General features: G+C 41.9%; 2 protein-coding genes across 9 annotated transcripts in view; both read right to left on the reverse strand.

Moving 5' to 3' along the window:
• Window positions 1–4,271: 4,271 nt before the first annotated feature.
• nrg1 (neuregulin 1) lies at window positions 4,272–60,378 on the reverse strand. 8 transcript variants are annotated; one of them, XM_076284474.1, is made up of 10 exons: window positions 60,168–60,378; window positions 54,373–54,547; window positions 53,692–53,813; window positions 21,492–21,630; window positions 16,043–16,101; window positions 11,311–11,413; window positions 10,837–10,966; window positions 10,226–10,353; window positions 9,178–9,378; window positions 4,272–7,569 (listed from the first exon to the last, which is right to left on the reverse strand). In XM_076284474.1, exons 1-10 carry the CDS (start codon window positions 60,250–60,252, stop codon window positions 6,717–6,719), a joined length of 1,995 nt encoding a protein of 664 aa, XP_076140589.1. In that variant the 5' UTR covers window positions 60,253–60,378; the 3' UTR covers window positions 4,272–6,716. The 8 variants fall into 8 exon arrangements, with proteins under 8 accessions (XP_076140589.1, XP_076140588.1, XP_076140590.1 ...); XM_076284473.1 differs by lacking the exon at window positions 16,043–16,101 and adding an exon at window positions 16,941–17,008; XM_076284475.1 differs by lacking the exons at window positions 54,373–54,547; window positions 60,168–60,378 and adding an exon at window positions 16,941–17,008.
• Window positions 60,379–106,199: 45,821 nt separating this feature from the next.
• wrn (WRN RecQ like helicase) overlaps window positions 106,200–108,821 on the reverse strand; it is a 35,257-nt gene continuing 32,635 nt past the window's right edge. Inside the window, exon 36 of the mRNA XM_076284482.1 lies at window positions 106,200–106,621. Coding sequence (XP_076140597.1) covers window positions 106,502–106,621 — 120 coding nt within the window. The 3' untranslated portion in view covers window positions 106,200–106,501. The remainder of the gene's footprint in view (window positions 106,622–108,821) is intronic.

The raw sequence follows: 108,821 nt of genomic DNA on the forward strand, positions 1-108,821 counted from the left end.
TGTAGGTGACAAGTTTGGAGCTATCAGATAAACCGCTCCACATGAGTAAGATGGTGCAGAAATAGCGTTGTGTGTCAGCTCGCTGTCATTCTGTCATGAAAGTTCATTATGTGAGGGAGCCAATGGAAAGATGACATGAGTTACAGGATGTTTCATATTCATTGCAGGAGTTTTCAAGGCTAATGCAATAAATGTCTGATTCTATCGAATGCATTTATGAGATTCCACAGGAGACATATGGAAAACACTCAGAGAGAGAGAGTACATCATCTTTATGTGAACGCTAAGCTCTTTCTTTAGGAGGAGTGGGTGGGGAATTCTTTAAAGCAGTGTTCTGTAATCATGATATGCTTCAAATAGCCCATATGTATGGTTCTAAGAACGTCTGTGTGAGATAAGTGTTTGGACCAATTTTAGTTGGCATCATGTTCCATGTACCAGTAAGCTTATTTTCTTAAAACATCAAAATTACTATTTCTAATATGGTTATTATGAATGCATATAGTTCTACCATGTCCAGTGTTGGTCATCTTATTATAACAGCATGTGGATAACCTCTAGCAATGTCATTCGTTCTCACACATGCATTGATATGCACACAGCCATTTTAGGTACTTCCTTTTGCCCCCTAAATTGTTGAAATGACACACTTTCCAAAAGCCCTTCCCTCTTCTAAATGGCCTAGAAACAGATTGTACTCTGTTGAAATGACCGTATATATATTCCCAGAAGAGTCATAACTGAGAATAGCATCAGTATGTCCAAGCTCAACTAGCATCACAATTAACAGGGCTGTCTATGTCTGCAGAACTGGGGTGCGTTTCCCAAAACCATAGTTGCAACTTTGTAGCAACTTTGTTGCAATTTCCCAATGCAATCAACTAAGTTGCTAACAGGATAGCAATATGGTTTTGGGAAACGCACCCCTGGACAGTTGTCTGAATAGTTTTGATAAGATTTAGTTCGTCTGATGTTATCATTTTCATATACTCCACTTGTTATTATTTTCTGTTAAAATTAGCTAAATGTATATCCTTCTTGTACTTTACTCTTGTCCATCAAGATTCTGCCTTTATTCCAAGTGATTCTTTTTTAATCTCCCTGAACCCAAACATCTAATTACTATTTGTTCTAAAGGCAACTTCCCAGGAAAAAAAACACTACTATTATTCAACCTATCATTACTTTTGTTTTTTTAAACGACCAATTCTTAAGCCCTTTTAATAACTGCACTATGCTGTTGGGCTCCTGTCTGAGTTTCTGAGGTGCAGTGGTGAAATAAGGAGGAGAGAGATTCTCAGCTAGTTCTCAGTGTAAGGTTTGAATAATGCTTTAATTTCTTGTGTGGAAGTTTTGAAATAATGAGGGGGCGGGGGAGCTATTTTTCGTGATCATGTTCTGAATTTTAATGTGTACAGTGTAATAAAAAATTACTGTTATTCACCAAATACCATAGCATCTCATAGTTGCCACTCTTAAGATATTCTGCAGTATAAACCACTGAGACATAGTGCTTATCTAAAACTATATTATATATTTATGAATATTAATTTTACTTCCTACCATTGACAAATAACAGAAGTGAATGTACAGCCAAAAACAAGTAATGGGCTTAAGTGTGGGTCCTGGTTATGCAATTCATGTGAAATCATACAAAATGCATTGGATGCTTGAGTTTACTCCTCCCAAGGCCACGCAAAGTGGGAGATCCACAGAATATTTTCACTGACCTGTGAAAACCGAGTGACTAGGGAGAAAATAAACGGCTGGAGTGGAGAGAAAGAGCATCCCATGTTTTTTTCTGAGCACTTACTGCTCAAGCTCATGCCTGCCTAACACCAACCATCGGGAGAGTTGAGCTTGCAGGGAGAGCTGAGGCAGAAAAGTTCTGTAGTTTCCTCTGTGCATGTTACTATCCAACCCCCACAGCTGATTTGTGCAAAGGCAAGGGCCCTCTCATCCACACTGTAAATGTATGCCACTCTGGGCTGCTTTAACAAAGCAGAAATGCTAGTTATGCTGCCTGAGCTCCCCATGTTATCAGGCACACAGGCATATGCACATTTTCCCTATCAGTCTCTTGAATTGTAGACCTTATTAAGTTACATAATAATGAGTCATTCCTTCTTCCAGCAATCCCTTATCCAACCACTGCCTCCTAGAGCCCTCTATATAAAGATCTGTAAGAGTGTGATGTGGATATACCAAGATATGCATTGATTCAGCCATAGAGGCAAGTTCGTGGCATACTATTATGTTGCTCAACAGACAAAATGTGGGTGCATTGTAACCCTTTCCCTGGGAGGGAAACGGAACAAGGCTCTTGGCTATTTTTAGCGTGGTGCAGAGGTAGTTTCTCCCTGCGCTGTTTTGAAGTGAACTATTTACCTTGGCCTAAATTCCATGCGGTAACGATGTCACCACCTCAGGCAGGTATTTTAGTTTGAGTTCCATTTCTGGATCCACTCCATGTGAGTTAGGCCACTCCATTCACCTAAAATCAACCTGTTCTCATGCCACTGATTAACTGTAGCAGTAATTCATGCTGTGTTGAATACAAACCCAACCCATTAGATAGATCTGCCAACTGCGGAAGTTCACACTGTGATGAATTGCGTTTTAGGCTTCATTATACTTCTCTAATCAGGCCCCAGTATCATACACTAGAATATTAGATACTTTATCATGTATTTTAAGCATCGAAAGACAAAGACTGCAAATGAAGAGTACATGGTCTGTTGCACAGACTATTCCCTGTCATTCTAGTTGTGTGATTGTTCTTTTTTTTTTGTAAATGTACTTGTACATGCAAATTAACTTGGTCTCTTATTCTGGACAGTGGTAGCAAATTAACTCCTCTGAGTTCCACAACCAATATAGGTCAAGATAGCTTATCTTCTGACTGTGACAGAGGGAGAATAATGAATGGACACCAATGTAAGTGACACTGTAGTATCTGGACCTGTCTGAACATGCCTGGACAGAGAACCAGGGGGAGTAGAACTTTGGTGAGAGTTGTAGGCTGAAAGGGGTTATTAAATGCCTCGCTAGTCTTCCTGCTAGTTTGAGTTCAGTTGAATTTAGTATCACCATTAATTATGAACGTTGTGTCAAGGCACTTTTACAAAAGGAAAAGGCCTAAAGTCCCAACCAAATGCATCTGTTAAAGCTGCAGTTGGCAAGATTTATTTGATCATATTCACTGAAACTGACACTATGCTCCAACAGAACAACAAAAATCAGCTGGTTTTAGAAAAAAAAACACACTTCTACCTTCACCTGCAGCCTGTTATTTGTTTTGCAAAAATCCACAGCTCCCGGTTCTTCTGGTCCAATCAGAGCAGGGCTGTGTGAGATCTGACTGTCAATCACAGTCTGGTGCACACTGACGAGCACAAACTTGATGAGAGGGTGCGCGGGGGTAGTGGGAGAGGGACATGAGAGTTGTAAACATTCAAAATTTTGGCTAAGTCCCCTCAATCTGTCAAACTTGCCAACTGCAGCTTGAAGTCCTGGTTCACAACTTTATTTTACGACAGAACCTCCATAGCCTTAGCCTGGCTAACGTCAGACCTCATCTCATTGATGGGGTTTGGGAACTAGACATTCATTTTCTCGTATTTGAAACGTGGTTTACGAATGCCCAGAGCCGTTTATTGGGCGCTACGAATGTCTATCAAATGCGTCTGTACGTAGCTCATAACGGCTTCGGTGTGTCGTCATCGTCTTGCTGGCCTCCCTCCGTTCTGTGATTGGTCCCCTAACTGAGGCGAAAATTTGCTCCATGGAATCCAGGCTGCCTAGCAGTGTGAATAAAATCGTGCGCGTAAGGCAGCATGGGAAAACCCAGGCTACCATAGCCTACCTAGTCTCATCTCACAATGTGGTATAACTCTTCTAGTTGATAGAAACCTGAAAAGCCCTATGTATATTCTGTACAGATAAATGTAGTGTAATGTCATTTTCAGTCATTTATACAAGTTATCTAAAGATGAAACAGCTGAAGTGGATATAATTGCTAGTGTAAAGGTTTGAAGTTGAAATTGTAAAGGGTAAAGGTTGACGAATTCTATTCATTTGTCCAAAATACATTTCTTGCCAATGACTATATTAAATGACCTGTTAAATAGCAGCAGTTGTTTTGACAAATGCCAGTAACGTTTTTTTAAAATATTGCTTTAATTCTGTTGTCAATCATTAATGGAAAAAAAAGAGTTAGTTCAGGAGACAAGGATAAGCTATCAAAAAGACTAAATATGTCACACACTAGGTTGGGAATGAGCAGTTTCATTTAATGGAAATTCAATGGAATCGGAAAAAAAAGAAAAATAAAGGAATTGTGGCCATTGGAATGGTCTCTTTGACATCTCCATTCATGCACATCTCTGCACATTGGGTGCGACGGGCATGCCTGCGGTTTATGTCCATGTGTGTCGTCATGCAGCTTGGGTACAGCGCTTCAGTTTTCATCTTCAGCATGGGCTGTTTACATCAATCGTCTCACACTTCACAGTGAGATGGAGTTGTAGAGCTACAGGTTTGTCTTGTACTGATTGCAACCCAGTCGAGTGTGTTGCGTTGCACTGCATGGATACAATTTTAAACTGAACTGATACTTGGACATTTCAAAACAACAAGTGGGTCTGCACAAAATCAGTGTTAGGTACTGTACATTGAGGAGGGGGTTATGCACAGTCGGCCAAAAGGGACTGAAGTTGACGAAACACAGAGAAAACAGTTTACCATTTCAACTGCAACCCAAAGAAGTGATGTTTTTTTTGTGTAGAATATTTACAGAAATCAACAGACACATCTTAGTTTGAAAGCAATGCATCATGGGGTAGTTGTGAAGTGGTTGATGCCCATGTTGGGAAAGTTTCATGTTTTTTTTTTTTTTACACAGTTACACTAAGAACCACCATACAACCAAGTACACTGGCAATGTACATTTATTTATATTATTGTTATGCTGAATGACAAGCCATGTAGTTGAGGATGGTGAAGAAAATAAACAACAAAACTTTGAGCGAAGAAGGAAAAAAAAACAAGAAAACTAAAAAAAAATATAGAATTTATGATCGTCTATGTAAGGCCCACATAATAAATACAAACATAAATAAATAAATAAATTAAATAAATACAAATAACTGTAAATGCATCTTCAATGGGCCGCTTCTTTCTGTATAAAATATAATCAATGGTCGGAAGGAACTCAAAGAGACTAATATAATAAGGCTGACACTGACAGGAGTCAAACATTGTTGGTAGTCATCTGCAAATTCTTAGTGTGCGCAAGGTCCTGCAGATTGAAAAGCCTCTAAATGTACAGAAAGGGAAATGTATATGTGTGTCAGTATATTGGTCATTTCAGAAGGCTGTGACGACTTTTTTTTTCTCAATACGCATAACTCCCAAATGTATATTTGGGATAATAACAAAAAATACTTTTCATAATGAGATTTACACTAAAATATATTTTCCATACATACAGTATGAACAATAACTCTGAAATAAAGAGAATGTTTAATATATGAAACACAAAAAGGAACACTTTGGATAATGTAACATTGGTAAAATGTATGTGGAGGGACATATGCAAAAAACAAGTACAAACAAAAAACAAAATGACAGCAAACATAAAAAAAACAGTCGCACAGAAAAGCACTTGCCATCTATTATTGTGGTCGATATTTTCAAATGGTGGTATATTTCCCCCACAATGCATTACTCAAGAACCTATGGATGTGTCAAAACACTGACAGAATGAGCCATATATTCAGTCATTCATTCTTATAGGAAACAAGTTGACAGCCATTTCAAGTGATGGCCAACAACACCTTCACATTCCTCAAATTTATAGGAATGTCCTATTGCTATAACGTTATACAATCTGTATTCCATGATGCCCAATGTTGCTGATATTAGAGTTGAATAATCTGAATTCGTAATAAACAATGATGTACTGTTTTTCTTTGCACTGCCACATACTCTATCTTTATATTAATTTCATTAATCTGATACTCTAATCATCATTGTAACGACACCTACGGTTTTGATTGAGAAGGTTATTCACTTTATTTTCCCAAATTCTTGTTCCCAGGATCAATTCTAAATCCCAATTTCTGTATATCCAAAACTTATAAAGAACAAATTTAGAGATTTCATTGCTGCACTCTTCACGGACAGCTTTGCCGTCATAAAAAATACTACAATTTATTAATGCTGGTGGATCCATTTCCCTTCAAAATCAAAGTCCTCAGGTGGTTAAAATGGACGAATATATGGCTCGGTGTCAAAGCAGTTCCCTACAGGTCCTCTTAACTGAAAATAAAGGCACCATTGATATATTTTTTTTAAATATTTATATATATATTTTGCCGTTGAAATACTGTGACTCCTGCTACATTAAAGTGTATGGCACTTCCTTCCACAAACGCTTCTGCACACATTTAATTTATAAAAGACTTTAGTAACTACATCTCTAAAATAAAAGTTCTGTCTTTTTTGTTATTTTTTTATTCTTAGTAATTTGTTTCCCCCCCCCCACTCTTTTCCCCCAAATACTTTAATTTATAGAAAATAAAGGTTTAACGGTGACTCTGTATAGCGGTATTTTTTTTTGTTTCATTTTGATTTCGTTCGTCTTAACTCAGCCTTAGGTATGTTTGAAGCATCTGTAGTGTAACGTTGGGGTTAGTTGGTTGGTTGTTGTTTTTCTATACAGCGATGGGGTCTTGGTTGGTTATCACGCTGGATAACCGCACTTGGAGGTCCTCCTGTGGCGAGAGGCGGAGTGCGGGGTTAGTCCTGCTGCCGTCCACTGGCCGCAGTGCCAGGGGGGTGGGCACCTCGGGCCCCCCCGCCGCGGGATTCTGTATGCTGAGGAAGGGCGTGTCCTCCCCCACACGCTCGTCCTCCGTCTCACTCTCGTCCGAGCTGCTGCTCTCCTCTGAGCTGCTCTCGCTAACGGCGGCTGCTGCCACTGCTGCCGGCGCCGTGCCGACTGGCTCTGCTTGGCCTTGCCGAGCCACCGTATCAGCACCCACGGCGATGCCGTTGGGCTTTGTTCTTTTGGTGGCAGCAGAAGTGGCAGCAGAGGTGTGGGAGAGTTTCTTGGAGGTTGGGGATGGAGGGCGGGTCACTGCGGCTGCTGTCAGTGCCGACGGTGTGGCGGCGATGGTGGCCTCATACTCCTGCGTGCTCTCGTACTCGTCGTCCTCCATGATGTGCAGGGGGCTGGGGGGTGGGCTGGGGTCCTGCCCGTGGTTGTAGTGGGCCGAGTTGCGTTTGCTGCACTGGTTGGCTCCACTGCCGTTTTTGTGGCCGTGGCCTCCGCATCCACCACTGCTGCTGCCGCAGCCTGACTTCTGCTTGTCCCTCAGGCGCGGTGGCGTGAGGAAGAGGAGGGGCCGGTCTTCGTCCACGATGGGGCTCACCGCCACCGACGGGACGGACGTGGCCAGGCTGGAGAGGGGCGCAGACATCTCGGAGGGGGGCGAGCCAGGGGTCACTGGGGACAACAGCTCCACGTGGGAAAGGTGAGTTGGCGTTGTCATGGCAGACACGTACCTGAGAGAGAGAAGGGTCCCATGAATTCATGCCTCATTGCCACTGTTGTACCCAAAGTCTAAATAGAATAAATGACTTAATTTCCACTGCTGTTGGCATAATACACCAGGGTAAGCAATGTCTGACAAAAGTCACCGTGCTACAGTGGAACTATCCAACTTTTTACTTGGTAGAAGGCTCTGACCACTGATACCAAACTTGTCATAATTCTGTCCATAAGAAAAAAAATACAGACAGGCAAATGAGGCTGCTCTTTTCCTGTCCAGGAAATGAATCTGATTAACATATTGATTACATCAAATGTAATGGATTATGCTATTCTGAGACGATATCGATAACAGCAGCCAAAATCACCACAATCCATAAAGATAATGAATCTCATTATTTTAACACAAAGCCATGAAAAAATCTGCTGCACCAAAAAGAAAGAAAATTATGACAATGAGAAATGTGAAACTTACTTCAGGTTTGAATTACACAGACTACAGGGGTGTGCGATATTAAAAAATATTGATATTTCCTGGGATTTTGTTAATTCGACATAAACATCGTTAATTCAATGATAATTAAACATCCATGTTTCCTCACATCTTAGGACCACTACACTACACTACATTACTAAGTAATGCTTCTGTGTTTGCTAAATTCCTGATATTTCCTGATCGCTAAACTTTTGTTTTGCAGAGTTAGTTGCGGACCAGCTCTAGTTTAAGATATATATCACACATCACTAACAGCTGTTATACATGACATTGAACAGCATTGTGAAGAATTTAAAGAGGTTGTTTAAAGGGGATATCCAGTGTAAAATGGATTTTGGATATGCTTAGCATGATAACGAATTCGGATATTCGTTGGGGAGAAAAAAACCCTAAACCGATGCATTCTTTTTTTTTAAAGTATATTTTTTGGGTTTTTTGCCTTTATTTGGATAGGACAGTGAAGATAGCCAGGAAGGAGTGGGAGAGAGAGATGGGGTGGGATCAGGACATGACCACAGGCCGGACTCGAACCCCCATGGGCACTTGGACCTGTACATGGTATGGGCGCAGTAGCCTGTTGCGCCAAAGCGCCCCGATCGCTAATTTTAAAACGATGGCACCGACCTGCAAACGACTCAAGATATTGTCTGTATACAGTTCTTTTTAATAAACTATCTGTACATTTACAATGCCTCTTTTATATGTTAGGACCCTCATTATACTGCCAAAGAAGTGTCGGCTTACTTTGAGCCTCGTAAATGGTTTAAAATTAGCAATCTTTTTACCATGAGAAATGCACTATCGCTACCAGTGCTAGCATTTTGAAAGCATCGGCTAAAAACAGGCTAGTTTAGAAAGCATCGGATTACGTTTTTTTTGCTCCCTAGTGAACGTTCGAACTTCAAATGTTCGTCTCCAAAATCCATTTTACACCGGATTTTCCCCTTTAAAGAAACTGAAACGCACAAACACTGTTCTGGCACTGATCATCACAAGCATTCGTCATCAGCAGGCAGGGCTGTGCCTGTTTACGAGCGAACCATCACTGGCTACAACAACAAAACAAAACATAGCGGGTGTTAGGCCTCAGCGTCTGTCACGCCATCGTTCCGCCCTGGCACGGTACCTCTCGCTGTAGGGCGAGTCTCTGCTGGAGTCAGGCGTCTCCCTGGTGCTCTTGAGGTAGGCACCGAGGTCACGGGCGCTGCCGGTGGCGTTCAGACGGCCCCGGTGGCTGGGTGTGCCCTGCCGGCTGCCCTCCAACGATGACATCACCAGCGCCGAGCGGCTCTCCGACACGATGTTCTCATGCTTGCTGTTCATCCAGCTGAGGAGAGAAAGGGCGACAGGGCAGAGGTTCTTAAAATAGAGGGAACAGAGAGGGAGGGAGAGAGAGAGAGAGAGAGAGAGAGAGAGAGAGAGAGAGAGAGAGAGAGAGAGAGAGAGAGAGAGAGAGAGAGCAGCTCCAACTAGAGCACATCTGCTCAAGCAGCAGGGTGGATTTTCATGAACCAAGTCGTGATTTCGCACCCATCACACCTATCTTGGACAATGTCGGTGCAGCAGTGCACTGTATAGACTACAGAACTCTTGCCTGGAAGGGCAAACTCATCAAGATTCTTTCCAGCGGTGAAACCAAGGAAGATAAGAGACTACTATAGAGATATAGAAGCTTTGATCATATACCGCTATGGTTTTCACATCAATTATCATTGTCAGGGCTGGGCCCATACAATCATCTATTAAAACTATAGTTAAAAGACCATTTCTAAAAATGTCTGGAGTGATATTAAATGGGCGCCAAAGCTGATCTTTCCATCACTCACTTGGCTGAAAGGTAAAAAAAATATATAGCTAATTTGAATGGACTCTTCCTTTGCGATTACACGCGCACAGAGTGGGCAGAGAAATGAGGTCTGGCGGAAGTGAGATTGCTTTCATTAAGATAGCCACAGAGTGCAAGAGCTGATGTGTCCTGACACATTCAGCCCTCAGAAGAAGAAGAGGACGACGAAGAAGATAAAAGAGGGGGCTAGGTTACGTAAGTGCGTGGTAAATCTCAACTATCCGGCTGCCCAGAGGGACGGATGGGGAGAGAGCTGGAGACGAAGAGGAGAGGAGACAGAGGTGTGTGTAGGTGTGTGTATGTGTGTGTGTGAAAGGATCAGACTTACCTCTGGCTGGAGGTGTGTGTGACAGTAGTGGACTGGTGAGCTGAAGAAGTGTACTGGCTCGGGGAGAAGGAGGTTTCCGTTTCTTTTTCTATGACGTGTTTAGCAGGTGCAGTTTTAGAGATATATTGCTAGAAAGGAGGGGGGGGGTCATGAAATTAGTGATAGTAGTAATGTTAGCTAAATTAGCGATTAATAACATGAATCCTAGGTTATTCTATTGGATCAATACATACATAGAGTCACACAGTTTATCTGATGAGACAATTTAGGAATCATGTAATGAATGAGATTTATTGTTGAATTTATTGTTGTTATACTGAAGTAGTAACTCACAAGTTAAATAAAGGTTATGTCTGTCACAAACTGTATGCCTATTCATCCAAGTGAAAAGATTTAGTTCCATGCCTCGCTTTGAAGCAAAGTCTTACTTCCCTTTACTTTGATGTAACTTCACTGAATAGAGATGTCATGAAATATTTACTGCACTGCTTAAATTGTATCCTACCCAGGTATCGACACACACACACACACACACACACACACACACACACACACACACACACACACTCCCACACACATACTGTATGCCAGCCTTCTTGCAGCAAGCTTACATTGACAAGCTGGATGTTTTCGGGGGTTGGGTGTGGTGGGGGCATTTGTGGTCCGTTGGCCATGGAGGCCATAGTGTTGCGCTCGCGTAAACTCTGCCTCAGCCTGTCATGGAGTTTTTGCCTTTGTTTTCTGTTCAAGGGAAAGCAAAGAGTGTGAGAGATGTAGCAATCAAAGATCCAGTCTACGTCTACGTCTACGTCTACTGGAGGAAGAATGCACAAGCATATAAAATATACCAACCACAGCAAACGTGTCTGTCTTGACATCTACAATTAATTTAATTCAAATTATTTAGGCTGGAAATATTCTATGGAAGGAAACTTTAACCGTACTCTTTAAGAAACAAAAAGTAAAGAAGGAAACCAAAATGATATTATGAACAGAAATGGTACAGTATGTTTGACAGATGAAATGGAACACATGTGTGTTTTGAAGAAAACATAAATGGTGAATAGAATGTGAGTGTCAATTACTTTGTTTTGCAGTAGGCTACCACACACATAATCCCAACCACTAGGAGCGCAATGCAGATTCCGGTTATTGTCAAAACACGTTTCTGATAGAGCTCCTCAGCTTCTGGAAGAGACGACAACATATTCTTATAACTCCCAAGACAACAGCCCCACCATCTCCATCATTAAATGAACTACAACTACCATAATGCACTGGGACAACTACTTTAGGCTGAAATACTAGCAGAGGGCATTTGTTGTTATTGACATAACAGTGGGGTGGTACAACAGCTATGCAGGACATTTCTGTAAGTACACAGAGAATGCAGAGAAGGCTAGAATTCCACAGCAATCCAATTATAACGGAAAACATAATGCATTCCCAGCAATGCATTCAACAATGCCCACAGCTATGACAATTACAGATGCATACACATAAAAATGCTGAATCCATTCAATCATGCATGTCATACATTTCATTTATGTGTTAAGACTAATGGTTATAAAAAGTAACAGCATTTGTTCACAGGAAATACTGTATATTATGCATTTTTACTCTATATGTGTCTAATCTCAAAGAGGATAATATGTGTTAACAGCTGAACTGTTGTTTTTTTAATACATAAATGGATGAATCATACACAAATCAGATATGACAAACTGAGACATGAGGTCATATCTGATTCACCTGGAATAAACTGTGAACAAATCTTGTTACAAGTCTGTCTATGTGACTGGGGAAATCTCTTTTTCTTGTTTTGCAAAAAAGAAACAAGCATTATGTCACAAATTCTGTCTCCCCATCATGACTTCAGAGAGGGTTTGAGGGGAAAAAATCACATTAGGTCGACTTTGAACAGGATGACAGGACAGACAGAGAACCACATAGGGTCTGACACATACAAAAGGAATGAGAGAAGACAACAAGAGAGAGAAAGAGAGACAAAGAGAGAGAGAGAGAAGAGAGGAGTGGGGAGGGAAAGGGGGGGTATGCCATAGCATGCGTGAGACAGGGAGAAGAACGCTTGTGCACACAAGGGAGAGGGGAGGGGCAGGGGAGGATGCATGAGAGGGAACAGGCAAAAGCAAAAGCTGAAGGGATCTTTCCATACAGCATAACTGCTACGCAGCCAATAAGGAAATAGGGGGGTGATAACTCATCTGGCTGACTATGCTAAGCTAACGTATGCTAAACTTAGATATGCCAAGAGTTCAGATTAAATCTCTCATCTTTGGAGGATATGTCTGATTCTGACAGCTGGGTATCTAACCTCACCGGATGGTGCCGGATGTTCTAGAAACCGACACTGACACGTTGTCTTTCGAGAGCTGTGGTAAAAGTCATCCTTCACACTCTCTGGACGATTTGGGCTGCGCATTAGCAGCAGCCTTGACCCTGCTGTGGCCGTTTGGCTTGCACATCAAACTGCTTCTGAGGAGCTGACCAGGAACTTCTCTGAAATTTAAATTAGCCTGACAGAACAACAGATGGACTCCATTTTCACAGTGGCTAATGTGCGCTGCACTTCTTAAACCCTAAGGGGGGGTTAGCAGGCTTTCGAGTACAAATTGCACAGGCGGCTACTTCCAGGTATGCAAGTGAATGACTGGCCAGCCTACAGACAAAGCTGTCACACATGTTTGGGAGGTACCCCTCTTTGGGGAAATCACTGTGAGAATGTTTCCCGTAAAAGTTATGGCTGTATGATCCCTTCAATAGCACAAGAGAGACTGGCTGGAGACGGAAAACAAAAAGGAGGCTCAAGCGTCTAAGTCCTACGATAAGTCTGCATACTAAGGAGGAAGGAGCGATCCATACCCATAAATTCAATCCCCAGATGTTCTACCGAGGCAGAAGGGTGACAAAAGGAAGAAAGCAAACAAAACAAACAAAAAATCAAACAAAACAACAAAAAACAAAACAGTGGTTTGAGAATTGAGTGTCATTGAAAACTTGTACACTGAATTAAATGTGCTACTAAATGGTGAAGTGGAGTAAATATGAAGAAAAACCAAAGAATCTTAGTACTTCATTACATTTACAATCATGATATAATCTATACTCTAGTATGTTACTAGACAGCATACATAGAAACATTTTCAACTTTTTAACTTTTTAATCATCTTTGTTTAATGATTAATTATGCTGTATAAGCAACACTAATGACCATCAAAATAAATTCAACTGGCATTGCCAGTGTACTACAAATCATTTCACCACAATAGCATGCACATGCAAACATCAGTGTGCTTGCATTTTGTCTAGTCTGGCACACAGAGGCCAACGGTTAGAGATCCCGGATGTTACTCCACACCAAGCTACCACCACAGTTCTCTGTTTAGATCTGGTAAGCATGCAGTCAGAGACGTGCACTTTTTAAATTCTCCACACAAGGATAAACATCTCCTGACATCTCTTCAATCCGGCTTCTCAGCTGTCAGTACTTGGTTAAACAGCCATGCCAGTGAATTGATATGAAGAAACAAACAAAAGCTATGGGCGGGTTTCTGTAAAACACACACACACTTAAAATGTCAAACTTCAGACTGTTGACTACCGAGATGTAATGACAACATCAAACCAAATGATACATTCAATGCAGAGTTTTGATACCCACTTTACTGTAAACTATGTTGAACTTTGTTTTACTGTCTGTTACATCATCTTTGACTGACACTACAACTGCCTTTATGAAACCAACAAAAAACTCCAACTGACAACTGAAAAGTCAACTGACAAGGACATCCACGGGTACTCTGAGAGTTGCTAACTGTGACATGAGTCTGTGCCAGATTTAATTACGATTTATGCCAGAGACATTTGCTATCTGGGATCTGAAAAAAATACTGGTTGAAGTGAGCATTTGAGTGTTTCTTCTCATGTGGTTGACCCTGAAACTGCCACTGAAGAGGGATCATCAGTTCATGGGCTAAGAATTGTTTAACAACCTGACAATGTTTCACGTATATTGAGTTATGACACCAATGACCAAGACCAAAGTCTTAGCGGCCATGTGAAAAAAATAGATTTAGTAAACTTAGCTGTGTGGCCAGCCCTCTCAAAAGTTTGTACAAATCTTCGTCCAGTCTCTTCTCTAATAGACTTGGGCATTCATGAAAGTGTGCATTCCAAGCTGCGCTTTAAAGCTCTAGGTTGTGGGTGGATTGCTTGGATGAGGTACTCTTTTCCCTTCTGGCTTCTATAACACTGTCATGTCTTGATTTTATGCCCATCACCCTTTCCTCTACTGAAAAATCGGCACTGAACCTAAATCAGCCTGCATTTGTCCACCGTTTAGATCTCTGAGTAGCACAGTAGCGCAGGTTTTGCACAGCTACATACTGTTTACATGGGGTGTTTAATGTTAGTGGTTACAAGTCTTTAAAACACTCGTATAAAAGCACCTAAAAACCTTACAAAATGAAAGGACCAGACCACAATAGCATTCCTTTCAAAGTAACTTCTACCTTTATGGTCCGTTTACATCTCTGAGCAATGGACCTCAAACCGCAGGCCTTTAAACCTTAAACGCTGCGCAAACTAAATTCCGGACCCTCCCTTCACTTACATTGTAGGTATAATAACAGTGGCCCAACACTGAATGTTAACCAAAAACAAAAAAGGGTAATGAAAAAGAGTTGACTTAAGATGTAAAACTGTGTCTGCTCTCTGTTTTAGACTCATTGGAGGATCGCTGGGCTCTCAGTCGGTCAGTCAGGCAGTGAGTCAGGAGACTGACTCCGCTCCACAGTGGCTTAGACCCAGGCAGCCGCCTCTCATCTGGTCATCTGCTCTTTAACTGCCACATCAAAGGATGCCGGCCGTTAATAATGTCTGTTCAGGGCCTTTTTTTGTGTTGTTTTATGGTGCCGCCACTATACACGCGGTGACTAGTCCTCACAAGCATGTTATTGCTCAATAGGTTTGTGAGAGGTGAAGGTCAGACTAAGAGTTAAGTGATGGGTTTTACACTCTGTTGAATGTGATAATAGTTTTGTTGGTGTGTGTGTGTGTGTATGTCTAGGCCTTTGTGTGTGGTGGGGTGGTAGGGTGGACAGCTTAATATTGCAACTGACCTAGACTGTTAAAATGCTGACAGCACAGTGTTTTCTTTGTCCATTTGGCCACTGTAATTGACTGCACAGCACTGCTAATTAAGTCTCCAACGCTCCAGTGTAGTCTTTTGGACTGAGGGGTGATGAGGAATGAGGAGCCAGGCCCATGAAAGTTAATGATGAATTAACAGTCTGTCAAACAAAACTACACGAGAAAACTCTACATCACAACGTACGGTATGTATTATGGCATATATATGCCATAATTAACACAAACAAAGTCTATCATTGGCTGTAGATGATCACCTTTTGCCCTTTCAACCTTTTAAATATGCTGTATGCACAAAACCAGCAATAATATAATGACTCATAAGATTTCTGAAACCTCTTCCTTTGTGTTGCTTTTCAGGTAGCTGACTGTTAATGTTAAAGCTAAAAATAACTGGATGAGGTTAGGCCAAAACTCTTCACATGCCACAAGCAAGTCATGGTTAACAAAACCCAACACGAACACACACACACACACACACACACACCACTGAAAAAAAAAACCATCAAAAAAACTAAAGCACAGTATGAAACGCCTACTCTGTACTGAGGCTAGACTGAGAGGCGAAACGAAGCAAAAGGAGATAGCGCTGATTTGAGCATGCTCCAATCCAAGCACAGGCAGCAGGTAGTGGGAAGTAAGACGTACTGTAAAAGCTGGCCATTACGTAGGTTTGGCAGCGATCACCAGTAAATTCATTTGGGCACCTGAGAGGGAAACAAAAAAGTCACAGAGAGAAAGAGAGAGACAGAGAGACAGACAGATAGAGAAAGAAAGAAAGAGAGAAACAGAGAAAGAGAAAAAACAAGAGGAGAGTGAGTTTTCACACTCGAAATCCCCCAAGACCCACGTGCATCCCTGGTGTTTGGACTGAGGGTGGCCCCGTATAGGAGGCGGACAAGCACTCAGTTTGCCCAGGTTTGTTCAAATCCAGATCCCCCCTTATTGAAGAAACAAAACATTCCAATCAACGTCTTCCAAACCCATGCAACCAACAGGGTCTTTTGGTTTCCCTTCTAATGCTCCCACTACACACACACACACACAAATAATAAGGTGTTAGGCATGAAACACCATGCAGTCAAATCTGTGCCAGAATCAATTGTCTTTTTGGGAACTGCAATTGAGATGACAGCACACCAGCAGATGGGGAGGTAGGAAGGTTTAATGTCCGACTCAAATTATTGTGTGTGTGTGCGTGTACCACAATGTGCAGTGAGTTTGGAGCACCAGGCAGATGCACAAACACACACACACACTCATTCACGCACCTGTCCACAACTAATCACAGGGACAGATGGACTGTGAACGAGTCCTGGCAATGAGAGGCTGGTGGAGATGGGTGGGTGGGGGGTAGAAAGACATTGATTGGAACTTTTTTGGGGATGGAAGATAAGAACCAAACAACCCCCCTAAAAAAAGAAACAAACCAAAACCAACCAAACAAAGAAACAAAAAAAATCCCCAAATGACAAAGAAACACCAGAGATGCCGTGCGGTTTTGGGGGTTTCGGGAAGTTGCGTGTTCCTCTGTAAAGGCACATACGTTTTGGGCTTATGACTCGCACCGCCACTCGGTCCTGACACCGATCCCCAGTGTAATCCCTGGGGCACCTAGGGGAGGAGAGGTAGGGGAGATGCACAAAATACACTGAACACAGGGGACAATACAGATGTACACCCACCCACTCACACACTCACGTACAGATGTACACAACATGTAGGCTACAGTACACACACACACACACACACACACACACATGAATACACATGACAACACTGGTATGCTTCAGGGGGTTCTTCCTACGTCAGAGCAGCAGGCTAACATGTTAATATAAATGATACAAAATGGTTACGCTGGTAGCATGCGTAAATGCATAAATGTTTGCATAGTACTCAAGAATGCATTTAATGTCTATGTTCAACGTAAAACATTTATGACATGATGACACGCTGCTCTAACGTAGGTACCTTCCTACAGTAACCTAAGAAACACACAGGTAGGGTTCATACAGGAAAGAGGTGAATGTGTGGTATACTGTGTGCTGCTATTGAATAACATCTTGACTTAATGCTGTTATAGCTACTGTATATTTAATAACTTATCAGAGAGATGATTGTTCTACACTCTTGTGAATGGCTCAGCACTCTACAGAAATGGGCCAGACCTCATCCAAAAAATGAATTACATTAAATTGGCCTACTATTCACAAGCTTATCCCTTTAGCAAATTAGCAGCCACAGTCGAGGAAGCCAAATTTAACTGACATCTGATTGCATTTCAATTACTGGTTTAAATTAAGCTATTAAAACAAAACCCAATAAAGAATGACAGGACAATATAAGCAACAAAAACCCGCATCCAGGTCATTATTTAAATACTTAATTAATAAATACCACACATTCAAACCTCAAAACATGAAAGGATGACCAAAGCGAAACACACACATACACCAGTTAATGCATGACATTAAAGGACTTGAGGGGCTGCCCATTGACAAGCATGTTGTAAGGAATGCTCTATACATTCCTCAGACCCCTGGATTAGCTCATGCACTTCTCCTGAGCTTTGGGTCATACTTACCACTCCATTGCATTCCTATTGTACATTGAAATCAAATTGTGCAGAGAGACATCCAAGTATCAATTCAGGCAAATTTCATTCACTATTGAAAGCATGAAGGACACTTTCCCAGTAGTGCATGGGTATAATTTCAGCGGGGGGACTGCTGTTCGGCGATGGCATAGAATTCCATCTCTGTCTGCAGCATGATGCACTGATGAGGTGAAATGGCACCGCATGGCTATGGTGTGGCTAATAACAGGCCACGCTGTCTTCCAGCATCCCCCCACCCCTCCGCCCCTTGTATCTGCCAGGAAGTGTTTAAGGACATTAGATCTGCGGACAGTGGTTTTAGGTGACATTTCATCCTTTAAACCACCCCCTCCTAGAGACGCTCTTTTGTGTTGTGTGTGTGTGTCTGTGTGTGTGTGTGTGTGCGCGCACGCGCTTTTCAGGCTTTTTGCGGATAGCCCCCTTTTTTCCTGTTGCTGTAAAGCTGGATTTAGGAGGAAGGGTCTTGGGCGGAGGGCCGCCTTGTTTGGGATCTGTGGCTTTCAGCGGACCATCTGGTGGCTGATGACAGAGCAGGGGCCGGGTAAACCCCCACAGAAGTGGATATTGTGGCGTGACAACTCCGGCCTCCAACCGTTTCCAGCTGTGTCTCTTATGGGGTCTTAGCAGCTGGAGCAGCCTCTCTCGCTAGCCCTCTCACCATCACATAGAAAGAGAAAGCGAGAGTGTGTGTGTGTGTGTATGTGACAGAGGGAGGGATAGTGTGTGTGTGTGTGTGTGTGTGTGTGTGTGTGTGTGTGTGTGTATGTCTGTATGTATGAAATAGAGTGATGAGAGATAGAGAGACAGAGAATGAATGTGTGTGACAGAGAGAAAGGGTGTGTGCGCGTGTGTGTCTGCATGTGTGTGAATGAGTGGGTGAGAGAGAGGGAGTGACAGAGAGAGATTGCAGCAAACAGATGCTGGTTTGCTGACAAGAAAGCTTAGTAAGGCTTGAGTTCAGGTACTGCCCTTATCACAGGCAAATCCGTCCATAAGCTGGGTTCACTCAGGAGGCATACTCGAGCCCCCGTGGCACACAGCCTGCCAGCCAGCCACTGTGAAATGCGCCTTTCATCAAACACACTGCCGGCAAAAAAATAAATAAAAAAATGCTTATGGATATCAAGCTCTGGGCTGAACCATAAGATCAATGTCTTAAGAAGCTGGCAGATGAAACCACCGTCATCATCATAGATCTAATAAATGAACCTTCATTTATTTAATATATACCATCAATGACTGTCCTGTAAAAAGGATTTCAAGAGAATATAGCCACACAGTGTATCTGATCCAGCTGTCCAGACAAGGTAGATAAAGGACATATCAATGATATGGAGACACACGGTTATTTTTCCTCCTTCTCCGTGAATATGAAATGGGGTGTGGGTGTCACTCTACACCTTCCAGCACGGCTGTTCCAGAGTTCCGGTCACACTATTGAGACCTCAGCGGTCTGGGTCCTCTGGGGACTCCTGGCAGACAGCTATTTCCGCTGCAGATACAGATATTTCTGACAATCCATAATGGGTGGGCCGGAGAGAGGGAGGGGAGGGAGGGAAGGAGGAAATACAGAGAGAGAGAGAGAGAAAGAGAGAGAGACAGAGAGAGTGAAGAAGGGAGGAAAGACAGATACATACAGAAAGAAAGACAGACAGGTAGATTGATGGAGAGAAATGACAGGCGTCCATCCCTCCCTCCTTCCCTCGCTCCTGTCCTGTCCTGCCGTGTCCTGCAGTGCTTACCGCATGGAAACAGTAGCCCCTGGAGACCGCAGCAGCGTTTTTCTGCTTAGTCACCCGAGTATTTAAGACAAAACCCAATCTCGCGGCAGACGCTAAGAGTCCCTCTTATGCATTGGATGGCGCCGGGCCAAAGTGTATCCTTGGCAATGTCAAGCCCCGGCGTGGATGGGAAGCACTTTAAAGGGCGAGTGGCGCTGAGCGGTGCTGATCTGAGCAGGGGCAGAGCCCAGCAAAGCCCAGTGCGGCTGCTGCAGTGGATCTTTACTCCACTCACTTGTCACGCCACTGCCGCAGACGGCTCCTACATGGCCCAGACGAGACGAGGCGGGCCGAGCCTCCTCCCCCCACACCTCGTGGCTGGGCAGGACCATGTCGAACAAATGGCTTACATCTTGGATGCGTTACAAGATGTCTCTGGTGGAGATAGGGACATGCGAGGCATTTTGCACCAGATAATCCCATCAAGGATGCACTGAATCTGGCCCCCCTCTTGTAATTAATGAAACTGCTAATTTGGTAATAATCTGGGAGAGGGAATTCTTAGAAAACACAGATAAATTCAAATTCACTAAAACTTTGGAATTTATCCAGCAACGTTTAATGTCTGTGCCCCACTGAGAGGAAATACACAGATCATTAATAATTTTGCAAAATGTCGAGGAGTGACAACTCTGAAGTCAGACGGGTCATTCATCTGGTGATGATAGAGAGCTCAGTGATTGAATCTCTGCAGAGATAAATATCTCATGGTTTCTGTTCTTCCTGTCTGAGGTGTGGCATATGACAGTGAAGATGAGGAGAGGACCGGGAGGGGAGAGAAGAGCAGAGCGAGGAGGAGAGGAGAGGAGAGAAAGGGATGGGGAGGAGGGAGAGGATGCATCAATAATGTAAAGATGAGGGGACTTCCACCTGTTCCACTTCCTCTCTCCCTCCATCTCTCTAGTATTCCCTTGTTCACGCATACATTCCTTTTGACCCCTCCCTTTGTATCCCCCCACCCCCACCCCACCTCACACACACACAGATGCATACTCACACGCACAGAAACGCACACGCATGCGCGTCCGCCACTCCCTTGTGGGTTTTCCGAGCATGATAGCTTAGGAACGTGGCCCCAGTGCTGCGCCGCTTCCTGTGATTCCCTTTCATCTCCACAAGACCCGTTTGATAATGTAACAAGGAACAACAGCCGAGATGCACGGAACGACAATGAATCCTTGAGCGCTGGACAATATCCCACGGTTTTTATTCTTTCCCCCAGAGCCGTGCGACAGCCACTTTGCGTGCCGCTTTCCACCATTAGAGAGCGGGGAGAAACCGATCTATATTTAAAAACTCAGGGGAACCTAATTCAGTGTGAAAAAAACACACACACACAATACTTACGGTAAGAGGCTCCAGGAGAATAAGCTCTCGGAGCACATTCATTTCAAGAACGAGGAAAGTAGAATAATCCTGTGTGTGTGTGTGTGTGCGCACATGAAAAGACCACACATCCTCTCTCTTGAAGAGGGAGGTAGACGGCTGCCTTCGCCACAAAGACAGCTTCACGACTATTAAAATTGATGTGCATGCTGCGGGCTTCTACAGTCTTCTCTCTACTCATGACACTTCTTTGGCTGCGTCCCATGAAGAATGCAACAGCACGGGCAGTGCGTTTGCACTGCGGGCGGTGCGGTGTGTATCGGGGGGAGGGTGGTGGTGATGCGGTATGGCCAACTGGACACGGAATGCCTACCTGCAGAGTTTCTTGGTGAAGCCCGAGGTCACCTCCAGGGTGAAGCAGTCGCCCCCGTTGACACAGTAGGACTTCTCGCTCTCGTTGCATGGCGTCACGTGACTCGAAGTCCGGACAGAGGGCGTGGTGCTGGTGGCAGCTGCAGGAAGAAGGAGAGAGGGAGAGAGAAGGAGGGAGGAGATGGGGAGAGAGAGAGAAGGAGGGAGGAGATGGGGAGAGAGAAGGAGGGAGGAGATGGGGAGAGAGAAGGAGGGAGGAGATGGGAAGAGAGAGAGATGGAGGGAGGAGATGGGGAGAGAGAGAGATGGAGAGAGGAGATGGGGAGAGAGAGAGATGGAGAGAAAAGGAGGGAGGAGATGGGGAGAGAGAGAGATGGAGAGAAATGCTTAGCTTATTGGAAAGGCAATCACATCCGGAAACTATCAGTATCGAAGCTCTTAAGGGTGAATATGCCACTGCAGTATCTTACATGTAGGTTCCCATATAACTCTTTGAGAGGAAGTTCAGACACTGACGATTAGTCATTCTGAAATGCTCAGAACATTTTAAAATGTGTATTTCAAAAAACCTAAAAGCCATTTACAATACATGTGTGACCGAGGCAGATAAGATAACAGAATTGGATTATGTTAGGCAAATGAACCTTGACTGCATCCACTTCAAAACACATTGAATTTTACAGAAACACCCACAGACATTCATTCACTGATATCCCAAATCAATCTATCTTTTCGGAAAGTAACATTGCCATATGAATGAGTAAACATGTTTTTTTCTTCAGCCAATCGTTGTAAATAAATTAGAGGATTAACCTGACATGACATGACATGACATGACACATTTAAAAAATGACCAACAAGTATAATGCAATTACTGAGCTGACCAAAATGTCGAGGCAGCATCCATCACTGTCATGCAGATTAGTTTAAATTGCATTAAACTTTAAAGTTTCTCAATGTGCAACTCAACTACAACCACAACTACAACAATCATTTAAATTGTTACTGGTGCTATAGAAATCAAATCAAATTGAATTCAGAAAACTGCAATCAGCAAGAAACCTCAAAAATACACCTGATGCCTTAATACATCATTAATACATAATGCATGAAGACATCTAAAGTGATAAAGCCGCATAAATCTATCCAAACCAGCAACCTTCTGTTTAAATGAAAGTCGTTTGCAGCTAAAAGCAAAACCAAAGCTCAGGCTGGCCCTCACCTGTGAAGTTCCTAAAATATCTTGATACCCTGAGCCGCATGTCCTCACTGATGCTTCTGCTCCCCAACCCCTGCACAAGCTTCTCCCAGATGATCTATAGCTCTAGCCTCAGGGCTGCTCAGAAGTAGTGGGGTGTCCAAACACTAATGTGGGTCCAAACCCCTCCACGGCATGTGTAACGTGAAAGACTTATAAACATTTGAGGTATCCCTCCTCCTCCTCCCTCTCCTTACCCCCCTTTCCTCCCATCGCCCCCCCCCCCCCCCCCCCCCCAGGGTTCTGCCTCATCGGCACGTCACTTCTGGCATCAGCAAAGACGTGTCTTACGCATCGGAAATGCAGCTGTGCGCAAAACTGCACGTCAGAGTGACTCGGTTGGTGGTCGGGGAGGGGGGGGGGCATAGGGAGTTGCTCAACCTCTCTCAGCCAAACAAATGCAAACAAGAGTGTATGTGAGTGTTTGTGTGTTTGTGTGTGTGTGTGTGCGTGTGTGTGTGGGGGGGGGGGGGTGTAATCAAAACACCTGCCAAAGGACAAGATTACAAGCAGTGACAAACAAGCTGGTCGGAAAGACCTGGCATGGGTACGCACGCACATACGCACACACATTCTCCTCTGCAAGAGTGATGGTGATTAGGGTCAGAAAATGTAACGACACGGCGGTGAATCAATGGGAGCCCCATCCGGTGTGTCTGTGGCAGGGCACGGTAAAAGCGGTGGGCTCGCCATGAGCGCCCATACTGATAGCCTCATTAGGGTCGAGCTATTACCTTTCTTCTTGTACCAGCAGGAAGACAAGAGTTGCTGACGCCCATAATATCAGCCTCCTCACCTTCCGCAACCATCCTCTATAAATAAAAAGTCCCCTGTAATCTTTAATGGTTTGCCTCTATCACAATGTCCTCTTTTTGTTCATTTTCGACCACATTTGTTTTTTGGGGCACATAATCTGATGCAAGGGTTCAAGGACACTGTGAATTCTCTATGTGTGATCACCCTATGGACCATGTCACTAGACAATTGAGTTTTATTGTAGCCATGACGCAATCTTTTTCATAGGTCACAGACGCCACAACGCTTTCCTCTCCTCTCCGCTCATGTCGCCTATTCCTCCTCAGGTAGCCACAGCATCCCTAGACATTACCTTTCAGACTAAATTCAATCTGGGTTTTATCTGGACCGGCTATACTGTTGTCCCAGCAGGAGCCAACACTGCTCCAATAATTGACAATGCAAAAAATTGCCTTTGTTGTCCAAATCAAATTATTTTCCTGCCCCCTTGCTCCCATTAGAGCAGCAGTATAAAAGATCACGAGTTATCCTTCACTATCGGTCCAAGTCCTATATCCCATTTCTGTGGCTCCACGAAAGCCACTTAATGGCGTAGACTGCTTGAATGGATGTATTTATACACGAAGGGCATTGAGGAAGTGAAAATGTGGAGTGCTTTAAATTCCGCATTCAGCACATGCAACGCCAACAAGCTGGGTTGCTTGAGTTTGATTAGACTACACTTTTGACACATGTCTAGTGGTAAAGATGACTGAGCAATGTCATCAGTCTACTGACGCAAATATTTGCTTTTTGAAATGCAGATCCACCTCTGCGGAACTGCACAGCCACAATGTCAGGGGAGCGTCCCAGGAAGAGACAGTTGTGTTCCTCAAGGTGAGACAGTGCACATTGTCCATGCTACTCAGACATCCATCTGCAACCGTGATGACTGCCGATGCAGTCAGATGGCAAACAGTCAGGAAGCCACTGTTGGACTGTGTATTATTCCCTGTTGGAGACTAGGAGAGAGTGGATTTCTCATTCCCCACTGTTAAGCTTTGGGCTTTTACTTTAGACCTTTCGAATGTCATCCCTGTGGTTGAAGCAAAGTCGATCAGCAGAGCACAAACCACTAATTCAATCTGTCATCGCCAGACATGGCTGAGAAAATAAAAAACACACATGTAGGTAGACTAACACACACACAGACAGATATTATAGACTTCCACAGATATGGGAAACGTATGGAGGTGACATGGACACAGCTGTTAAATCTGTCGAGGGTGCACGTGGGCATCAGGTTGGTCTGTGCCATCTTTTAGGCAGCCATGGCGTTTTGAGTTTCAATGCAGCAGAGCTGAGCTAAGCTGAGCTGGACAAATTTCTCCCCCTCTTTTCCAAATGCTGGCTGATGGAAACCCGTGCCTATATCGATTGCCTTCCATTTAAATTCTTTTTCCCCTGTTCTGCTGGTGGAGAGAAACCCAAGACCCCTGGGTTGCGGAGGAGACACTGCATGATGGTGCAGAGCCAACAGTCTCGTCCTCACCCCCCCCCCCCCCTCCCCCCAATCCCCCTGTTGCTGCTGCATGTGCGGGTATCTGCTGCCCCAGCACTTTGGCTACAGCTGCCTGCCTGGCCGCCCATCCAGCCACTCCCCATCGCAGTCAAGGGCACGCTGTGATGCAGTGCACCAGAGCATCCCAGAATGCACTGGGCCAGAGCAGGAGAGAAGGAATCCATCAGGCCATGATGGTTCAGAGGTGAGGGCTGAGCAAGGAGAGCCTATACAGTATATACCCTATAAACTCATTTCAAAGAAGAGCAAAGAATCCTATATACTCTAGCAGATTTTATGATCCTGTCATTTACAGGACATAGAAGCAACAGAGAGGGTATCTAAAGTAATTAATAGACTAGTGACTAAACGTGCATTAATACTGGGTAAAGATATTGACAAACAGATATAACTGTTAATTGTGATCTACACTATGAGTCGGGTACTGTTTCACTGTCACAGTAATCAGGGAGATTTAGAGGTTTAGAGAAAACCTGCCCAAGGAAAATATGAGTTCATTTATGTCATTACTTTGTATGACTAAATCAATACGTTATTTGTTCTTCCTTGGGATTTGCTCTCATATTGATCAAGCCATAACAGTTTTAGTAGGGTTGTTATGGTGATACTATCCTCATACTGCTGGAATAAAGTAAACGGATGATGCAAGACACTGCAGTCAAGTGTAAATGTGTATGCGTCCACTTAAAAAAAATGGCCTCTTATGAAGAGGCAAGACACTTTGGCATGTAGCAGTCCACTCTGGTAGGAACATTTTAATTACAGCAAGTTAAGAGTGCTGACATAATGGTGATTACTGCAATGCAGACAGAATAAGGAGCAGCCGAATTAATCAGGGCCTTAAGAAAATCTATTTGATATTTAAATTACCCAGTGCTTCCTTGCCTTTAAAGCTATGGTAAAAGGGGAAAGATTTTTGATAACTGCTGTGTGCACCTCCATCCAAGACAGAGGGCCCCTGGAGAATGTCAGCTGGATGCACCAAAAAACCTCTGACAAACGAGGACATGCTTGTCACACGCAGCACAATGTGCCAGCTGAAGACTCAGTGACACAGTTATGGCTTGGCAGCGAACTCTATCTTTTAGAGGCATTTTATACATCACCATGTGCATCAATTTCTCTCTCTCTTTTATTGGCCTATCTTTTTTTATATAAAAGGCTAATTGTGTTTCTTTGTGTGGGATTTAAAAAAAAAATGTGAGCAAATCTTGGCTTCACCTCTGGCCAAGTTTCATCCAGCTGAAAAAAAATCTGTTTCCCACCATTTGCTTTGTCACATTTGGAAACAAACTCTTTCAATCCCTCCCTCACTAATATGCCGAAAAGTGTAACTGAAACCGCAGCTCAACAACCACATTTCAACCCGAAACACCCAACACAGAATATGATATGTAACATTTTTACTAAGACCAGCACTGCAAGACTGAGCCCAGTCCAAAACAACATCATACTTGGGTTGCACAGGAACATGTTGTCTTGGAGTCTGCATTCTGCTGCTACAATCTTGTTTTTGTGGACTGGGTGTAACTGCTGAGTGCAACCTGAGGAATGATGGCAAGCCTTTCTCCTGGCGCTGCTTATTTGCCAGAAAGAGACGATGCTGTGTCTTGTGTGTCTTGTGTGTGTGTGTGTGTGTCGAATGATTAATCTCAGTGCTGCCTCATGCATGCCAGTGACTGCAGGGGAAAGCAAGGCACTGTGTCCTCTGTTTCCCCATATTTGGATAGCATTGATTTATCCTAGCACGCTAATTAAAAAAAAAAGAAAAAAAAATCTGAGAAGAAAATGTTGAGGAGCCTTAACAGGTTTTCTCGTGTGTGAAGGTGTGAAATGTCCCAACTTTGATCGTGGGTTTACTTATCTGCCAAGTGCTTGGAAAAATCTTGTTTTTGAGCTTTCTCGTTGAACTTTTCAGCCAAGATTTGGGTTTGAATATAAGCGCCTTGAATATAAGCACCCTTTTAGCACTATGATACACAGATAAGGTAATTACCCAACTGCTGGAGGGGAAAAGGGGCTTCCTTCAAATGAGAACACCCCTCCTGTTAGACCAGGGTTCCTTCAGGCTACTTCCTCCATGGGAGTAAATTGTTGTTAAGTGTAGGGTGTAATGTAGGCTCGGCTTGCATGCATAACGCAGCCTGTGGTAGCAGTCACTTTGAATCCCACTGATGGTGCAGTCACAGGGAACCACACAGAGGCTGCATCTCAGAGTTAGTTAAAAAAACGTTTTAAAGTTAATTTACAAAGATTTTCTCTCCATTCCCGACGCCATTAGGGCTGTGAGAAAGAAGGGCTACAGAGAGAAGAGACTCGCTTCTTCAGAGCGTTTCTTTTTTAAATAAAAGCTCACAGTCTTGCCTGTTGGATGTTTTCTAAAACTGATCAACATCATCCTAAATCATTTGTAGCTGCCAATGAACCCTGACTTATTTTTCTTACATTAGAACCTTGGAAAATCAACAGAAAGCGGCTTTTTAAACCTCACATCATCTGACACAAAGTAGATAGATAGAAGACGCATAGCCAAAGCATGTAATCCCCATGAAAGATTATTTACTCTTGCCAATACAAACATCTGACAAATGAAAAACAATCTTTTGAGTATGTTTTATCTTCCGAAGCAACAGATCTTTATACGATTTTGTATTCCCAGCATGATGTCAACAAGGCAATATGCATCCAGTATCACAACACATCAAACTGTAACCTACAGTACAGTACAACTGGTATGCGTAATCACCAATTACATACTTAATTGGCAAAGATCAACAGGGCCAGAGATATTAACTTAGGCTACATCCTGACGAGAGTGCACAGGTACAACGAAGTCATCACCATGAGAACGGCAGACAGGGAAACCATCTGTGTTCAGATGAGTCACACCATCAGCTAATTGCTCGTGTCACTGTTTGGTTTGGGAGAGCTGACTGCCCTTCTGAGAAGCTATGGCCGCCTTGAAAACATGACAGCTGGGCTGAGCAAATTGATTTTGTCTTCAGTACCTGAGAACATAAGCCGTCTCCCCAGGGAATACCTTCAAAGAGATACTGAATATTTGAATGTTGATGCCAGGGGAGATTCAAATGCACAAACATGCTGTTTGTTTATGACAAACTTTTTTAGAAAAAACAAACTGCTTATTTAATGGTCTTACCATTATAATGGAAAAGCAAATGTTAATACTGACATGAAGATTCAAATGCATACACAGATAGTTAAGTGGGGAAAACACCTTATAAAGATGCTTTTATATGTGTTTCAGATTTGCATGGCAAATGGAAATAATCCCTCAATAGCTTGCTCTATCCTTGATGCCACAACAGGGGGAAAAATTGATACTGTGACTCACAGTCAATGCCAGCAAACAAACAAACAAACAAACACAGAAACAAGCAAATAAACTCCAGGTTCTTCCTGTTTATCAGTCCCCCAGCACGGAAGCGGCGCTTGCGGGAGAACGAAAGGGCAAGAAAGCACGAGAGAGAGAGTGTGAGAGAGAGAGAGGAGAGAGAGAAAGAGACGGATGCCCTGGCAACGGTGCGGCACTGCGAGCCAGAGCGGAGGCCTCCAGGGCCGCTTTCTCCCACCCATCTGCCTGGTCATTAGGGACAATGAAGCGCCTGATTGCCCTCTTAATTCTACCTCCGGGCCCAACCTACTGGTTCTCGCGAAAAACATATGGAGACCCCTTTCTCGACGTTGACGAATCTGAGCACAGCAGAAAACGATAACAAAAGATCAGAAGAGAGAGAGAGAGAGAGAGAGAGAGAGAGAGAGAGAGAGCCCAAGGGAAGGTAATGGGAAGGACAGAATGGGCTGATTCAGGGGATAGGACTCAATTCCTGTCAATCTGGTTCAAGCTCACATCCTTTCATACATGTAGTTACCAGAACCAGTAAACAAATGTCTGCTCTCTTCTGTATATGTCAGTGTAATAAATCAAGTGCTAAATTACTACAACGTACCTGCCTTACTTTTACTCTCTGCTTCATTGACCCTTTTTTGTTGAGTCATTCTCAGTTTACGTTTGCTCATCGGAGTCAATGGGAGTATACAGCAGAGAGCGGCCCAGAGTTATTAACCAATCAGTGAAAGCAGTGGGCAGGTGCCAAATTCTAGAACAAACTCTATACCGCCACTGCCTTTGCGCCAACACTACGATAATTATGGCCAGGGGTAAATTAGAAAGCTGTGAGGAAGTGGGTCTTTTGTCATATCCAAAAGTTGTAAAAATGAGAAACACTTTGATGATACATTTATGATAATTAGAATCCGGGGAACCACAAGGCTGGCATTTTTTGAGGTGTATCGATTCTCCTTATGAGTATCCTTCGTCACTGACTAAGCAGTGGGCATCTCGTTCTGCTGGCATAAATCAAAAGATGCCTTCGGAGCCACACTGCCCATTACCGGGCAAAATGTTTATGGCCATTAGAAACAATAATCCATACCGTCACAGCTCAACCATGTCTCTGGAACAAATAAAAGAGAAAACCTCAAGTCGATGCTGTTACAACGATGCCTTCTGCTCACTTACCGCTATAATCCCTTTGCATTTTAAAATGCAGGCTACCATGCTCAGGATTTGGCTGAATCCATTGGGCACATTGCCTTCCAGGGTTAGGCTAAGCTGGATTCTTTCATTGTCTGAAGTGCCATGGTACACTGATGCCTCATTGTGAGCTGTGCATACACTAAAGAGGAAGCCTGGGTTGGCCTGATGTTGCCTTTGCAGGCACTGAAGGCAGCTCAAGCCTTTCTACACAGTCCTTGGCATTGGGAGGAATCCACAATCCTTTGCAGATATATATTTTTTTCTCCCCTATGTGGTCCTTATTGGGATTTTTTAAAGCCAAGCAGAGCTCATGTGGTGACTTTGGCCATCCAGTCACTCCTCACCAAGCCCCGGATTAGCCAGAAATCCTGTGGGATCTGTGGGATCTCTGGGACTTAGGAAAATTGGTCCTTTCCTGTTTACTCACCCCTCAGAACCTCATCTACAGTAACACGTTTTACAGACATGTTGAGTGGATTTTTCGTTAAAATCACTGTCGTTTATTATTTTTCAGAATTCTATCGGAACTCCCCCTATTACCGTCGGTCCCGTATTTCCGCCGTCTTGCGTGTATGTGTCACTTAATATCCATTTCTATACAAACCAAGACGGCGGATTCCTAAAGAAACGCAAGCACCCACACCATACACACAGAAAAAAAAGGTGCAAACCAGAACCAAAAATGGTTCTTTAGAGTGATGCCATAAGGGAACCATTTTTGGTAGGTGTATCTAAATGAGCTATGTACCAAAAATTACATTTTACCGTGACTCGAAGAGCTGTAAATGAAAACAGATTTTGTTCAAATCTAGACGGTCCGTGTAACGCTTTGCAGTGCTTTGTTCTATTTGCTCCATCCATTTGATCCAAATAAAATTTGATATATTTGAAAAAATGATACATATTGGCGCGCGGTGTTGTAATCACATTTTATCAGCGGATGTAGAGATAGAGGGCTATCAAACACAGTTCAGCTTGCATCAAGGTGCCAAGCGATTGATAATGTCAGCTCGAGATCAGAACCTTAGATGCAGAGGGAGACATTGCTGCGTCCTGACACTTATGAGTAGGCCTACGTGTTCTAGCCTATGTTCTGGGAGGCTTTGAAGACCTACATGAGCATTACCAATGGACTTCAGCCCTAGCCTACAGGCCAATGTAGGCTATTTGCTGTTGAAATTAATAAATGGATAAACTGATAAATTAGGCTCACTGTTGTGTCTTCGTTTAGCCTAATGAAACCTAGTCTAGTGTAAAGCATTAAATAAGCAAAAATGCCATGTCAAACAGTGCTTGGGGTAGCCTGTATAGCCAAGACTGACGTCGATAGCAAAGCATTCTGCTTTGGGGAATTATTTGGTATGGCATGGCCATGGTATTCAAATATAGGCTAGGGCCTACTGTAGATATGTTCAACATAGGCTGAAAGTTATGTTTAACATGCCTTGTTTTAGTTCTTAATCTCTAAAGTAATGTCAAAATCACAAACAACTTCAGGCGGCGCTCTCTTCCACCATCTAGTCTGGCCCAGCTAGATGGTGTTCTCCCCCCGGTGCTCGTGGTTCAGTCCAACCACAAGGGCAAAAAAGGGAAATTAGAAAATTGACGCATCATTTCAATTTTTAACTTCTGAACAGAAAACCGTAACTGTGCTCAATTGAAAATCAAAATAAGCAACAATAACCCATTTACTGTGCCGTCCTAAAGAATGGATAACGGATTTTTAAGCCTATTTTTTATATTTTTTCATGTGAATTCTGCAAATAGAACATAGCACTGCAAAGCGTTACACGGACCCTAGACACCTATGGCTACTGAAAAATGTAAGGTTCATTTATTAAATGTTATTTTGAAGTATTAAAAAACATCGTTGTTTAAGAATTTTCGAACGAAAGTGGTGATAATTGGAGGCGTTATGATAGGTATTCGTTTTATTCTGTTGTAGCCATGCCATCACTTAACCTTTCACCATTCTGTCATAAGAAATTCCTTCTTCTCAATATATACAATATAGTCTTGTTTTTTTTGCAATATTCAACATATAACGTAAAGTCTTCATGACGCTAATAACTGTTTTCATCATAGCTGCATGCACGTCAGAAGATTATTGAGAAATCATGTGGGTAGTTTTTTATGACGTACCACTTCACGTAAACCTACAACACAAACAATGTGAAGGCTTATTTCTAAGATGGAACTGTTCAGGTAGACTTACAACACACAAACAATGTTAAGGCTTATTGTAACAGTTAACAGCCACTTAACATTAACATTCTCTCTGTAAGGAAACTGTGAGGTCACTGCGCTGCATTTTGCTTCTCACAGGAGAGGAGATTTTCTAATTAGATTACTGATTATGCATCTACAGCAGACATCAATAACATTAATTAGAGAGGACCCCTTCTCAGTATGCAGAGCAGTGCAAACCTGTACAAACACGGCATGTTTGACAGCAATAAGTGATGAGAGATAGTGTACACAGAGCAGAATGAATCAGACATGGCCCTCAGGGGCAGGAAGTTGGGGACGAACAAGAAAAAAAAAGAAAAAGCATGAATCATAGCTGTACTTTTCTGGCAGTGACTGATTTGATATGGCTTCTCCTCCACCACAACATAATAGTTTGTTTTAAACTAATCCAAATTGTTTTGCCTTTAATGACATTGCTGACTGGCGTGATTCATTTGTTGGTCACACTGAATAGTCTTATACACCAAAGATACTTTCTTTTTTTTCTTTTTTTGAATACCGAGGTCCAATGCTGTCATTTTTGTTTGAATTAGATATATGAAAGACCAAACTGCGTGCATAAATATAATATACAAATATAAACATAATAAGTATATGCCTAAATATAGTCAAATCTTTGCTTCCTAATTGGCTAGACAAAAACAGTTCACTGCTAGAGAAACAAATCTTATTTCTGTCTTTTTGAGAGAGAAAACAATGGAGTGGCTTAGCTGAACTCGAAAAGTCATTCCCTTATCAATCACAGATTGAAGGTTTAAAAATATTTCAGTGTTTCTGTTTCCGTCCCACTGTATGACTGGATGTGTGCTCAACCAACTCATTAAAATGTTTCTGAACTTGAAGCAGATGTCTGTTGTCAAGGTGGGGTGAAGGGGGACCCAACAAAACGCAGTGACTAACAAACACATCAACAACAACATCTCCAAACAATGGGTATGGCAGGTTTGTCGACGAGATTTCCACATTTGCATCGCAGGTGTCAGGAGCCGTGAGACGCTGTCTCCAGAGAAGAGGTGTCGAGACAAAAAAAAAACAATTCCCTACAGCGTGCAATCAGGCCAAGACAGAGAGGCAGAGGGAGGGAAGCCAGTGTGTGGGCTACCATCATCACGGATTAACCTTGGCTTCATGTGCCTCTCAATATCAATGGCAAACCTGCTATGCAACAAGGACTTTGTGCCAGCTTTCATACTGAGTCAGAGGGAATTGTATCAAACTCAGAACAGAGAAAATAACTTTCATGTATTAACCTAGAGCACGTAGTGTGTGGTTTTGGGCATTAACGGATTCACATTTCCTGTTTGTGTGACTACAACAGTCAGTCTTTCTTTGTGATTAAAAAAAAAAAGTTTTGGTGAATTAAATTTTTTATTGTCCATTGTGCTTTACGACCACTGGTTTCTCTCCACTTTAGACTGTGATGGATGTGATGAAAAAAGGGGTTATATAAATAAATTATTCTCACAGAATGGGCTTTTGGAAATGGATGGAGGAGGAGATGGACTGTCCTACTCAGGGGAGCCTCTCAGCATGGGCAGTGTAGGTGTGGTGAGCAGGGATAGCGTGAGAGAGCCTCTTCAGTGGTGGAGTTTCCGTAATTGACTCTCTTGGTGGTTTCGCTATGGTGCTGTAATTAGTGCTAATGCTACTCATCGTGTCAGAGTTAGCCCGGCATTCATGCGGTATTAGCATTTGAGTACCCTCAATTTCTGGCGCTTCCAAGCCAAGAGCGGATGCATGTTGAATTATGCTCAAAGTTTGTGTGTGTGTGTGTGGGGGTGGGAGGGAGATAGGGGGGTTTAGGCTGGGCTTTTTACGACCCAGGGTGAGATTTTAACACTGAATGGTCTATTCCCTGGTCTGTGTGTTTGAGAAGTGGCAAAACAAGTGCAGGGAAAGCAGTCTGACAGCGGCTCAAAACAGCTCTCTGCAACTCTGTCGGCCAAGCTCAGTTGAAAAGCAAAACAAATAAAAATGAAGTGTACGGCTGGATGGAACTGACATGCTTGCCTTGTGCTGCTGGCACGGTTCCAGAAGAATGGATGCCTGAGGAACAAAGCTGGAGAGTGAAAGTGTGAGAGAGAGAGAGAGAGAGAGAGAGAGAGAGAGAGAACACATGTGCACGGCTTGCTCCGTGACAGGACCGCACTAAGTAGAGACACTGTGGGCTGGATCCCAAAAGACATTAGAACCGAAGGCCTCCCAACTCGAGTGCTTACTATGGCGTTTTCAAAATCTGCCCATTTGTCATTCTCACAAAAGACTCACAGGAGGCAATACAAAACACTGCCCTGTGCGAGGGACGCACGTTGGTGTCAGCTTTTTCGATACCCTTTAGGTGACAAACCACAATATGTTACTAAATCCACAAAGGTCACAGTTCTGGCTTGTGGGATGCTATTAGCTTACATTGCTTTGGTAGCAGTAATAGCCCTGTATATTTTTATACTTTATTTTACCAGCTGAGTCCCATTGAGATCTTACATCTCTTTTTCAAGGAAGCCCTGGGCAAAGAAGCAGCAAAAAAACAGAATTTGTACACCAGATATGTCACAGCTGGTCAGATGTAGAGCTAAGCTTTATGCAAATGCAAGAAAATATTACTTTTAATAAGCCAACTCTTTTAACTGTAATTATCAATATTTAAAGACGTGTTATAAAAAGCCATGAAATCTGCTGTTGAGATATGGCAGAGAAATCCATAATGTAATATACTGTATATGAATATGGTGATCTTGAACTTCCATCTATGTACTGTAAATGTTACAACAAAACGGACCAAACAATTATTTATAGTTATCTACTCAAATGGCAAGGCAAATTATATATCTGCATCTTGAATCTTAAGTCTCACAATGTCAGATTCTTTGTGGTTTGAAATATATGACCAGATACTGCCACTCACAGCATGGCGGTGGAGTTTTGAGTCTCTTTGCATTATTCATCGCCCTCAGACACCTCTCATTATTCATCTGATAACTTTGGCAAAGCCTCTGGCGTGGGAGACAGGAGTTCAATCTCTAAGCTTAAGAGCTTTGCTCAACCTTGGGCTCAATAGGACATAGATGATATGTGGCAGATCATTAAGTAATGGCCCTTGTCTGGGAACAACACACACTGAGTGGTAGTCATCTAATGAGACATTTTGTTTTTTACAACAAAGACACGGCCTCCCAACTGACTTCTTCCATACAGTCTCCCTAAAGAGTTGCAGAGACTTGGGCTCAATACAGCTGTATTGTAAATGGAAAACACATACAATATATTACATGTGAGTTCTGAATCTGAAATGTATACAATACCCCTATATATATATATACCCCTAAACACCAGCATCACTAAAACTGGGAGCATCAGCATAGACCAATGCCAGTATGCAAGGAGAGGTTAAGTATACATTATGGGAAGGACTTGGAGGCCAGACAGATCCACATTTGCTGAGTCACTACAAGGACAAAGGATCGAACACTGGAAGCCATTAAAGTAATCCATTTTGAATGGCAAGGATGCAACACTACCGTTACTGTCGTCGATCGTATAAATGCCAGGTGTCACTTCACTGTAGTCAATTAAATTAGAGACTGTTGCCTCAGCTGGACTTCGCCCATAATGATAATGAATTCATTAACCCCGTGGCCCCATTTAAAGACCCTCCTTCTCCGTCCACTTCCAAGTGTTGACAGTGTTGGCCTCCCCCCACACAAAACAAAGAGCATCAACACTGAATCCATTGAATGTAGCATCAAGGATTACAGCGTTTTTCCATGTCCTACAACCAGTAGCAACAACATCCCAAAATCAGCCGGATAATTTCCAATGAATTTGAAACCACAAGTGGGTAACCAGCGGGAAGGAAATAAAGCAGAAATTTTTAATGCAAATCGCAAATGGCAAGTCATAGCAGAGATGACGTCTCCTTCTAGCCTTAATCATTTGCATAGTCATGAGGTATTCATCAGAATGGAAAAACACTACGCCGTCATGAGAATTTATCTCCACTTAGGATGTTCACTTCGACACTCCTCTGCCCGTGCACCATGATAATGAGGGTGCCTTCTGGGGGAAAAAAGGCACTGACATTTACTGCACTGGTCATGAATTCTGCATTTACTCATCCGTTTTTAGGAGAAATGGGAAAAATGTTCTGTATTTCTCTCTGAATTTCTTAATATGGGACTCAGAGGGAACAAACTAAAAAGTAATACTTGTATCTACATAGGCAGTTAAGGGATATTGTGGCACATGTTAGTAGCCGTAGTGGTAGCCATTCCCTTCTGTTGCATGGCTGCTGGCTTGGATTTACCCCTTTATCTGGGGTCACTGGTGTGCTTTTAGCGTAGCACATCTGTTTTTTCACCCTGAAGCATTTGCAGAACCCCCCCCCCCCTCCCCCGCCTCATACCTCCTTTGGCCCCTGCACCCGTGGAGGGTTAGTCATGGTGCTCTAAATGACAATTTCAACTTCGTTGGGTGGGCTGTTATCCCACACCACACCACACCACTAGAACCAACATGCTAAATGACAGCACAGTCTGAGCCACCAACTGAGGTTTATCTTCGTAGTTTCCTCCATGAACCCATAAATGACCATATTAGCAGGTTGAACAGGTAGACACACACAAACATGTCATTACCTGACACTCATGCAACTAGTTCACCCATACCATCATCTGCACTGAAGAACATATGCTGATGATGAGGAACCTCTTGACCTTCGTCACCCACATTGTAATCCATACATTACATTTATATGTGCTATATAAGTAAAGCAACATGTGTGCTACTTACATTAAGCTGTTTATTTTTATCACAACACAGGAGAGGAGCTGCAGACTAGCAATGGCGGTGCATTCCTAATGCATTTTCATGGCATCTCTCTCTGGATGACATATATCCCCGCCGACTTTGACATCTAATTAGCACTGCAGATGAGCCTCCATCCACAGTGGTGGAGTCGGGGGAGCGTGACATACTGATGAGAATGACTGTTGCAGGACCACACATCTCGAAGCCGAAGCAGAGTCTTTATGGGCCATAAAAGAGCCAACAGAAGCACAGACAGCTCCAACAGGGGGGGAACAAGACCTCGGCACACCGCTGGGACGCCTCGTAAAGAGCCAATCTGAGGCCCCGTCATCCTGCAAGATTGGGCTGCCTTTTTTGCGGCAAATACCTGGGTTTGCTTTTTTTTTTTTTGTTCTTTGGAAGAAGAATGTGGAAAAAGTCTATCTGAGCATGACAGTGGGTGTGTCGGACAAACTGCAGATTTGAGAGGATATGTAAGGCATGGTCACTGTTAAAACAATCAAGATTATTCAAGAGGATTGAGCCGTGCAATGGCTAAGAAAGAGGTTTAAATTGTGACTGAAAAGCACAATGCCATTCTTCACCCTCAAAAAATATTTTTAATCAGAGTCTGACTGCAGGTGACTTTTCATACAGTCCTTATAATTTCCAATTATTGTATTTTTACGTAATGGCATTATAGCCTAATCTCTATGGGACCTGCACAGTTTTTACATGTGGGACCGAAATACTGCCACTCAGTGTACATCACAGCGTCTGAACCGCCATTTAAATTACTGCCGTAATTATACATTTGTCACAGTGGATTTCAGATACCATGCCTGAGGAGATGAGGATAAGGAGGGGATCAAACATTAAAAAGAGACGTCAACTATGGAAATCACTCTTAATAAAGACACTCCCGTTTACATTTATATTCATTTACTTTCACATAAAACCCCTTCCAGTGCTCAAACTTTCTGGAACTCTTTTTTTTTAGTTTGAAAAACAAATGTTAATCAGGCATTTTAAAAGCTACCTAAACCGCAAGTGGAGGAAGGAAAGACTGAATATCCATTTACATAATACAAATAGCTACAAATGCAAAAGTATGAAAAGAGGTAAAGAATAGTCATGATTATGTATTCTCATCCTCATTTGTTTGTCATAACTGTCATTGACCTTAATTATGACAGAACAACAAGCCCCCTCAACAAGAGCCAGAGGAAAGGTCCTGAATGCATGAATTAAATCAGGGATTGATGGGAAGAATTGACATTTAATAATGATCATAAACAAACCAAGACAAAGGCAGCATAAACAAGAGCATAATGAGCATGAGGATGGCCTAAATGTACTCTACATCTATAAGTGAACTCTTCAGCCATCTCAGGGATGACTGCACAGTCAAGTTGTCACTTTAAATAGCATGGGCGTGAAAATTACACATTTGAGTGTCGTACTGTATGTGCTGGCATGTAATTAAGTATACCGTTGACGTCTTTTGTCATGGATAGTAATTATTCATAATAACTAACGTGAAGGAGTTGCAGCAACCATCAGCTGAGGCTGCTCATTCCAGGTAACATGAGCTAGGCTTTACTCAAACATTCCCAACCGCTTAACGCCATTTAGAACTAAAGAAGATATTCCAAACGCAGTGTTCCACACAGTTCTGTTACATTTGGGTAATTCAAAGAAGCATCATTTGTTATCCAATTCATTGGATGAAAAAATCAAGTCTAAGCAAGGATTTAATTATGTTGGCTTGGCCAGGGCGTCGGTCGCAATCAATAGAACCGTCAGGGTAGAAATGTATACAAAGCACCGTAATGCATTATTAACAAAGGTTTAGCTGACTTACAGCTGCACCATGTTAGAGACCTGTAGTTGACCTCAATGACTTCAATGCACAGGCTTTCAGTAAATGTTACTGTAGATTACACTTGGAAGAATAACCTTTCAGACAGAAATATACAAAGCCAAGCTTTCTGCACTTTGTTCAATGGAATAGAAATAAGCATATCCCAAGATACAGCTTAAAAGCATATCAGGTGTAAGGAACAACTCAAGGAATCATTACTGCACCAACGGTAAACAGACTGTGGGAAAATTCATCTTGAAAAGCTGCCTTGAGTTTGCAGTTAAAGCCTTTGCAGACATACAAATTATAGTGTGATGTATGAGGTCTATTTAAATGCTGTAACACCTATACAAGAACAAAACAGCTTAGAAAGACTTCAGTAACCACATCTCATCAGGTATTTTTTCTACACTGAACTGGTTGAGTTGCCTAGTACTCGGGACCTCAGCGGAGGTGGTTGGCGACATGACCAGCTGATAGTAAAGGACCAACCGGTTGAAAAAAGACCTGATATTATACTAAATAAAGCAATGACACACATACTTTGACTGGATGTACACTAATAAAACATCCATCACATAAATCTTGGTATTGAACAAAACCTATACTTCAAAATGAATGGGAGATTTACCAACTGCTGCCCAAGTGTCCAAGTTTCAGAGTTATAACGGCATATTTTCCACTTGGCATTTGAATGATTACGGTAGCTACCACCACCACACCTGACTCCTAATGGAAAGGGAGGCTTAGAAATGTGCGCCGCGGGGCAGTGAGAGCCAGAGATCACACGAGCCGTGGGTACCATGGCCTCAGCCTCTGGAAGCCCCAGCAGCTGTGGATGACAGCAATCAACCATTCATTACCGCGGTGACTAATCCAACAGCGTGACGAAACTCTGCCTTCCAATGGCATGACGGCCATGATGAGCCATGCTGGATCATCCCACTGGGATACTGGAGAAGATGTTATATCATCACCTCTCTTCCAACGAAAAAAGAGAAAAGAAACAGGAATGCCCATGGGTTCAGTTCACTAATGTTCACAAAATGTGAGCTGAATGTACGCTGGGACTGGCAGATTTTAGCTGTCAGTCAAATCAGTGTTGATGGGACACCCACAGACAAATAAACTGCCAATCATGATGGGTAAGCCTCTTGGGGGGTGAGAATGACTGTCATTTGCTTGGCGTGAGACTCATTTTCGCTCTTTGTTGGAGAGAATGTTTCATACTCAGCCTGTGTTGACAGCTAAACAGCAGGGGGGCTTTTACACCTAAGGAGGAGGGCTTTAGTGACAGCTAGAGTCTAACAACTCTTTCAAAAAAGCTCAAGTTTATGCGGTGTGTTGTATTTTTGTGTTGTCTCATGACCACAAAATTAGTGAAGGATGAAATGAAACCAAAACAATCCAGAAGGCAACAACGTAACACAAGTCATACTGACATTCAGTACAGGCAATCAAAAAGAGACAGATACCCAACGCTTAAGGCCTGAGCTGTTTAATGCACTGCATCACATGCTCTTAAACCCCTGAAACCAGAGAGATTGAGTTTGTTGTGTCCTTGATGTCTGCAGATGACAGCAAGAGCCTCCATACTAGCACGCTTGTCTTTGAACGTGTCTCTCCCCATGTTCACACATATTTGTACATTTGGCTTGCTTAGCTTGCTTCTACAACAGGGTCAGAGTCCCTATCACTTTCTCCAGGCTTCCTGGCTGGACAGCTGAACTGCTCTCTGGGTATTGATTTAGACTGAGATTACCGAAGCCACTGATCACATTTCCATTTCAAGCCTGGACAATTGATCACGCAGCTCAAAAAGGGAAGAGCTTTTAGTCCCGCTCCTGCAGACCTTGAATCAACTAATGCATGTGTACACGTCTAAAGAAAATCAAATTAATACACGCAAGTCTGACAAACACCTAGGATCGAGGAATCGAGATCAAATAGCTCGGGAATCACCAAACATCATCATACATTCTTAAGTAGGTCACAGAGAACACAATGGAAATAGTGCTGAAGTATGAAGATATGGTTTATAATAGGCCGCCAGTTGGCCATTAATGATAATCATATTCATTTTCATTTCACAGGCCCCATTCACATCTATTCTGACAGCTAAACTCCACTGAAGCCAATCAGCCTTCAAGAGGGAGTGAAATTGAGTGAAAGGGGGGGGAGTGAAATTGAAAAATCCGTCTTTTCAAATGTGCTTAAATGAGTATCCGAAGTTAGACTCACTTTACTAGACAGGGCCAGGCCTGCAATGTAGGTTTCATCACATCTGAATGTATGCTTGAACTTCAATAATCTTCAAAGGGTAAAAGCTACTGTCCTCAGATCAGGGTCAAATTAATTTTCATGACCTGGCTAAGATTAAGGGCAGAGTAGTCAGCACTTCTACCGACAGTGGCACTTAGACAGTCTACCAGAGAAAAAAAAAACGGTAAAGAAACTTCAAAACAGTAGTTTATAAATGTACAGAAGGAACAGAGAGAGAGAGATGTCGAGACTAAGCAAAGCAGGAGGGCCGCAGTGAGAATCTGGCAGCACTCCAGACATTATGAATCTCGCAGCAGCTCTCAAAGTCACAGTGGAGAGCGGAGAGTAGGCAGATAGCATTACCAGGATAGTCTTTCTCTGTAGCCGGGGGATAGGGGGGAATCAATTAGCCTGTAGCAGACCCTGACCTTCAAATGGAGACCGGCCCAGGAGGAGGAAGTCTCCCTCCACCGCAGCGTTTTTGTTTGAGGAAATATAGCATTATCAAGCTATCGATTCCTGACATATTAATATTACTGCAAATGCATTATTACAGAGAACTTGCAAGGACTCTCCATCTCTCCCACCCACTAGCGTGTATACATTCTCCCCAAGTTAAGCTTCGCAAAGCTTAATTACAAAGGGCTTGTGTTGTTTAGATGAAAAACCGGCAGAGTAACAGCTTCATGTAAGGTGGGCTGTGTAACTGTCAACTGTAGTTTCATAAGGGTGGGGTGTGTGTGGAGTGCAGGCGCCTGTCACTTGCACACACCCAGCCAGGTAAGCCCGTGATTCCTCTAAAGCTTAGTCACAGCTACTTGCTCAATGCTTGACAGGACACAACACGTCTACTCTCAGGCAGACTGCTCATAGTCATCCAAGTGTTCCCTGGCTTTTTTTCACCACTTTTTTTTTATGTCCCGACCCCGCAAAGAATCTCTAAAAGCGGCGAAGCAGAGACATAAATCATTCAAAGGCTTTAATACCTGTTTTGTTAGCCAGCATTTCTCTAAATAGCCTGCAGATATTCTGAGTATTCTCCCAGGGAAATAATTTGATTACTTGCCTGATTTCACTCTAAAGAGCATACAAGATAACGGTTTCCTTACTTTGACGTAATAGGGAAAAGTGCCCATTACTAACTGCTTGCTATGGTCCCACAAATAAAGGGGTATACCAATATATAAAAATTAAGAACAAATGGCAACACTGAGAACAAGAAGGAGAACAAAGGCCCCATTGCATGGCCACAGGAATGCCAACAGATAACAAAGCACAGTACTTACGTGATAGGTTTGGAATTGGAATTTCATTTGATTCCACAGTGGTTTGAGGAAAAGGAGTAGAGCTTTTATTCGTTCCAGTCTTACGTGTGATGTGGTTGTCCGAGTTTATAGTTTGTGTTGAGTGGATCGTAACCGTTGAAGTTGGGGTGTAATTGGTCACTCGTGGAGTGGAGGGGTCAAAAGGTCCTTTTGTGGAGCTACCCTCCACGAAAACCTCGGGCCTTCCAGACGTAGAGTTTGTGGCAGGGAACAAGGACGTGGGAAGTGTGGAAGGCGATACGGGAAGCCCCAACGTGGGGTCAGCACTGATGATCGGATCTTGCCCGATGCGGTCCGGGTCCAGGTGGGTGTGCGGCTCGTACTCGAAGATTTTGTCCACAAAGACCCACTTGAGGCCAGCGGTGCAGAGGGCCAGGCTGAGCAGGCAGGCGATGATGGGCAGGATGCAGATCTTCTCAGAGTGCAGGCAGCTGCGCACCTGCTCCGCCTCTAGACACACACAGCAGGCGCCGGCCAGTGCTGCCAGTCCCAAGGCCCCTCGCTCGGCGTCCCCTTCTCCGTCTGCGTCCCCTTCGCCGGCATCATCCCCGCTCTCGTCCTCCGCCACCTCCTCTCCCTCCGCTTCCGTTTCCGGGACTTCCTCAGGGACGGCGCTCGGGACCTCAGCGGAGGTGGTTGGCGACACGACCAGCGCGGCGGAAGAGTTCTCCACTCCCTCGGTCATCCTCCTTCTCTGCCCACCCCCTCAAACTCTTTCTCCCTCTCCCCCTCTCTTTCTTTCCTTTCTCGTTTCCCTCTCTCTCTCCTTCAGCCCTGTGTGTCTCTCTCCAGTGCTAGCGAGTTCAGACAGTGCCGGGAACTCTGGGATGCCTGAGCTCTAGCTCACAGCACTCCCCTGCTGCAGTGGGCAGTGGCGGAGCTCGTAAAGTGGGATTCCATTATCAGATCACACAACAAGGGGCGGGACAAGAGATCCGCTCTCAGCCACAGTCAGCCGTAAGGGGGGTAACCTTGTTAACCGGTGTCTGCGAAGTAAGCAGCAGGACCCTCAATTCACAAGGCAAAAGAAACAGGTTTTTCTTCTTTTTTGTCTTTGTCTGCTTGTGAGGTCTGGTCAAAGCATTCCACACCCTCAATAACGCGCCAAAGCATAAACAACAAAAGTAACACACACATACACCAAAGTCTATGAAATTAAGTGCATCAGTACCAGAAGGATGTAAAAAGTCCGAAAGCGTAGCTTTCTTATTCTTTCTTTTCCTCCTGTTTTCTCTAGGTCTCCAGCATGTTTCTTCTCTCTTCTTCAGAGGGGTCCCGGAACAGGAGTGTCCATGTGCTCACCTGTGAGCTGACTGACTGCAATGGTGCGGTAAGTAGTGGTTGTGGTGGTGGTGGTTTGAGGAGGTGCTGGCTGCGGCAGCTGGTGCCGGAGTGACATGCTGTCATGCTCGGGTGGCGGCGTGCGGAGCCGGAATTACCCAGGAGCAGCAGGTGCCTTTCCTCCTCCTCCTTCTCCTCTTCTTCCTCCGTGCCTCAAAGCCGAGAGCGGGCAGCGTGGGGGAGCAGCCGACTGAACAGCGGAGGTGAGGAAGCGTGCATGCACGCACACGCACACAACACAACACAAACACGGAAGGATGGGCTCGGGATGAAAGGATACTCCCACTGTCTCTTTGCTCACAACCCCTCCTTTACCCCCTTCTTCCTCTCTCTCTCTCTCTCTCTCTGTTTCTCTCTTTTTCTTCTTCTCTACTCCCTCTTGTTCTCCTCTTGTTCTCTCCCTCTCTCTCTCCTTTCACTCTTCCTCTGTAATTCTGCTCTCTCTCTCTCACTCTTTCAGTTTCAGTCTCTCCCTGTCTCTCTCTCTCTCTCTCTCACTCCCTGGTATGTCACTCCCTCTCCCAGGCTGCTCCCACTCTGAAACACAAAGCGTACGAGCCAGGCAAGTCCGTACTTGATCCAATTAAGTGGAGAGGCAACGAATCAAAGGCAGGCAGACAGACGGTCTAAGGCTTGCCCTCATATTCTCTCTCTCCTTTTCTCTCCCTCTCTCTCTCTCTCTCCTGCTCACTCTCTTCCTGCTCTTGCTCAACCATTGATTATGCTAATATATGTTCTTTTGTCAGGGGATGGCGCTACACCAGTCACCATGACATGTGATACATCCCCTGAGAAACGCCGCTATTGTTTTATCACGGTTGAGCACCACTCAAGATTTTCACCTTAATTAGCCCCTTCAATGAAAATAAATAAAAAAACAAATGCGTACTGTAATATAAACACGTCAATGTAAACGCCCTGTAAACGACTCGAAAAAAGCAGCGGTTGTCAAATCAAATCATACTTTATAATTACACTAAACATGATTAAAGGAGAGTAAATACATTTGAACCCTCTTTGGTTCCGCGTGGCTTGGCAGATTACGGCTTGGTTCTGTATATACTATGTCTGTCCCCCTTCAGTTTCATAATCATATTTGGTCTCACACAGCATGGTAGCGCTGACTCAGGGGATGAAGGGACCGTTAAAGCTTGTCCGGAAGCGCAATCGACTGGACATAAATATTGGATGAGGAGCAGGCTCCTTGAGGTGCCTCCACATCCAGGCAGGAGCAAAATCCCAGTTTCCAGCTGCACTCTCTCTCTCTCTCTCTCTCTCTGGCCGTCATGAGTGCTCAGATTAGGTGATCATAAATATATAGTTTTTCTTTACACGCAGTAGCCTAAGGTGCTGATGGCGTGATTTAATTAAAAGCCTGCTTCTTTATACATCAAATAATTAAATAGCTTAACTAGAACAAAAGCGCTCACCATGAAATCACTCAGTGGGATGTTGAAGTGTCATCACTATCTGGCTATACCCGGTCAGTACATAATACCAGTTTATCTTGGATAAGTATGCACTAATTCGTAGGAAGATGATCCATTACATACATGGTACAATATTCATTACATAACAGGGAACCTTAACAGGTACCTTTAGAAAATGTATGGTCTCGATCCACTTTAATCCTGGAACTCTGAACTCGCATCAATCCATGTACTTTACTTGCACCCACCAAGCTGGTTTTGACATTTTTGACTATCAAGCGAAGGCAAAGTAAAGTGGGGTGTAAAGAAATTCTCCGAAAATATCGCATCATTAAAGAATGCTTGTAGATTTATTTGAAGTGAAATCTCAGCGTTATATGCCTAAGGCTGCAGCCTACAAGCCTACCAAAAAAAACACGCCACAATAAACTGTCTAGAGGGAGATGTGAAAATCACATATAAATGGGACGTCTGTTTATCCTAGCACAGGGGTGGCCAACCCCCCCTCCCTACACACACACACACACATGCACACAGACACGTCCTTCCCTGGCCTCAAAACCTTGTCTTCAACTAGTTGCTCCTGAGCTACAGGAGCCGGATTAACACAGCCCCACACAATCCACACTTGCATGGCTGGCTTTCAGCTCAATCGCCTCTTCTGAGGTTGTGAGGGTGACAGATAGACCGGCAGAAATCCCCCTGTGAGCTGTTAAGCTCCCCCCCCCCCCCACACCCTCCTGGGCGCTAATAGGCAGGGAGTCGAATCCAGCCGTTGCTGTCTAAGAGGTTACTTTAAAAAGGGCGGAGCAGGGTTTAAAGGTCGGGTCAATGGCGGCAGCCTGTAAACACATGAAGGACCCCTTTCCAATCTGAATGGCCTGCCAAAGAGGCTTCCTGATTATTGTATCAGTATTGATGTCAGTCTCCTTCCTGGATTTTACACTGCAATGTGTGAGAAACGCTGTTTGTGCTAAACAGATTACTCGTCAAACACAATGCTTGCAGTGGTTTCGTGATTGTGCATAAATGGTCAATTATCAAGGATAAAATATTAATTATATTTCCAATGAAGCAAATAATGCAATCTTACTGTGCATACATTTCATATCAGAGGAAGCCACTGTTCTTCACTTTATATCATATTTGAGAGTAATAGTGTGCACCTTGGCAATAGTGCCATCCTGACTGCATTTTAACCTTCCAACAAATATTCTAATGTTCTAAAAAAACAGCTAACCTATACAAACTGACTATTTACAATCTGAGTTAGACAGCAATCCTCAGGTATATCATCAATGTTATGTATGTTCCACATGAACTGGGGAAACAGAGTGAAGACTAATACAGGAAGCTATAGGGTGGATTAATTAATTGGCGTGGGTCAAATTACAGTAAAACCACTCAAGGTCAGTGGCTTAGCCGCAAAGGAGAGTCTGCCAACTGTGCCGCCAGTGAAGCTCAAGACTTCAGATTTGCTGTGCAAATAAAGCCCAAGAAAACCCACTGCTACATTTTATGGGAAACTATGCACTTACAGAAATTTAGAATGGCTCTGACTAAAGATTAAGTGTTATACAGTATAATTCAATCAATGACATTTTGGGAAGATGGTATTTAAAAGGCCACATTCCATAAATATTTCTCTCTGGACAGCTACAACAGAGATGCTGTCGTGTCGTGTTCAAACTAAAAAGCAGAAAATAGAAAACGGAAGACTTTGGCAGTGGTAATTACATGGCCAGCTAAAAGGGACTAAATTAATTTCCTCTTTCTGCCGTTTACAGGAAGTTTGATGAATTATTTAAGGCAAATAAGAGAGACTGTGGGACCTGACCTAGAAAAATCCCAGTGCAGAGTATTTTTTTTTAACAGAGTGCAGAGTGAAAGAAAAAAAAGCTGGTTGCCTGGTGGCGCGCAGAAGGTTACGCGTGCATTAGGAGATGAGAGGCCGGTCTTGCCAAAAACTGTGAGGCATAACTTTTATTAACAAACATCGCGGCAGGGCTCGGAGTCAGGCTCGAATTCAATAATGCAGTCTTGTCTGCTGACGCAGGGAAAATGAGGGGGCTTTTAGAGAAATAGGAGGTTGCACGCTTTCCACCCTGATTCTGAGCACAATATCATTGGCGGGACGAGATGAGACAGGATTGAAGAGGAGTGGGGAGAGATGGGCTCACGTTCATCAGAGCCTGTCAAGTGATTCACGGTGAATTATGGGTACAGATGGGTTGTAAAGTATAGGATGCTTTGAATTTCTGTGACCATACAACCACACCATCACCCCCACATCCACACTACTTTTACATATATTTTACTCCAATAACACTATATTTTCCAACTCTTGCAAGAATTTAGTACAGGTATCTGAGTAGAGTATGGTATACTATATAGAATTTAGTATACAGCTTTGTAAACGTTGCACTATATGTATGTAGTGCACAACTATGGAGTGGTATCACAATAAAAGCAAATAAAATGGAATCACTTTCGCAAAAATCAAACCTAAGTGCAAGGCTTTAATGGTGACTAAGAGAAAGACAGAACTGTGACACCGGTGAGGGGGCAGAATTAAGTGTGTGTGTTAGTGCCCTCTTCCTACCTCTCCCTCCCCCTCTCCGACCGCTCCCCCTATGACCCCCCCCCACCACCCGCCAGGCTGGTGCCTCCAGCAAAGACTCATTCATCTCGTGCAGAAGACCTCTGCGCGGCCGACTGACATGCACAATCTGCAGCGTCCCAGTTGTGCCTGTAATGGAGCTCGGGGCAGGAAGTAAGTCATTCAGTTGAGGGGAGAGAGAGAGAGAGAGAGAGAGAGAGAGCGAGAGAGAGAGAGAGAGAGAGGGAGAGAGAGAGAGAGAGAGAGAGAGAGAAATAGAGAAACAGAGAGAGACAGAGAGAGAAAGAAGAGAGAGAGAGAGAGAGAGAGAGAGAGAGAGAGACCCATTATCATTAATGCTCACTACACACTGTCTCATTCTTTACAGAGGCCCTTGAGGACCACCGCAGGAAGAAGGGGGGGTGGGGTGGGGTGGGGGCGTGGTGGTGGGGAGGATTGCAGGGTTCAGCACTGCTTCGTCGGACAGCTCCTGCATGATGCAGTACTGCGTCAGGGAACCCGCCTGGCTGGCTTTGAGGAGTGCAAATAACGACGATTTTCACCATAATATCATGACTGGTAATGTCAACCTAAGCAGCAGTGGGTGCTCAGCATAAAAGGAAGTTACTAATGCTTTCAGACTTGGATGAAGAACCAGTCTCTGAGAAGAAGAATAAGTGAGCTCATCAATGCAGCTTTCTTCAACAGCAAGCAACTTTTATGGTGTTCAGGGGTGTTAGTAGACATTTGATTTGTCTCATTCACGTTATCAAACCAATAACAACATTACAGAGAGAAACCACGGGACAGCAATAACAAAACAAGACTTATGAAATAGTGGCACAAACTTCTTTGCACACAGCTGGCGAGACCGTATTTCTTTTTACTTGGCTGACAGCAAAACAAGCAAAATTCAAGAGGGAAAAATGCAAAAAGTCGCTCACTGACTTTCTTATTGACTTGAGTGTTGTCTTAATCTATAAACATTAGAACCAAGCGTAAAACAGCCTATGACTGTGACAGTGAGAGTACCAGTTTAATGCAAATAAAAGATTGAAATGACAAACAACCAGAATATCAATGCGTTATGTAAGACCAAAAAAAAAAAAAATCATTGTAGCTTGAATATGTAAAGACTTGTCATTGTTAATCACATTTATATAGTCACATCATCCATTGGCAGATTCATAGGCAAATACTGCTGCATTGGATCACATAAGACAAATACAAAATGTTCATCTGCACCTCATAATTCCTTATAAATAAATCAGTCTTAAGCCTCAACCGTGTGCCTTCCAGGAAAAGCCATGAGATCCTTAAACAAATCCAAATAGACTTGTGGCCTGAGCTCAAGTAAACAAGGACAAAACAGCAACTTCACAGATTTTAATGTCTTTGTAACTGCACTTCTTCCCTGTCTGAGAATGGGCTTCAGGTGCAACTCCACCGTTATCTTGCTAGCTGTTCTGGTATTAATTATGTAGTGTAGGAAGGACAACGTGTTCTCTCTTAGTGCTCAACCCAGAGTGGCACCCAGTCGGAAGGAAGTGGCGTGACTGTGAATTTACTCCCTACTTTGCCCCTGCTGTCCACCCTCCCTGTGCAGTTTCAACACATACACATGCCCTCGAGCTATGCTGGTTAAAAAAACCCAACCCAGAATCAATTCTAGTGGCACAGGAATTAACTCCACAGCTTGCACGGACACTAAGGACTGCAATCATAGAAACAGCCTGGAAAGACCATTAAATTACTGCTAGATCCTGACTTGTTGCCATCCCTAATCTGCTTCGTGCCTCAAACTTCAAAATATCAAAATATTATGTAACAGGTCCTACAGCGACTGGGCCTGTGATACTTGTGGCCATTCTCTGGAGGTGAACAGAGAGAAGTAACTGCATTCACATCACTTCAGGGAGAACACCAGGCCTGCCTTTGTCATTTTTGTCATTGGAAGAAATGATCTCTCATAAAAAAAAGCACAAAACAGATGTCATATTTCCTCTTCGGAGTATTGTGCAATAGTTCCATATCTGAAATCATCTCCAGAAGGTGGATACGAAACAGAAACACACACAGAAACATTCTCAGCAAAACTTATGGCAGCCTCACAAATGGGACAATAAAGCTAACATCTCAGCAGGGGCAACAAAAAGAAAAAATGTGTTTTTATCTTTTCTTAAAGCAAAAGATAAAAAAAACAATGTAAAGGGGGTTGCGCCTTTTTTATTTTGACACTTCAAGGCTGCATCAAGGCATCTGCATAAGCCTATTGTGGTAATTGAAGCCTAGATAGTGGTACACACAGCAGTGTTGGCAGCGAGCACAACCGATCCGCTGCGGCATCGGAGCCTGTAGCACATTAAATGAGAGAGAGAGAGAGAAGCGTGGGGATGAGCGTGAATAATGGAGAGCTGCTGGACACCATGGCGCACAAGAAGAAAAAAGTAAAAAAAAAAAAGAAGGAAAAAACAAAACAAGCACATAATGCCGGTGGGATTTCAGACTTCAAAAAGCATGACTGTGAACAGTGAATATTCCAGGGCACTGATGTGGAAATGGATCAAAAACAAGACGCCAAACACACTTTACTGGACTGGTTTGAGCTGGTCTAACTCAGGTCTATTAATTGCAACAGTTTCTTGGGGCTTCACCGCTAACATAACTGCTAACTGCTACATAACTGGATAGAACTTCAGTGACACAAAACATAAACAAGGGCCGTCAAAACAACAGAGAAAGACTTGACATTACGTGACCCTCCATTAAATCAAAACTACTAGAGGATGACTGCCAAACTCCAAAAGTAGATTTGCGCAACTTTTGAACATCTGCAGTTTGATTAGTTGAAGTTTATTAAGCCTCTGTGTGTTCAGTTACTCACAAAAAAAAGTTATACCAGGGATTGGTAATGATTTATTTTTTAAAGTCAACTATTTAAGCTGTCAAAAATGGGACATGACAGTAACACAGGAAACATAGTGCCCCTAACAACTCCCATGGACCAGCTGTGCTTGGATCCATGTTTCTACCTACCAGCAGAGAGCCTTGCTTGTCTAGACATTTTATTAATACTGCATGTTCTACTTGAAACAAAACCCAAGTAGATAACAGCTTACAAAAACAGTATGACATTTGTATGGTATTTAATTAACGGCATTAGCTCCCCAAATGCCACAGACATTACATCTTGACGTTGCCTTGCAGACGGAGCTGTCCGGAGAGACATATTACACCGTCGTGCAGCTGGACCTGTGCTAACTCAAGGCACAGGAGCAGTCTACTGTCCACAATCCTGAGCCATTACTTTTTGTCTGGTGTTACGACCAACAGCCCCATGAGTGGCTCGGGCGACTCTGACTAATCACACCTCGAGTATTAAGACATGACTTTTTGGTGAGCTCATTCCTTCAAATCTGCTTTTTTTCCAAGAGCTATACGTGTGAGCTATGACCCTGCTTTTCGTGACCCTCCCTGACGCGAATAGATACATCACATCGTACAAGGATGCAATGGTACAGAACCAGCCAAGAGACCTGTTCATGGAAATGTAACTAACTGGGCATGGCATGGAGAAAAAAATGAATCAGATACTGCCAAAATGGTGAATATAAAAATGAAAGCCAGTGGAGACATTAATCACTGTAGGTGACTATATAGAGGTCAGAGTCTGTTAAGGACCATAACTAAAAACTCAGCCTCATCAATTCTCCCCTTCCATGATAGACTAATGTAGATCGTGTTTGCAAAAGAAAGGGAGAAATTACCTCCCCTGGATGGGCCAAGTGAAATGCAGTGATGAACACAGAGGAAGGGTTAATGACTTCTTGGGGTTTCAAGTTGCCAGAAATGGCTTCTTACATAGTCAACCTAGAGAGGAAACGACTCAGACACGGGACCACAAATCAATAGTATCTTGAAGCTCATGTATTCATTTTGAGCAGAGGACTATCCTGCCAGAGAAGGAAATGGGGAGGGGTAGTATATTTATTTTGTAAGCAGATTAACCTGTCTTTTGGAAACCAATCCCGGCATCTCTGTTTCATATCAAAATGGTATTCCCAGCAAGAGCATGGAGCTATTGTATGAACATGTCGACATGATCATGAACATGATTACCTGAGACTATTAGAATTTGTTACACTAACAGTTAAAACTTGTTACTTGTAACTATCTAGTTAAAGGAATCAGTGTGCAGCAATGTGCACAACCATTTTATACTGCACTTCCTCTTCAGTTACAATAACAAGGGAGGTAAAAGCCCAAATTGCTCTCACAAACTTGTTTACTCCCATGACAAAAACCCTCTGTCTCCATTTCTCTCTTTCACTCTCTCTTTCACATACACACGCATGCATACACACACACACATTACTACCCCCTCCTTGCACAAGCCCACACATCCACGCCCACAACCTCTGGGGAAACATAAATGCTGTATCTTGTGCCACACCTCAAGGTTATCCATAGTCACGATTGCAACCTATGGGATTTTGGCCTCATAGTGCCATCTCAGTAGGCAATTCCATTACTGCTCCGTGCTGCACGGAGATCATCACTCATTGTGCCAAAAGTGCCCTCACTGCACAGCAGGGCTCCTTGAACCTGTGCTTCTGAATGTACCCAGCCAGGTAACAGCACCATGAAGGTGAGGATGAAAAGGTGGCACATAAAACTATAACCTTGTGCTAAAAATAAGCAGGCTATGTGTAACTCAAATGGCTGAGCTTCCCAGTGTTTATATTCACCCAGTTTAGTTGCCATTGCATTTTGCATCAGCACGGCAGAAAGTCTAGACATTTGAATGGCTTCTTTCAGTGGTAACACAATAGCATTAACATGCTTATTCACTTCACAAATCCAAAAGTGTTCCTCCTCCATAATTACATTCATGAGGAATGTATAACATGTACAGAAAAGCATGCATCAATAATAGAAAAGGTTATAAAATGAATATGACAATAGGAACTAGTTAATGTTGAACTCCTATTTAAACAAGAAGGATAAAAACATTGTTGTGCTTCAGAACACATAACCCACAACAACAAAAAAGAAAACAAAACCCTATTAGCAATGTTTTTTTCCATACTCCTTGCTGAATGGCAAATATCTTGGAACAATCCTGGTAGACAAATCCGCCCAACGTCTCTCTCTCTCTTTCTCTCACCTAGTAACCTTTCAATCGTACCTGAGACAGACCGAGAGCCTTAATGCCAACACAGTCTGGCCACTGTCAATACAAAGGAGACGGAGGAGGAGGACGGGGGGAGGGAGCTGGCTACACTGATCAGCATTCACAGCTTGGCCGGGGCTTGGCTTGTCCTTCCCATGCTAAATGCCTGAGGGAGGAGCAGGATGAAATGGCGCTTTTCTCCTGGCAGCCAGTCAGAGAAGTACTACTCGCTAATTGAAAAAAGTGATTAAGTGGCCAGATTAAATAGGCCTGAATACTGATCACTCTTGCAATGCTGCAAAATTGCAACAAGAGGGACTGGAGGAACGGGGCCCAGAAAGAGAACCCATTTACCTGTCCTGTGATATTAATGGTCCGAGGAGGTTTTTAACTGTCTGACTGAGGTTGATGGATATCAGATTTTTGGAAAGACTCTTAAGGCTGCAGACACTCAGACGCATATGAAGTGTACTGACCAGTGGCATCTGGTCATGACAAAAATATCTTGGACAAATGCCCTTTGTGACATTAAAAATGTCGATCTGGGTACAAGCTATGTAACATAGTACAATTTAGCTTACTGAAGTATACAATTTAGCTTACTGAAGTATAAATGCACTACTTGTAATAAATGTAATGTATAAATTCCTCTCAAATAATCAGTATTTCATTCCCAATATCAGCAGTGTTTTAGGATCCATTGAACACTGGGACTTACCTTTGTCTGTAAATCCAAAACAAGGAAACTTAACCTAGCTTTTAGTTTTACGAGACTATGTCTTGGCTTTTGCAAAATAAAAATGTCTCAGACCTGGCATTGTTATCATGCAGAACATTGCCAGACTGGGAGTTGTTTTTCCTGAAAGTCATAGACTCAAAGACCCAAAAGACATGTCACCAGCACTGTGGGAATGGCAAAACATAACATAACTGGTGCCTAAGTTGCTGGTTCCGATGCAGCAACAGTTTGGCCAATGTTTGACATGAGAGAGTGATGATATGGCAATAGGTTTGAACAGCTGCTTTAGGCCTTTACCTTTGATGACTGTCAGATTTCCTGTGATGCTGGTTTTCCCAAGGTTATTGACAGCCTCGCATGTGTACGTGGCTGTGTCTGATTCTGTAGGTCTTTTGAACTGAAGCTCTGAAACCCTCCCCCTGGAAACACAATTAGTAAGGGGACATAAGACACTGAAAAAAAAACAACAGTCCATTCCAAGACACAACACAAAATATTTGTTTAAAAACATCTAATTAGATATGCATGATGGCTTTCAGTATCTCTTTATAAAACATATTTGTTCCAGTATAACTTTGTTACTCTAGTATAACAAACAGATTTGGTGCTTGTGTTATCTTTTTGATCTGAATCAAACAGACTCAGTAACTTTTGCTTCCCTCTGGTTTTGATGGCAAGGGATCAAAAATATTCTGCCCACACAGACTGACAAAGTGAAGGGGAAGGTGTCCAGTGCCTTAAGGTATGCTCAAGATAGTGGTGGGTGTGGGTGCAAATAACATTAGCACGGCCCCAGCATGCCAATGGTGTAACCTATTAACTTATGACTCACTTCCCAATAGAATGTGGGAGAGTGCTGTGTTCTAACCTCCGAGCCGGAAAACTCTACACAGTTTGTGTAGGCCCCTGTTGTTAGTATGGAAACATGACTGTAGAAGATGGGGTTAGCGTTCATACAGAAGAGAGGACAGGACTTACCCTTTCTTTTTTTTAATCTTTGTATTTTTAGGTTTGTTTTTGCTAGTTATCTCTTTCCCGTCTCTGTACCACTTGATTTTGGGCAGCGGGTTTCCAGCTTCGAGCTCACAAGTCATGGCTGTTCTTTTGCCCACGTCAACAATCTTACTTTTCATCATCTTCAGTTTGGGCTCAGCTGGAAAAGAAAGAGAGAGAAAAACATTAAGACAAACTGGTCCATAATAACAACACTGGTAATGTCAAACCTGAGAAAGCACACAAATATTGCACCCTTGCACAAGATTGCACCCTTTCCCCCCATTTAGCTTTTTCCAGCAGAAATTCCTTTGAAGTATCCGGTCCTTGTCAAAGTGTAACCATGGCTTATGACCAAGATTAGCTTGACACAGAGAGAGAGAACACAAGAGGTAACAGTTCAAGTTTTTTTGAACGCAATATATGTGTTCTCCATGCCAACAGCTTGAGCCAGAGTGCTCTCTTTTGTGAAATCCACAATGCCACACAATCCTTTCAGCAAATATCAACCATTCTGCAATCCCATGAGAACCATGAATCCTCTTACCCCTTTTCAAAAACAGTCCCTGAAAGTTAAAAAGGCCTCAAAATGGACTCAAATTACAGAGGAAAACAAAAGAGTAATCCACCTATCAGCATAAAACATGACCCCAGCATATTTTTAAGACATAATCGTTAGACAAGATGCGCTATCAGTAAATAGAAAAAAAAGACATCCTGCTCAAGCTCCAGACATCTCAAATAACACACTGTCTTTATAGATATTGCATATTTCACATTCTCTCAGCAAAGTTAAACTTACAGGGCCAAGAGGACTCCTCACAAACAAACCATCTTCAAAGCCTGTGTATTCCCCGAGGCTCTTCGCCAGGAGGGATCTACAATTGCCTCTGACAACCCATGAATATTATCTGCATCCAATTGCTGTACTAGTTTCATACAGTCACGGAAAACTGTCAATTAATAAACTTGGAGGTAAAAGAACCATCTACCTCAAATGGGATCTGTGCAAACCTGGTGACACTATGACAGCACTCTCATGAAATATGAATGGGAGGCTGGTTTCTAGGGTTTTTTTTGTTCTTGAATGGAAAGCCCTGTGCCCTACTTTCAAAGATAAATGGTACTTAATCTCATGAGAAAACGGATATTCAAATCAAGAGGAAAAAAACTTGTTCTTAGGTGTGGACCAAACACTAGCATGTTGTTAACATGTTCATGAGTTGCCAACATGTTCATGAAAACAGGCACTTCAGCACAACAGCAGATCATAGTGGTTTGTAAAGCTATCCTCTACACCAGAGTGTTACTGATATTCCATAAAGCATTATTAACCCTTCAGCCGGTACCATCACACCGGTGTGACAGGAATGTTGGGGATTGAACATTCTAAAGAATCTTAAAAGTAATGTGTCTGGACACAGAGATGTGTTAAAAAACAACGCAAGTTGTATTGTTTTCAACGCAAGTTGTGTTATTTTCCAACACATATTGTGTAACAAATAAAAAAGGAAACAATACAAACTATCTTGTCCCTATCTGGACACAGAGATGTGTTAAAAACAACAAAAGTTGTTTGTTCGTTTTAACGTGTGTTAACGAGTTTTAATGTGTTTTAACGAGTGTTAACATTTGTTTTACATTCATTTTAAGAGTATGGGCTGAATTCAACATCGAATTTTAGAACCTTACATTGTTGCCAAACAGAATCTTCAGTTAGAATGTTAAAAACTCCCCTGCTGAAGGGTTAATTTATGCATCAAAGTTCAAGTCCTGTAGAAACAGCTGAAGAGAATGACAGTCATTCAGAGTTTAGTTATGGAAACTGGCTTTTGGCCAAAAATGCTCATGGATATACATCTGCAACTCACTTCATTCACAGACAGCAGAACATGAATAAGTGAAAATCTAACACCATATACCAGCTGTGTGCTTTGCAGAAGAATACATGAACGCACACAGCCCAAAACCAGGAGTTGCTCAACATGACACACAAACCGCGAGAGTGATGGACCACTCCCAGTACAGACCCGGGAGTGGTCCTTACTCAAGTGCTCGCAGCTGCCTGTGATAACATCATCCTAACAATGCCCCTACTTCACTTGCCCACAACAGTTAACGTGTTTTAATAAGAAGGCAGCGGAAGAATCTGTAAAATGTTGATTCAAACGGGGCTGTGTAACGAGACACCAGTGCTTGGCGCTGGAACATGATTTTGGTCAGGCAGCTGTTGATGAGACCAGTTCTTTGGAATTATTGGCGGGAAGAGATGTTCAAGCCACCCACAGGCAAGCTGCACTGCTGTGAGCCTAACTGACACACTGGAAAGCTTTCGACTGAAACTCTCCTGCCGGCAAAGGGTTCCTCCTAGGAGGACCCCATTGGGTGTTTGTGTGTACATGTCTGTGCGTGTGTACTGTATGTGTGTCTCTCTCTTTTTCTGTCTGTCTCTCTCTCTCTCTCTCTCAACTACAAAATTACTAAAATAAATATAATAGAAACCTCCAGGATGATCCTTAATGTGTACATGTACAGTCATGTCCTCGATTAGTGTGTTGATAATTATGCAAGTTAGCCATATAAATATTAGTCTGCTTGTAGGTTACCATTGGAGACAGTGAGGCTATCTAAAGAACGAGACAAAAAACTGATACCTAAAAATCAGCTAACCCTTCCATACCCTTCCAAACATAGTACATGCATAGCACTTCCAAAAATAGTACATATTAATGGTTTCTGATTAGAATTGCCATACTTATAAGGTTGTCTCATATAGCAGACATAGCTATATGAACCCAAATTCATATCCACAGCAAACATCACCACTTTCCAAAAACCATCAAATACATCTTTTCTAAAGAAACTATGAAATACAGGGTAAACCCTGGCATCCTTTCAGAGATGTCACCAACTTTTCTTACCCTCTAATCAGGCAGTAGCTTTCTCTGGGCCAAGCCTATACTGTAGTTACCTGAGAATTGTGCAATCTCACAATATTTGAGTTGGCAAAACTTCAAAGAATGACTAGAGTTTTTTCCCCATCACATTAAGCAGTTTTTGTATTCATGCTTCCTATTGTGAATAGATAGAGGATCAGACGACAATAACCCTTAGTCACAGCTATTACTTTCACTCTCAGTAAACAGCACAATTCTGCCCTACCCAAACTGGAACGCTTTCTTGAATGAAACCAATCTGATAAGAACGTCTTGGAAAGGGATATGAGCACAATAGCACAAATTGGTCATGGTCTGACCACAACAACGAGGAAACATCTCAGGTATATCACTCAGTAGGTCTGACAGGACCCCAGACATGACAGGTTTCTAAAGCCAAAGGGCCTATGGAACATTAGAATAAACAATGGGGAACTTACAGTAAAGTTCCATCTATTGCATACGGAAATGCCAGTGAAAGAATTATTGTAAAATTCTGATGTTAATTCATTTTGAGTGCTCAATTAATTTTTAAATCTTATTTTAGAAAGGCTGGGATGTCAATATTTCTCTAGTGTAACTTCTCTGAGGATTGCTTTGAGCTCCATAGTCACAATGGTGTGACAGCACAGTTTTTTTTACTTATTTTTAGTCATATTTATCATATCCCTGTTATGTTCACCAGTGACTTAATTGCATAAAGCTGTACTGAGTCATGCATATGTTTTCACTGAAATTTACATTAAACCAAAACAGCAGCGAAGTTGTCGTCCCCTGGGTCGTACGGTAATGTAGCATGAAGTGGACTGAGAGCATCCATTTTCCATTAATATTCCCCCCCTAAAACGAACCGTGTGGCCATAAAAGCGTTTCTATTGCAAGGGGGGATAACTTAATTTGCGGCCAGTTCCTTTGTTTTCTCAGTGCCGTTACTGCGTCGGGCCCAAGCCCCCGTTCCAGCTGCTTCCCTATGTCATAGAGAAGCTCCCTTTGGGGGAGTCCGACGCGTTTTTCAGACCACAAATCTACACGGATCAGAGCCCACATTCCAGGCCATGCAGCTCGGCTAAGTGAGGAATTCCATGATCTAATACTGAGCCCAGACAGAGTGTGGGGCTCTGTACATCTCCAAACGCCCCCTCCAATGACTATTGTGACTCGCTAGGTTACTGATAGCTCTTCCTGATGTTTCCATGAAGGACTCCTCTTGATATCGTAAATTGGTGAGGGGCCAGTGGGAAGTGTGTGTGTGTGTGTGTGTGTGTGTGTCTGTGTGCAGGCTAAATGTGGGTGGGCGGTAGTACTATGGCTATCTCTAAGCTCTGGTTCCATTTCAGTGTCTGACACATGATTAATAGCTTAATGAGTTTTCAGAACACTCAATATAGGTCTAGGATATACATTTATGTCCAGTAATTGCTATCTGTCCTAAGAAACTGCTTAAATCGTTTAGCCACTCTGGAATGATCTCTTCACCACTGACAATGAAGACAACTGGATCTACGGCGTTTCGAGTAAATGTGACCATGCATAGACAGAAATTAGTGTCACTGATCCACCTTGGAACCTGTGTGATATTTTACGGTGACATTCCATGCCTGATCTTCTAGCTGGACAGTGTGCTCTACAGCACACATTGTGGTGAGTAAAATAAAGACATTATTGTTATTGACATTATTGAATTATGGGAAATGAATATTTATAAAAAAGAGACACAAATGTATGCCACAAATGGTTTATAACAACTGACTGAAGCTAGCTGAAGAAAGTTACCCTTTGTGCTCAAGTACACAAGTCCTACACCAAATTATTAGGTCTACCTCATTATATCAAACTAAGACATCAATTTAATGTGGTCTAATTTCACAAAAGTTAATGTGACTCTTATCAACGCTGAAATAAAACCTGTCAGTATGAAAGCTGCCAAAGACCATAACACATTTGCTACCAAAGCACCACATGGTCAAACTAACAAATGTTCAGTCACAAGACAGAAAAAGATTCATACAGTAATGCATACCTAAATGTTGCCCCTCCTTTGACAAGAAACAGTTTCTTTAAGCAGGCAAGACTTGAATTCAGGCCTGGTTTACTGCATAACATATTTATGCCTAATAATAATAATAATAAAAAACGAATCTGAAAAAATATTAACATACTTTTTTATGGTGTATCCTATATCTTAGCTTTAATTTTAGAAGTTGGTCAGCGTAGGCTAAATACCTCGACATCAGCCAACATGCTTGAGGAGGGAATGCACGCGCACTAACTAATGTCACAGCTGTCACAGAGGTAGCTAGGGTGGTGTGGCCACGTTTTTAACTTGTTGTCTAGATCAAGACTGTACAGTCGGCCCAGAGTATTTTCTACGGCATTTCAGTAGGCTACAGTAAAGTTGGAGTATTTCATTCAGTAGCCTAATTTCGCTCTCCACACCGGGCGTCACAGGTGCAACTTAAGTGGCCGGGTAGCCTATACAGACACATCACATTGAGCAGAAGACGCTTCGTGCGCAATGCCTTCCTGTTCCAGAATGAGCCTTTCACTGTCAATCAATCAATAAAACTCTGTGTCACCATAACAGATTATTCTAACGACAAGAGTACTTTCAAGCAATAATGGTTCAGCCCGGCAGACGTCATGTGTTTCCTTCTAAACTCATAAACGTTTGAAAGAAAGATGGCGTGGCTAATAATTAAACACCTGCCCTAATCGTCGGAGCATTGATCAGTAACGTGAGGTGTGTCTTTGAACGCATAAACTAAAAACGACAGTAATACATTTTTGCCAACGAGTAAAGGTGTTGAAGCCTGCGTCTACATCAAGTTGTTTTAAAAGCCATACCTGTTGGAGAGTTTTCCAAGTTAGAAGAATTCTTGCCGTTTTCGTTTCCATTTTTCCTATCTTTTTTACCCCTCTTATCTGACATTGTAACTTTTAAGGCGCTAAAAGCTGGTAAACGTCAATATCCTCCTCGCACTTTCCTCGCTTTGAGATCAACCTGCCTCTTGTCTGGGATCCGCACTTAACTTTGTCAGAAGGTGCAGTCACTCCAGCGAACTGTTGAATACTTGTGACCATGCAGAACGCAAACGCGTGTGTTTTAGAAGACTGGGGAGGAGTTTCCTCTCAAGAGTTCTTCCTTCTTAGTTTAGGCCTATCTAAACATTAATCACTTGTCTCTAGAGTGGTTCTTCAATGTAACTAAATCTGTAAGATGATAAAAAAATGGAAGGTTGAATAAAAGTCCTGTTAATAATCAGTTACAATTACCAGGAGTGCCAGGTTGCTTTAACTCTTGTGTAGGTTATCACAGAACCAGTGGGGCCTATGAAGGCACCTCAAGTATCATTTGCTGACCATTCCCTCAAAAACAAAACTGAGGTAGGTTATAGATAGGCAGGTGAACATACAGTACATGAAAAGGAGACAGCGAGCAATACACACCAACACACAACCAGTCACGAAGTATGCACAATTTAGACACCAACAGTTACTGAAGGACAAGGTAATATATTTGTTGGATGTCTTTACCTCAAGGACAAAATATAATTAATAGTAAATAGTGGGCAGTTCTACAAACTCATATAGTGGGTTATTATTCTTTTTTACATTCTGATCTTTACTGTAAAGTTAATCTCATTGTGAGCTATATTTATGGTAGTTTCAGTCTAAATTTGTGCAACCAAATATATTTCCGTTCTTATTTAAGTGCATGATAATGGCCATTTTCTAAAATACAGGTTTAATTTCAATTCTCCCTATTGTGAAGCATTGTGCAAGCTGTTGAGTCATACAGTATCTTCTTGTACCCCAATGAATGCATGAAAGGAAGTTTGACGTCAGGACTTTGTGCTCTACTAGACCAGGCCTGTCTTAAGAAGGAAACGTTAACATCGATAACATCTACTCAGTGTCCCTGTGGGATTAGAAAATGAAGGTAAAATATGTAAATTAGTGTCAATTTCATTTGCAATGTTTTGTGAGCACCGAAGATGCTTTCTGACTGTAGTTGTTTCCAACACACAAACATCCTGCACTCCGATAACTTCAATTAAAAAAGGGAATTATTTATTTCTTATAGAGCCTTTCCCACAGAGCCATTCTATGTGATGAACTCAATAATTAGTTGGGTCGACATCATACCTTAGTTAAACAAAGTCTTAGATATATCCACTAGTAGCATGTCTCTATAGAAATATGGTGTTTCATAAAGCTGTCCAACCGATCATCCTCAGTGACATGACAACCACATCATAGCACAAATCATGTTATGTTTTGTTATGTGTTGCTTGCTGAATTGTACTTCTCTGATAGGCTACCTAAATCTTGCCATCTCTTCAAGTGGTGACATGTTCCAGAAAAAAAGGTAATCCTTGAGAAAGCCTGTTCCTTCTTTAGTCTGGGAGTTTCGCTATGTGGGCGTGCTGAACCAAAGAAATGGGTAAGTACTTGCACTTCAATATAGCCCATGCTTTGGGGTACCTGCTGGCAAGGCCCCTCCTCTCTGTGTCACATACAGAGGAATATACCTTTCCCCGAAATAGAATAAGAACACAGAATGGACTGTGCAGGACACAAAAGAGAAGGGAGCGTGCTAACACAGCATTGTGGTGGCACGGAATCGTCTGAAGCATGTACTAACTGAATCCCATGGCCAATTCGTAATGCATTCCACCCACGAAGGATCCCTGTTTGATATTGAATAGAACACAGGAGTGTCATCTGAACATACATATAGCAAAGCTGATACATATAGCAAAGCTGATCTTAAAGCTGATCTTAAAGCTGATCTTAAAGCCAGCAGAATTAATACAGTATCTGGTTTTTAGTTTGGGAACTGTGCTAAATTGTTAAAAGTATATATTGACACATTTTTTTTATAGTACAGTGATTTTCTTCTTCAATAACTAGTATAAAGTCAAAGCAGACCTCAAAATATTGCAGAAGATTGATTGTCCAGTGAATTAAAGGCAGATCGGTCAGACAAAATTACAGTTCATTACTTGAATGTTCAGATATCATACCCATATAAATCACTGTAGCTGTCAAGGAATACAGAGGATACAGAGAGTGAATATTTTAATCAAACAATAAATTGCAATGAACAGCAATGAACACTGAGCAAAGTCATCGTTAGCTTTGTGCAGCGTCAGCAACAAAAGCAGGATTAGATGATTGATAACCAAATACTAGTTCAAATGTACCAAAGTTTCAGCAAGGACCCCTGAATGTCCTTGAGTAGAACTATTACAGTATGTTTTACTATGCATTTGATTTTATGAGCATACATTCTGGTCCTGCCACATCTTGTGGGAAAAGATCAGGGTAGTGTACCTGTCCAGGCAGCAACAGCATCAGATCTTAATAATCTCAAATGTGACAGCAGTTCAACTCTATTCGAGCCAGCAATGACTCAAATGCCATGCTTTTTGCACAGACAAAAAACTAGCCGGAAGGCAAAAACCCCTTTGTAATTACAGTCTTTGTCACAGCCAGTGGAGCTGAAATCAAACTGGCACAATTAGGAGCCAAGGAGGTTGCAACTAGGGATGTAACGGTATGAAGATTTAACCTCACGGTTATAGTGACCAAAATTATTCACGTTTTTTTTAAAAAGTGTGTTCAATATGTTCAGAAAGCACTGATAGGCCTACAAAAGCTGAAATAGTTTCAAAATGTGTCCCGTTCACTTTTTCATATTAAATTGGCTATGTGCTTATAGCTTAACTTACCCTACCATGACTTGGAGTTTGCTATTTCTGTTATTTTGATCCAATGAGTGAGACCAAAGTAAGTGTTCAAAATAAAACTTTAGGCTATGGCGTTCTCTTGATAACGTGAGTGGAATGGATTTCATGTGGACGCGAACATAAAAAGACGCAGAGTGGCTAAATGATACAGTGCACGTTTTGCGGTGAAAATGTTCCGCCTTTTAAAATCAGATGTAGCCTAATCAGAATCACAGTTAAAACCATCAATTAGACAACAGAATCAGTAGGGTAGGCTACCAGTTTTGTTTCATTGTACCAGGCCTACTGTATGTCAAAAGCAGGCTCGGAAGAAGCTGGGAAGGATTAAACACACGGATTCAACACCACGGTAATCAACCGTGATAATTATGATATTTCAAAAGAAAAAAATAATTGTTATCGTCAACATTTTTATCACGGTTTACCATTATACCGGTAATCGTTACATCCCTAGTTGCAACACACATCCAGAAATCTACCTGGGAAAGTCGTTTTGATTTTTTGTGCAGAGGCTTTAGATATATATATAATGGGCTATATCTTGGCAATCTAAAAGGCATGGTACCTGGCGAATAACTTAAGGGTTTGTCCAGTCCACATTGGGGGTTGTTTTGTTATCAAACATTATCAAACGTCACGCGCCTGGCGCAAAAATGTTTCTTAATCAGTCATGAGTGTGTTTTGTGTGTAAAATCCTTTCAACCAATGAGAGTGACATCTGTCATTCCCTCTGACAGCAAGCAGCGCAACTTCAAACAGCGCATTGGTATTTTCATGGTCACCAGCACAGGTATACCACTAAACCATGCTTTACTAAAATCTAGCAGAGTATAGCCTACACGCATCAGCACTTGTCTATTATTTGAACTAATTAAACTATTATTTGAAACTAACTTTACCGTGGTGTCAATGTCAAAACACACAGTTAATTACTTTCACTATTGACTGACAATGGGTTACCATTGAAAACATAGCCTGAAAAAAGCAACCAATAAAGTTTGAATAACTGAATAAAAAACCTAAGGACATTTATCCTGTAAAGGATTTACGCTTAAAAGTGAAGTGCGTCTTCAGCTGTGCTTCATATGCGCCTTTTGTTATAGACCAGGTTTCTCTTGGTCAGTGGCGTAAAGCTTTTTAGATAGTGTAAGATAACGATTTTTAGATAATGAGCCAAACCACACCTTAGGTCGTTAATTGCCACACCCCTGAGCGCATCGTGTAATAGAAGAGAAGTGTGTGATAGGATACGCTTTGCGTCGGGATAATAATACGCTTTGCGGAGGGTTTTGCGTTGGGAAAAGTATTGCATTACATTTTGTGCTTCATTTTATAAACATATAAAACGTGTGAATAAATTTGTTTTTTAATCCCTTTAAAATGCAAATCTACAAGTATGCCCACGGTAAAGGTGCCCACATAACTTAAATCCAACTTTGACTGGCATATTTTTTGTTGATATTGTAGCATGTCTAAGTTCAACAATGTTATGTGTTGGCAGGTTAATGTGTGTACTATTCCACTAGGTCACCGACAGAGCTACATCACTACTGTTACCTGGGCCAATATTGGGGTGCCACCCCTATCTGGGAGTGTTGGTGTGTTTTGGGGGAACGGTGCCTGTGTGCCCGGTGCTGTGTGCCTATCTGGGTGCGTGCTTCATGAAAGAAGATGTGAGGCGTGGTTGTGGCCGACAACAATAACACTTCAATTCATTTATTATTATTTGTTATTTAAAATTAAATGCATATTCCGATCTTACTCAAAACTACTCCGATTAAAGTAATTTTGGTTTCCAACAAAAGTTTACACTTGTTATCATCCAAAATATAGTCCCTATTCTTAGACCAGAGGTTTCCTTTAAGTAACCATTCAATGAATAGCACATCTTGCATGGTATTTAAGCGTTGTAATGCATTAATAGTATTATGTACACAGAAAAGTTAATCAAATCTTACACCACTTCAGCACTTTTGGGTGATGTAGCTCTGTCGGTGACCTAGTGGTCTTCACATTCCATTCGGATGAGAAACACGACAAGGACCATATTAGGAATGCTAAGGAAGTTCTTGAAAATGCAAATCCCAGCTAACAACAAACTAAATCGGAGTTTGATTTCAGCTAAATATAAAATATGACAGATGTCTGGTCTCAGTAGAATGACCATAACAGTGGAATTTCCTCTATTTTTGTAAATATGTAAAAGTATTATGAAACCATCACAAATGCTATCACAAATGGACTATCACAAAATTGCTATCACAAATGGACATTACATAAATGTATAAATATACAAAAAGTTAATATTGAGTTGGTGATGATTAAATCGGCACATTGTCTTGACAATAGCTTTCCCAGCTGAAAGTGGCCTGACTGTTGTATGTGTGTGTTGTGTGTATGCATGTGAGCCCAAGCCATTTTCAAAACCTTCAAAATGTAAAATTTTTGAATGGCATCACAATGACTAGCCATTTTTTTTTTGATCAGTCATATTGAGGGCCACATTTAATGCCATCCATGTGTCATGTAGAGCACTGACTGAGTAAGTCTTCGTGGTCACTTCCTCACTGCCCCAAACACGCAAATGGAGAATCCTGTTAACCTACGCCGAGGGTTTTTGTACAAACAATTTACAATGGTGAGGTCAAGGCACTTCTCTGGTTCTAAGATTTCCCAAGTGCTTTTCTGAGAAATGACAGACGTTTTCTGGATGTGTAATGGCATAAACATGACGCCTACATGTGAAATACTCCAAAAACAAGTAGAGATTTCGATCCCATCTTGTGAAAGTAATTGCTGAAATGAAATATTAAGAATGTAAGCCAAGACCAAATTAGAAACCCTAGACCCATCATTTGGCATAGGGCTGCTTACATACGTTATGTACCCTCTTGAATAGTTATTAACGTCATGAGCAACTCAAGGGCTGAATATGGGAAACAAACATTACACCACACTTTATTTGTGTACACAATGACTAGGCCACTGTAAGATGTGAAACTTCAAATATTTTATTTAATTCATTCATTCAAATATATTCTAATTGACTTGGTTTCTTCATTTAGATACTAAGAATGTGTGTCATTCAATACAGTCAGTAAATAAATAGCTGCTTGAGCTATGAATTTTCAATGTTAACACAACCTTGAGAGAGCCCTATCAATCTGTGTGAATCTGTCTTTCTTTTGTTTGCTGACTTCAGGAGGATCTCTGACATTGATTTTTTGTGTGTGTGTGTTTTAAAGGGGCCATGTTATGCAAAACTCACTTTTACTTCCGTTTGGGTCTCTGATGCTTCTACAAACACTCCAGGTGTGAAACAAAACCGCGCATTGAGTTTAGTGTGTTAGTTGAGAGAGGTTGAGGTGAGCTAGTCAGAAATCTCCCTTATTGAGACGTCACAATAAGGGAAATTTGAATGTTACTACCCCCAGAGCCATATAGGGCGCTGACTACCCACCCCCATCCGAAAATTCCCACCCACCAAGTGAGGAACTTCCTGTGAAGATCCTCCATTTTCGTTGTAGAACTTCTATAATTTCCAACAGTAGGCTAGGCTATACAAAATATCCAAATGCCTTTTACACACCTGATATCATCCACATTACCCATTATCATTTAACATTGATAGGCCATGTTACATCATACATGCAGGTGTCTGAATTGATTCTCCTATGGTTATAATATTTAGCAGATGTTTCGGCTAAACTCCAATAACTTGACTATTACGCTTTTACCACGAAAATTCAAACAGAACCGTCAATGACGTTTGTCACACATTCCTTATTATTCCTGCATAACAAATTGCATTTTATCACTGGCAGCCAGAGGCTTTCTGGTGGAGAAGTCTCCATCACCGTGTCACCGACTGGACCTCTGAAGTTCGCCTACAAAAAGCTGCCATCTTTGAGCTCCGGTATCTTGCGATTTTTGCTATGGGAAAATAACATGGGGATTTTAAATTATCACACCTGTAAACTCTCATGGGGACGAAGAAATCTGAAATGCGGACGTTTTGCTCAACAAACTTTTGTCCTCTGCCTTCGAGTGTACTGTGATTTGTGGTACGTTAAGACGGCAAACAAGATTTTTGCTACCCCAGAGTTAACTTGCAATGCAACTTGTCATAGGTAGTTAGCTTCAATTAACACCCGGATCTCCCTGTATGGGCAAAGATGGCAGTTTTGGCAGAGCCCGTCTACGGAGAGCCTTAGCACTCCCTATTAAGCCCTATTGTATCCAACTTGGTTGCAGTTCCATTAGAATTCCACTGGGGGTGAACGCGGGCAAGCGGCAAGCACAGATTGAAACGGGGTCTATGGAGCTAGACGGCTAAATTTATCTCTTTCACCTGCTTGTCTTGCAGATTTTATTGTAGTTTATGCAAGTTCAATATGGATTTTAGATCTGAAGTTGAATGAACGAGTGCTTATGTCCTTTTCATTTCTTACAGGTTGGGTCGTTGTTGCCCATAACACGCTAGCATTGTGCTAATGAATGACGTCATTGACATGTTTTAAAGGCTTTTTAGAACAATTAAGTGACTTAAAAATATATGATACTCAAGAGTGTGTATTTTCTTTGCCTCCCCTTTCGAATGCAACATTCAAATTACACAAAAAATTATATCCCGAAAAAAGTGGATATTGAGGGGTACAGGTCCATAGACCTCCATTCATTCTGCACTCGCCTGTGAGCACCCTCACATGGAATCAGAGTAGGAACTGCAACCAATCCAGAAACCGGAAGTAACCCAACAGTGCCAGTTCTCTTCCTATTAGACATTCTCTGGTTTTGGTTCTTTTTTGTAGGTGAACTTCAGAGGTCTATTCCCCGGCTTACCTTACAACCATGCTGCCCGTTGACGTAAACATGGAATCAGTTCCAGTGGGGCGTGGTCAACAACATCTCATTTGCATTTAAAGCAACAGGCCCCAGAAACAGTCTATTCTGAAAGGGACTGAAACTGGCAAGAATGGAGCTGCTGATAATGTGTAATCTGAGGGGATTTTTTTGCAAACAGCTTCAAGGACATGTTTTGTGCAACCCATAGGTCTATTTTGACTGGTTGATATGTTGAATATGGGACCTTTACATTTTGTATTTTTTCTGGGTTTGTACTCTATCTACTCTACTGTACTCTATTGTATCCATATCTAGTCCATTGCTAAACGATTTCACACTCACAAATAAAGACTGTAAGTGGTTTATATGTATTAGAGGCACTGACTAAACAATTCAGATTTTTATATTTCAATGTATGAACCTATACAGTCCTTAAATCAGGTCTACAGGTTTCTGCCTGGGCCAACCCAAATTACTTTGAAAAAGTTCATATCACAGCCTTTACATTAATTTTGATTTTTCCTGTCAAACATCACCTTACAGAACCAATTTCTTGAGACCAGGCTTGGAATTTCACCATTTTAGGGGCAAGGCCACTTGGCCTTCAGTTGGGCATATTTGGTGGGGGGCACAAAGGCCACATGTCAGGGCACCAAGGCCAAAGTTAACTATACAGTAGTATGCTTTAAAAATGATCAAAGTTGTATTCACTGCAGTAGACCTGCATCACTGTATGAAACATTACAAAAACATAAAACATGACATATTATATATAACTGTAAATCATCTGATCATCTAATATTTTCAGATATCTAGGCTATATTTAACATTTATTTTATATTTGGCCTGTTATGAAATCATGTACTGAACAATTTAAGCACAGCTCAGCTTTAAGAAACTCAAATAGCCTAGATGCATGGTTAGCATTTTGTGATCATTAAGGCTACTTTCACAAACTCTTATAGTCAGCCTCTGATTTACCGATATCTAGGCGACATTTGTAATATTTATTTTGTATTTGGCCCGTTATGAAATAATGTGGAACAATTTAAACACAGTGTAAAACTTAAATCCCACATTTGGAGACATCCATGTATGTTGAAATTTACTGCAAATTCAAAACGGGATTAGTCTGGAACGGCTAACTGTACAGTGGACTGCTTTACACCTTTCTGTTCGGTAAGGTCTGCTGTTTATTCTGATATATGGTTTGTCATATGTTAAACGAAGGGTTCTTGAAGTATTCCACCGAGATGAATGGGTAGGGAGATGGACGCAAAACCTTCAGTAGAATGTATGATTAAATTGAATGATATTATTTACTTTTCTCGCGAACCGTTCACCACAGCAATTACCGCCTAACATTGTTTAAAAGCTGAGAAAAAGCTCTTTCATGTGATACTTGTGATGTCTGTGTGATGAGTAGGCTACTTCCCGAGTAGTTCAACTGAGAAGAATGGGTTAATTTGGACGCACTTTCTTTCTTGCACTGTCACTTTCTCCACTGCGTAATTTGCGCTGTGAATGCTAAGATTATTTTGACAGGCCATAGGCTAAATATATATCGCTATTAGTAGGACGCAAAGCAGAATATTTAAAGAAGGGGGCACCAAGGCCACCGTGGCCTGTAAACCTTTGATTTTCAAAGGGGCGTCACGGCCAACGCAAGGGGCTACGACGGCCATGGCCGTCGTGGCCGCAGTGAAATTCCTACCCTGCTTGAGACATTAAATCCTGAAACCTAAAGTCTTTATTTTTATCTTCTTATTTGCGCCAAGGAAGTTGTTGTGAAAAAAGAATTGTGAACAACTGTTCAGTAGTTTTGTGAGTAGTTATTTCCCAGCCTGTTTTCGATGGTAACCCATTGTCAGTCAATAGTGAAAGTAACTGCATATAACTGTCTTGTCATTGACTGACACCACGGTGAAGTTAGTTTCACTTTGCCAATGAGTTCAAATAATAGAGTGTAAATGTGTGAAGGCAATGCTATAGGTTTTAGTAAAGCATGGATTAGTGGAATGACTATTCCATAGGGTCTCGCAAGCAGCCTCCTTAAAATGCGCCGTTGAATGTCAAAATACCGATGCATTTATTTGACATCGCGCTTTGCGCCGTTAAAGGGAATGGCAGATGTCATTCTCATTGGTTTAAATGATGTTATACGCCCCAAACACACCCATGACTGATTAAAAAACCTAGGAACACCTTGTTGCATCATGCGCTCGACATTTGATAACGAAAACCCTCCCAATGTGGACTGGATATCCTACTGAATTTGAATAAGCTTTTGACGAGTGACGATGCACTTTTGACTGTCATGATTGGGCCCATCAAGTTTCCTCTTGGGGCTTTCTGGGTGGCACAAAAACACAAACACGTCCTTAGCTTGTTTTGATGCAATGTACAGTAGGCCTACATGTTCACACAAACTGGTAATTGGAAACTGGGTCAGTATGGGGGAGAAGTATAGGGGGAGTCAGCAAAATAAGGTCTGTTATTCCAGGATGATGACAAACCTGCTCAATGCTCTGTAAGACAGAATGGCCCTTCAATATTGGAGGGGGGGGGGGGGGGTACTTCTCTACATAATATTCATATTTTTATCTTCAATAGAGAAGAATTAAAAAAAGGAAAAAAAGAAGAAGAAGCCAGGGTTCCTCTCGGTTTGCAATGTGGATAAGTGAAATAATGTTACATTACCATTTCAATGATGTGTGCATTGTAGATGATATCTACAGCAAAGTGACCAATATTTACGAACACAGCATTTTGGGGTGAACTAAAACATACAAAACATTTGCAGAAATGCACAACCCCGTTGCATGCTACAGATAGATGTATTGAACTACATGCAGTCATGCTGCATTTTCATTGCTGCATTTGCTCGGCTGCAAGGTACAATGAGGCTATGGTATCTCCTAGCCGTCATTCCAGTTGTTCTACTAACTTCACTAATAACTAATCAGTGTCATAATTAGTTACTAGTCATCCTAAGACTAACATTTGTGCAAAGGGTTAACATTACGCTATTTGGATGATGTCCTACTCATAGAAAACAACAAAGCTAGAATAAATGTCCAAAGGCATTTCTGATTACAAATTCTGTTTTGTTTTGTTGCAGTGAAAAAGGGACCAGCTTTGACTTGTGTAAATATTTTGCCGATTTTGTGCCCTGTGTGTGGGAGTTGAAGTCAACGGACATGTCTTGCAGGTGTGTGACTTTACCCCCATATAAGGCCAGTTAATCGAAAGCAACCGACAAAGACTACAATTAAAGTATTTCATTGTAAATATTATGAATTACATAGAGGATAACATTTAAACACAACATTAATGTTCTGCTTAACTAAAGTTCTGCTTAAAAAAAGTGGGCGGCTTAAATCATCAAAGCCGCCTACCTTTTCTTTTTTCTTTAATTTTTTCTCTTTTTTTCCACCATGATCCAGATGTCCATGGTCATGTGTATATTTCTTGTAATGGAATGTTTTCATGAGATGTTGTCCAGAGTGAAGATGTTTTGGGCTGTTTAATAAACACAGATATATTTCCATGAAGAAAGTGCTAAACAAAAGCCTTAGCTGCACATATGTACACTATATGCTGTGGTTACAATGCATACATGTGTACACTGCAGTAAACCCAGGCAAACACTTACAGTAAGACAAAGTTTGAAAAATGAGTGGGTTTTGATGACAGGGAGTTAAATGTGTATGCTGGATGGACACCTGCTGAGTCTTAATGAGGGTGAAACTGCAACTCAGTCCTTATACTGCTTAATTAAGCCATGAGAAGTCTTCAAATTATTTTGTAGAGGGGAGAGTGTGGAACATCCTTCCTTTTGCAGGGTCAGGTAAAGATCCAACACAAATATTATCTCTTGCTCCAGTGCATTACAATGTAAGAATGCAATGAACAAGAGAACTAGGGGGATGTTACAAACAGACCAAAAAGGGTTATTTGACAACATAGGGTCAAAACCTTTCAGTTACCACATTGCACGGTGAAGCAGAAGTCAGGACAAGCATTATTGAAATAGGGGGGACTCTTTCAGTTGCTGAAACCCTAAAACACGCGATCGCACAATTACTTTAGGTCATTGGACACCAATAATGTTCTTTTACAGACGGCCTAGTCTAAGCGTCACTACATCTTAAGTAGTCTTTTAAAAGAACCTCAAGAGGTTTAACAAAGGAGCATACAGCAGCATCAAGCGTCTCTAAATTACATCATCCCTATGTTTTCTGAATATTTGAATATGTTGTTTGTCAGTGTTAATTATAATAGTTTGTTCCATCATGTTGTAACAGGTGTTGCACTGTGAAGTTGTAGTCTTTAGGGAGCCACAGACAAAAGATACAAGGTCATGTAAGTCTATTGATTTTGTATGTCTTCACACGAAATTAAAACAGCAGTCATCTATCAGGACTTGGTACTGCATGGCACGGCTGCAGATACTCATGGCATGACACGAGATGTACAGAATTTTCATATAGTGGGACCTATGGGCCTAGTGCTGTTGAAATGTAAAAGATGGAAAAAATAAAATTGATGGAAAGATGCCTTGACGATGGATCTGCTGTGTTTTTGTTGACACTTTTCATGATCATCAAATATATTTTTATATGGCAAGCAGTACTGTACAGTATGTGCCTGCTAAAGTAACACCACTCTTTGTCAGCACTTATTTCAATATCCTTGAGCATAAGCTACTCTGCTCATTGACAGCACTCTCCATCCACCCTCACAGGTTCCACTAATCTCACCGCCATGTTTTTCCAGTGACGGTCAGACATCGTTTATATCCTCATCCTAAACTGTTTAGCTGGATGAGGATAAGAAAGACACCGTTTTCATTAACACCGATGTTCTTAACATTAACGTCAAAACAAAATGAGACGAGAGGGTGCAGCACTGTCTGCATAATGGGACTGGATTGCCCACTCTGCCGAGTCGAGAGGCTAATGCAACACCTTTCAATAAATCACAAGGGTTTTGAAGTGTGGAGGAGTACTGTCTGCCGCCTCAGCGCTTGCTAGTCATTTGAGAGGCAAAGTTGGCAAATTAACATGGAAGACGGTGGCGTACACCCGATGGGTGGCCGCGACCTCTTAGGTCTGGCAGAGTTATGATAATTCGATGCAGGAGAGCACTCAGAAGTCAAAATGTCACAGAATGGATTTGCATCGTGAAACAGGGTACCAAGTCATTTGTGGTCTGAAAATGCATTTACAGTACATAGGAGTGGGGTGAGTTAGACTTTTAACAGATGGCAAAATGGTTATTAGATAGATACATACACTCAGTGCAAGTGTAATGAGTGCTTTTTCACTCTCATTTGACATGGTGTCAAATACATGTCATAATGATATCAAGTACATATTAATTTGCAACTCACAAGTCTTATTTTACGATGTTATGACAAGATACTTTGTCAAATTTAATGTTACTCTTAAAAGAGCAGTTGTAAAACTTTCATTTCTGTTCCTAACATCCATATACAAGATCCAGCTGTTGTCTACTGTCTAATTGAGGACAATGATATGAGAACAGTCTTTATTATGGGTTTATTATTAGAAGAATGTCTTTGAACATGGCTATATACAGTGCAAATCTACAAGGATTTACATCATGAATATCAAGAGCCAAGTATTTCTGTACAGCTAGCATAAATAATAATTGGCTAGTTGCCACACATTCTTCCTTCGATGCATCAGAATAAAAAAAAAAGAACAGTCACCAAACCAAAGCAAAACAAACCTGATGGATGTGGATATGTCTAAAAACAGAGCATCAGCATTACCCCCTACGTGCACACACCTCATCCTCATTTTGTGCAGGAACATGTGAGCCATCAGCCCTTCATTTTTGACAAAGCCTCTTAACTGAATCTCTATTGAGCCAACACCCATGAGATGTCAGAGCCGACCACAGTACATAAAACGGTACACATGAGGAGAGAGAGAGAGAGAGAGAGAGAGAGAGAGAGACGGATGTACAATAGTGCCAGATGTCCCTTTCATCAGTAGCCCAAGGATTCAGCAGTCCTTAATCACCTCTGTGAAACAATACAGTGTTCAGTAGAAATGCACAACATAAACAGAGCAGACAGAAACTTTGAGTGCCTCTGTATCACTCGTGCTGTGCATTTGTCATCTCACAACCCGGATGGTTGTAAATTACTTCTTGTTGGTCTCTTTAGACAGCCAAGTATTCTCCAGCTTGTCCCAAATGAAGATGGTTCTACTCTAGGCTCATGCTGTATAGACCCTTTCAACAATAAAAACAAAAACAATGCTTGAACGTTCTATTTAGTTCCCAATCTACTTCCTCTACATTAAGATAACATATGGAATGTTAAAACGGAAGCCTTGTGGGGCCAACTATGATGCTGATATTGGAACTCTCTTGAAAGGGTCTATCGAACTGATTCATTGTTTGGAAAAGGTTCTCTGACCTTTACTGTATAAAGAACGGCTCTTCTACAAAGTAAACCTTGCTGACCTTTGCGGACAAGCTGTTTTTGTTTGTTTCTGTACTGTGTGTTTGTTGGCTGTTTTGTTTGCTTGTTATGAGTGTCCAGTCTTTCTGCTAAAGTCAAGCAACGGAGAAGCAAGAATGGTATTAAACTACCTTGATGCTTCTATATCATCCCAATGCCGGTTACTCTTAGATACCTCATGAGCATCCAATTCACTTCAAGGTACCTCAAACCCTGACCCTTACCTTTGGTTCACTCAGTTTTAAAGGCCACAGATGGTTACGAAACAATAGTTATGAAAAGCCAGATGAAATATTCATTCTGAGCCTTCAAGTTTTTAGTTCAGCTCAAGGGCATCACGCAACAATTATTTTGGAGGGGATAATTAAGTTGGCGTTGGCACAAATGGTTGTCATTTATTTCTTCTTTATCTTGACAGTCATTTAGATGGTACCCACAATCCTTTGGGTCACCAGTTTGCAATAGCTGATGTTCATCATTGAATCCTCAGACACATATACTGTAACACTGAATTAGATATAACACTACAGTATGTACTGTAACACAGCCCTGTAAAGTGAGTAACATGAAGTGACCTGTCCACCTGTGTTGTTTATCAACGTCATACAGAACATAAGAAAGCGCCCACAGGAAAATCCACTCACCCTCCTCCACAGAAACATTATGTCCGTCAGTGTAAACACTACAAAAGGCCAAAACATATTACGGCTCACCACCTGTGAATCCTCAGTGAGCTGATGGTGAGCCGCGCGAGTGTGTGTGTGTGTGTGTGTCTGTGTGTGTGTCACCAAGCGCTGTGGAGGCGTAGCACTGACTTACAACAGGATGTGGCCTCCAAATAAACTCACTCACCCTACACGCTGATGGGTCTTTTGAAAGGCTTCGTTGGTACATGCTAAAAGTTAACTCATCACATGCATGCATCATCTTCATCACAGTGAATTCCCCTTAAGTCGGTGTGCATGTGGAGACTCCACAGTGTAATTTAAGTGTGTTAAAATAATTATTACGCTGTGTGGCATCAGAGAAGATTGCTTTGATATTACATGCCACTTGGCTTTTGCATTATTGCTTTAACAACTTGATTCATTTCATTTTTATATTACAATTATTTTCAGACTGGCAAGAGTATTGTCTTTTTTATGTTTCTAAGAAATGTACTGCATAATTTACTCCATCTGCTATTCAAGTTATATGTTTCTATTTATAAGTTTGTTTTAGGGTTAAAAATAACCCTTTGTTCCAAGTGACAAGTTTGAAAAAGGCCATTTCACACGGAGGAAGGCATTATCATGGGCAAAACTACAGATAAGAGCTATCCGGTCATCCTACCTCTATTGAGCTTTAAAATAGTCCCATCTTTTGTCTCATTTCCTGATTTGCATGACGTTTTGGGATAGACTTAAATGTGACAAAGGTAAAATGATATGAGCTATACGCTATTCAAGGTGTTTAATCTGGATTACGTTTTATGAGCTAAGCTTTAGGTGTTACATAATTATTTGAATTAAATGAAACTATTTCAGAAAACCAGACAAATAAAACTATTTCAGAAATACCAGACAATAACTGTTCTCAGCATATCTTATAAAAGAGGGTTATCCACGCATTTATACATGCTCAACGTGCAGTGCTGCCATTGGCAGTGTTATGATAAAATATAACAATATATCAGATCCTCTACGTTTTAATACAGATCAGTATTTCGCTTCTTATCTTTTTTTTTGGGTCAAGGCGCTCTGGGACTGGGATGTCTGTTCAGGTCAGCAGTGAGGAGTAGACAAGACGATGCTGTGATTCACAACACTGGGTCCATTTGCCAGGCCATTTGTTATTTATTAATAAACCCATCTGCTAAGTTCACTGAAACCACAGACATCCTCCTTAGGAGACAGAGACCGAGTGCAGAGAAAGAATTCACAGAAAGAGTTAGCATCCTCTGTGAAGCCTTGACTGCCAACAGGCCTACAGTGTACAGCACCCTCTACTGTAGCTCCGCTGAAAGCAGGGTATACTGTACCTGTAAAGTTGACCATCTATTAGTGATTTGATTATGTCAGCTGAAAGCAGGGTATACCTGTAAAGTTGACCATCTATTAGTGATTTGATTATGTCAGCTGAAAGCAGGGTATACCTGTAAAGTTGACCATCTATTAGTCATTTGATTATGTCAGCTGAAAGCAGGGTATACTTTTGACCATCTATTAGTCATTTGATTATGTCAAAGTATAGTCAGCTCCTTACTAAACCATTTCACTGCACAGGTGAAACAGTATTCATTTTTTATGAATGTATGTTATTTTTGTCTGCTAAGTCCTTCACTGAATAAAAGGCAAAATCATAACTGCTCACATGCATACACTTCATGGTGCTGAATTTAAACATTAATATTTTCTATATGTGGTCATGTCCCAACTGGACACTCCGACACAACAACACAAGTTAAAATCTAAAATCTAGTAAAAACAAACTAATAGCAGAACTCATTTGCTTATATTCAGTGTGTTGATCTTTAGCAGTTGCCAAGCACTTAGCACTTGCCAAGATGTCACAACAAGAAAAGTCAGCCGATAAAAGAGATAAGGTAATAGACTGAACACTGGGAACTCCATAGGCGACATATAAGTCCATCTAAAAAGCTTATGTAACACAGATAGCGGTCTTGCTCTGTGTAATGCAACGTGATGTAAACGGCTGTGACTGAGGCCTTGCTGCAACTCCTCAAGCTTGCACTCAACAATGACGGTTCATCAATTAAGTATCTGCCTCGGCAAGAGCACAACGAGGCGCCCAAACAGCTGTGCAGGTTTCAATGTAACAACCAAAGTGTGTGTGTGTGTGTTTGAGCAAGTGTTTACAACAAACTGCGAACGAACGCCGTCCTGAACAGAAGAGTGGTGCTTTTGCTCCTACGCAGGGTGACCTTTTAACAGCTGGTGCATAGGGGGAGAATAGGGGGGAGAAAAAAATAAAACATTGTTGATAAAAAAAGGCCCCCTACTTTTTTCCCCCACTTCCTGGGGGCATGTCAGGTTAACCCTTTTAGCGCCCCCCACCCCCCCACCCCTCTTTGTCAAACACAGGAACTGGTGCGTAGAGCCTCCTCTGCCCTGGTGCTTATCGGGGTCATTCGGGTAGCGCCCAACGCCTCCAAGCACTTAGTCACTGTTGCCACCCTATTTGTAAGAACCTGCATAGCCATATGGGATGGTTTCCCCCACACCCCACAAAGATGAGGAGTGGATAGGCTGGACTATAAACACAGGTTAGGTCTTTTTCGGGTAGACATCTTAGTTTCAATGTGTCTTTTTGTTTGAAAGGCAGGCACAAGCACGCGGGGGGGAAACTGATTAACTGTACTCAACAGTTTCACTCCCTTTTGAGTCATTGCTCTCTCTCTCTCTGTCTGTCTCACACGTGCACAACCATACACACACACACACACACACAGTAGCACTGTGCATTTGTTTTTGCAAAGGCTTGAGTATTTGCCCATAGATAGAAATGACATTTAGGTGATGAATATGTGGCAGTCACATATTCAAAATCACAAGCTTGGATGCTTTTGGCATAGATGTTAATTCATATATTACCACAAACATTTTATGTATCATGCCACTGCACATGTCCAGCATATGAACTGCAAACAAAGTTGGTCTGTGCTCATATAGGTTCAACAGTTTCTCTGGCCACTCCACTAGGAAACTAGCTTATCTAGGTGTAGATGTCTGCTGGAAAGCCAGAATAATACAGATATAATGAGATCACTGTTTACCCTGGGCTGTTCAACATTTCCTGTTGATATCCACTGCTTGAGATAATCACAATTGTCCTGCCTACTCTGCCGAGAGATACTGACAGGCTAACACAAGTGTCTGGATAAAATGAATTACCACATGAAATCTATACTTATGTGGTCAGTTTTATCCAAACCATTCTTCAAACCAGTTTTATCCAAATGAAATGAAGGCATTATATATTGAAAACGTTATGAATAAGCTGTGGATTACTGACCAAATTTAGATGAAAAATTTTTTGTAGTCAGTGTTACCATAAATGGAATTTCAAACAAACGTTCAGGGTGAGCATCTAAAATTGAATCCAAAATTCATTACTACTCGTTCATGTGAAAAGCTTTCCTCACATTGAACATTCAATTTTCAACATGATTTTGCATCTGCCTTCCCCTTGGAGGTCATATCAAGGTCGTACCCTGAATAGCAGGGGTGCAATGCAGAGCCAATGCTTCTGAGAGGATCAAAGTAGATGCCAGAGGAGTAAGGACTGTACATGTTCTTTCACACTTTCAACTAAGTAAGCTGAAATAACAGTTTCTGCACTTGTTGGGCAAGACCATTGATTTCAGACTGATTTTAGTTGAAGGGCAATTATGAGCAAAAGGCTCACTGATCTCCACTGATCTGAACATCAAAGAAAACAAAAATGTGAACCTCCACAACAGAACTGGAAGTTCTCCTTTTATTCAGAGGTGCAGGTGAGAGACTAATACATTTACTTTCTAGCAGGCCCACCAAGCCTGAGCAGGCATGTAATGACATATAAAGGGAATTGGCAACCACACAAGATTTCCTCAGAATGGACTCGCATGCAGGAATGAATATGTGAAAGATTCTGAGTAACCACCATTAGATGTGTATACACTTGGCACAGATAAGTGAGCATTTGTAATAGCTTTAAACTTGCATTGGGACGCATGAGCTGTTGATGCATAGCCCAGGTCATTGCCCTTTTACTGGAAGTTGTTGGACCAGTAAAGAGAAGCTGATAGATGAGGACAAATGAGGCAAAACATTATGTGGAACAGCAGCTACTACAAATGCAAAAATCCTGCACCAGACAGTGAGAGACTGGTGTTTAGCCATCGTAAACCAATGTCAAGCCTAATGTTGTATTATTGGTCTAGCCTAGCCTTTTGACCACTGGCTAGTTATTAGAGGATAACTCACAATAAACATAGTGCATCATCTGCTAGAGAATAACCACAGTGCTTAGCTTGTTTGCTGGAAGGTGACCAAGCTGTTGGACGAATATGAGCAGCCTGATGAATGGGGACATTAAGGGGAACATCATGCATCTTATCTAGATTCCACGATCTTCCCATCTGCTTAGAGCATCATCCAAGAAATGTATTTAACTTTTTTCTCTCGACAGGGGAGTGCTGTATCTCTTACCTTATCAGGAAAGTTACAAAAGTGACAATATATCTAAGTAGTATTTGAAGGATGCACCATGTGTCTCTAACTTGTGTGTCTCTAACTTATACTGTTGATACGGGAAAAGAAGTTTACAAATGCATTGTTGATACGAACAGTCCCTGTATCCACAGTGTACACAAATAATACGCTAAACACATCTCATAAATAAACATACAAATATGTTCCCCCAGGCTGAGTCAGTTTGACTATATTAGCAGAGCAGCCACAGGCTCATTTGTAATCTCTACATACAATGTGCAATATTGGATTCGGATTCAGGGATATTTTATTAGCAAGGGGAAGGCAGTGGCGGAAATAGTCTCCACCATGTTGAAATAGTAGCAGTAAGCATAGTCAACTAGTGCAGAAGCTAAAGATGACAATACAGGCCTAGCACATCATCACTGTCAACTTTAATATCTATCTCCCTCTTTCTTTCTATATCTCTCTCTCTCTCACTTTTTCTCTCCCTCAAGGTGTTAATCCTGGGTGTATATCTTGTGGGCTTTGGGCTGGCTACCTCTGATGATTAGTGAGAGAGAGAGAGATAGAGGGAGAGAGAGAGAGAAAGAAAGAGAGAGAAAGAGAGAGAGAAAAAAGGAAAGAGAGAGTGAGAGAAGTACTGCATTGCTGTATGACCTCTAACTCACACCAGTTTTTCCGAGTCCTATCTCCCCCTGATAGGACCCAGTCACTATCAGTCCTATTTGTTTGCCCCGGAGGACAGGAGGTGTCTTTCTGACACCCACAACCCGCAACTCTCGTCCCAAAGAGCCACTGGGGAGTGCGAGCGGGGGTGGACTACCCAAAAAGGTGCTTTTCCAGTTTGCCGAGAAAAAAAGAACACTCGAAAGACAGAAATACAGAACACAGGGAGACGGGAATATTATTTCTAAATAGGGTCACATTGCATGAGAAGCCTCCAGGTTTCCTTTCTTGGCATACTGTTATATGCAACACTGCCATCTTGAGTTCAAAGATGGGACATGCGTCACATAGTAGTACACATTGCTCAGTGAGGAAAAGCCACAGTATGGCATGGCTGAGTGATGTCTGCTTCAGAGAGAAGTAAAGTAGCCTACCAATCTTCCTATGAGCCTAAGTATGGTTAAAAAAACTGGGAGCAAGCAACTTATGTAAACTGTGGAGGATAAAGAATATGTGCCAGAACAAGTACAAGAAAAATAAGATGTACAAGAAGTAAAAATAAAATAAGCTAGGACATCGCACATAAATGTCAACCTTCAAACGGATCTCCAAGCAAACTCTGGGAGGATAATTTTTTTTTATATATAATTCAATTTAGTCTAATTCCTTTGGATTTCTCTCTGTCTGTGAGTCTGCCTGTCTGTCTATGTGTGTATCTTTGGGTGACCCCAGCGTGCCTTCCTCTCGCTCTCCCACAGCGTACCCCAATCTCGACGGCGCTGCTCAGGCCGAGGAATGCTCTGGCAGTGGCCAGACCCTGCAGACAATGGCCGCTTGTGTCCAGTGGAAAACGCAGCACTCCCGCAGCTGCCACTATCAATTTACTCCTCCAAACATCTCCACTCTCTGCCTGCTCTTCATCCCAGTGCAGAGCAGAGAACACTCCCTCCCATATGGAGATACGGGTCCCTGAATGTACGACTCTCCCTAACAGACACACGCACACAACAACAACAACAACAACAACAACAACAACAACACACACACAAACATAGTACACAAAACACACACAAATACTGTATCTGAATCTATACACAATATGCATAAAGGTAACACATTTATGCCCACACACAGACACACGCACACACACACACACACACACACACACACACACACACACAGACGAACATTCATCCTCTCTCTCTCTCTCTCCTTCTCCCTCTGCCTCTGTTTAACACTTTCAGACACACGCTACCTTTCTTTCTCTGACACACCCACATGCCACACCCATCTACAAACACATTCACACACACACACACACACACACACACAGACAGACACTCACTCACACACACACACACACACACACACACACACACACACACACACACACACACACACACACACACACACACACACACACACACACACACACACACACACACACACACATTATGCCTCCTACAGCTGTATGGCTGCCTTCTGTGATAAAGTAATAATCACCCTTATCTCTCTTCCCTTTTTTACACTGTAATACATCATAAATTAAACACCACAGGAATGGCCCATTATGGTAATTTGTCATTGTTCTAACCCTATAAATAGAAAACTAACCTGATATAAAGAACAAATTGATTTGATGCTGTGTGAAATATAGCAAACTTAATGATGTTTGGGAAGAAATTCCGGAGTTCCCAAAAATTCCTTTATAGTTCCCTAAATCTTCAAATGTCTTTGTGTTACATTTCAAAGGATGCTCTAATGCTATGCTCAGACTGCAGGAAAATCGGATCGGAACAACATAACTGCCCTGCAAAGCCAAAGTGCAGTATCTGCGAAAATTCCAAACTGAGAAAAACAGCTTTGTTGTTTGTCTTTGACACTGTATTTAAGCAGATACTGTAAAATGAAAACCCTTATATCTTCAGTAAATGTTTCAGTAGATCAATGATATTTTGATAGGTTGATCAGAAGATATGGCATTTTATATTGGCGTAAAAAAGTGAATTTCACATGCAGATTCTGCACTTTGGCTTTGTAGGGCAGATAAGTTGTCCAGACATCACCAACCAACATATCTGCATGGGTTGCTGTGGTGACCAGTATAGAAGCAATGAATCAATCAATAAAAGTTATTTGACCCTCGGCTTATAACAGCAAGAATTCAAGCACTTCTATCATACTGGATTTGAGGTATCGTACTGGATTTGAGGATAGTGACATAAAAGACACATTGAAATCCAATTTGAGTGGACAGAGTGTCCGCACTGAGACATGTGTGCAGAAATCCGATTGGAATGTGCTATGGGTCCAATTTGTGAAATAATGAGATTTGATTTGGGTTTTTCATTTTTATATTTTGCTGTTCAGACTTTCAAAACACAATCTGGATATAATCTGGAAATGGCAAAAATGGATTTGGTCTGGCAGGTTTTTTTGGTGTTTGGTTGAACTTTGGTATGACCTTTGGAACTTCCAATAACACTTATTATGTTCATGGTTCTCCACAGATGCTTTTTGTCCAAAACGACTTACAGTACAATGACATCAATTAACATTAGATTAACATTAAAATTAACCGTTTAAACTAAGTAAAGCTTGAATAAAAAAATACAGACACATTCAGTAATAGACTGAATACATTTACTAACACAGAATACTAACAATAACTATAAACATAAATATTTCAATAACTAATTAGTTAGACACAAGGTAAACAGGGGAGTCTTTAGACCCTCTTGGAATGATTAGACCCTCACACAGTGTCAATCTGTTTTAATTTTACATTTGACTTCAAGTCTCCATGGCAATATTGCCAGACTGCAATTTGCCGTTCGCTAATCAGCACTTCAAGTGCCTGGCATTTAGCTTGAGCCCTACATCAGAGTCGCTCCCTAATATCAGTCTGCACTTGTCTGTGCCATCAGCCAGTGATGCTCCAGAGCATGTGTGTGCATGCGGCAGGGGATTAAGAGCCAACAAAGGCTTCTGTTCAGGCCACAGCCCTCAACACACACGCTCCTAACACATATGGGTTATGGACACACACATGGACAGACACAGGCATGCACACACGCACACACACACACATACTGTATGCACGCACGCACGCACGCACACACACACAGAGACACACACATGCACGCACGCATGCACCTACTGTACACACACACACACATTCACACAGTGCACCTAAAGCAATGTGCACATAATGTGTGAATGTGAATGACACACATACTGCCCCCCCCCCCCCCACACACACACACACAAACACTAATCCAAGCAGTTCAGACTGCAATAGAATACCAGAGGATGTATGGTTCTAATGCTGTACTGATGGGTACTATTTCATAAGTGTGCAAATAAATACAATGTGCTTATTCAGGCTGAATCATTTCCTACTGTACATAGTACATTTGTAAACTAAGAAATATTACATGCTCATATCTCATGCAAATACAGTATTTCCTGTTCCTGAAATACCAGAGTTGTGCAACCGGTTCCAATTGTTGATAACATTCACAACAAATGTCTTTCTCTTATCGATGTCTTAGTGGTCTTTCCCCCATACCTCCCACATGGAGAAACTGTTATTTTTTTGTTAATTTAGAGAATAACACTTTTGGCATTGCATGTACAATATGAAGTCTATGAGCCGTTGGACCAGCCAGTATACAGAATATGAGGGGCATCTTTGGGGCTGCATGAAGTCATTTCCACAGAGTTTGTTGAGGGCCAGAAGGGCAGCACTAAAATCTACCATTAGCCGAGCAGTCGGACGCTACGTGGTAGACGCAGAGGGTGAAACAGAGGTGAACCTGCTGGACGCAGTAACCCTTTCAAAAACATTGCTTTAGTGGACCCGCATAAATGGCATCATTAGGGGGCCAGCCAAGTTGGCATGACGGTAGTCTGTGCTAGCAGCACAAAATGGACCCAGGTAGCATCTGTGTCTGACATCAAGGGTCTGAGATAATGTCTTTCAGATGAAGGACGGTCTTTTTTCTCCTCCATCGGGTACACTTGCTGGTCAGAGGTGCGGGCATCATTCCAACGTGCAGAACAGCCTGAGTGGACTACTGGACTTTGGACTGACCTCCAAACCCATGAGTAATAATATGCCTAGAGAATAAGTGCTTAAATCACAGAGGTTCGCTTCACTCATTGTGTTTAGGTGACCTAAAGGAGGTCCTCGGACCACAATGTGAAAACCACAACCACAAGAAAATCCAACACAGACCTAGCCATTTTACTGTAACATCTCAATCATTTTCATCTGAGAGCAGTTCAAAGCTTAAGGAAGATAAACACATCAACCATAACTGGGCTCTCAAGGAAGCTGATGATGAGACTTTGGCCCTGCTGATGTTTCACTCCTCTGGACCTACTGGCGTTTCCCAGTTAGTTAAAGTTATAGTTAGTCATAATTAGTATGATATGAGCAAACATCATATACACTCAGTGTATACATTTTTTGATTGTAGCAGTACCATTTGAATGCAATGTTTGCAGTCCTTGAACGCCCCCAAATTTGAACCCTGAGTACATGAAGAAGTTGGCAAGCAGTTGCAGAGCTTTGTGGCACACTGTGCGACATACATTTTGCATGAGGCAAAATATTCAGTGGAATTCAATTCAATAGAAAAAAATGATTAAAAGTTAGTCCATCAAGCACACACTATCAAAAAGCTCCATATATGGCTTTTAATTGTTCCTGTGAGATATGAAATAGTTCCTTGCACAAGTTGTCTGACATGCCTGAATAACAAACCTGAACTTGTAGAGGTTCCGCTGAGCATTTCACAGCCAAACTGAGACCATAATTTGACTCAGATCCTATTATTGTGAAATACCTTGCAAGGCTACTGGACACTTGAAACATTGCTAGAGATGAAGCATGAACTTCAATTTAGTAGGACGAATATTTCATGTCAGTCCCTCCAGTGTTCTAATAAAGAGGTCATGTGTTTACCTTGCATAGCACTACAGTTACGCCAACCAATTAAGGTAAAGCTCTGGTAGACTATTCTAGACTTTTACAAATAGTCGGAGCCGTGACCTTTCCATTTTTGCTGTGACAAACAAAAATACACACAAAGTAGCAAAAAATATTACATACATATAATTTAATGGCTACTTACTGGATATTCATACTAAAATAATTTACAAATAGCTGTACAAATATTGGAGGCTACTGAATAAGTAGACCATGAATAACTCCCTTCAATGATATATTCTAGAAACATGTGGCTGTCTGTTTAGGGTAGACCTACTAGATATCCCAGTGGAAGAGGAGCAGTAATGGAATGTTTTCCGCCTTGCACAACCAGTATGTACAACGCTGTGGCCTAATTCTCCAGAACCAACATTTCATCTAAACCAATATGCAAATCAAGGCAGCGAGGCATTGATGATTGAAGGCGTCTGTGGAAATAGACCTGGAGGCTACGGACAATTCCCTGATTGTTGCTTAATGCTTAAAGTAATGTTGCAACATTCACAAAAAACAAGACAAAACAAAGACATCCTTTGACTGGTATGAGGTACAATTCATCTTTGTCTGAACAGAGTGTAAGTGCTACAGATGCTGTTTCCTGGGGGGTTTGTTACTGTTTTACAACACGTAATGGCTATTACACGCTTTAATATAACATGATGCAAGCAGTAGTTAAAGTCTCTTCCCCTTCCTCATTCTTTCCCATAATTCCCTCTTCCACTAGATGGTGGCCATGCTCAATAGCAGTTCATTTACAGATGCACCTGTTCTGTCAACTGTAATTGAGACAGAGGAGCCAGTGTCATTCAACAGGGCCAGTGTCTGACAAGCTGCTACCCACTTTTATAGACAGCAGATAGAGCTGAAGAGCTTTCATTCCTGTTAAACTTAAATGACTCCACAGATAAGAGGGAAAACACTTGCCCAATCCAGTCCACTCTTAACTATACAGTATATCTTATTTGCCTTTGTTATATGAACTGAGTGAGGAGATGTCAAAAATGTCCGGACTTGTGATGAGGCCAGAAAAAGATTTCCACCCCACCAACTACACACATTCAACACTGAAATAAATGTTTGCAAACCAACATCAATTTGGCTCAGGCTTGGCTTTCAATTAAGTTAGATTATGAGATGAATCATAGTCACATCAAGTAAAGTTACAAAGTGACAAAATGTAGTCTTACTAGTAAGTATGTAGTCTCACTGACATGAAGTAGATGGGGAAATTAGTCTCACTCCACATACAATCCTACTAAAATAATTGTTAACATGGTCATGGTCGTACATGGTCGTTGTTAAGGAGTGTGGCTATGTTTGCTATGGTATAGTGGAATAGGAGATTGTTGCTAAAGGACTGCTTTAGTAATGTGAATTATATAAAGGATGTTTGCTGGTGTGGGCATTGGGTACTAAGGTATACAAGACTGTTGCTACACTGTTGTTATGTGGTAGCTCTAGTACCCCTTATCAACAGTAAGTAGATCAAATAGACATCAAAGTTGTCTTCATGACAGCTGAAACCAGATGGAATCAACTATTTTAAGTCTGTGCGTACTTATGTCAGAGTATATGTTCTATACAGTTCTTCAAACACAAATGTATTAATTGAAGTGCAATAGGTTTGCTTTCCCTTTAAGATATATATATTAGGGCTGTCAATCGATTAAAAAAAAAAATCAAATTAAAGGATACCACTACCAGGAACACCACTAACCACTCAGTGAGTTGCACAGTTTTGAAAACGAACGTTAAGGGTTGTTTTAGGGACATGTTTGTGCATGCCTGTAGGCAGCCACTCTGAAGCAGAAAAGTCGAGACAGGACCAATCGTCAAAATTTCGGTGTCCACCACATCCAAAACAAACCAGAAAAGGGACTCAAAGTGCTAAATACCGGAATTATCCTTTAATTACATACTCTGTGATTAATTAATCTAAATGAATCACATATATCATTTTTGCAGTGAAAGTATTTTAAATATTTAAATTCCAATGCATCATTGAATAATCAGCATTAGTGACATTAAAGTTCAAAAACTCTTTTATTATTATTTTCACTGTTCAAATAATGGCCATAATAATCTATGATATGACCTAATATGCTGAGAAGTTTTTTTTTCACATACAAGGCATTTCAGGTCACAGATATAACCTAGGGGACACAATAAAAATAAATTAACACTCCCCTCAATGTCAACACTATTTCTTTGCATTGATGTGCGACTTGACTTGACGAACTCCAGTGATATGCAAATTCCTTGCTGCAGACATTGCAGAGGACTTTATTTTAATCAACACTTTATTTTTATCAACACCATCAGGCCATTTTTAAAAGTAAATGTTCCAATCAATGATCTAGGCAGCACATTTTCTTCTCTCTCCTTCATTTTACAGTCTAATGGTTACTGACTAGAATGGCTCGGGGTCAAAGATCATACGGAATCGATTAATCTGCGCTATTTTTTTTAATCAGTTATTTTTTCTCAAATTAATTAATCGAAATTACCGGTAATCAGTTATTTTGACAGCCCTAATATATATATATTAATTCTCACAGGGTTGTCTGTCTCCTTTTTGAACACTGCTCACTTGCGTGCTTCTGACAGATAACCACTGACCTGGAAATATGCTTAGAGAGTCCAATGCCTCAAGATAACCGCTATTCAAAAGGGAAAAGACCCTGACTTAGATGCTAAATGAACTATGCTGTTCACATTTAGCGTAGTTCAAATCACGGGCAAACAGACAGGCAAGGCGGTGCACATTTGGAACAGATTTGTCTCACATATGGTCCATGAAAAAAACAGGGTACGCATATCTGAGCAATGGGTCTTGTTGTCGGGCCTCACTGTTGTAAGCTGCGGCTATTTGATCTGGCCATGATGGATAGCAATCCATGTCAATCCACTCTTAACGCTTTGATAAAAAAATATTCTAATGTCCCACTCAGTGTCTGCACAATCCTGTACCACAGCTATCACAGAGCACTACCCAAATGCATGAAATATTTAACAAAGACTGAATACAAGTGTGCTAAAACTGCTAGTAATGTGTTTCTTACGCCAGTGACTGCAATTGCAATCCCAAACCGTATGGACTGTAGATTAAGTCTGAATCAGAGTACTAAGCTTTTAATGGTCACAAAGGTTGGATGTGTGCCAAATAAAAACCATGCTGTATGTGCCTGCAATAAATGCTGCTCTCATCCTCTCATGATCATCATGATGCTCCACCTCCATTAAACATACTAACATGTATGCAGTGCACACATCTCTACTCCCAACACACACACACACACACACCCATATGGACACAAAATACACATACACTCATGCACACATATGGACATCAACATGTATACCTAATCTAACTTTCATTCATTCACACACACACACACACACACACACACACACACACACACACACACACACACACACACACACACACACACACACACACACACACACAGTAAAACCCATTATGTTGCAGGGATGTGTTGCAGTGCTCACTCTGCAGCAGAGCTGAGTGCATGATCCCAGCTCTCACTACCCTTGTTCTCTCTCCTCCACCTACAGTGAGGCACCTTGGACACCAGGGGGCAGCTGTACCCTCACCTGGAACATTCTCCCACCATGCTTCCCTCACCTGAATGCCATCAGTCCAAATAGTTGTGCATGCCTGTCTGCCCGCCTGCCTGCCGTCTGCTATGGTTCACTGCTCTGTCAGGGGGCCTAGCAACCCTTTTTGTTTACCCTGGTCTCTGAACTCTGGTGGCCTTCTGTTAGCCCTCAGTTTTTTTTTTCTCTGGTGGATTGTGGAATCCCTTGTGGATTCTGGTCTGTCTTAGTTTTTTTGCGATGATGGCTGCCTGATTGGGGTATCTGTTTTGTGTTGTTTTTCTGCTCTCATGAAGGATCTCAGTTTTACTCATTAAAGTTTGGAACAAATGTGCCTAATCCTGGATGCAGAGAAATGTGTGGGTTTAGTGTTTTGTGTACAAAGAGAGGGAGAAATGTCACCAATCCAAGACACACACACACACCCCAAGCCCCCACTCACCCCACGCATGCACGCACGCATGCACACACACACACACACACACACACACACACACACACACACACACACACACACACACACACACACACACACACACACACACACACACACACACACACACACACACACAAACTCACGCACATGCACACACACTCACTTTTGGTTAGTAGGACTCTCCTCAGCTGCAGGGAATAAGGGAGATTCCAATATAGTTATCTTATCTTTGTGAAGAGCTTTCGAGGAATAGACATATTTGTCTGTCAGGATATGAGCAATACATTTGGAAAGATATTAATAATTAGAGATGCACTACTGGAAATAATACTTTTAGAACACTGCATTCCAAGAACATACAGTATGCATGTGGGAAGATGTTTTAAGGGAGTTATTCACCACAAGACTGGTTTTAATCAAAGTCATCTGGCTTGTTTCACAGATATTGAGTGAGGACAAGAAAGACAAAACAATATTGGGAATAAAAAACTACCCACACAGGGGAACGCACACACACACACACAGACACACATACACCAGTGGACGAAACAGATGTGTAGATTCATACTGTGTAATAATTCAATTAATCACTCTGTTCTCAATGCCTCCATGGCAAAAGAACCTTGTCTTAGCACCCTCATAATGAAACGTTCTCCTCATTTTTTTACATCTATCATGCTAGGAACAAGGCACCCTTCCAAGACACCAGATATGAGCGGACATGTGATACGGCAGCACCTGTACCTCCTCGCTCTCCCACACACATACATGCATCCATACACGGCCTGGGCATGGGCACAGAGGGGGGGCACAGAGGGGGAACACGCCAGTGGCCGGCACGGGAAACATCTGCACCGCGTTGAGCCCATAGCTGGGCCCTTGGGGGCCAGCTGCCGTGCGTGTGTCCGCCAACTTGTTTCATGTTTTATGTGTCGGGCCGCTTTGAAAACAACAGGCACGGCGGACTCTGCTTCCCTGCCCGGCAGCTGTGGTGAGGTGCCGGGGGGTCGAGGGGTAAGCAGGGTGGTGGTATGGGTGATGGAGGTGGTGGTAAGGGTGATGGAGGTGGTGGTAAGGGTGATGGAGGTGGTGGTGATGGAGGTGGTGGTGATGGAGGTAGTGGTGGGGAAGTGTTACAATACTAACTCTGCTACAATCATTACCAGGGCTGCTGCCTCTCATGTTTGAATATGTGGTGGAGAACTTTGGCCACAGGCAGCACCTCTGAGACACATGCCCCGTGTTGGACACTAACATTTCTGTAAATGCTTTGCATCGTGTGCTGTATTGTGCAGAATGATTACCTCTATAATGACCCAACTGAAAAGGGGAAGCACTTTTGTACCCCGAGCCATGCACATGATACTACTCTATACTGTACTCACTGCTTAATGGTGAGGAATCAGGTAAGCTTTGCCACTATCACAGTAATGGTAAGAAAACGTCCCTGCACACACCTTGAAGTACTTAAACCCTACATAACTGTTTGATTAAAGCCAAAGGGATCTGCTAGCGTGCAGTAACTGAGGGGCCGGTCTGGAACATCTCAGTGCTAAATTGTAAGGCCTGGTGTGGTTATTCAGATAAGAGGAAAATTTCACCAGTACGCTTTCTTTTAATCTAGCAGGGTTATAAAAGGGTTTGTGCAACAAGAACAGTGACTATATACTGTAGGCTACATACAGAAAAGTATTTATTTAGTCAAATTATAGCCCAACAATAGCTACATTATGTATGCAGTTACAGTTGCAGTAAATATGTCACCATTAAAAGTAAAGACGATTGGGCTTCTATTTCCCATTGAGGCAATAGGTTATGGGAGCTGGATCGCTGGCCCTTGCAGTTGTCTTGGGCAGCTGAGACATTGCTGTGGGCATGAGTGGTTGGCACGTGCCAGGGCTGGACAGGTGTGGTTATGCCTTCCCAACAGCTCCACTCTCTGGCATGGTCACGAGTCACGACATGCTTGGAACTGAATACAGCACTATGAAACCCTCGGTAATAAATTGACAACGAATGTTTGGTGTTGACAAAGCATCTTTTGAAATCGAGGTCCAGTGTTCTACATTGTAAATCCAAATCTAACACTGATTTATGGGAATTGTGAATATGCCTAGTAGCTATATATCCATCCCTTGGCACTACTATGAGAGCACGCACAATCCGAGTCCAAGGAAGCCAAAAATGAAATGGCTAGAGTAGGGCTGACACACAACGCATACCAAGGTTGTAAGAGGCGTGCAGAAGAACAGAAAAACAGACTCCTTATTACATGAGTTTTGGGGCCCAATTTAACACTTTGACAGGTGCACTAAGAGAAGAGGAACTATTAAGGACATGAGGGGCGATGTGGCGGGGGTGGTTTGAGTGCGGAGGTGGTGGGGTGGGCCGAAGCAACAACAAAAACCCCCGCGACCTTGGGTATAATGATCTCTCATTCATCACCTACATGGCTTTCTTTCCAACACAGTGGCTACTGTGTATCAACTCTGTCACCCCCCCCCTTCCAAAAAAAAAAATTGAGCAGGAAAAAAGGGGGGCTTCGCGTGCACATCTGCGTTTTTCATTGGCAAGGGCTGCGCTCTTCCCTCTTGACACTTGGCCACACAGGCGTTCAGCCAGAGCCTCATCACATTTTCTACACTGACCTAAAAACAAGGACACAAATGGATGGTAAGTGTCCATGTGTGTGTGTGTCTGTGTGTGTCCGTGTGTGTGTGTGTGGTGTGTGTGTGTGTGTAAAGGGAGGAGGGTATGGTTGCCTGATCATAATTCATTTGGGAAATAAGCAGTTATATGAAACAAGGCTAAAGAGTTATTGATATACAATATTAAGAGCTATTTTCTGAATTCCAAAGAGAAAGAAAGTGACACATTTGATCTATCAAGTTTACATATTCTTTCCACTACAGCAGAAGCAGGAAACACAGGAACCCACAGCCTAGAACCATTCTGCACTCACAAGAAAATAAGACATCATAGGCAAGGATAGCGTTATAAAGGCACAACATCAGAAAGTGCAAATGAGTAAAAGCCTGGGACTAGTTAAGGTTACTATTTGGCAATGTAGAAGTGACGCCCTCTTTGAAGCACAGCTACAACAACAGATTTATCACACATGGCACACGAACACGTTGAAGATGTACAAATGATCGAACCATTTATTATTACAAACCTCATCATGCTTACACAGAGGACCACACATCCTGAAATATAAGCTACTGACAAGATCACTGTTATAGACCCTTAATAAAAACAAAAACAATGCTTGAACGTTCTATTTGGTTCCCAATCGACTTCCTCTGCATTAACATAAGCCTTGTGGGGCCAACTATGATGCTGATAATGGAACTCTCTTGAAAGGGTCTATATTCCAGTTACCGTAAGTTATTCTTGGCTAATCTGTATATTTAGCCCTTGATTGGGATAATAATGTTCTTACTAAGTTTGATACAAGAAGACAAATATTTCATGGATGTCCATTAGGACAACTTGCCCAACGCATAATAACGGAATCTATCTCTCTAAGCCATCAGTGGACCAGAAAGGTTCAGGTTTCGGCTTAACAAACCTGGCTCTGCAATTCCAAACCACGGTGCTTCGCCTGGTTGGACCAAAAGCAACAGTTTTCAAGAGAAGGAAATAAGTTTTCAAGGCCACCCTGTATTCGCTGGGCTGGGGCTTAATAAGGGTCAAGTCAGGGCTGCCACTCTGTAACATCTTCAGTGACTTCTTTGTTCAGTGCAACCTGAAGACATTCATTGGCGGAAACGCTAAATCTCTCCTTGGACAGGGTTGCACGGTTCAAGTGGCAGCAAAGGCTCAGTCCCACGTTAAGTGTCCTTATATTTAGATGTACTAAATAAGAACTAATTTAAGGGACTTTTATTACACGTTAGTAAATTTAAACCAGACCCAAAAGTAGATTACAAAACTGTAGACTAACGGAGTCATTACACATTCAAATTATCAATTATTGTATTTGACAGAACAAAAGGACACAGATGTGTCCTCCCCAAGATTCAACTCTGATAACAATTATTCTTGCCAGAGCAAGCTAAATCTGCTGAGTCGCTCATAGCTGACTTGAGTTCAATATACAATAGCAGAACTAAATCAGACCTTCTGCACAGCAAATGTTGACCTTCCTGGCGGCCAGTGTGGTTGTGGTTGTGAAATGACACAAAGATGAATCAGCGGTTTGATGGAATAGCCTACTCCGTAAATATATTGAAGGGGATGAGAGAGTGCCTGTGCTGCTAACCTCTGACTCTCTCACAAAGAGAAAATGATCCCCAGCACATAACTTGACGCGATGACATCAGATGACATCATGCCGCCTTCTTCCTTCTCTTCCCACCACATCAGCAAAGAGCCTTGAGCCCGTGACAGTATTGATCATGACCCACCCCCCTGCACACACACACACACACACACACACGCACGCACACACACAAATTGGATTCATTTAATTTACTCACCCACTCCACCCCAAATTAAATCTTTTTGATTAAATAAAACAATTAAATCCAGACTCACCCCACTTTGGAACCCCCATGGTTCAAAGACAACATATCATTAACGACACCTCTACCCAAAACTGTTGACACACCATTTTCTATTTTCCGTGGCTTTTGAACTGTCAGTTTGATTTTCATAGTGGTAGTAGTCCGTAAGCAACTGTAAGCTACACAACTGACAGCCACAAAGGCAATCTAATGCACTGGCCTGACAGAAGTCATGTGGCATTTCTAAATTTCCAAGAAATACATTTAAATATGGGGCATGCGTACCCTCCAGTACATTAACTATTTGGCCTAAAAGTGGACTCATCTGTTAATCTGTGTGAGCACCAGAGATTAGCATGGTTTCTGTAACCTGTCTATGATACAGTGTGTGCGGTTTGACATCATTCCAACGTGCCCTCTCGCCAAATGTCCTGCAGAAGAAGAGGGCACTTTCATGGTGTGATTATGATTGAATTTCACTTCCTGCTATAAAGCGCAACAGAAGTACCACAGACACCCACTCAGAAAGAACTGCACTCTAACGGACTGAAGACTAGATGTTACACTCTAAACTACAAAAAATGATTTACCAATTCTCCATTTGTTTGCAAATTAGCACCACTGTATAAGTAAGTACACATTAAATCACTGACTGTAAACAGGCATCAGATCCATTTAGGAATTACTGTAAAGTAAGTTTCAGATAAAGTCCACTTAACTCTGAAATTGTACAATATGCTATGGTGGTGAAATCTAAGCGCCTTTCTTGTATTAAAGTAGGACTTTAAACATTCAGTGAATTTGTCAATTTGTTGATATGATTCCTGTCAACAGCCACCAAAATCCTACTGCAAGAAAGGGCCCAACATTTGACTATGCAACAACCCCTCCAGTAAACCATGTCAAATCGCCTTACAGTAGAAATTCCTGACAAATGCATTCCCTGCGCAGCTAAACGTTTCGCTAGATATAAATTACTTCAAATATGCACAATGGCATGTAAAGTGAATCAATCAACTTAATTCTATTTCCCCCCCGAGATAAATGCACTCATTTTCAATAAATCACATAATATTAAACTAAAATCACCCTGCCCTGCTAGCATTTTAGGTTTTAAGGAGCATTCCAGCTATTGACCACTGGGAATACTGACCACTGTCTCTATCTTTCCAACCACGACCAATGGGCAATCTGCATTTACATAAGTGCACATTATGGCACACTAAACACTATACACTTCACTTCCTGGTTCCCCTAGACTTCCTTCGGCATCTCTTAGCTGAGTATAAATCTGTGTGTGTGTGTGTGTATCTCTCTCTTTCTCTCTGTGTGTGTGTGTGTGTTCAATAGAGCAGCGCTCCACTCACTGCTGTTTAAGTCAACAGGCTCATTCACGGAGGGGCACCCCGGGGGGGTGAGGCTCGTCAATACTCCTCAATCAGTCAACCAGGCACGCCCTGTCAGCTGTCTGACCGCTCAGAAATATGTAGCTCCCGAGGATGCCAGGGGGCCCTTAAAAGAAATTAATCCATCTCATTGCCATTATTTAAGATATAAAGGTGATCGAAGGCATAGTTTGTCTGGACTAAAGGATACTGAAGGCCCCTGTGGACTGAGGTCAATTGGGATGGTTATGGCTTGACTGATTGGTTCATTTTCCAAAATGGGGCCATAAATACATAATACACTGGGACAATGGTTTTGCCATTTTTAAATGGCAAATGAATAAACCTATATCCTCAATCCCCCATTCACTTTCAGTGTGCACAATCAAATCAGCAAGATTACACCAAAACATAATTGTGTTATCCGATTTCATTTGGGACGTAATAATAAAAAGACATCATACGTTTTGGGGACAGGAGCAGATATGTTGATTACAAATGTGGATTAATCGGCTTGACCCAGAGGTTATAGCGGAGATTTTTTTTTTATACTAATCACAATGTGACGTGTCTCCGCTGGCCTCTAAATAAAAAAAGAATTGGTGCAGACTAAAACAATTTTCCACATTTGTAGGACAGCTCTCTAAGGCTGGTAGTATTTTTTCATAATACAGATTACATTTCACTAAAGGCATTCAAACTAGGCCTAAAGTGCCCAACTGTTCAGTAAAGCTGACATCAAATGACACTGCTGTCTCTCCAGACAGCCTTCATATTGTTTTACATGACATTTAAAGGTTTACAATGAAGAACTAGACATATATCTCTTTGGAAATGAGTAGTGCTGAGCATTTCTTTGGGGGGGCGGTGGGTGGGATACCCACCACGTAGAATGAAATAAGTATCATTATTTACGGCCTATGGCACAGTTCACTTCAGATTAGCTGATGGGGAATGAGTTAAATGCATACATATAAATTAACAGAAATATTGTATGATTGTATGAACGAAAATTGTATGAATGAATGAATGAATGAGAGTGTGATGAGTATGTTTTAGAATCATACAGACTGATACAAAAATCATTCTGCACAAAATATTACTTTGGCAAGAAAAAAAACATATGATGATTGCAAAATAGTCCAAAGGCAAACAGTGCATGTCCCTTTGAGTGACAATTCAAAAGAAGGTATGTGTGTATGTCAAAACAGGAAAGAGATTCATCCAGACAAGTTTACCCTTCCTGTCACTGGCAATCATTCACACAAAATAATGCTGTGCCCAACTCCACAAGGAGAAAGTGTGTTTTTCCCACTTCTAACAGAGTTCCGATTTCCACATTCGGACAAGGCGTGCAAAAGATCCTACCAGACAAAAACAAATGTTTGGACTAATTTGCTTTTGGCAGAGGAGCTTCTCTGTGCAATGTTTTACTGTTATTGATTCCAGCCTTGGATTTCAGTGTTTCAGTAATTCATTTTCTCCATGTACTTCCAGGTTAGATTTCTTCAGTATTGCAGGCATTTGACTCTTCTGTACAGAGTTCATTTAAACCTGCCTATGGCTTTATGGGCCACTCATGTATCAGCTGTCCTCTGCTCTAGATAAAGTAGTTTTAATAGGAAGAGGCCTGGCGGCAATTCAACCCCATCAACAGCCCACTTCATGGAACAGACCCTCAAGACTCTCATCCCCATAACTTCTTTTGGACACCTTTGTTTTCTGTATTGCAAAGTGTCTAAGGAGAAAACGTCCCCCCCCCACACCCCCAATTTATTAGAGATCTGATGTCAGTTTTTAAACGATTGTGAATAAAGAAAAGAGAATTTCCTCCATTAGTAATCCAGTGAGCATCTACATTTGCATATACTGTATATATGTAATGTACTGTAATGTATATCAGTAATTTGAACAGCAGAACGAGGAAAGGTCATGTCTGTAAAGCTGAACTGAAATGCCCTTACAAACCTGCACTCATGGAATTCTTGTTTCAGGAAGAATGTTGGAGACAATGGTACAGTGCACATTTCTCAAAGCTACTGTTCTTGTTAAAGGTGAAACAAACAAAAAGAAACATTCAACTCATGAACACCCAAAAGCTCCTTAGTCCTTACAGCATTATTTGTTTGCTCATTCCACCATGCTCAATGTCGCAAGTCTTGGAAATTAAGGATTTGAGATGCATTATGCCTAACCCAAAACAAAGTGTGCCCAATCAGCAACCAAAGGCCTAATGAACTACACAATTCCTTGGCATACAGAAGCCTTGCCATAATACATGCTATGCCAAGCACGTTGACTTCCAACAAATCTTTGCTGTCAAGTAAGATCAGTCCAACACCTGCAGAGGATTTCATAAAGTAATAGCAGTTCTATTGTGCAAAGGGGATGTTGAGAGGAGTTATGAGTGTACCTGCATGGGGAAATACTAAGAGTGTAATTTATTCTTTACATTAATCGGCATGTTAACAAATACAAAAAAAACATCAGAGGAATAACTTTCTGGTGGGATAATAAATGTAGCTGTCCTTCTGCTCAAAGTAAAATAAATCAAACCAAGCTACTTACTGTCACACACAGTGCTCACCAAAGACACATTTAATCAGTTAAAATATTGGACACTAACTCTGAAAACAGTAGAATTGGAAAGATATTACTTGCTTTGTATAACATAATTATTTAAGTTGCCCTTTCTAGATCTTTATTACACAAAGGCATTACATGTGTGATTTTAACACCAATTACTGCCACTGATGTCATGCATTGCCATTCAATTCATAATTGTCCCCAGGGGATCTGTAATCCATATATATATGTAATATAATTATGACTCTCATCCTATTTGCATTTTCTGCCAAGGAGGTTGTAAACCTGTGCAATAACTGTTTATTGCAGGATGCTGTCAACATTTTGTTGAGAGACTGATATGAACAATGTATGGGTAGGTTACCCCAATAAGATTCTGCTCAAATCAAGGGGAGAGCATATTCACCACATCTCCAAAAAGGAATGCATAATGGGAAACACAATATACAAAAGTTCAAAGCGACCAGAAGAACAGTAGGCAACTTAACCTATTGAGTTATTACATATCGTGTATGAAAGTAGGTCCAAAAACGATAGCAGGCAGCGTAGCCTATGTATCTTTGATTCTTTGCTAAATATTGTTATACGACAATAAACCTTCATCGCGTCGTACACATTCGCAGTGAATCAAATTCAGCACCACCAGCATAGAGAGCTCCCGCGTCCATCATCGGTCACAACTTAAGTTACGCTCCTGTCCACACGTGGCTGCACGAGCACTCTGTCCAGTCCGCTATATGTGACAGAAAATTGGATGTGACGAATGTCTCGCTGGCTACATGTGACGTAAAGATGCAATATGATTTGATTGAGTGAACTATTTAACTTATTGCGGCATTTAGGCGGAGGTAGCCTACTAGGCTAGCCTACTCACGAAGGAACAGTAGCCTAAAATAAGTTTTCTGTGTAACGTACGTTCTGAACTATGTCATCATGTCATATTTTAAATCAGGAAGGAAATATGCACCTACCACAGCCTTGGCATAAGACTTTGCTGACATCGTTTCTGACGGCTCTTCTTGTCTCGACAGGTGGGAAAGCCGCGATGAATACAGACGTGTCATTCGTAGGCTCCATAAAGAACATATAGCGCGTGTCAGCGCTAAGTGTGAAGCAGTTATCTCCGGTGTCCCAAAGCAAAGAAACAATGGAATCCTTCTCCAGACCTCCCGCCTTGATTTCCCACACTTGGTAGACCCTCACCCTGACGTGACGTTGCTTCAGATCTGATGTCCGGTTTGGCACCGGTTCCAGCACCTCATCGATCTGGTCATTTATTATCTCCGGCATACTTTTGTTCACTTTGGCCGTGGTTCGTTGAGTGTTGATGTCACTCTCTTGTCCATCTTCTTGGAGCTTGCCCTCCACCACCACTTCGGACCGGTGCACCAACTCCTGTACCGATTCCAGCCGACGAGAGGATGGGTTACAAGTGAGACTGCCGCACAGAGCTCCTTGCTGGTGAAGGGACAAATAGGCAAAAAACCCATAAAGGACAGAAAGTGTGAAGTAATACCGTGCCATTGACTGATGTGCCTGCATAGTGTCTTGTCTTCGTTTTCTGCAAAACCTGGGGCAAAGCGCTGGCAAGTAGGCAAAGGAGTGTTAATTCAGGTGGAATTGCCGTTTTGCGAGACTGCGAGGTCAACACTAGTGAGTTCGCTCTGGCGCCGCAGTTTCAGCCGCGAGGTGGGCGGAGCTGCAACTAGGGAAAGACTCCGTGTGTGAGGATTCCCTCCATTGGCACGCGCCTACAGGGTTTACGCATTTAACACTGCACTGCATTTATTTATGAACCTCTCGGACTTATCATAAAGATTTTAAAACATTTTATCGAGGAGACAATTTAAAAGGGATTGAATAGTAAAATAATATTATTTATTTAAATTGTATATATTTAAATTAAACACAATCATATTTTGTTAGGCCTATATACACTACAAGCATACAGGGCTTTATATTTATAAACACTATGCTACCTGCTTACAGACTCCAATGAATTACAAACAATATATAAACATACCACAGACAGTTTGTTTACAATTAAAATTCAATGCTTTTCATCTGCAGCAAAAAAAGGTTTTTGGGAGGTAATCAAAATGTTGTAAAACCATAATAGGCTACTATGGAATATGGGCTTACAAAACAGAACAATATGACTGCATGAGAAATCTATTTGGAGACAGACCAAACGAGTCTGATCCTGGATTACTTTGCTGTGAACCCAGGTTGGCCCAGTACTGGGTGGTAGCTTACACAAACTGAGAATTTTGAAGGGGCATTTGCCAATGCGCTTAAAACTCATTAACCCCATATTTCCTCAACATTAAGACAAAATATGCACAACACAAGAATGCAGGCATATGACTAGACCAAATTATTTACATTTTATGTTTTATTCTGAGCACTCATCAATTCACATTATCATCCAAATCAAATGCAGTAGCCTTTGTGTAAAAAAACAGTGGTCTCCTGTGTCAAAAGTTACACCCAGCTGAGAAACACTATTGTGAATGCTGCCTTTTTGCATGTCTACCACAATCACTCTGCTTTCAACTGACAGCCAATTACTGTGTGAAATCCCATCCTAGTTGTTGATGCAGACCACCCACAGCTTGAATGACTTTATTTTCTCTAGACTTGCTGTGTGTTACAAATTTGTCAGGTTTCATTAGTCGATGCCTTTAATTATTCCATTACAAATTCAAAAGCCTCCCTTTTCATACAAGTAACCATTCATTCCTTTACTGTTTACTATATGCTTGCTTGCTTGCTCTATGCTTTAAGACATTTGCTGGCCGTTTCTGGATGGGTTCACCGTATCATTAAGTGACCATATGCTCATTGTTTAGCCATGAGCCATCAGTGCAAGGAATATCATGTTCTTATCTGTCATGTTTAGGACATACCCCTCTGGAGCAAGCACAAAGGCCCCATTCCTGAACCCTGACCACACACTTTTTCACGCTGGGCAGTCGCGTCCGCTGGCAAACCAGGAGCCTCTCTCTGTTTACCGTCTTCTCCCGTTCCTCCTGTCCTCATTCCTTGGCAAAGGCCCACCACTACCACCACCCCCTTTTTACCCCCTGAAGAACAACGTTGTGCAGTGCCCCGGCCGGGGTCCGACCACAACAGCCCTTGCGCCGGGGGCAGCTGCACATGAGAGAGGCGCCTGTGGCTGGGGCGACTAGCCTGCCAGGAGCCTGCTCTCCACCTGCTCCCCCCCTCCAGCCAGCCTCCATCTTTAACCAGCCCCGGCCCAGGGCTCGCCATTGATCTGGCACGTCCAACCGGAGACACATGTGACTGCTTGAGCACAGCTGTGTGGGATTCCCCCCCTGCTTGAGCAAAAACACACATGCATGTGCACTCTCTCACACACACACACACACACACACACACACACACACACACACACACACACACACACACACACACACACACACACACACACACACACACACACACACACACACACACACACACACACACACACCTCAAGTGAATGTATGTGTGTGTGTGTGTGTGTGTGTGTGTACATGCCTGCTCCAAAAATCATTTGAGCAGACAGAGCAGTTTGACATGTCTGCCACACCGCCTGACTTTGTAAAGTGATTGATTCTCACTAAAAAAAAAACGCAAGGGTGAGTGCACCCAAAAGTGAACATCATTGTGTAGCTTGCATTGTTGGAATCCATCCTGGTAGCATTTTACAGGGATTACTTTCTGGCCTTAAACCTCACACATTTGTGAGAAAAGATGCTTGTCAGAACTGATCAGATTTCATTAGACCACCAATATGATTATGAAGATGAAAATTTGTTCTGGAATAAAAGTGATGCCTGAAAAAGATAGGAATTTCTCTTTGCTGGTAAGTTTTCATTATCCTAAATGGAAATCTACAGTATACAAAGAGCATGGACATCGCTCATCACAACCGCATCCTCTGGTTAGATACAGTAGATCAGGATCATGGACACTGCTGTAGTCCCTCTCATTCAAATTCTGATCAGCTGTTTCTTTCTGATGACTGTGCAGCTAAAAGCAATCCCCATATACGGTGCATTATGTTACCAATGCAGATGAAAAGGTTTTCATGCAGCAAGTCAGGTCTCTAAGACCTTTTCGTTTGGGTGCTATGCCATTTACATTACTTTAAGAAATGCCTTAAGCGGCAGAAGTCAACAAAAGGGTTGATGTACACGGTTATACATAACTGACATAAAGTATCTCTTTTTTTCTTCCCATGTAATGGATTCATAGACCGCATTCTTTCAAATAGTTTATAAAATTGACTAAACATTGAAATTACATTTATTTATTGTGTAACGTGTGTATGCAACCATTTCCGTATATGTGCTACATGAAAGTGTATGCCAATGATTGTAAACTGTGAGTTTATTGTTTGAAATCAAAATGATGTAACATGACGAGGGCATTGTTTGTCATTAGTAGACAAACAAGCAAACTGAAAAGCCAGATTAACACCAATCACACTGTTTCATAAATCAGTGTTTTTCAACCTTTTTTGTGCCACGGCACACTTTTGACACTTAAAATGTCCCACGGCACACTAACATCCTGTGTGAAGAAAAAATAACCATACCATAGCCTAAAATTTCAAATAATACACAGATATGGCCTTATTATGGCTTCTATGCAAGACCTGCTCAATAAAACAAGCGCCCTCTGTTTCATTTGTAGGTGACTAAATTTAGTTGTTGTTTTGAACTGGATATATGTGATGATTCTGTGAATACTGGATATGGGGCCCCCGTTGTACAATGCCTGCATACCACAAATAGTGCAATACAATCAATGAGATCATGTGGTTATAAAATTCTTTGATGCAACAGTTGCTTTTCTGGACCAGTGAGTGACATTTGGGTAATTTTCTGCGGCACACCTGATGATCTCTCACGGCACACTAGTGTGCCCCGGCACAGTGGTTGAAAAACACTGTCATAAATAACTGACTGAAATACAGTAGATGATACAAAACTATTTACAATGGCACAACTATAATTTGAAGAGAAGCTGTATATGAGGCAGCTTGTTAATCACTTCACTACAGTTTGGCCAGGGTTTTAAAAAAAACAGAAAGCTCTGATGGAGCTCTGCCAAAAAGTATCTTCCACATTGCCTGCCGTTCATCTTTACAGAATGCAAGTATAGTTTTAATGCCACGGCTCTGGTCGCAAAATGGATTTGTGAAATCAATGACATCCTCATATGTAAAACGTACAGCAAACAAACTGTTGCAACACTGAAGAATGCTCCAAGTTATATGTTCCAGATGTAATCCAGGGTAAGAGGTATTCAAATCAGTTCCCAATAACCACAAAAGTAACCTCTCAATAACTCCTTGCTTTATGACTTTCACTGCTGTAGCAGTGCTTTGTCTCTAGACAACAGATCTCATCAAAGCCAAGAGTACACAGGTTAAAAATGTCAGTCCAAATCAGTATTTTCATGTATTTATTTGCATATCCGATCAGAATCCAATCTTCCTGATTGACTGTGCTAGTCCCTTCTAATCTTGCCTTAAGAAATTGTGTTGCCTTATGAGAGCCAAAAAGCCTAATTTACTGACCAGATAATATCATAATATATACTTTGAGGGGGACATGTTGCCCCCAATATTCAAAAATGCTCAAAATGACCCCCCCCCCCCTCACACACACACACACACACACACTGTTGGGCAAAATAATGACTTAATCATAAACTGCCCCCCCCCCCCCCAATGTTGTTTAATTGTGTATTTAAGGTAATATCAATAAAAGTGCAGTAATGTTGTTTTGATTGAATAAGGATATCAAATAACAATAACCCAATTACAGTTCCACTGAAATGACTTGGAATACAAAATCTATTTTTTTTTTAATGAAAATGCATTAAAATGGTGGATATAAAGTTATGGAAAAGAGCTCTCCAAATGCTTCTGCAATGTTATTGTGGCTGGAGGTAACATTTTCACTGTTCACAGAGGTCTGTTACTGTGTTAGATTCATATTCAAGTTTTTACCCTGCTCTCATGTCAATCTGACCAATGACGGAACTGTTTAGATCCTTGAATCAATACACCCAGTCGTCCTGAAAAGCTGGTTGTCCTTGACCATCTCGGAGACAGAGGCTAGTTAGGAGCTGGCAGGAGTTACTTACCTATTAATCTACAGCATAGATGGACTCATCATAGCGCTGGCTGTGACCCAGCTGAGCACTTAACAACTCAGCCCCCAAACCAGCAGAAGAGTGAGCCAGACCCACCAGCACTTACCCACAATCCCACGGGACTGTACAACACAACAGACATCTGGCTATAAGGTCATGGAAAAGGCCATTGGCCCAAAAAACAGGAGACAATGTCAATTTGCTCCAGTTGTTTTTCTCCAACAGGAAATGAATAATCAAGAGGAGAGCGGGGGTGTTAGGAGTAAAGTTACAAGTAAGGTCTCTGTTTAGAAATACTTAAGTATTGGTGTCAGACAAGAAAGACCACACTGGCAGAGACTCAAGTGGCACAAGGTTGGTCACAAGGAATCAAAGTGAAACTTTCGAACAAGAAGCTGGGGGTAAAAAAAAAAAACTCACAAAGAATGCAAACTATGCAGCAAACTTTTCTGATACCGAATACGACTTCATTCACAAATGAAGTGCGAAAACACAAATATGCATAGCGGAAATGTGGATTTAGAAAACTCGGGCCCGCAGAAGTGTACCGATTACATTAGGAAGCGTGACGTCCTTTTAAAGCTGTCGGAAATGGTAATGGAAGAACCTTCATTCTTCGCCATCACCTGCTTCTATGTTTCACAAGCAGTTAGCGCAGCCGAGCAGGTGGCTACATCTGTCAAACTGCCAATTCTGCCAGCAAGAACAATTCCAGCTCAAAAATGCGCTCGGTTCTCTGGAGGAAAAAAAATTGAAAATGGAGATTGGAGGCACCATAAAAGGAGAATACAAAAATTCACTCTATTTAATTTTAGCTGTATTCTGCGTAATTGCAGCCGGGTAAGAGGCTATTAAGCAGAGATTTAATATACTGAAAGTCAGTGCATTTATGCAGTTACTCTTTCCATGAAGTATTGAAATGGCTGTAAAATGCAAGTTACAGACTGCGGCTGGTTTAGGAGGGTTTTATTGATGAGATGATGGTGCATTTATGGACATGGAGGAAGCCCGTGGAGGCAAACTCAAAAAGCTTTATCACCCAGTGCACTGTTTAAATGAAGCAGTCAGTCAAATTCTTCCAGGACGTCTGACAAGCACTAAGCAGAGGTCTTTGTGGTACATGTTATTTTTACTACATCGATCCAGTCTTCTTACTGGATCATGAGACATGAGAGACAGAATCTTTTAAAAAGAGATTTACTTAGAGACAGCTCACATTTACTGACACTGGGCTTAAGCTTTATAGCTATTTGGCTGCCTTTTGCAATGGCAAAAGTTTTTCCAATGCATAGACAGTCCCATCATAAATATTGATATAAGGTATTTCTACAGGTTTAAAAACATGGTGGACACGAAAAGTCTTACTGTGTTAATTAAACCTTCCAATATCATTGAACACCATTGGATTTAAGCTATATAAATAACAAACCCTACTTTTAAGTAAAGTTTTAAACATGCATACATCACCCTAATGGATGCATTTACAGTTCAATAGCAGAAAACTCCTGTCAACTCCATCACAGATAAGGCAGAGTTTCTGGTCCCAATGGGGCTATATGTTTGGGCAGTATTTCAGTACCGTTACATAAACAGAGCATAACCCAATCACATTAATCACATAATATCAACTAACAGCAATCAGGAAAGGGAAACAGAAATACAATGGGTGTAGTGTGTGTGTGTGAGGGTGCCTGCGCGCATGTGTGTGTGTGTGTGTGTGTGTTGTAAATCTTCAAACTTCTCATCTTCATCTTCTACTATGCGACTCAGCCAAACTATCCTATCTCGGGGTTAATCTACTTAGAAGTCTCCAGGTCATATCTTTTGTATCGTTAGCCCTCATATGAATCATTTCAGAACATACTTAATTTCTTCTCACTAAGTATTGTATGCAGTGCAAAGGCTAGTTGGGTTGCTGCAGTGCAGGAATGCACAATCAGGCAGAAGGGATCCTCAGTATATTATGCAGCACAACCAAATTACCTCTGCATACCACATAAGACCAGTTAATGGCTGTCAAAGAAACATAAACACATTCACACGTGCGTGTATACGTCGCCACGTTATTACCTTCTCTTCCAGGAACCTTCTCATCAGTAGAACACACTATCTGTGACAAATAATCCCAGTGCTTTCGGTTAATCTCCAGTGAAATTAGTGTCTGCCAAGGGACTGATCTTCAGTGGGATTAAATGAACACATGGAGGCAAGATGCCATTTCTTCCTGTTTAATGCAGTGCATGACATTAACTCACATTTCACAGATCGCCTGTGGCATTATGAAACAATGCTTAAGTGAAAAATACTGACTTGGACTGATTTACAATCACTGAAAAAAATATTAAAATTAGTGTAAGCAGTGACTGATAGCAAATACATAATTATATTTATGACTTTATTAATATGGTATCAAAAATCAACTATTTACATATTTTGCAGTGAATAAAGAAAGAATGGAGAGTCTTCAAGAGGGGATGTTACAGAGGTAGAGGCTTCGGTAAGTAGAAAAACTTTTTACATGAACAGTCCTTTTTTCCGTTTGTTTTTCTTCGCCGTGGCCACAGAGAGGGATGATCGTGGCGCTTCTGCCCACTCAGGAAGTTTCCTTTTCACTGGCTGGCTCACACTCTCGCTCTGCAGCAACAGAAATATAATTCAACATAATCATTAACCCAAGTCCATGCGGCTCAGTTTCAACCAAAATCCTCCACAAAATCTGTACTAAAGCAGCAGTAACAGTCTTAAAGTAACAGTAAGGAGTTTTGGTCTGCTACAATACTGAGTCATGCCACATGCAGAAGTTCTCGGATGATACTGCAATTGTGGGGTGTGTCAGGGGTGGGCAGGAGGACTTTGTGCAGTGGTGCAAACTCAACCACCTCCAACTCAACACTTCGAAGACCAAGGAGATGGTGGTGGATTTCCGCAGGTCTAAGCCCGCTCTGCTACCAGTCTCCATTGATGGGGTCAATGTGGAGGTGGTAAATACAAGTTTCTGGACTTACATCTGGACAATAAACTGGACTGGTCAGCAAATACTGAAGCACTCTACAAGAAAGGACAGAGCAGGCTGTACTTCCTGAGGAGGATGCGGTCCTTCAATGTCTGCAGTAAGCTCCTCAGGATGTTTTACCAGTCTGTTGTTGCCAGCATCCTCTTCTATGCTGTGGTATGCTGGGGAGGAAGCACTAAGAAGGATGCTGGGCGACTAGACAGGCTAGTAAGGAAAGCTGGCTCTGTCGTGGGGGCTGAACTGGAGTGCATCACATCAATATCCGATAAAAGGACCCTGAGCAAACTGATCAACATCTTGGACAATGAATGTCATCCACTCCACAGCACTATTATAAAGCAAAAGAGCTTGATCAGCTGGAGACTTCGCTCACTGCCATGCACAACTGAAAGGCTGAGGAAGTCATTTGTCCCCAGGGCCATTGAACTGTTCAATGCTTCACTTAAGGGAAGAGGAGAGATAGACTTCTCTGCAGAGTCTGTCTGCCTCTCCACCCTCTCCATGTTTGAGTACCGACTGCCCACTACTTATTTACTACTGTCCACAGCCTAATGTCTTACTACTGTTCTACTGCTACACTGATTTTCATGCTATATTAGCACACATGACCAATGGCTTCTGCTACAATACTGAATGGCTGTAATCCTATTACCTCAACCTATTCTTGCATTGACATAGTTTTTATATTACCTTGTCTACACTATACATTACTCTCTTATCTGTCCATATTATTTATGCTGGTCTCTAGACCTTACTCTTGTACTGTTGGACTGCTTTTTGCACCTTCACTCTCTTGAGCACCTTACCATGCACACAGGCCAGTCCTGGCCCCGTCACTGCAAGTGTCTCATGCTTGATCATCCTCAAGCACACTGGATTTTTTTTATTTAATTTATATAGTATATTTAGTATTTAGTTTTGTTAGTTTTTCTTATCTTCTACTGTCTCTATTGTACAGTGGAGTTTTGTTATATGTATATACTTATATTTACCCTTTCTGCTGTAAGTGCATGTTGTGTGTGATGTCTGTAGGCTACTGAGACCTTGAATTTCCCCTTGGGAATCAATAAAGTATCTACTGTATCTATCTATCTATCTATCTATCTAAAAGGCATAAACGCTTTGCAAACACCACTTAGAGCCCTGTTGACAGTTAGAAGCTTGCCAACATGCTAACTAATGTTCTTCAGATGATATAGTCAGCAAGATCGTTCTGTGAAAGGTTTTCTTTCCATTTTGCAATGCGTCCCAACTTGAACACAGAACTATAGGGCATATCCTAGATGTCTGGTGGGATGTGCTTACAGTATCTGCCCTTTGCATGATCATATTATCAAAATGAATTTGAAGATACCGTAAAACTTCAAATAATAGACGCCTGTCTCTTTTAAACGCCTGGCGGGCTACAGGTTTGGGTTAAAGGCCGGTCTCCAATAGACTTTCAATAGACTTTCAAAACTTTGCTTCGGTTTGTATTTAATCTTCTTAAACCCGTCAGATCAGCTGATCAGCCCAATTCACACCAAAGATTCGCAATGACATGAAACCGTTGCAGAAAGGAGTTGGGTGTGAATTAGATGTTGCAAGCCGTCGCAAAGCATTCACCATGTCTAGGTATAAGTATAGTAAGTATATATGCTCTTTTGATCCCGTGAGGGAAATTTGGTGTCTGCATTTATCCCAATCCGTGAATTAGTGAAACACACTCAGCACACAGTGAACACACAGTGAGGTGAAGCACACACTAATCCCGACGCAGTGAGCTGCCTGCTACAGCGGCGCTCGAGGAGCAGTGAGGGGTTACAGTAGGTGCCTTGCTCA

Source organism: Alosa pseudoharengus, unplaced genomic scaffold (assembly GCF_046254945.1).
Source record: "Alosa pseudoharengus isolate Yale_2024_CS ecotype anadromous, Long Island Sound unplaced genomic scaffold, YU_APseudo_1.1 YU_APseudo_1.1_scf_14, whole genome shotgun sequence".
Taxonomy (NCBI): domain Eukaryota; kingdom Metazoa; phylum Chordata; class Actinopteri; order Clupeiformes; family Clupeidae; genus Alosa; species Alosa pseudoharengus.

Coding starts and splice junctions, on each gene's coding strand:
- nrg1 (XM_076284471.1), bottom strand. CDS start 42,797: ATGACCGAGGGAGTGGAGAACTCTTCCGCCGCGCTGGTCGTGTCGCCA. Junction 16,102..21,491: donor TTCACCAAGAAACTCTGCAG/GTAGGCATTCCG, acceptor TTTCCCTCTCAG/GTGCCCAAATGAATTTACTG. Junction 11,414..13,108: donor TCTGGGGATTGAATTTATGG/GTATGGATCGCT, acceptor CGTCTCTTCCAG/AAGCTGAGGAGCTCTATCAG.